This window comes from Cyanistes caeruleus, chromosome 1 (genome assembly GCF_971803275.1).
Source record: "Cyanistes caeruleus chromosome 1, bCyaCae1.hap1.1, whole genome shotgun sequence".
In the NCBI taxonomy this organism is placed as follows: Eukaryota; Metazoa; Chordata; class Aves; order Passeriformes; family Paridae; genus Cyanistes; species Cyanistes caeruleus.
The window spans coordinates 87,732,940-87,877,118 of NC_141701.1; the positions used below are offsets into that span (position 1 = coordinate 87,732,940).

Consider the following 144,179-nt stretch of genomic DNA (forward strand, 5'->3'; position numbering starts at 1 on the left):
TTCACTGATGGAGGTGTTTTACCTGAACACAAATCAGTTGAAGAACCATTAGCATTGCTTTCTGACTTAGCAACAGCCACAGAAGTCATAGTTAAAGCTGGTTGAAGAATGTTTAGAATGTTTTTCCTGCAATTATTTTTTTCTGGGGAGATTTTTGTCGAGGGTTATTTTATCTATTTTATATTTTTTTTCCCTTTCTTTCTTTATTCCATTGTGCTGTTTTAACTGTAAATATAAAGCACATTTTAGCCTGTGAATCATTACCTGATTCATCCCTTTTATCATCCTGTGAAATGCTAAGATACTTTGGCTGAATGATTGGTCACCTGTATTATGTGTATTGATGTTATTTCTGTATCTGATAGCTTAAATATAATGACTTGTACATTCTGTAAACTTGAAGGTTTGTTGGATCTGTCAGAATAATTTGATGTATATTTTTTCACTGGTTTCTTTGTTAAGAAATTTTGGCCAGAAACACAGTATAATTCTATAGCATTTGTCTCAAAAGGAAGGTAGAATTTTCCTTTTACTTACAAAATGAATTTAACTCACTGTGGAATACCATTCTGTTTTTTCATCTGCCAACTGGAGTAGTGGGCCTCAAATTTGTTTACTGTAAACACTTGTGTGGAGGAAACTTTCCTCACACAAATGCTCACAAAAAGCAAGATCAGTTAACATGTTTAAAATTAAGTTCTATTTACAAGCCATGGCTGTTTTTTTCAGTGATAATTCAAGGATTCTGTTTAAATTACAGTTCTTCAATTCTGTGCACAAGTCTTGAATGTGACTGTGGCAACGAGATGTTGAGAGATCTTCTGATTTTTGTTTAGTTTTTTTAAAATTCTTTTGTTTTGGCTCATGCATGCATCACTGTTCTAAGATCAGGAGCTAAGGTACAATTACCTCTGGACTTCTGGTGTCTGAGAAGGCACCACTGCTTCAGAGCAGTGCTAGGATCCAGCAGGTTTTGCAGGAATATCAGTAAGTCACGGCATGAGAAGGGCAGTGTGGCGGTAGAGGAGTTAAAGTAACTCACGTGGAACTGGCAATTGCCCAAATGATCTAAATTCCATTAAACTGGGATCTTGTGACACGGTTCTTAGCGGCGAAGGGGACAAATGGAATGGATGGCCACTGTGCAACTGCAGATCAATAATCGTCTTTAAAAAGTACATACGGTCTCCAACCACGTTTGACAGTAACTGGAAATGATTCTTTAGCAGCCGTCTATTTGCTAAGCCCAATGCGAAGTGTCGGAGCTCATTAGGGCTGGATACAGGCGGGGTGCCGGGCTGTCCCCTCTGGATGCACCCAGCAAGTCGGGTCATTAACACCGTCCAGCAAAACACAACTCCTGGCCAAGCTGTGCGTGGGCACTCCTCTCTTTTCGGGATGCCACCAGGAAGCTTCCCACCTTTCGAAGCAGCACGGGTGGCTTCATTTTCCCTCTCTGGCGCTCATTGCCGCGCTCCGGGAGGAGCGGGCCGGGCCGGGCCGGGCCGGTGCCGGCAGGTGGCAGTGTGGCCGTGCGGATGGAGCCCGCGCCGGGAACGAGCCCCAAAATAATGGCTTTTTGCCTCAGAAACATTTATTAAGCGAGCCCTTCGCTGTGGGAGTGTCAGCCCGCCAGGTCTCCTGAAAGGAGCCAGCAAAATGCAGGTGCTGCTCTGCAAGTGCAAGCTCCGAAACGGGGCTGAAAAACCTCTCGGATGAGGATGGAGGGGGGGAAAGGAAAAGAGAAAAAAGAAAAAAAAAAAGAACATATGTGTGCTATTCATTTATTCAGAGCCACGCACTCTGCCAATCATCCTTTACATCATTCGGTGCCTCGGGAAAAGCTGCTCAGAAACAATCTTTGTTACTCGATAGAACCAGGCTTGTGCTTTTGTGCCACTTGGAGAAAGAATAAAACATTTTGTCCCTTATGAAGCTCGGCACGCACAAATCGATTAGGAGGAGATCTGAAACCTTTGCCCCTTGCAGATTCAGACCAATCAAAGGTGAACCCTCCCCTTACTTATTCTTTCTTGCACTCACAAATAAAGTAAACATAAAACCATGAGGAGGGAAAAAAAGAAGGAAAGAAGTCTGAAGTGATAGCCGGATGCTCCTTGTGGGGAGGGGTTTGTCTCAGCTGTGGTGTGCTGTACGGCTCTGTGTGTGTGTGTGTGTAATGGGCCTCGAACAAAGTCAGTACAGGAGAAGCAGTTTTTAAAAAAGTGATTTCATTTGCAGCTAACAAAAGCTTGTCTTTAACAGTAATTTCACTGTCAGCATTAACAAAAGGGATGCAAGATCTTCTTCCCTGAAGGGAGGTCACAGAACCCCATGGAAGAGGCTAAGAGTATCATGGGAGACCTGAGTGCACTTGGGTTTGCAGCAAGAGCCACATCTTGGGAAGACATGAGGGTTCCAAGTGCCCCTCTGGCAGAGCGAATCATGAGCAACAGTCAATTCAGATTTCTTTTTTCTTCAGTGGGGAGAGGTAGAGGTTGTTAAAGGATGATATAGCAACCCATACAAAGGATGCAGTTTAGAATGCCACTAAAGGAGATGTATTGATCCCACAAAATCCAAGAGCTATGCTGCATATTTTTGATTATCATATATTGACATCTTATAGTTAGTTTACTTAAAAAATGTTATTGCTTATAATTAAGGTGGGGTACATTCTCATTCAATTACTCAAGTAATTAGGTTCATGGCTAGTCCTATGCTATACCTTTCATGCTTCAGTGATCTTTATTCTCCAGTTCAATACATATTGAGCTGGGGCAACTGCCTTTCAACTTGGTTTGCCTAAAAGCCACATTATTGCTTAACTCCAGGTTATCTAATATTGAGATAAAACAGAGGTCTTAATTGTTATGTAAGACTTTTTCCTTACAAATTTCTGAAAGAGATGAGAGCTAGCACCTTTGCTAATAGGCATCCATGTGGTGCATTGCACTCCCTCTATTTCCTGTTAAATGCTGTACTCACTTTCCAAGGTGAAAGTGTTTGTGGAGGTATAAAAACAATAACAGACCTACAGAGATACTCTAGATCTTTCCTCTGGACCAGCCTGGGATCATATACCAAAAGCACTCACAGCACAGAACTGTTTCTTGGGCCTCTTAATGCTTTTATCAGCCCCTGCCCAGAGGAAGAATTTGCCCCTTGGGGGAGGATTCTCTCTGCCAAGCCTGTGTTGGGGATTTGAGGATTTTTTTGTGAAGCCTGTCAGTGAAACTCACCTCTTAGTGAGCCCATGATATGAGGGTAGGGTGGGATGGAAGATATCCTATTATACTTTGCAGACAAGCCCAAAATAAACTCCTCACTTGTTTGCTGTTTGTTTGTTGTTTTGATTTTTTTTCTTTCTTTAGTTATTCTTAGTTTTATCTATTATAAGTCTTCCCAGTTTATAGTTTTTGAAATATTAAGTTTTCACTAGTAGCTTTTGCAGGAATCAGAATTTTGAAATATCTTTTGCAGTATTCTGAGTTACATGCATGATCTGAGAGTATCTCACAGTCATCTCCAAAGTCTAGTGCATTGTGGAAAAATAATCCTGGGCTTGAATCTTTGCATCCTTCTCCATTTAAGGCTAATGGGGATGGGGAGCTGTGTTAGAGGAAAACAAATTACTTTAAAATACTGAATATCCCTAAAATCAATATTGTTCACTGTCCATGTGTACTTAGAGAATTAGAGTCAGTTAATAAGTTTTGCATGTATGCTTCTGAAGGTCACTTTATTTTTTTTTTTATTTTTTTTTTTTTGTCTGGAGTATCTTACTTCTGCTCCTGATAGGAATAGACTGCAAAGGAGGTTCTTAACCAGCAGCCAAAATAGGGACTCACATGTTTTTGTAAGCTTAGTTATACATCTGTTTTGGGTAAAATTGTTGCAGGAATGGAATTTGACCTATAGCATTGGGCTCTTTGTGTGACTTGTTTGGGCTGCACTTATAGTTTGGTTTTGTTTATGTTAATCTGAAAATTCTAAAAAAAAAATTTACCTGAATCATACAGTGAGCTTGTCTGTTTTTCTGTCTGCTGGATGAAATCTGAAAATAAGAGGAAAAAAACACTGGAATTTGATCATGGCAGTGAAGGAGACAAAAGCTCTTGGATTCTGGGTATGGAAAGCTTTTCTTATTCATTTTAGTGATGGGCTAGTCTCCAAAAACCTGTGAAGTGTTCAGTTTGCATAAACAATCAAAAGATCTGGATGTTTATCTGAGGCTTTTCTATGGCTCTTAGGGGTGGAAATGGGTTTGGGAGATTTAAGAAAATGAGCTCTTTGTGCTCTTTGAATTTGGTGTGGTCAGGAGTACCACAAGAACAGGTTTTTTTCCAGTCATTTGGCATTTCAGCTTCCTGTTCTGGTTCCACCTCAAGGTGACTGATACTGAAGCTAACAAAAGGGTCTTAAGGGTCACATTGTGAAGAGAGAAACTAGAAATAATTTAAAAATTAAATTTCTGTCTCTATTTCCCTTAAATGACAAAGTCCATCTTCAAAAATTTGTCTGTGAAGGGATTCCTTGTTCACAAGGGGATTTTTCCCTATATTGGAATACCTGAGCAGTTGCTCTGGCTAGCTAGGGGCCAGGCTAGCCAGGTCAGGACTTGAGAGTAGATGGAACATGATGTTACTCTCTTTATTAATTTATTTTTCAGATTGCATTTCAAATTTTACTCTGTTCTATCTTTACTGATATCTTTATCTTTGAAGATATTGGTGGGGGAGAGAGGGGGGGAGGGAGGTCGAAGCTGAGTCTTGAGTCTTTAAAAAAACCCAAAAAGCTCAAACCCAAACAGTGGGAAGTCAGTTTCAATCTGGACTGGCTATGTGTCAAGATTAATATTTTACTCCCATGGATCTGCAGAGTCTTAATTTTGTTTGCTCATTTTAAACTAAAATAAAAACTCTGTTGAAAAAAAAAAAAAAGTCTTACAAATCCCCATTTCCTGATGGGCTGGATCACCTAAACTGCAGAACATTTTAGAGGTTTCTTCACACTGCCTGGCTTTTGGGTTGATTTCTCAAAAGTTGTACTGCTGCTCTGACTCTCCAAGCTCCAGCTCTGAGCCATTTTGGGAAGCTTGTCAGGCTGGCTGTGGAAAGCTGGATGATGTAAGTCAGCTTTTGCTCACAGATGGAAAGCACCCTCCAGGTGCACAGGAAGGACTGTTGGTGAGGCAGTTCTGAGGGGCTGCAGAGATTCCTAAGCAGGGTGAGCATCTGACAGTCAGGAGTCCTGAGCTGCAGAAAACTTTGGAGGAGTTCTCTAAACCACCCCTGTGGATACAAGCCTCTCTGAATTGCATCTCATGAAAGGAATCTTATGCATATATGGATATAAAGTAGGCTAGATATATTTCCCATGAAGAGCAGCTTCTAGGCATTAGGAGATGGTCTATAAATTTGCTATACAGCAGTGAACACCAACCACTGTAGGCCAGAGTGCAGCCAGCCTGTTTCAAATCAGTTTGCATTATCAGTGAAAATCTTTTTGGCACTTGTTCATTACCCTTTTAAGCCAAAGGAGATTATCCACTGTTTCATTAATGTCATCTGTTTGGTTTATGAGGAATGACTCAAGGAAGTTTTTTTTTCTAATTCAAAACAAACAGTCTGCTTACACATGGATTTGTCTGTCCTGGGGAGCCTGTGCACATCAGGTGTTACAAGAGTGGAAATGATTTTCAGAGTCGAGCAGAAGCAAGAGAAACAAGTGTCTTCTAGGAAGCTGTGGCTCCTGATAACTTTGCATCTCTAACCTGTTGTAAAGAACTGAATGAGAATTAGACCCATTATATGGTGTACTGAGGTAGTAAACTATTAGTTAGTTAGCCCTGGGTTCCTCTCTAATTGAAAGAAAAAGATTTATTACCCCAGAGGACAGTTCAGAGCACCTTGGGCAGGAGCCTTCTTTGTGGTCCTATGAAGTGCAAGATTTCTCTCGGCTGACAACTGGCCTGACTGTGCTGCCCAAAATTCAGCTGTGCAGGCTGCCTGTTCCTTCATGTCTCCCTGTTTTGTGCAGTAAACAACAGTTCAATATTGTTTGTACTGAACTGACTCTTCATCACAAATTTCTCTCGTGTATAGGGCGTACTTCCAAAATGCAACTTGAGAGTTTTCCAGCTCTTACTGTTGTGTAAAACTTTCAAATAAAGGAAGAATTGGTAAGAAGACACATGGCTTGGTGGTAAGCAGGGTAGAATAATGATACTAATAATGATTTTAGAATAATGATACCAACCAGCTCAAGTTCACACTGGCTCAGTTATGCCTTTAAGATGCTTCTTCTGCATCGTGTTTGTTGGCCTACATGAAGCGGGGTGGAATATAAATGGTAAGGGTTGCTAAGCACTGAGGTTTAGTTGATGCTCCATAAAATAAAAAAAATGTACCTAATCCCTCTAAAATTTGCAAAAAGGAGACACCATGCTCTAGAAAACCCATGAAAAAAAAAATTAAAATGGGTTATGGAATATTGTACATAGTTTTTGAAAATCCTCAGTCATTTTCAAAAGCACTAGCAACTGGTGTAATAAACACCCATGGGACCTCGATAAATGTTTATTGGGGTGCTTGTTAAAATAATAGGTCTTTGCAACCAGGGAATAAAGGGGACACATCTAGTTTGAAATGGACATTTGTACATAATATTCTTAAGGACATTCCCTTACGTGGACCAATGTTTAAAGCATAATTTCAAAGTAAAATAGTTGACAAATGAACAACAGATAAGTGTATACTTACATGCTGAATGCAGTATGGTGGACTGAAAAAATCATGGAAATCTGAGGCAAGCTTTTATACGGACTGGACAGGTCAGGACGAGGACGGTTCCTGGTTATACGTGAGGTGAGTGGATAGGAATTTCTACAGTGTTGTTACAGTGTGCTTTCTGCACATGTGCACAATGTATGCATATGTGTATAAGTAAATAAATAAATAAATAAATAAATAAATATGGGCAAAATATAGTTCAGATGTTCTTCTAAAGTCTTGTGTCAGTGGTGAGATCAAGCTCACAGAGCAGCATATCACTTTTTCACTGCTAGGAGAATTGCAGACCTCTTAATTTCAATCAAGATTTAATTTCAATCAAAATTCTTGATTATTGTATCATCCCTTTGATATTAGGACACCATAATTTGCCTCCTTCACAAGTGACAGGTTAGAGCTTTCTGCATTTCAGTGTTACATAGTATAATCAATAAGAGTACTACTTCTTGTGTGGTCTTAGAGGTGGTTAAAATATATAAAAGAAAATTAGTAATATCCAAGTTGTTTTCATTCTGCAGCATTAGAGTTTTCATATGTTATATTAAATATAAAGTACAACTCTAATGGTGATTTTAAAAAAACAATTTGCAAATGTTTCGTAGAATAATGGGAAATAAGTCTGAAAAGTATTAGCAAGTAGAATCAAGCTTGTCTGTATTAGTTTTGACAGATATTTGTCTAACATCCCAATGACAACTTCCAACTGGAGATTCCACAATCACTCTAGGCAGTCTATTTTAAGGTTTAACTGTTCCCACAATTTGAAAGTTTTCACTGTTTTCTAAATCTCACACACTGAAACATAAGTATCTTACTACTTACCCTGACAAAATGCAGAAGTAGATTGGATTATCCCCCTCCTCTTTGCAAAAGTATTTCTTTCTCCCTTACTCTATAAAATACTTTTCTTTATTATTTTAAATAAATTCTAGGCATTTGATGTACGTTCCTGTAGAACCTGTTTGCTACAAAAGCTGCAGTGCATCTGGTTTAGTCATGTTATCCTAAACATTATGTCTTCTGTATATTTCCTGTGGTTCTGCTTTTCCCACTCTCCTTGCAGACCAATCCACAGTCAGTTCCTGCAGTGATTTTGCTCACAGTTCCTTTCTAAACTGCCATAATACCATATTCTCAAGGCATCAATAAATCTGATGTATTTTGACTATTTATCTTGCAGGCAATAAATATCTGTTTACAAAGTGTGTTTCGTGAATTCGCTCAAATTACATTTGGGCTGCTGCAATCTTGGGAAAAAAAAGAGGTGTTAAAGGTTTGATGTGGGAGAACATTGCATTTAACTTCAGGGGAGAGCTAAACTTGTGATTCTGTCATCAGAGGTGAAACAGCAGAGCCCTATTTCTTGCTAACGTTAAACCATTTATTCTTATTTACCTGTCATTTTTATTACAGGCATTCAGTCTGATGCTCATGACAAAAAAGTTCAGACACGCTTCAAAATGAATTCGTTGCATACCGAGTGTAGAAAACTATATGGATGGTAGCTGGAGGTGACTTGTGGTTTACCACTGATTATAAATTATTTAAAAGCAAATATATAGAATTGATATTCAGAGCTGATAGCATCAATATTTATTGGAACATACTCTCATCCCTTTTTTTTTTTCTTTTGGCTATAAGTATGTGGGTTAACCCAGGAATGTGGCGCTTTGTACCTTGATGGGCCCAACAGCTCTTCATTTACACATGATCTGTCAAACTGCTATTTGTGCAAATAAATTTAGAAACAATGTTAAGTTATAATTGGAAGTACACATTTTATACTATTGAGATTGAATGATGAAAAATAAATTATTACTCTAATAACATAGTATTTCCTTTAAGGAAAAGGGTGGTTCCTTAAACAGGTCATGTAAATAGGAGTTATGCAAGTGGATGACACATATATATATATAATATATGAAAGAAGCCAAATTTCTGAACCTAAATGTAGTCTCAGCATAAATTCATCCCTCTCTTGAATTCATCTACAGTAGCAGACAACATTGGTATTCACAAGTATTCCTAAACCTACCTGCTTTGATCCTTTTGAATATACACTCTAAGATTCTTCTGGCAGATACCACAATTAACTTTTTTACTGTCTGCCCATCCTCAGCTGAGCAAGTGCAGCAACTTGCTGTGTTATATCTTGATAAAACTGTGAAAAGTCAGTGTTTGCAATGTGGACTTGAGCTATGGCCCTTGTTCATGCTCGGGGGGACCACTGCAGAATGTTCCATCTTCCTGTTTTCCCCTGTTTTTTCCTATGGTCATGAGAAGAGATTTTTGTGTTTGTTTGTTTTGGTTTTGCAGAGTACAAATTGCATTACCGCCTAATGTTAGATGTGTACTTTCCTGTAGACTTCATGGCAGTAAGTGAATAAAAGCAAGTAATTTTACTGCATAGCAACAAAATGAGTATCCAGTGGTCTTTTGAACACTGTGCTTCCAACTCTGCCAACCATCAGAGCTGTTGTGTTCAAAGTGAGATCAAAGTAGGAAGATGGGCTTTAGCCACAGTTCACAATGTCTCTGATATCCCAGAAATAAGAGAAGACTTGTTATTTTCAGCCTGCAAAGTTTTTATATTTAGAAGTTTAGGGAATGACATGTGAGAAAAGACTGTGTAGTGTTGAACTTATAGAAACTTATAGTGAACTTTTAGTGTTGAACTTAGAGAAATTTGTGCAAAACTCTGAGAAAGTGCTGAATAGCTCATGTAGGGTGGTGCGTGGTCCAGCTTGTGAACTTGTCTGCTGAGGCTTCCTGAGTTAGGCAAATGCTTCCTTCTCTGCTGGGTGTTTCAGGTCTGTGCTGCTGCCTGTATGCTGGCAAGATAAGTCTAAGTGGGTCTGGAGGATGAGTGACACACCTCAGGTTACAAAGAAGAATGGTAGTGTTGAGAAAAATAGGATGCCAAATGCATACTCGAAGTACTGCTTAACAAATAATATCCTTATGATTCCTCACTTCTGCCAGAAAACATGCATGATATTTTATCTGCAACCTGGTTGGTTTTTGTGTCTAGATAATGTCCTTACAAAACAAGAGAAACATTCAATATGTAGTCATCCTTTTACTTATAGTGCTGATTTTAAGTACTTTAGATTTTGGCACTCCAGTGTGACACACTTAGACATCATCTGGCCTTTATAACATGATTATCAGGGTCACTGGAATTGATTTTAATGAGCCACTGAGTGTCACTAGTCACTATGGAATGTTTTGAGAATGTATGTGCAAGACAGGGATCTGGATAAATAATTTTGAATCAAATTACCTGTAACCTCTAAATCCACTTAAGTGTTGAAATGGAATGAGCAACTGCTAGGTTGGCTGCTGAATTTCTGGTGCTGACCTTGGGAAGTTTAACATGCAACTACATCTAAGCTATAATAAATTAGTCTGTTCTGTGTTTTCCAAGTTCCGGCACAATAATGGGATCCCATTATTTCAGAAGTTCTAATGCAGCAGCAATGAAAAGTAATCAATACCATGAGGGAATCTGCTAATTAAATAAAACATAGTACATCTGTGAATATCCAGATAGCATTTTGGCCATATGTATTTTCAAAAACTGATTAAAACCATTCGGGAAAATACATGACAAAGAGAAAAAAGGAGGGAAGTAGTTTACAGAAAATGAGCATAATACTGGGAGCTGTTTGGAGCTCTCTTATGAGTTAGGTTCAAAACATGTCTGATGAGATATGTTATTCCCTAGTCAGGTAATTCAGCAGAAACAGGCCACAGAACATCCTCTTGGGCATATTTTGGACAAAGTAAATGGACCCTTCTTAGCAGTTGCTTCAAGTATTCAGAAATGAGATTTTGGCACTTTTTCCCCATCATCAGACCTTCCTGCTTTGTGAGATCTAGGTACCTTCTGATATCTTGATATCATACTTTGCCCAGAATAACTGGTATGTCACTGTCACTGAGAATACTGCCATACATCATGCTGAGACAGGCATGTACTCATGAAACCTGTCTTTCAGTCAATATAGTCTCAATATGTTTGTTTTTTCTTTTTTTTGTTCATTTCTATTTGGTTTTTTGTTTGTTTGTTTGTTTGTTGTTTTTTTAGTTTTGAGCAAGAGAAAAAAGGGTGAAAGTAATACAAAATTTGAACAGTCTCCTGTTATTTGGGTGAAGGAGAAATAAGATACTGTCTGAGGGTCTCTGTAAGCTGCCTCTGTTTGGGGGCCTTTCACTGAGGGCATATTCAGGAAAAACTGCCTCATAAAACTCTTAGGCAAATCATAGCTATAAATCATAGGCAGCAAAACAATTTCCCCCAAGCCAATGGCAAATCGTTGCTATATCTTGAGTGTAAATTACTAACAATCAGCAACACACCTAGGAAATGGAGCAAGTCTACAGTATATTTATGATTTATCAGAGCTGAATATACTTTTGACAGAATTTAAGATCTCCAGAAAAACATAAAGAAATAGGTTTGTCCCTTAGGTTGTACTTACCTACCTTTCCTGGGGACCTTCCTGCTGGTGCAGGGGCTGCTCAGTGCTACCTTTTTTATTGCTCATTCCCAAGTCTGAGGCAGTTTGGTTGTTTGATATTTTTTATTTTCTTTCATCAAGAGACATAATCTGTTAGACAAGATAATTAAATGTGTATGGGCTAAATTCTCTTCTTATTTACAGAGTCTGCAGTAAATCTGAATGCACTCCAGTGGCTGCAAGGGAGTCATTCTAGATTTATGTTATTATAAATGGGATCAGAATTTGACTTGTATAAATGAATATTAAAGAGGGAAAAGAACTGTTCATGTTCACACTCCTAGCCTCTGGCAAAGGCTAACTTAACTTCCTTAGCCTTCTTCACTGAACATGGAGAAGTTCAGTCACCACTGCTCTTTAGGAAGGATTGAACCTGATTTTAGAGCATTCAGAGAACCAATCATAATTATTAATTAATAGTAGTATCAACTCTAAATGTGTTGCTGCCAAAAAAAAGTCTAAAGAAATTCTGACTTTATCTCTGGTTCCGCATTCCCTTTTGGTAAAACTAAGGATCATTTCAGTGCTTCAAACGCCTTTTTTCCTTCTTAAATTATACTTTCCTTTCCTGTTACTATTGTTGTGAGAGGCACACTGACACTCAGGTGATGGAGGTACACCTTATAATGGAAAAAGTCTGTATTTTTTTAAAAATTAGCCCAGTATGCTGCTCAAGGTTTCATGCCACTCTCTCTTGCCTGGGTGTCTCCATAAAAGTCCTGACTTAACTCTTACGCATTAAGCTTTCACTTAAGGGATTGGGCAATGGTTGGCTATACAACATAGCAGAACACTGAATTATTTCATACTTAATGTTATATCTTCCCCATTTTTATTTTCTTTACCATAGTGGAGAGCAAGAAAATGAGTTTAACATGCATTTCTTGGTGAATATTTTTCTGAAAAGTAATTTTTTTTTTATATATATACTACGGTAAATCAGTCTCCACTCAGCTATAACCAGCAAATGATTCATTTTGAGAACTGGGATTGTGGTTGAAGACTTTTTTTTCTCCATCCTGTGATTGCAGGTACATAGATCAAAATCACTTTCTCCTTCCCCACATCCACTTCCAGTAAACAAAACCTAGCTATTAGAAAGCAGGGAAGCCAGATTCATCTCAGTTAGCACTAAGTTTTGGAGAAAGATGGCTGTTTTTATAGAACTCAGATATAAGTGGCTTCATTATTTTTGAAGCTTTTTTTTCCCTCCCTGATGAAGAAGGGGTCCTGCAGTAGATACAGTCAGTGCTTTATTTGTTAGTTGTTATGTGTAGTGACTGCAAAGTCAAATATCCCACCCTTTCAGATTTGCAAATATAAAATAAGAGAGTAGGAAATACTGAATATTTTTGATTTCCCATGTTTCCTATTTTTTTTTCTCAGAAGACTGTAGTCTTCTTTAGTGATAGTATGTGAAGATATAAATTAGGTGCCTTCCAAGTAAAATCATATTCTATACAGTGAATCAGTAGCTGATTTGTTCAGCAAAAGATCTGAGATGCTACACAAGGATAAAGGAGATTCAGGTGTCTGATCCTGGTGTTGTTTCAGGTAGGGAGGGGAAAGGACTTACCTCTGTAAGTGGTACTTCCTCCCTAGGGTTTTCATCTTGTGACTTCTTCACTGTGTGACCAAACGTAACCATGGTCCTTTTCTAGCACCTGCCCACCTCCCAGTTTTCTTCTTCAGCTTTGGACTTCCACCATTTTACTATAGCTGTTGTACCACTTAACTGTGTGTAGCCTAAAAATGAAATTTATTTGAACATGTACAAACTCCATTTGATATTGAATAAAATGGACTTGTGTCAATAGAAATCCAGATTAGCTTTTTTTTTTTTTTCCCCCTAAGGAAGAACAAGCATGGTTTCTGTCTTGGTTTTTCTCTCTTCAAATAGTTTGAATAGTGCATTTTTTACATGGAAGTTTCTGAGAATGACACAAGCCAAACCATGAATAAAACTTGTAGGCTGACAGAATAAGTTTCAAAATTAAATGTAATTAATGAATTTGTGGAGGAAAATGTCCCTATCGCTTTGAAAGTGTCCTTGCTCACAGCCAAATAGATGCTCTGTCATATTTTTCCAGTAAGAGGAAGAAAGTAATCCCCTTTTAAAATCAAACCAAGACTGGCACTTTGCTGAAAGCTGTTAAGTGATTTAGGATATAAATCCACCTATTAAAAAAACCCAAAAAACACCTTATCGGGGTTCAAATTCCAATGTTTATTCTACTTGTCATTGTCCATTAATGTGTTCCCTTCTAGAGGCAGAACAATAAACCCCTGATGTCGTAAGGCAGGAATGTAGACAGTAGTCATCTTGGAGCTTTAATGTACTATGTGAACACTGGAGGTTTTGTGTATTTTTTTAAATCACCTAGTCATTTCCTAGCCAAGTAATAGACAAGGTGTGGTATACCTTATATCTTTTATATGAGCAAATAAATCAAGTAATTGGCAGGGGGAAAATCATCTGTCAGGTCCAATGAACTTCTAAAATATACCTTTTAATTCTTATCTTTACTTGATTCTTCACTCTCATTGGTAGCAATGTGATTTTTGGGTAACCAATGCTGGAGTATCATTTTCAGTTTATCAGTGCACACAAAAACATGATACCAGATATATTTAATTCTGAATTTGTTGACTTGAATGAATCTGGTTGTCGTGGTTTTAAACCAGTAACTAACAAAAAAAATTACTTATTTCTTGCTGTGAGATATGGATTAGAACAAGAGCAAAACAGCCATAAAACTTAAAAGGAATAAAGAAAGTTTATTGACAAACTACAATAATAAGAACACCAGAATAAACTTCCAGAAAAACCTTTTTATCCCCTATCTACCCACTATTCCCTTGTTCACATGACAACAGAGACAAAAACTTTGGAACTTTGGTGGTTAAAACAGTCCCAATTCCTGCTACAGACTTTTTACCAGTCTTTGTAGAGAAACAGAAGTTTCTTCCTGTTAATTTATGGAGTTTCTCACAAGAAAACTATTTTTGTTATAGTTTTGCATTGTCCTGATGTTAGATGCCCAGAGCTGCTGTTATCAGAGCTCACTCCTCCCATATCACATCACTCTGAAGTGTGTATGGGCCATGAGTCTAGGGATGGCATTTTAAGGATGAGTTATTCAAAAGCAAAAGTCTTCTTCATCTGTTTCTGTGAGCTTCACCAGAAAACAGTTTTTCTCATTGCCCCCCAAGGCTTCAAATTTTTGCTTCACTGTTTCTAGCACTTAACTATATCACAATCACTCTACTTTTTACTCGAAGTTTTCACTTTGAACACTCTATTCCTCCCTATATACGGTCATGAATTAAAGGAGTTCTTTCAGGACTTTACTGTCCATCTCCATAGCTTTAATAGAAAAATATTTCAGCTTAATTAAAGCATCTTCTTAATTCTCTACCTTTCCTGAAGCTTCTTTTCTTTCTTGTCACTGGTAGTTTATAAAGTCTCCTTTCATGTTGATCACTCTCTTTTTCTTTTTCTGGATAAAAAAGATTAATCTGCAAGTCTCATCTGGGAAATGAAAAGTTTAAAATCTTGCCCAGGCTTTGTAGATGGCTCTGTGACCTCTGCTGGTGCAGGAGCTGGAGCTGTCTGCGATAGAAAATTCCTCATAGCTGCTCTGGAGAGTGTAGTTGCCGCCCCAGACTGCTGCAGGTCCAGAGCCTCTTTCCTTCTTCACTCGGCAGTCTCTAGTGAATTTAGTTACAGCAAAACCTGCAGCCGAGCCAGAGATCGGCCTGGCCCGGCCCGGCCCGACCAGAGCCCGGGGAAAACCTTCTGCAGGCCCCCCCATCTCCCGGCCGGGAGCCGCTGGGCCCATCCCAGGCCCCACCCGGCCGCATGGCCTGGGCAGGGAACGGGAGGCCTGGAGCTCCGCCACCCTTCACAGCCAGGAAACAAAGAGAGCCTAAGTGCCCTGACTTTACATCTTAAGGTAGGGTTCACAAGTTGATCTCCCTTTTCAATGATTAAAATTGCTGTCAATTCCCAGTAATGACCAATAATTGGTCAGGAGAAGAGACTCCTTTCAGTCCCCAGCAACTTCAACTTCCTTAGCTCTCACAACCACCTTTAAGGTAAAGTCACCTCATGACACTGGTGCTATACACAGGTACCTCTGTGTTCTTTATTCATCTTGATTTCAGTTTGATACACAGCTTTTTTGGTGTTTCACACATGTATTGTCAGAGTAGCAGGTATTTCTTTTAAAGCTCCTTTTATGCAAAGTGCAACTAATGTAGTTTTCTTCAGATAAAAACTTGGAGTCTTCTAAGTGTGGTTCTCTGTCATCTCAGACCATGAAATCAATGCACCTTTGTGTGTCAGTCTTATTTTAAGTCTTGGGTATTTCTCATACTTTATGTTGACTGAAATTATATTCACATAAATGTGGACCAGTAAATCTAAGAAGTGATGTACTAAACATTTGCATGACAGATTATATTTGGTGACACTAGAACGTGTTTCAAAAAAATAAATGCTAAAATCATCTATAGCTCTTCAGAAGTCCAGTTAGTTGAAAAATCCATTACACAGCTGGCTCAGTGGTACTGTGCTTGTTTTTTCATAGCTATCTTTGGTGCAATAACGTTTAATTTGTTCCCTTTCCCCTCCTCCTCTCAGGTAACAAGGCTGCTCTCCTTGAAGATGGCAGGCCCTAGGGGAGAGATGAAAGCTGCCTGTTGTAACTGCAGCTCAAGAAGCGCTCAACAAAATAGTATTTTGGAAGTTGCTTTATCCATCCATTCTAATATACTTACTCCAAGGCTATGCAGTTAGCAAGGCCATTACAAGAATTTTTCTGCTTTCATTTTTATCAGGTGATCGTAATCAAGGATAAAAGGTGATGATTCCAGATGACAGTTTGCATTTGCAGCTTTTGGAAAGGGATCAAATACAAGGACACCTCCTCCGTTTGTCCCTGCCCACTCCAATTTTAATTAACTTGATTTTTCCTTGGCTTTTTTGGTTGGCTTGGGTTCTTTTGCTGGTGGTTTATGGGTTATTGTTGGTTTTAGTTTTCAGTGGTTTGTTGCTTTTTTTTGGTGGTGGTGGTTCTTGTTTTTGTTGTTGTTTTGAGCTTTTCTGGTGAGTGTTATTTGGAGCTGCCAGTGGGGTTAATTCCTTGGCTGTTCTGTCAAATGCTAGCTTCTAGTACAGATATTTGTGTATATATGAACAACTGTTTTTTAATAACCTGCCAAGAAGCTATAATCTTCCATTGCAATCCCTTGGGATTTAATTAGAATGGTTTTCCACAGCCTGACATGTTTATGGGGCATAGGTAAAGAGACAGTTCATAAAGCTGTCAATTTTCTGAGAAATTAAAGAAAAATTGGGCTGCTTAGTGCCTTGGCAATTCTATGCTGCTGATACTAGCATTGCAAACAATGAAATCAAAGGCAATGTAACAAGATACTGATGCATTAGAGATGGGGAGGGTTTAAAATTATATACAAAGGCATTTGTCAATTTGAATTTGAATGCATAAGAGGAGAAATATGGAAAACAAAATAGGAGCTCCAGTAGCTGCTCAGGTTTAAACAGCGCGAAGCTGAACAATGGTACCTTCATTGCTTTAACAGTAGCTGTAACTTTTTTAGGGCAAGTGGGAAGGGATGAAAACTGTGAAAGGAAGTAAGTCTGGAATATGAAAACCCTTCCTACAGATTTCCATGTTCTTTGTAGACTGGAGTCTCAGAACGATTGTATAACAAAAAAGATATGAGCAATTCTTAGAGGTACAGTACATTTTCATAGCTGATGTAATCCAGGTCTCTTTGAGGCTCTCTTATACACTGGCCATTGAAAACAACCCAACTGCCAAATTCTGTCCTTTTTCTTTTCAGTAACTTTTCAGTCAAGCTATTTGGGTGTAACTGCATCCAGCCAACATCTTTAATGTAAAATACCAACTATTCCCCCTTATTCCTGGCTCTCCTGTGTGATTGTTTGTTAAAAAGGAATTAGGGTTGCCATCTCTGCCTGTCCTGCAAATTCCCTATAACTTCGTGATAGAGTTAAATTGGTATTAAGAGCAGAGAGGAATGAGAATTTGGAACATGGTTTCAACAGCAGGGTGAAGCGTTGTTGAGGAAGCTCTGTAGTTGGGTTGGCATTTAAAGAGAATTTAATTAGGATAGCTCATGTTTGTGTTTAGTATCAAGCACAAACTTCTATAACACATTTATATGACCAAGTTTAATGTTTAGGTTTTATATGACTGAATTTAATATGACTGACTATCTGACCTGATAAGGTCAGATCTCTGTTTCATCTTTGCCATTCAATTGGAATAGGTTTTGCCTAAGCTATGGGAATTACATTTTAGGAATAAATATGGACAAGCTGTGGAGTGTTCAAGAGAATGCTAAGAAAGAATTCAAGGGAATTATTTTTTATACATTTATTTTTTACAAAATAAAAGGATCATGATGTAGAACTCATCAAGTAAAACCTTTTTAAAAATGGTGCTTCTCTTTCTTTTCATAAAAAAAGAAATTTGCAGGGACACAAAGCAGTTTTCTAATGTATCAAGGACACATCTCCAGGTCCAGCAAAGTCATGGCAGAAAACAGTTGGTTCATTTATCAACAAAAATGACTGACATTTAGGAGAGACTTTCTAGCTGTAACAAAGTTAATCCCTGGAATGGCAGGTTATGCGGTCTTTGCCAGTGGAGGCTTTTAAGGAGGTTGGACAAATTCTTGCTTGTATGTTCTACCTGCTGTAGTGCAAAACAGAGAACTGTTCTAGCTCTGTTTTTCCATAGCACTCTCTGAGAACTGGAACATGGGCAATGTCCCAGACCAATAAATTGTCACAGCTTCAGTTAATCAACAGTCACTGCATGGCAGTGACTGTGCTCTGCTACCACAGATGAGGCATTTGAAAACCCAGGTGCTGCAAAAGAGGTGTTTAGGAACCGGTAAGAGAATTAAATACATTTGCTTTACCCAGGTCTTGGGCTGTGTTTGAACCTGCCCAGGTATAAAGGGTGCAAAGCTGAACAGTAGTTCTGTTCAGGGCATATGGACTAGGCTCCATATTTCTCCTCAAAGTAAACAGAAGAGTGTGACATTTCAGACTGATGGTGCCTTGGCCTACTATTACTTTGTGTCCTCTCTTTATCTCTGTCCACATATTCATCTATTACACCCTGGCAAGACTGCTGAGTGTCTTTTGTGTCTGGAGTTTGTTCATACAATGCAAAGCAGTGTGTAATGCAACGAGACCCTGCACTGCAGTCCCCAGGCACCCTTTCAGCAGCAATCACCATCAATGATGTCAGCATTTACTGTGGATTCATTGTGGATTCATTTGTTTAAATTTACTATGCTGTTTCTTAAGCCACGTTGTTTCCTTTTCATTTTGTCACACTCTGTGTCTCTATGGTTTCCCCTTTTGCTCTCATTTATTTCTCTTCATTAATATATTCCTATTTTCCTGCCTGCCCAAGTCTCCTCTCTGTCCAGCTTTTTAAGTTATAGTCATTACTCTTATAAAATATATTGTAGGAGCCAGCAAATACAGAGTTTGTGTGATGGGCCTCTTATAACCATAAAACACCTTAGGGAGAATACTTTCTCAGCCCAAAACATCATATTTTTTCCTTCTTGCAAGATTATTTAACTTCCTGTCTTTTTTTCATTTATTTTTAGATTCCTACCATGCTAGTAAGCTAGGTTGGTGGGTTTTTTTTCAAGCAACTATAAAATAAAAGTCACCAAGCCATTGGATCTAGAATCTTTTTTTTTTTTTTAAATATATTTTTTCATGTAGATGATAAAAAAGGGAAAATAAAAGTTCCTGAGCAGAGACACTGAAAAAAAAAGGAATGTAAGTCAAGGAGAGTCTGTGCTATAGGTCAGCAAAGAACACAGAGATTGAGTGCAGATCAAAGAAAGTTAAAAATTATTTGACAGCATTTGATTTAGAACAGCCACGCTGAGAAGTCTCCTGTAATAATTTATCCTACCTTTCACTTGAAGATTGCTGAGCTGACGTGAAAGAATTCAGAGACTGTGGAATGCAGCCACTCTTTCCATTTGTGATTTGAGAATGATGGGATGCAATGTAATGTATCAATGTGAGATCAAGATGCCACCCTCTATCAGGATGGCTCTCAATGATTTTCTACAAAAGGCTTTGAACTGAATATTCATGAAAAAAAAGTTTATCCCATGTTTTATGGGGCTGATTGAAAAAAGCTTAGAATAAAATGTCATCATCTAGAATTGTACCTCCTCCTGAGATTTTTTCATTTTGTAGAAGCTCTCTCACTTTATAAGTGCTTTTGCTGTGGTGGGGTGGTACAATAAAAATGGAGTGCAATAGGCTGTGCTTACGGTCAGTGTGATTCAGGATCTGGTGTGTCCTGTGTCTTAGAGACTTGTTTTTCATCTCAAGTGCATGTTAGAGCCCTGACATTCCACTGAGTGCAATCCTGTTCCTCCTGAATTGGGCCCCATAATTCATTGCAGAGACAAAGAGTATAAATCATAAATAAGTGCATAGAGGAAGACAAGCTAAAATGGCACTCATCAAGATTGAGCTGTACTGTCTCAACTACAGAAATGTTTTAGGAAAATTTTACTAGGGTCCTAAAAAATTCTTATGGAGACTTCTGTTAGTTCTGCAGGGCTGCCTTGACATCTGTAACATCTACTGCAGTGCAATGTCCCTGTTAGTGCTACAACTGCTGAATTCACGTGTCAGACCATATCCTCCAAACTCATGAGACTGGTTTAAAATTGAGAAAAGTTCATTCAGTGTTCTGAGATTTGGGGCTTTTAGAATTACACCTAATGGTACATGTCTATGAGGCAAAGCAATATCAAGGTGAGTCACCAAAAAGAGTAAAGTAGAATACCCAAACCTGCTGGAACTGTCATACTCTCACCACCCTTGGTGGTGGCCACCTGCCAAACAACAATAACTGCACAGAGAGTCAACTAAGGAGTGTAATTTGCTTGCAGTAAATGCCTAATAGTAATCCTAATACTACTATTACCAATAATAAATTTTCTGAAGTGTCCTATGACAACTCCATTTTGATTTAGACAATAGTCAAATTACCGCTGCTGCTTTTCATTGATGGACGTGGCCTGATTGGCAGTGGAACATGATTCAAGTATAGAAGGTTTCTCCTGCTTATCACAGGAAATAATATAAAATATGCCACAGAAGACCTTTAACATTTCTATTTCTATAACGTTTCTTTATAGGGAAAATGACCTGTAGGAATTTAATTTATGAGCACAAATTAGATGCCAATAATGTGCTTTAAGGGATGTAACTGAGTATTTAGCTAGAACTCACAGAATCTCCATCTAGAAAAAAAAACCAATCCATGCATTTAAAACAAACAAATAAACAAACACAATGTTGCTGAGTACTCATGCCTGACCAATACATTTCTTCTGGAAAAAGGAAGTCTGAGTTAGAAGTTTCCAGAAAAGGTTGGTTAACATCAGCTTCTAGTCTTACATTTTCTTCATTGTGGATGGTGTTTAGCATGTCTTCAAGAAGATAAGAAAAGGTATGAAAGCAACTTTTGAGCACACAAAGTATGTTGCCACTTCTTTTCTATGATACTGTAAAAGGAAATTATAGTAAGAACTGTGACAAGATGTGTTTTTCTGCAATTGGGCTGCTATTTCATGGCCAGATGACCTCTATCTATATAGGAGATGCCTTGGACAGTGAGCACAAATATACATACAGGTCTACATCATCTGCATCTATTTGTATTCAAATGTATCTGATCCTCAGTCTCTCATTTGTGTTTAAGCTTTCCTGACTTCATTAGCAAGTTTCTAATACTTATTCTGTTCCATTTCAAGACTATATGTAATTTATTATTACCACACATCACTTCTAGTTCTATCTTGCTTTTTATTAGAGTTTTTTGTCTGTTTACTGCCTACCACATCCTGTGTCTTACTTACTTCCTCCCTTGCAAGTGCCCATCTGTGTGCAGTGGTTTCAATGAGCTCCCACTTTAAAGCTTAACTAAATTTTGTGAAATTTAAGCAATAAATATGTCTGAGCTGCTCAGTCTTTTACTATATATATGATCCAGTCTCACTCTAATTGGGTGCCTACTTCATAGGTGAGTTTAGTTTCTTACTACAGCAAGAAATCTGGAATGACTGGGTAGCCTATGACCAGTCATGGTGGTTTTTACTAAGGCAAACTGATAAAGAATTTCATCATTGCAACCTGCAATAGGGGTCTAAACTATGTGGTTTTAATCATTCTTTGCAGGGAGTGGCAATCTTTAGTGATGTCAGACCATAAAAACTGAGATTGATGCCAGGAAAATGAAGAAACTAAAGCTTATTTTTACCAATATTATTTTACAAATTTCAGCTTGACTTTACAAAGTATGTTAGTTTAAGCAGAGATACAAGATTTTCAACAGACTTGTGTGAGCCTGTCTGAGCAGTCCCCTCTTTCATTTCTTTGAATTAAGACTACTTTGATTAAAGTCTTCATAATAAATTCAGCACCTCACTGAATTTTTTCCTAGCTTTGTGGAAAAGTCTTTGGAAGCTTTTATGCTTCCAAATGCATATGCTGTTTCCACCGTTTCTATTTGAAATCAGAGTACATGTAAAATGTGTATTTCCCATATTATTAGAGTAATGCTGTAACACTGCAGTACTAGTTCAAAGGATTCACCAGTTACAATGCAGATTTTATCATCCTTGCATTAAATGTGACTTCAAATGCAATATCCATCATTAATGCTTGTGGCTTTCTGTTTTCTAAATTGCTGTCTTGAAAGATCTACTTAACATCTAATTACAAAGAAGTTGCATTAAGGCTTATAACACAGAAACAAGACCTTGCTTTAGCCTGTTGATGTGGAGTTCACTTCAGTTCACTGTCTTCTGTAAACCTCATGTGAGATGATATTCCTTTGACCATCTTTATTTGTACAGTGAAGAATGTAGATGCATCTTTCCTTTATTCAGGGATACATCTGAGCAGCACCTCAGGGAAGTTGTTCAAGTTTCTTATGGATATATGTAAATTGTGATTATTTTGGTGTGGATTCAATCTAAGCAGTAAAGACAGACTCCTGTGTTTCAGTGCAATTTTCCAAATACTGCATTTTGAGGTATGGCTTATGATCCCTGGTTCATATATTTTTTTTCCATAGATTCTGTCTATTTCACAGACATCTAGTGAAGTAGAAATTCCAGTTTCCCAGATGACCAGAAATCTTAGAATAATAGAATTACAGAATGTTTTTGATTGGAAGGTATCTTAAAGATTGTCTAGTTACAACCCCCCCTGCCATGACCTTCTACTAGACCAGGGAGAACAGGGCTCAGAGCCTGAAATATTATTAGGATATGACTGTATTTGTCTTTTAGCTGCATTTAGACACCCATCTCTAAAGTCAGAATGAAGTTATCCTCTTGAATTATGCATCAATTAACTCCATATAATCTGTATTACTTGTCCTTCTAGAATTGCTGCAACTACAAGTGGGTATCTGCATCTGTAATCTGCATTATCTGAGTTTTAGAGGAATGCTTTTTCCTAATGGATGGATTTTAATATATGGATGGTGTTATTTATTATTGTTGGTTTCACTTTTCCAAGCCATGGCTGTCTTGACTTTCTTAATCAGTGTTTCTCTAATGTTGCCTCCCCCCAAAAATCTGGTGGTGATCTGAAGTCTAACAGAAGTGATCTGCAAGTGTGTTTTCTTGTGCCAGATGCTACATGCAAGGTCCAGTAGACATGAAATTCAAAAGTCTGCTGTAGTCACTGTCACTGTGATGTGCTGCCTTGCACAGAATGCTGGCCTGTTGGTCCATTCCCATAAATCCCAGTAAGGAGGAGAAATTGAAGAAGTCATAGGCCCAGTGGCAGTTGCCTACGTACTATGAATGAGCCATAAGAAGCCAGCTCTGGGTCACCCTCCCCTTCCTTTGGCATCTTTTTCAACTGGGGACTTAATACTGGGACTTTATACAGCATGGATGCTCACCTTTGCTCTGCACCTTCCAACTCCATCACTGTTCATTTGAGTAATTTTTGTCACAAGTACTTTCAAATAATGTAACTGCTTCCGACAAGCTATGAATTCCTCACCATTGTTTTGGCTTGCACTGTCATTGTGGAGCCTGCAGAATCTCAGGTTCTAACTCTCTGTGTACTCCCAAAGTCATCTTTTGGTAGTTTTAGACCAATACATCTGTCAGTCTCAGATGTAAAATGCAGGCATTTTCCATGTAATTTTTTTCCCCAGGTTCACCTGCACAATACACAGTTCACACATTCAGCACTTTAAGGGAAAAGTTAGTGGCTAAGAGAGCCCAGAAATGAAAGAATTGCTGTTTTCTTAAAAATTGGATCATATTTCCTGTGCAGAAGGTTGCACAAGCGGTACTTAGTGTAAGCAGTCACCCAAGGCTCAGAAACTGAGATAATTGCATGATTTTTGCAGGTACTCTTCAGCTACATGCAGCAGGGAAGAGCCATTTCACCTGCTGCATGTACACTGGTAGCTACCCAGTGGCTCAAATAAGAGAGACCAATTTTATGCTCGGCACTTGTCTGTGGTTGGAATGGTGGTAGCAGGTCAACAACCACAACAGGCCATGGGACCCTCTGATGAGGAGAGGATTTTAAGATCTAAAGCTGAAATTTAGGTGTGTTTGTGAAGGGGAATGCAATCAAAGGATACATTTTTTTCAGTGCATCAGAGGAAGGGGCTCTAAACACCATCTCCAGAGGAATTCAGCTGCATATCAGTGAAGGTAAAGTGGATATAAGAAAAATGCCATGTGTATGGAGAGCATTAGGAAAGGTCATATATTTCAAGAAAGAATATTGTTTACAAGGAGTGTTAATAGGTTTCAAGGGAAATGTTAATTTTTTTTCCTGGCTGAAATAGCTACTGTAAGTTTTTAATGGTTAATCATTCATTCTTGAATTTTTATATTAAGCATTTCATATTACTTTATTGACTTAACTTTTATGCTCTTCTTCATTTTGACAGTAAAGAATGACCAGGCAATACTCTTTGAAAATTGGAGACCATTTGCAGCTGCTCTCTGCTGAGGAAAGTGAATAATAGGGTGCCCTCAAGGAATTTCAAAGGTATCACTCAACAGAAACTTTTGTGTCTGAAGAAAACTAGATCATTTTATCATGGTAGGCATACTGATATGTTTGCTTTAATAAAATGCCATATTTCTGCCTTTAATCTCTTGTCAACCAGCTATTAAAACCCCAAAGTGTATGCGTGCAGCACATGTAAACACTTGTAGTTTCAAGTTTGTCACACAACATGCAAACAAAGCCCGTAATTTTTGTTTAGTGAGCAATCTGTAATAAACTTACTGAGTAATGGCAATAAGGCTCTCTTTCTCACCCCTTCCTCAAGCCAACAAATCAATTTGGTTTAATTCAATAATCCATGCAATTTTTTAAAAGCATTATCTAAATCCTATGGAGTCCTCCGAAGTGGCCAGATGATGAAATAATGACAACTGGTTTCCATGTAAATAGCGAGGAGCACCTGAAATAATAGCAGAGTTGGAAGATGATTACTTATGAGAGCTGACATTATGTGCCTCGAGCCCCCGGAATTTTGCACCTGCACTGAACAGTTCCCCTTGTCTTTCAGCATGGCAATTCTGTGCTGTTAACTCACTCATCATTTCTTGCCTGTTAAGGCAAGGCTTGAATCGGCGCCCACAGTAATAGAAGCTTGCTTTGGGAGTAAAAGACTCCCAAAGCAAGCTTCTTTTGTTGGTGACCTAGGTGTTGTGGTCCTTGCATCATGTTAATTCAGAAATTGCTCAAGGCTTTTGTGGATAAGGATGCCTTAAGTTTGGGAATGGTTTCAAATATTAGTAGTAGACTAAAAGATAATATTTTCTGAACAATAGCCAATAAACATTTTCTTAACAACAGTTATGCTGTTTATGAAATGGATAAAAAAATAATTACATGAACAGATATCCATATCCTTTCTATCAAACCTCATGTGCTCAAGTATTTCAGAAGGTGGTATACCTGAAAAAAGCCTGCTTGTTGATAAAACACTGACCCAAAAATGCAACGATAAAGGTTGATAAAAACAACGCATTCAAGATTGTCAGCCATATATCACATCAGTGAACCACAAGTATTGGGAAGTGTTGGTGGTTCAGAGGGAAGAAAAAAGCCTCACACAATGCGGCTGTGCATGCTCGTGTCTGCGGGGCAGACCCCAGCACCTGTATGTGAACAAATTGGGAGTGAAGATTGCATTTTCCTGAGCCCAGTGGAAAGGGAACCATAGTTACTCTAAGCCAGTAGCAAAACTGTCAACTGCCTGTTTGTACCCATCTTTTTCCCCATTAACTCTTGTCAGTGTTTCCTTCAATGGAATAGTGTTAAACTTTCTTATTTCTACTTCTGGGGAAGTTATTCAGTACCACTACTAAGTTCTGTGCCCTTTCTTTATCTCCTGTGTTTTATGTAAGATGAAGCTTATCATAATGAAATTAGTGTTATAAGCAAAAAAAAGTAATACATTTCAAAAGTTAATATTTCATTGTTGATAATTCATAAATGGAACCTGTAGTAAGTTTTCATTTAGGTGGGTGGTGAAGAGTAAAATACCTTCATACAGCTCTGCATATTGCTTTCCTTTTACTGTTATAGTGTTCTAGGTGTTTTATTTTTCACTGGAGTAGCTACTTTTACCTGTGTGAAACTAATAATTGTTTTTCATTTCAGAGAAAGTTAAAATTCCTTTTCTATGCTGAATTTCAAATACATGGTGTTCTATTTTTTGTGGGTCCTTTTAAATCTCCTGTTAATCTTTAGTTTTGTCTAACTCACCTAATTTAGCATATTTTCCTAGCTCTCTATTACCTTACTTTCTCCTGTCATGTATTTGCCTTGTTTAGTTTGGAACTGTAAACTGATAACTGGTTTCTAAATCACAGGAAGATGTTCCTGTAATCTATTATTCTGTTTATATCTTTTCACTGAACTTTTTCTTTAGGTGTGATGCTTCTCCAAATATTTTTCTTTTTAATAAAAAACAATGATTTTTTGACCCTGCTGACTAATCCTAATGCATTGAAAACTCATAGGCTTACATCATGGAATTTATTTTTCAACTGCTTGTTTTATAGACCTTCCTTGGAGTTTTGTGTCAGCCTGTTAACTGAGTTACTCTCATATCCAGGATTGCCACTAGCAGTTCACATTTCATATAAAAAAATTATTGATAAAATGATTAGTATAAGTTAACCATTGCCCAATAAGGAATAATAAATTATTGAACAGGTCGATGCTGTTCTATATACAGTGTATAATCATAGCTGGTTACCATGTGAGTACAAGCTCATTATTTCCTACTTATTATCTATTATTGTTGCTTATTTTTACCATGCTATCTGCTAAATATTTTTTAAATCTTTTCTAAGGTATCCTCTACCACATTTTTGCTAGTAACTTGGATAATTGTAAGTTACTTAAGAGCCTTTGCTTTGATTTAGAGTTGGGTGTGTGGACATCTTGAGACCAGTGCTGAAGTTGGAATCTCTCTCTCAACTTTTGGTTCAATATTGGCTGTTTCTGACTGATGAAATAAATTATTTTTTTCTCTCCCATTGTTTCCTGTTGTGGCATAATCTTTGACAACTTTTCTATATTCAAAAATTGTTGATCACCCACTCTTGTGACATGTCTGCAAGGGACCTGGTCTTGTAGTCCCTGATTCCTGTGGTCTCCAGCTTCAAATATTTTTGCCTGAGTCTGATGGCCTCTGATGGGAATTTTATCAAGACTGTCTCTGTAAGGTTTGCAGTATTCTTCAGCTCCCCCAGGAAGTTATAGGATACTTTTTTCTTTCCATTAAGATGTTTGCTGGAAAACGCTTTTTTTGTAGTAAAGGAAGGCTCTTGCAGTCTCAAAACAAAGAAATAATACTATTAAATGTTGGAACAGGGTAGGTTGTTTTAGCAATTCCTCTTGTTTTCTTATCTTATGCTTATTAATTATGGCTAAATGTCAAGCAGTAGACCTGGTGGTGTTTCTGTGTTCTGGTTTCTCTGTCTGAGACAAGATGCGTGTTTCAGACAATGTTCCATATCTTTTCAAAGTCTAAACATGATTCAATATGCAGTTCTTCAGTTTTTTTCACTGATTTGCTGTGGGTGTGGATAGATGGGGTTGCTGCTTTACACTGAAAAGTGAAAAAGGAAAGCTGTGGTGTGCAATTATGAATTAATCAGGAAAATATTATTCTGTTATGACAAAACTGACCATTAAGTTTCTCTATTGAATTTATTGCTGATAATTTGCTTTGTGTAGTCTGGATTTAATACTTACAAAATATGTTCACATGAACAAACTGTGCTTTTTTTCTGCATTTTGTAATGGGTTTTTTTGTCAATTCATTTGAGAGTGACAGGTGGTCTGACAGACAACTGATGAATCATAGCTGGTCTTGGGAATGAATGCAGGATATTGCCTTTAAAAACTTGACTTTTGTACATGTGAACATAATTTTTCAACATTCTAAAAACATGCATCAAATATGTCTTGAATTACATATTCTTTGCTGCATGAAGTCAGACAACAAGCAGGCAGTAATTAGGATGGAGCTGCAAGAAAAAATTAATTTCATGGTTATTCTTAGGCTTAGACTATTTTTTTTTCCCATTACCGGTAACAAAAAGTAAATTGTTTAAAGCCTTCTTTTGTGCACATGCCTAGTTTAGAGTAGAGTAACTCAGCCCAGATCAGGAAAAGTAGAAAATGGAAATGTGGCTTTGCAGAAAGTCTGGCCATGATAACACTGTGCATTTTTTGGCAGTAATTTGGGTCTTGGTCTTCACTGCAGTCCTTCACAGTATTCAGGGATGTGCAATATCATCTTCCTTACATGTGGTTTGTCTTTGGCATGTTAAACTAGACAGGCATTGTGCTCACTTCCTGGGACATGTGAAAGGCCAGTCTCCTATTTCTGCACAAAAGAACTCTTGTTATAGAGGACTACCTACAGTACTAGAGTTGTGTGGGAGTCTTTTTGTTTGAGTTCTCTTTTAGTGTAATCTGTGGCAGTGCAAATGTGGTTATTTTCTCAAGAGATGCTTTCCCACTAAAAAAAAAAAGCACATTTTGTGGCCTTTGCTTACTTTGGGTCATCTCAACAGGGCAGGCAAAATATTTATGCAAGTAAAAATGCACAGAGTGTTCTGTGATAATCTATATTTGCACACTGGAAGAACAGGATCAACTCCTCAGTCTGCCATCATCTTTTCATGCATATTTAGGCAAAATGCGTGTCTGCTTCCTCTACAATCTGTAAACATTTTAGGACAAATCTTTATCTGCAGGACAGAGTGCAATGAAGCCCAGATTTTAACTTTGTCCTCTGGAAACTATTTTCAAAATGGCTTTGTGGCACTCTCTAGACCCACATTTCAGTGCCAAGAGTAAAAGATAAAAATGAATTTTGTGGTCTCATTTTAGTCCGGTTTCTATCCAAGCTTATCTAACACATGTCTGTATTTGGAAAGCAAGGACTTCTGTGGTCAGAAAAGAACTGGACTGTTTTTGGGAGGTATGTAGGGAATTAGAAAAGCTAAACCTATTATTTTCCACTTGCTCAAACTGAAAACACAAACATGAAAGACTCAAGCTACTTGTGAGGCACCACGGTCCTGCTTTTTCATGGAGAATAAAAGATGCCCTTCAATCTGATTGTAGTATTTGTTAGTAGTATAGGTACTACCTACTAAAGAACAGGTAGTCTTTGTTCCTCCTCCTTGATGAAATAGTAGTGGAATGCAGGAGTCCAGGAAGGGACTAAAATCCCAGGGTAGTAGAAGGTGCACAATCTGGAATTAAGTTGGGATTTGTGTATGTCAGGTGCCTACGAACCTGGTGCTTATGGGGTAGCAACAAAGCTGTACTGTTTGGTAGCAAAAGCAGCAATCATGGAATATCAACACTGTTTCACCCAGTCAAAGGGTTTCCATTTTTCCCAAATATAGGATGAAATAGTTCAGAGACCTCCTTCTGTAAATACCTTTCTGCTATTCCTGTAGGGCAGAGACTTAACATGCAGGGTGACCTAGAGCAGAGAGACAGAGCTGTGTGTCATCAGTGCACTGAAACTCCTCTCTGTGTGCACTTGCCATCACCCAAGGAGCCCTCAATACCGTGCTCTTCTTGGTCTGCTGTTTTTACAGGATCACCTGGAAGCTTCCATTGAAGAGCAGAGTAATTTTCTCTGATATTGGTGGTTTGCATGTCAAGTAACCAAGCGTAAATTCTCATGTAGGGGGAAGTATTTTATACAGAATAAGGTTTTGGAAATCTCTAAAGGAAGAACCAAAGCATGGGAGGCTTCTGTCTGATGTGAATGTTGCTGTTGGCTGCTGAAGGTTCTAATATGCTCATAGACTTGAGAAATCAACAACCACACAAAAACTCCACTCTCAGAATGAAAATTCTAAGTATGGTACATGCAAGATGGCTCTGACAGGGTCTACCTCCAACTCTATTTCACTGGGGCATTTTCTTTTTGTTTGCAGAGACTGGCAGGATGAGATGACAGTTTTTTCTTACAGCCCTGTTAATACTTTTCACTAACAAGGAAAGGGAAAGAGAATAATTCTCTGCAATAATATTGACTCCTTTTGTGATCTAGGGTAAGTCACTGGACTATTGTATGCTCAGCTTCCTCAAGAAGAGAACAGTACTGATTCTGTGGCTGGCACAGGTGTTATGACTGTTACTGCAAATAAAGGATATTTTGTTTTTATGGGTTGAACCAGCTCAGAATATTTTCAATTCTCTCTTAAAAAAAAAAAAAAAAAGTTTCCAATCAGTCAGAGTGCTTCAGCCACCATATATTGAATTGTTCCATCATGCTGATGAATGTGAGGGTTTTGATATTTTTCTTTCTTTGTTTGTTTTTAAATATTTAATTTTTTAGAAGTCATAGGTGAATTTTTAAGTGAAAACTGTCATTCTGGGAAAAACAATTATCTTTAGAAAATATTGAAAGAGAATGTTTTTTACATTTTAGATAGTGAAGTCCTTGGCATTTCTGGAATAGGTCTGTCAGAAGTAAACCCTGGCTACTCTTTGTCATGTACAATTATTTCCTGTTCCTACCCCCATATTTTTTTCAGCCAAACTGAGCGTGCATTTATTGCAAGAGTAAAATTCTTTGAAAGATGAACTTACAGACCAAAGTGCATACAAGAAAGCTGAGGTGACTTTCAAGAACCTTTGAAGCCTTTGGACTCCAGTCTGATTTATAGATACTTGTATTTGTGTGTCTTCTCTCCTGGGGCTTCCCAAGGAATCAAAGGAATGACAAAATTTCTTCCATCTTAAATTCAAATACTGAGACATTTTTCTACAGTTCTGGCACTGGTGGATGTTATTATATGGACGTGTATTTAGGGCACCTCAGAGGCAACAGTGAACATTCTGTAACGTTTGACTGGGGCTTTGCAGAGACTGCAAAGACCTGGGCACAGCCCTATTCCCCAGCAGTGTCTGTGCCACCAGCTCTTCTAAATGCTTTGATTTGGATTTATGGTTAGACTGTAGTCAATTATTCAAACAAAAATTCCCATCTTCTTCATCAAAGCATGAGTGCTAATGACAGCTGGCAGTTTGCCTGATAAGAATTTCTTAGTGCTTGCATGATTTTATGGATGCCTTGAAGACAGCTTTTCCAAATTTCAAGTGCAAATTTTTATGTAGGAGTAAGCACACTTACTTCATCAGGTCTTAACCTCATTCAGAAATTCATAACTTGTCTACCCTCTTTCTTTCTGTAAAGGGACTGAAGAAATATTTATTTTATGTTAATTATCTATCTGCTGGAACTTGTTATAACAAGACAGAAAGCAAACTTCCCTTTTGGTGAGCAATCCAGTGATTGCACATTTTTTACCAAACTATAGTTTATAAATAGGGGGAAAAAAAAATCCAGACTGCTTAAAACATAATTATTAATGTAACAAAGCAAGGCAAGAACAACATCCAAAGAATTCATGTTTGAAGTCACAGATAATCCTGTAATTGCTACTTCTTGGTAAAATTCTGAGTATGTGAGAGGGAGCCTTTATTTTAAAATGGCACATACACATCAAAGACACTTTCCTTGTCTTTTATACAGTTTTTTTTCAAGTAAAGAAACACCCACGCAGAAAAGAGAAAAAAAGTTCTGTTGTGCTCGAAAGTCCGTTCGTTTCTGCTCAAAGTAAATTCTGGTTTTTGGCAGCCTACAGATGGAAATGTGTTTAACACTGCGAAGGTGAATTGCTGCTACAGCAAGGACTGGAAGTGGATGTCAGCACAAGGGAGTTATTGTCTGTTTTTTTGTGGCTGATTCTTTGCTGAAGGGTTTTGGACTAGCTATTGCCAGGCTTAGAGCAATGTTTGTTTCCTTTAGTTGCGGATCTTCATAAAAGCATCATGCAAGGAAAATTTGCCTTAGTGGGGATGAGAACATATTGCAGGTTTCAGTATTAAAACTGGAATCCTGACTCCCACGTGCATGGAGGCTTCTAGAAGAGCTGTCTGGTCAGGTTTCCTGAGAGTAGCAACCTCACCGTTTTGAGGTAGAAGATGTCAAGAATTGGCTGTGAGGATTTTTTTCCCACTGCAATTAGCCAGGACTTGAACGTCACCTGTACCAAAACTAATGTCTTAGAAATTAAGCACTCAAGTTTTAATAGAAATCTTTCTACTGAAATCTTTCTACTACACTCACACGAAATAATAGAGGATAGCCCAGATATATGATTTTTTATTCTCCTACAGTCGTATACTCCTGTATACTGCAGGGCGTGTAACTGCATTTTCATCTCTACAAATATTACAAAACATTTATAAGTGTTCTGTTTATCAGAATTTCCCTAGGACTTTTCTTTAAATGGTTGGTGGGAGCTGATGGAAATTTGTTGTACACTGAGTCATAATTGTGCTTTCTTATAACTTATGTTAGCTTATATATGGTGGGCTAACCCAGGTGCCTGCCAGAGCTGCTCCATCACTCCCCTCCTCAGCTGGACAGGGAGAGAAACACAGCAAGGGGCTCCTGGGCTGGGATAAGGGCAGGGAGAGAGTACTCACCAATTACCATTACAGGCAAAACAAACTCGATCTAGGGAAAATTAATTTTATTTATTGCCAATCAAGGTGAAAATTAGCTTAATTTATTGCCAAACAAGTCAGAGTAGGATAATGAGAATTAAACACTAAATCTTAAAAACACCCTTCCCTGCTTTCCAGTTTCAGCTTCACTTCAAATTTCTCTATCTCCTCCTCACAGTGGTGTAGGGGGATGTGGAACCGGGGCTGTGATCAGTTCATCACATGTCCCTACCACTCCTTCCTCCACAGAGACAGGGCTCCTCATATTCCTCCCTGGCTTTGGTGTGGGGTCCTTCCCATTAGGCACAGTCCTCCATGAATTTCTGCAAGGTGGGTGCTTCCCACAGGCTGCAGTTCTTTATGAATTTCCCCACTGTGGGTCCCTTCCACAGGGTGCAGTCCTTCAGGAACAGCCTGCTCCAGTGGGGGTCTCCCACAGGGTCACAAGTCCTGGCAGCAAACCTGCTCCAGGGTGGGCTCCCCTCTCCACAGGGCCACAGGTCCTGCCAGGAGCCTGCTGCAGCATGTGCTTCCCATGGGGTCACAGTCTCCTGTCCTCCACCTGCTCTGGCACGGAGCAAGTATCTGCTCCACTGTGGACCTCCATGGGCTGCAGAGCACAGCCTGCCCTCACTGTGGGCTGCACCATGGGCTGCAGGGGAGTCTCTGCTCTGGCATCTGGAGCACCTCCTCCCCCTTCTCCTTCATTGACCTTGGTGTCTGCAGGGCTGTTTCTCTCACACATCCTCACTCCTCTCTCCAGCTGCAGTTGCTCTTGTGTGACAACTTTTTCTCCTTCTTAAACATATTATCCCAGAATTGCAACCACTGTTGCTCAGCCTTGGTCAGTAATGGGTCTGTCTTGGACCTGGCTGGCAATGGCTCCATCAGACATGGAGGAAGCTCCTGGTAGCTTCTCTCAGAAGCCCTCCCTGGAGGTCCGCTGCTACCAAAACCTGGCCCCAAAAATCCAAAGCAATAAGTCATTGCTGTCTCTGCTAAAGTCTCTGCTGTCTCTCTTTTCTGAATTCCTGACAAAGATCCATCAGAACTGTGGTAGTGACCTCACTTCTTGTAGTTCATGTTAAATATAAATCTTTGGTATACTGATATTTGTTTCTTCTACTTTCGGCATTCTTTTGTCTTGAAACTGTAAGATTGTTTCAGCGTGGATTGCCGCTTGTTTAATGTTTTTCATCACATAACCATTTGATGTCCCTTTCTACTACTAAAGTACAGGTGGCAGTAAATGGCATATTTGATGCAAAAGATAGAGCACATTTAACTTTCAAAGGAATCTCATTTCTTTGCTTATGCTGAGCATGAATACCAGCACTTTGTGGCCTTGAAGGAGTCATTCCCTTGTTTTCCAATAGGTGCTAAAAACCACAGAGCTGATACGGGGCACTGGGATATAGGTGAAGGGTTTGGTCAGTTGTCTCCCTGATTGGCTAAAGTATGTTTCCAGACTGTTTTCATTTATCATTTCCAGAGAAGAGTGAAAAATATGTTCCCTATGGGCAGGTTTGGAGATGCCTCTTCTGCTTCTCTTGCAGCACCACCAAGTGATTGGGAGCAAGAGCAGCTCAGATGTGATGGAGACAATGGGGCTGAACCTCTCCTAGAAAGTCACAGGTCACTGTGAGCTGCAAAATCTTCAAGGACAGTAAGTAACTAAATAAACGCAGCTGATGGTGTATATCTGATCTGGGTATAAGGACCCTGTCTTAAAAGCAAGCAGTATAATTGGCATAACTCATCCTGTTAAAATGAGGAGGCGTTTTATCGTGGGTTTATAATGGCAGTGGCACTTAGCCAGCACTGGGGGCTATAGAACAGGATCCTACCAAGCAGTGTATCAGAAGACCAGTATTTCTTAGTGATGATTTTCTTGTGATTATATAAACCTTGTTGCCAACAAGTGAAGCTCTTCCCAAACTAGAGTTCTTCACATGACATTTCTGCAACTCTTTCTTCCCAAACTTTTAGGGCTGTCACATGTGCCATCGGAGTGCACTGCTGGGTAGACAGAAAAAACATCTTTCAAGAAAAAGTACATGCTTGTGAAAAATTGAGTGTGACCCCGTGCTTCAAACACTCAGTCCTGTTGTCATAGATATCATCATGAGGAAAACACAGGGATTTAGAAAGGGAACAGAGAGAAATATTTATTTTGCTGTAAAAAGTGACCTTGGAAATGTGCATATCAATTAAGCAGCATCTGCCAAGAAGTTTTTCTACAAATAGAAAACTAAAGAGCTTGCATAAAAGTACTTTTGTCTTTCTGAAAGAAATGGCTGGATGCCCACATGAATACCGTATCTTCACCAAAAATGTGTATTTTTAAAAATCTCTTATCAGATATACTGGGATGAAATTAGTCTTGAGAAAAAATGCTATTGAGAGCCAAAGGAAATTGGAAATAAGAAACTCCACAGTTGCAAGTGCTGGTTTAGATCTTTTCACGTGAGCCTGCTGAGAAAGAACAGAACTCTTGTGCCTCTTAAATATTTTCTTAACTCTTCCAATATCCAGCTCTGAAGGAGAAGGCTGTGGGCATTCATTGCATGTCAAGTGCGAGAGAGAGACAGAGCGTCTGAGGGATCAGAGCTCATTCCAGATAAACTAACCCAGAGCTTAGGGTGCCACAGCACTACCCCTTGACAGAATGAGCTAATATGTACTGAATAATTAGGTGTACTTATCTGCAGTGGCTTGGTTTTGCATGTCCTTTTGTTACACCTCTGCTGAGCTTTCTGATAGAAATAAATTTCAGGAGTTTCATTCTCGAGAGTTAAAAAATGGGGGAACTAGCCAAATAGTCTTGAGACTGGTGGGTGACCCTGGGAAATGGAAAAGGGAGGGAGAGACATTAAAGTGAATCATGATGTTCCAGTTGGGTTATGTGATTTTTGGTCTATCCATTTTAAGCAAAGCAAATGATTACTAAAGGCCAAACTATATTGTTTACACAACCAAAAAGTTTTACCTTTATGTACATAGCTTCCTTTTTAAACTTATTTTTTTCCCCTTCAAACAAATGCATTGCTCTTAAACTGTTTCTCAGGAAAGGAGGAGGAATAGACAGCTTTTATTAAACCTCTACTTGGGATAACATTGTCTCAGTTCTGACAGATGCTAACTACTTATCCTTGAACCTGTGATTGCTGAGCACAGGTTGATGGCTTGTGACCACAGCACACAATTTGATAGATTAAACTCTGTCAATCACCCCTGTAACTAGGCCAGCAAATTCCACCTTATTTTCACACACAGAGCTTTGCTTTATTTCTTTTTATGTGAAGGACCCATGAAAGATGGAAGATATGTTGGATGGAATCTGTTGATTTTCCTACTATTTCAGTTTTAGCCTCAATATCCTGAAAAAACAACTCTATGTCAATAGCTTCAGTCCATTCACATTTTTAAAACTGAAACCTCCTTTACCAAGCAGAATTAATCATAACCTGCTTTGTGCTTGTAGTTGATAACTGTTCCTGTAATATTCTCCTAATATGTGCCTGATCAGATTAAAGATTTGGAAAAATAATTAATGCCACATCTAAAAGTTTTTTTGAACGCTTCCATGGATGGTGATTCCACCACTTCCCTTGGCAGTCTGTCCCAATGTCTGACAACCCTTTCAGTGAAGAAATTTTTCCTAATATTCAATCTAAACCTCTTCTGATTCAACTTCAGGCCATTTCCTCTCATTCTATCACTTGTAACTTGGGAGAAGACACTGACCCTCACCTGGCTACACCCTCCTTTCAGGTGGTTGTAGAGACTAGTAAGTTTCCCCCTGAGCCTCCTTTTCTCCAGGCTAAACATCCCCAGCCCCTTCAGCCACTCCTCATTGGACATGCTCTCCAGACCCTTCCCCAGCGCTGCTTCCCTTCTCTGGATGTGCTCCAGCACTTCAATGTCTTTCTTGTAGAGGGGGGCCCAAAACTGAACAAAGGAGTCAAAATGCAGCCTCACCAGTGCCAAGTCCAGAGGGAAAATCGGTGCCCTGGTCCTGCTGGCAGCACTGTTTCTGATGGTGGATGGCAGTTTTACTCTCTCCAAGCATACATTATTAGAGCCATAGGTAATTCCCTGATTCCCTGGAATGTAGATTGCATTTGCAAACTCTGGTCTCTTCCCACAGCCTGAGGGAGTCTTTGTTGGTGTAAGGAGTTCTTTGTTGGAGCTGGCAGCAATATAGGGGCATTATAAACCAATGATCAGCGAAGAAAACTTTTATTTTCCTCCTTTCCCAAGAGGAAAAACCACAGCTAAAGGCTAAAAATGTGTTGATACTATATGACACCAAAATCTGCATCATTTTACAAAGAATTTATTGAAAAAGGAAAAATGTTTCTTTGCTGCAAAAGGAAAGGAATGGAATGAGATGAAGTTTTCTTTGAAGATAACTGATCCATGAAAGTTACAGCATTACCATGGCAATGGCTTACACACAGTGCAGGTACTCTTGAACTGCAAAAATTGGTGCTACCTGGCTTCGTCTGCCAAGTCCAGCAGCTTCCTGGTTTGTGAATTGCACTGGTTGAAGTGTCCAGTTTGTATTCTACTTGCCTAATTTTTCAAGTGGAGCTTTGGGTTTACAAGCAAACAAAAATACCTTTTCTTTTTTGCTCCTTTTGTTCATGCTGGGCATTTTTCTGTCAAGGTGTCCAAACTGGGTGATAAGAAAGGCAGTAGGAATAACATGTATTTAATTGCATGCTAGTCAGGCATGAGAGAGCATGCAGGAAGAGCTTTAGATGACTTTTGTGTGTTGAATTTGGATGTCAACTTCTCAAAAACAAAGGAAGCCAAGGCAAAATACTTCTGGCCATGAGTCCTGGCCATTAGCACAAAACACTGGAGTTTGGCTGTAAAAACTAAGGCGGACATGGAGATTTTAGATGGATACCAATGGCCTTTATGAGGAGTGGGAAAAGCTCTTTGTGGTCTTTGTGGACACTCACAGGTCCTAACTCACAGGTCTTGTTATGATTAGGGAATTCATTTAATTCAAATTAGCTGTGGAATGGTTTATTGAGAAAATTTGACTTGAGTTCCTAAATTCATTGGAAAGCTGGTAGCATGAACTACTTTTCTAACCTTATGTTGTAATTTTCAGCAAACTTTGTTCAAGCAGCTAATTTACTGATAAAACTAGAAAAATGCTTGATTCTGTAAACAACATTAAGTTTTTGCCTGCAGAACTGCTGCTTTTATTTCAAAATGCATGTTCTTACAAGCTCCTTCACTCTTTGTTTTAGAATTGTATGGAAGTGTTTGCACGTGTGGTATGGTAGAATATGTTTGCCAGGAAGCTTGATAGCTAACTTCTTGGCCATTCTGCCTATTCATCTTCCAAGACAGGATGATTTCTCACCACAGAATGTTGCTGTGTCCTCTTGTGTTTTAGAAAATGACCCATGTGATAGCATGAATATCTTCAGTCTAGCTCAACTGACTGGTGCAAGTCCTATTAAAAATTTGATTATGCCAACATAGACTTCCTGGTGAGCAGTGCATGTTTACCACTTTCCTGAGACATTTTTCTGCTGGTGTTGCTGTACCACAATCCATCTACAGATATTTAGTTATGTTTCCATCATGGTGCTGTAGTCAAAACAGTAACCACAACTTAGTCCAGTGCTTGAATCTCTATCTATCTCCCATCTTCCTGTTTCCATTTCAATGTGTTTTAATATGTGAGGTTAAAATAAAAATCTTTCTGGAGTAGATGGAAAATAATTGGCTTCAGCTTCTCTCCTCTTTCCTTTCCCCACTCAACCCACCTGGGCCTATGTTTATTGAACTCCATACATTGTCAAGACAGTATTTGTAAATGGAATTTAACTGTAGGTGAGGAGTACAAATGTAATAATATTACACAACTCTTGTTTAATTTTGAAAGCTCCATCCTCTGCAACAGCGCTTATAATGGACGGTTCAAGCTGAATTATCCATTATTGCTCCCAAAGTTTACAATTAAACTATCGATCAAAGCTGGCAGAAAATTCTCAAGCAGTCTGGGTGTGTACCAGGCTTGTTTTAGATGCAGGCTGAGGGAGAGAAAGCCAGAAGCAGCCTTCAGCTAATCCTCTTAGTGCTAACTGTCCTGGATGCAGCAGTGATTATGTATCGTGCTTATACAGTTTTAATAGTGCAGGTCCTATGCAATTTGCGACCTCTATTTCTGCCTGGAAAGATTGGAGCTTAACAGGTTTGGATCCACAGGGAACCAGCTTCGGCTTTTAGGCTTCTTCAGACACTGCAGAATGCATCTTTTCTGGGGAATTCCACAATAAAATGACTGTTATTTATCATTACAAACCTCTTTATCATTTAGTCAATAAAAGGCCTCTCTCTCTCACTTTTTTTTTCCATGGTGTGCTCAGAGTCAGAAATCTGTATTAGTCTCCCCTGGCCTGAAGGCAAGAGATGTCAAATGCTAAATCATGATCTGCCCTGGCTTTCTGGCTAAATTGTGTATGAAGGCCTGAGGCAAAAAGGTGCACATGCTCATTATTTGAAACAGAATGATTTTTTCCCCTTTCTTTCCTTTTTTTTAAAAAACATATTGAGACATATATGGTAACACACATACAGTAAGCTTCCTAAAAGTATCAAACCTGAAACAAACCAGCCAGAGCTAAATATCTCAAATATATATGCTTGCAGATTGGGAAATAAGAAAGGGATTGTCAGGAAAAATCAGATGATCTTCCCCTTTTGAACTTTTTGTTAGCGTTGGGGAAAAAAGTGTTGGGAATTGACAGCAAGGTGACAGATGTGGTAAATAATGCATCTGGTGAATTCACCCTCCTTTTTTTGGAGGGGGGAGGAGAAGTTTGAAATGAATCTTAGTTTGATATTGGTCAGGAAACCCTTATGGAAACATATTTTAAAGCCTGTGATTGTTTTGCAAACTGTTTTGTGTGTTTTTTCATCTGCTTATTTGTTTGCAGTTTTGATAGATCACCCTCCTTACAGGGTATTTTTACTATCCCAGGTTGACAAAGAGACTTTTGTGGAGAGGTTTTAGGATAGTCATCCCTTGGGTAAATTTTTGTGTGAACGTATTTGCATATATTTGCCAAAGTCCTTCAATTCTGTATGTAGTCTCTGAAGGATGTATAATGCATACCAAAATATAGGTGGAAAACTTATTTAAAGCGTCATGCTTGTCTTTGAAGCAAATTTAAATTTGTTATTTATTTATTTTGACACTAGGGAAATGTTTGAGATTGTTGTTTTCCAGTATTTGTTTAGCAGAAGGTGACAAGGAGCTCCTATAAAAGCATATTAAACTTCACTATTTCCACTCTGTGGAGTGGAGTTTCAAAAGCTGCAATGAAACCTGGGTAGATCCTCTGGAGAATCTAAACAATGTATGTATTATTTTTAGTGCTCAATATTTTCTGTGTTCAACAACAAAACATTCTACATATTTATGCTGACCACCTGCTCTCAGTGTGAGCATGAAAGCAACCACAACTTGGAGAAGAAAAAAGGCTCGCGTGTAACAGGGACATTATGTTCAGCCAGCGGAATTTTTGACATTGCAATTTCAATTTATATTCCAAAAGACAATTTCTTCAAGCCTTTTGTTGCTAGTTACAAATACTGGGTATGAACTGAGGCTGCTTGAATTCAGATGTTCTCTTTCTGATGTGTTTAGGGGAAATTATATGATTGGATAAAAGTTTTCAGGGAAGGCCCCTCAATGGGATGACATGTCACTGGCTGACACCTCCACCTAAAGCAAACTCTCTGAGCTCAACATCTTTTGAGCCATTCAATTTCCAGTTCTAAGTGGAGTGCTTTAGTTTTAGATATATCTTAAATACAAATTGGTTTGGTTTAAAATGTCACTGATTTATTAGAACTGTTCTAATATGCAATTTTTTAGTTATGACTGAAATGGTCTGCATTGTCAGTGTGATTTTTCCCAATTTAAAATAATGCATTTTGAGAGGCCTTATATCCTGGTCTTTGTAGTCAGATAAAAAATGAGGCTGCTCTGTACACATCACTGGTTCTGTATTTCTTCCAGAGAAAATTATGTCCTTTTGAAATTACTTGAGTTCTTCCCCAGCTGTCACATATATGAGACTGAAATTAAGGAGAGGACTATGGTTTTCAAAACCTGACACGGTCTCTGCTAGTTTGCAAAGTTAAATTAAAACCATCTTTATGAATTTAACATGCAGAAATCATGCCTGACATTGATCAGAACATAAGTGAGTGAAATAAGTTGATGTTTTCATGTTTGTCATATTAAAACAAAACCAAAAACAACCAACCAATATAAAACAGACGTTCCACACGAACTTTTCAGCAATCTCACTTTTTCCTTCAGGTTATGATAGAGCTTACTAGAAAAGAAAAGTCCTTATTAAGCACAGCACTTCAGAATTGTTAAGGGGACTCATACAAATTTTAACAGAAGTTGTTTGCTTCTTCTGTTTAAGCGTGAGACAGTTCTGTGCTCCTTCCTTCTGCGTGTAATTGTCCACATTTTGCAAAGCTTGACTTCTCTGCTACCTTTTTGTTTCCAAGATATCACATGCTCTTTTTCTACATCCATTTCAAGTTCTTCAATAGACTTCTTCTGGAACATCATGGAAATGGAGAATTTAAGAATAATACTTGTCTCCTAAATTTTATTGCAGAATTCTCATGGGTGTTCATTTTGTTTGATTTTTTTGCTTCATTTTTTTTTTCCCCCTTGTTATTTTTCTTTAAAATTGAATCCAGTGTGACCATATATTAGTGCAATATGTCCTAATTCTTTTTGCACTGTGGTTTTCACTCAAATTAACTCAAGTGAAAACATAACAGTTTCACTAAAATAAAGTGGCGAATTAGACCCATAAGTTCTTTATTTGTTACACAGGAGCAGAAAATACTTGGGACTGACAGACTTTTAACTGTTGCCTCCTTTCAACTTAATCACTGTGCCTAACTTCCTTTAAAAGCATTTTAAAGTTTAAAAACAGAGGAAAAAATAATAGTGCACTTCCAAAATGAGACCTTATACTGACACTCTTTGTCATACTGTGGGATTTTATGCCTAGTTAGAAATCATAAAAATAAGATTTGTAATATAAAAGGTGGACAATACAGAAGTGTATCTGTAAGAAGTGAGAATCACAATTACATGTTTTGAACTCCCTACATGACTCTGAAGTAATACATTTCATTAGAAAATACAATTATAACTATTTTCTTCTTTTTTCCTTCAGTTTGGCAATTTGCAGGAAGCTAATCTCACTGTCTGTGTCCTCCAAACTGAAGCTGCCTTTAAGAAAAGGAGTGCTTCAATGAATGAGACTGTTTGCATACTTTTAGTGATGTGTTTGTTTTAATTTAGTTGTAAGTTCATACTTTGGTAGGATCCATCTCAATCTTATCCCCCAGCTATATGTGTAATTCAGGCTTCCTGTTTTAAGGTCATTCCTAATACAGAAAATTGTCATTATATTGGATATAAATGCAAGGAGGGATTTTAAAATGTTCATGAGCTTAGTATAGGTTTTCTTTATTTCAGAAGTCAGCTTCTGTATACTTCCCATGTGGGATTGCTGGATAATTTTTTTGTTAATATCCTTGTACAACTCAGAGCAGTAGCCTGAGTCAAACACAATATGTCAACCATTTCTACTTTTCTCACGGATTTTCATTGTTCCTCTGAAAAATAGATTTATTTTAGCCCTTAATTTATAGTTCCTATAGCATGTGCATGTTAAAGTCCCATATATGAAAAGAATAAAGTAACTTCACCCTGTCTTTTAACTCAGCAAAACTCCATCAGTTACAAAAAGGAGCAGCATTTCTGTGGGAACATTTTGAGATTTTATTTTTTAACTGTAGTCTCTACAGTGTTTGATACCACCCTGTCAGTTCCATGATTGGGCTGCTCAGGACTTGAATCTGTCAGGTGGTAAACACCCATCACTATTGTCCTGTCAGACATGGCTGTGTTTACACGGCTGATCACACTCCAGACCCTCTGCATTCTTGGTATGTGGGAGCATGCTGGGATCTAGAGGTAAGCTGAGCTTTAGAGCAGTGTGAGCTTGGGAAATGAGACAGACCTGGGTGTTCAGCAGGCTGTACCACATTGCACAGATGACAGCTTGAGGACTGTGTATGTGCACCACCTGGCAAAATGTCAGTGATCAGTCTGTGGTTACTTACCATGCTATAACTGTAATTTAAGGCCACTTGCTCTGGTGGTGCTTGCCACCACTTGTGCCGCCTACTCTAAAACAGGAATCATGATGACAAAGCCTTAGCTTGTTGTAAGGACAGAAGAAGGTTTGGAGGGTGGGGGTGGGAATCTAGCTCAGTTTTGCTTGTGGAGGGCTGTGGAAACTTCTTTGTGTCAACCTGAGAAGAGGAGAGGGCTGGCAGGTGGGAAGAAGGGGGAAGGAAAAGACAGTAAGATGGTTTGGTACCAGGACAGGAGGTAGTAGGGAGGCATTTTTTAAAAGCTGATCCACCAGCACTGTTGAAACCATCTGTGGCACTTTTTTATTTTTTCTTTTGTTTGTTTGTTTGTTTTTGTATTGTGGGCGTGGTTTGTCCTTTTAACTCTTTATGTTCTGTCTTTTATTTTCATAATCCTAAATTGTATGTTATCTGAGACTGGTGTTTTCTGTTTCCTTTACTTCTAAAGCACACAGCAAGTGTGGCCATTCTCCCTGTTGTAGCCTGCCAAGTACTGCTGGATTAAAAAAGCGAGCAGCAGAAAGAAGAATGGACAGTTATTGACGCTGTGCTTATAGGGCCACTGGCAGACTTGCTTCCTGCCACTTGGGTACTGGAATTGGATTTTAAAATCAAACATTATTTTCTGTAAGGAAGCATTTATTTTCAGAGTCCTTGGCACACAGTGGCCTGAATACTGCAACCATAATTCTGGCATAACTCCCAACAGACATCTAAGTTACTTTTTCCTTAATTCAGGTCTGCAGGACTGTGCTTTTCAGTACAAACATGTCATATGTACGTGGCCTGATTCCCAGAAGCTCCGAGCAGACCCATTGTATGTTGCCAACAAAGGGAATGGAGAGAACAAGACAGCTTAAAATGTAGTTAATGAAATTATTCATGTTGTTTTCATAATTACATTTACATACAAATCCATTGTCACAATGTGATGTGTTGATTAGTATCCGGAGAACTTCATATAATTAAACTGAGCATAGGGAATTAGCAGTCAGAGAAACACCATGGTGCTGTTTCTAGCACGATTCTGTTCACAGCTGTTTGATGGACTGAGAGGTGACCACAATGTGAGAACTGATCGAGAGGCAGCGGCTCCCTTCCTTTGCATGCTGGTATCATCCTGTGTCTGCAAAGGGAATTTCCCTCTGAAGCATCAGTGTGTTGGGTGTTTGGGACTGGCACTTGGTGATGATGAACATTACCTCGGTGCCTGATCTTGGCAGCGAGAAAACACCCATAAATCTGCTCCTTTTTGCCATAAATGTCTGCAAAGTTTGCCATGAGCTGCTGCCAAAGATTTGTATTCAGCAGCACACTGCATCTGGAACGCACTCTAACAAAATCCCCACATCACTCAAAAGGGGAAACTTGTGCATTGTCTCTGCTCTAGATTTCAGCTGTCTGACCATAAGCAAATGCATTACATTCCCTTTTGCCACGTGCCAAGCTGCAGTTGTGTTTGGGAATGTTAGCAGGGCTATGTAGCATGTGTAAAAGACTTTGAATGGGGAGCTTAAGTAGTTGCAGTCATTACAGAGTTGACAAATATTGGGTGTGAACAATATTTATATTCAATAAAGTTCCATGACAAAGACAACAGTCATATGAGTCTCTGCTAGTCCAGCCAAAAAACCAGTTTCTCCTAGGGAAAAGAATTGGCAATATCTCTTTAGGCTGGAGATTAGAAGAGGAGATCCGGTTTTGGAGATTTCCTTGTTTGTATATTCTAAGACCATTGGCTCAGTAACTTATCCACTAATGGATAGTACCAGATGATTCAGAGCCATAAGATCCAATGGCATGTTATTTAGCAAACAACAACAAGGAAAAAGACACAATCCAAAGGCTTAGTTTTACTTTGTAATGCTTTCCATCTTGCCATGTTATTTGTAATTTCCCTTCAGATGTGTCGTAAGGTGATTGCAGTGTACAAAGTGCTCTTATGGGGTTGGAGAGAGTTCAAGGAATTGTGGCAAACTAAAATGTCCAATCTGCATTTTGATCTGCAATGTTAGTGCTTGAAAATAGTTCCCAAATATAATAACTGTCTTGTAATAATCCTCATATGTTTTGATAAAAAGATATGTTTGAAGGCACTTTGTATATGCACATTACTTGTTTCCTGGCTGCAACTGAACCACACTGAGATAGCAATGTCGAAGTGTTGACACCTCCTTGATTTAGGTTCTACTTTTTGCACTCATGGGTATTTGAACTCATGGCTGTTTCAATTTTCTGATATTCGTGGTAAATTTGCATTCCTTTTCTGGAATATTCCTCCACATTCTCATTCGGAAAATGTCTGCTATATAATATTTATAACACAAGCAGAAACACTTGTGCTAGTCTGCCAGTTTTATTACACTGACTTGACCCTCTCAATGCTAGATGTCAGTGTAAAAGTATACTTACTATTACACTTTATTGCACCAACAAAGACAAAGGTAATAAATTATTATTTTTGACTGAGTTGTCTCTACATTTATAGGAAGATCTACTCTACAGTCTGTATGCTTCACTTCAAAAATGCATCTGTATTAATCTGTGGTAATGGCAGAGAATAAAATTTATTCTACAATTTTGAGAAATTATGGTTTAATTAAATTGATCTACTGAGTGCTTGAAGGTAGCTTGTATGAAATATATAGAGTACACTGTAAGATTCAGTTGTTATCATTAAAAGAATATTATTGCATAAGATAAATGTGATCCACTTATTTCTTTGATTTCTTCTAGTATCATTTTTCTTTCAAAAATGAAATCTGTTATTTTGAGGGAATCTTTCCTACTGTTAAGCAGATTAATGATCATACATGACATTATCGGTTCTGCATGCAGTATATAACTTTTGTGTGGATTCCTACACTAATATTGCACATCACTGGTGACTGACAGTAACAACTCATCCACCTAATTTTTTGCAGCCTGATTCCAGATATCTTACCTGACAGCATTCTGATTTTTAAGTGCTCATTTTTCATCTAAATTACTTTTTCTCCATATGGATCTTTGCAAAAGACTACCAACAACACAATCCCTGCCATTTACAGGATATAATCTCCTCATATTTTAACCTCTTTTTTCTTCCTGGACTACTTGTAACATAGGCATTTTTTCATGTTTAGCTGGGATGATTTCAAAGAGCATGGTACACACCATATCAAAAAATACTTTTTCATTTGGATGTTCATTTGGGTGGGTTAGGATGGGTTTTTTGGGGTTTTTTTTGTGTGGGTGTGGTGAAACTGGATTAAAAATTCCTTGACAATCTGTAAATAAAGTTATGATAAAAGTTTTTAGGTGAGCTTCCTATAGAATTTTTTAAAAACTAAAAATTAAAAAAATAAAATAATTAATTGTGTTTACTACTATAAAATGCACATAGCGCTCTGGTAGGCAACAAACTGTTGTGAGGAAATTAAATATTGTTGTACTTTTATGAGAGTAATACAGAGTGAAAACAAGTCTCACAAAGCTTGCTTCCACTGTCTGTAGAACTTACTTCCAGTGTGTAAAATGCTAGATCTCTAGTGGCCCTGCTCACTGAAGCAAACAGAAAGTTTAGTTCAAAGCTGCCCTGGACAATTTTCAGTCTTTCCTGTTTTTGCTGAAGTTGAAGACAGCAAGTCCCATGTAGGGCCATGGTCCAATGGGGTGGGTGGTGCCTGTCTTCTCAGTCATACTGGCAAATAACACTAATTTGAAATGTTCATATGGAAATTCCAAGTAATTGAGTCTTAGAAATAAATCAGGAGGCCAAATCAAGTTGGCTTTAGAATTATTTTTTTTTTCAAATTGGAAACGCATTTTAAATATAGGATTTTTATGGAGTGTCATGATGACGATGAGTGTGTTTCTTCTACTTTGTGGTTTTATCTCTGGATATTCAGATTTCATCCAGTCATACCTTTTTTTTGCTTCTAACATCCACTCATCACTCACTTCATTAACACATTGAATCTCTGCTTGTTTTTAAAATCCCTTTATTTCGTGTATCAGTTTGTATATTTTTACCTGTGCCTTCTGGACTATTTTTCCTCCTCTTGTCCTAAACCGGTTGCTTTTTTGCTGTGCAGTTGCCTTAAGTCTTAATTCTGCTTTGTTACAATATTCCAGAATTTAAGTCATAAGATCAGTCAGATTTTACTGCTTATATCTTGTTTTCAGGTGTGGCTGTTGCTCATAAGTGGTTCTAACTGAGTTTTTTTTTATGTCTTGCCTGAAAATCTGCAGGGATTATTTCCTTTTCTTGATCCTAGTCTGCTTGAGATAAACAGTGTAATTTTTAGTAGCTAATAAGAAAGAAAAAAGGGGAAAAGTAAAGATATTTATATTCTTTTCCTATTACCAGAGGTAAATGGAACCGAATCTTAAATCTTAAGGCATTTGCTGTCCAGTCTGCTGTGTTTTGGATACTATTAGCATGTATACATTTCTAGATTTTCTTCATGCCTAGGAAGGACTTAAATATGCAGTTTCTGTAATTTTCCCACTGACCCATGTAGCTGAGAGCTATATTGCTAAGTTTTCTTCATGATTACTAGTACAGAATTTAAATTTGGATACTCTAGCAGTATTTTGTGGCTTTGCCATTAGCTTCTCTTTTATAGATGTGAATCCTAAATGCTATGTGTCTCCCTAACTGTGTGATGCAAAAAGATATGATTTGCCATTATAGTTCCAGTCTTAAATCCATTCAGCTTCTGAGTCTTTGTGAACAGCTTCATGGAAGTAAAGATTGGGATTATGAGTCATAAAAGTGCCATTTTATTTTCTGTATATATATTGTGGTCAAGGAAGAACCAAAGTAATGTTTATAAAAGAACACCCTGGGAAAAGTTATATTGATTTTATCTAGCCTACCCATGCTTTTTCATTTTTAATCTTAGTACTTTCTCTGCTAGACATGAATTTTTCCTCTTTTAGTGTTTTCAGTAGCTTAAATTTACTCACCTTTGGTGACATCAATGATGGTTGCCACAACTGCTCTCTTAGGTTCCTGGAGCTCCATGAAGATACTCACTGTTATACTTATGAAGAAGAAGAATAGAAAAATCAATTTTACTTAGAAGGCAATTGGAAAAAATACATTTTTGTCCTGCATTCTACTTTCAGGATGTTTTATTCAGGGTCTTTTCTAGAGGTAGTGTTGTCTGAGTTCTGAGTTCTGTGATTATCTTTAGAATTGACTTCATGCTTGCAATATTCATAATTTCTTTCCATTAAGCTTTTTTTTTTTTCTTTTAATATTTTCTGAAAAAGAACTAAAAGAAGTGTTGGGTGTGTGCCATGGCAATAAAACTTTTCTGAGGCATGGATGTAATTATTTGAAAGGTTACTTTGAAATTTTGTTTAAGCTTCTACAGGACTAAGCTGCACACTCGATCATGAAGATTCTGGGTTTTCATGGCTTCAGGTTTTAAGATTGTTTAAGGCTGAAGTGTGAAAATCAGCAAATCCATTCCCAATATGCAAGAGTCACATCTTGCTTTCCTCTCCTTCTGGGTTCATAGAACAAATATATTCAGGAAAAGTAAAATACAACAGTGCAAAGGTGGATGAAGCACATTAAGTTAGTCCATCAGTTTCTCCAATGAGGGGCTGTGTCACTGACAGCAGTGAGGCTTCAAGAGGACTGCTGCAGCAATTTTCTTTTTTTCTGCAGAAAATTTTTGTTTTCTTTTCGCTCCTATCACCTACTTCCTTTAGTTATGTGCAAATGTGTGAGTGAGAGAAATAAGAAGGAAGAAGAAAGATTTTTCTAAATGTCAGCTACCAGGAAAGGAAATGAAACATGAGTCTTCTATATGTTTTTGAGAAAAGGAATTTTACTGTATATAATGTGTGTGTATATTTACATAGCTATATTAAAAAGTTAGATGCTAGCAATAATCAATGAGCACATATAAGACTGTGATTTTTCAACATCAGATCAGTCGTGACAGAAGCTATCCTTTTACTTTTTCTGTGAATATAAAAAGCCTGGAAAATGGAAAAGATTATGTATTTAGAATATATTGTATTCAGTTATTTTGATTTTTGACTGCAGTTTCTTTAAATTCTTTTTTTGCCTAGTGTTCAAGGGTGCACGAGTGTCTAAGGAAATCATAAATGTCTTCTAAGTTGTTGATTTGAGTATGAAACACATTTTTTTTGTGTTAACACATGAATGGGTGTTTTTCAATTACTTTTCTTATGCACATGAGTTTCTACTCTTAAGCACTGGGATTCTCCTTGTAACAACTCTCCACTTTCAAATTTTAGGTAGTGGGTCCTCCAAAAAGAAAATAAATAGTGGTGTGCATGAGAAAAAAGGCCAGGTTGTTCTGGTTTTAGCTGAATCTGCTGTATAAAACCACTTTCCCCAGCAGTCATACATGGTCTGATCCACCGGAATAATTAATTTAGGAGTATTTAGTCGTAGAGTTGAAGATCAAATCTCTAATTAGTAGAAAGTGATTTTTGTAACAAATATTTTTTGTGACTTAAATATAGGCTCTCAAGCTCTTTTTGGTATTACAAGATTCCAGCCAGCAGTGTTGTGTGGCATTACCCTGGAACACAAAACAAAAGCTGGAGCTAACAAGCACGGCCCCTCAATCTATAGTTGATGTTGTTTTGCTGTTTATACAGAACACCAGGTCTCTGGATAATGAGGATGATGGAGAGATGATAGCTTGATTATCCTGCTGCTGTGCTTTTGCTGGGAACTGATGAATCCTTCACACTTTTTACTGTCTCAGGCCAATGGTACTGGGGAGGATGAGAAAAAAATCATAAAGATGACATGTTTGCTGTCCTGTTCCCTGATGGGGCTCCAATGTATTACCTGGATCTAATTATCTCATCTCCAGTTGACAGAGAGGCTTCCATGGCATGCTTTCCATCACTGGGAGTCTCCGCCAAGCTTCCAGTGGGCTGTCTAATAGCTTGATATATTTTTGGACCTCCTGCTCATTGGATGAACAAGCCGAAGTAAATCATGTGTTGACCTCAAAGCATTTATAAACTGTAGAACATTATATTCTCATCAGAGCCATAGGGGCAGTAAACTATAGTTTCTCTGCTGTGAAACATGGTTTTGGTTATGCACTGTGTTACTAGGGTTGTACTTAAACAATAATATATCATTTGTGGCACATGTCGCCTTCTTTATTGAAAGGCAAAACAAAGAGTTGAGGACAAAAATCATTACTACTTTAGCAATTTTTCACAAAATGCTTTTGTTTTGTACTTGACACACAGATGGGACATTGTACTGCAGTGTAAATGATGTATAGCAGCATGACAAATTTCATTTCCTTTCTAAAAGTAGAATAAGAATAGTGGATGAATTTGGGGAAACGGTGTTAACTTTTTTTTTGTTAGTGTTAAAAATAAATTAAATAGAGGAATAAAAAAAAAATTAAAAAAAAAAGGAAAAAAAAGAGATCGATTCTAAGGGAAAATTCCTATTGGAAACTATTTGAGCCCTTTAATTGTCTTGGCAGATATTGATTAAAGCGCTTAAATGAAAATATTGAAAACAATAAACTCACTTGTGTTAGAGGTTTTGAATCACTGCAATAGTGATAATCCATGACCAAGGAAGAAATTCACACAAGGTGTTACATGTTACACCACAGCTGGACTAAGTAAACAATAGAAGATAATTCTGAGGAAAGTAAACCGTATTCTCGGCACTGCTTTCGGTGCTTCAACCATGTTAAAGGAATATAAATGCTGCTTCGCAGTCTTGCTTCAGTTTAAGTCTGCATCACCACGGTATATTACTGTGTGACACATCACACTGTGAAAGGTGTCTGGTTCTGGGGAAGAGTAAATTTTATTTAACATATCCTTGTTATTAATATTTAGTAATATTCAGTAAGAAAAGAAGAATTGAATGGCTGTAACATGAGATTGTCCCAGCCCCGGCGCAAGCACCAGGATTCCATATTGTGAAGTGCTGTGCACATATGAAAAGAAGCACAAATTGGTGAAAAAATTTCCACTCTTTTCCCAAAACTTTATGTGAAAGTATTTTATCTCAGTCTGGTTTCAGGTGCAGCTGAAAACCAGTCCCATGGTTCTAAAATACAACACAATTATTTTTCTCTTTGTTTCAGCAGGTGCTGAGTTTTGCCATTTTCACAGTAGCCAAAGCTAAGGAAGTTTTTAGCTATTTAGCTTTGTGACTGCCAAAATCCTCAGTCTGGACTGCCATATCTAGATTGTAAACAATTAAAAGTTTGAGGTTTCCACATCTACCAGTCTAGGGATGGTGTCTTAGAAACATAATGTCTGTCTGCAAAGTATGGGTCTGAACATGAGTCATCCTTTGAAGTCCTCTTTCCTCTCTGCTAGCAAAATTTTGAAATATTACAAATTTCTTTGAAGCAGGTGAGGAAAAGATAGTGGTAGATAACACACACACACACACACACACACACACACACACACACAAAGGAAGAATTATATATGTGTGATTTCCCCACTCTAAAAGAATGTATTCTGTTTGTACAACCAGAACCAGAAACTGCAGAGACTTGCTTTACCTTTTCCCCAATGTTACTGTGTTAGAAACTGTGTTAGAAACTGTGGGCACAAAGCTGGATTAAAATCATGGTGCCTGTCTGCCTTCCCTGCAAATTGCCATCACAAATCCAGTATGATACCATTTATTTTGTCTACAATTTTAGGTATGAACTGTAACGATTTGCACCATTTTTATTGTTTTGTGGTTTAAGGGTGTTTCCTTATTTTATCCCCTCCTGTCTATTTCTACTTATGTCATACAAGCTTCAGTCTTATCCTTAGCTGGTCTAAGTTGACACAGCTTTGCCTACATTAACAGTGCTGTAGTTATTTACATAAACTAAGGATATGGCCATGTATATGGGATCAGCATGAGTCTAGGAAATGACAACCAACTTGCAAGGAAGTATCCAGGACAGAGGACTTGAAGTCAATAATTGGCCATGATAATAGAATTGTTTTTCTCCAAATGGTCTCCTTTAGGGTATGTTAAATATAGTTGCTGGATTTATTTTTACCCAGGTTTATTGAGGTATTTTGCCAGCACGATGTCTGCAGGTTCTCCCAGGGAAGCAAGGCATGTATCACCCCTGCAGCCTGACCTTGTACTGTGTTTGGTCCCTCGAAGCCTAGAGGGAAGTGGGATATATGAAAGAGGAATGCAGTGGCCATCACACATCTGGAACCTAGTCATAGTCTGGACACAACCCTATTCACAACCCTAGTCATAGCTGGACCTGGTATTTTAATAGCTCTTATCTAGCATATACCCTTATAAATCCTTCCTTACATACTAGGCAATAGTAGCTTGAATACAGATTTGTTCACTTGGATTGTAGGACACATGATTTTTCAGCATTGGTCTAGCTGAACACTGCTGAACATTTTCTTTGTCAAAAGCAGCTTCCCAGATGTTTTATGTGTGTATCCATAACACCTTCTCTGGAAAGATGGAACATGTCTGACAAACAGAAATCACTGTCAGATGAACTTACCTCTCTGCTGTTGTAGGCAGAAACTATGAAAAGACATCCTGAAAATCTAGAGAGACTTCTGGGCTAATCGTTCTTGTGTCTTCTGCTAGCTTTCTGTGGGAAGTGCCTTTTGGTCTCCTTATGTGAGCATCTAAACTAAATGGGATCAGTCTTTTCATGAACTGTGCTGCAGAATTTGTTGGCCAAACTGCTATTTTCTCTCCTTAATGTGCTGTGTGATTTTGAGTTTTTTGATAGTGCTCATCCTCTTCTGAAAGAGATCTTCAGTAATGGAAATATAAGACAAAAAAATTAGATTTCCTTTAACAGTAGAGTTGACAGCATTTGGAGTGGCTGTAATCTCATACATTAGCTGCTAAAATGCCCATTGAGGGTTTCAATTAGAAGAAGAATTCTGACAATAGTGTTGAGAGGGTGAGATCTCAAAGACCCCAAAGGATAGTAAAGAAGCTAGTAGAAATTATATTTTGGACCTGGAGAAAGAGAAGGTGTCAGGTGAAGGAATATACTTCACATAAGCCATATTGCTTTCTGTAGACAGATAAAACACATTGAGACCAAGTCCTGTGATAACTATAGACTGCCAGCTGTGGCCAGAACCCTATGAATTACAACTCGCCATGGCTCTTTGCATGGTGACACTCAGATAATAATTTAAAGAGAACAAGTCTTAATTAGTTTCTTTTTGATTTAGAGCTGCAAGTCTAGGGCAGGCTTAACTGTACAGGACATACTAATGATACCAAACCATGCTCTAGATGTGGTGACAGAGCAGTGAACCTCAAGCTAGCCTAGCCTGAAAATGAACAGTGTGTCAAGAGTGAGGTACATCTTTCCTTTCAATGTCAGGAAAATGTGCCTGAAAATTTCATACTCTGTGCCTCTGTGCCGTGCCCTACACCTCTTCCCCACCGATCAATCACCCCAGGTCAGACATCTGCTACATCTTGACCTGGTGGGTAATGATGAAAATCAGGTATGAGTTTCTATCATTGTGCAATGAAAAGATGGTGATAACTTGAAAATCAAGTGAACTGAGATTTGGATTTTAAACATCAGAGGATTCTGAATGTCTTTTCATTCTGTGTTCAGTATTGCAAATACTCTTGAATAGAGATGCAAATAATATGTAAAGTTGGGGTTGTGCTCCCTGGTTTTCCTATAAAAGCAATAGGTGCACTTACAAATTCAGTAATTTAACCCCTGGATTACTTCATCTGTGTTTGCTCATTACTTTATGAGTGCTGATGTTAACAATACTTTGCTGAGAAAAGAATCCTTTGTCACTACCTGCTGTTCACAGTACAAATATGATGTAGAGGGAAAAGCATATCAGGTTTCACTATAGAAAGGTTTGGAGGAATGCCACTCCTTTTCAGGTGTGAGAATCAGATCATGGACATCTTAAATCCAGCAGGAATTTAACTAAGTTATGTTGTTCCAGGATTGGGCCTGAAATGACGTCTTCCTCTAGCTCCTTTGAACCTGTAACAATAAACAGTCTGCACAACACTCTTCTATTACGGGAGCTTATTTCAAAAATTAAGCATAATGAAACATACCCTTAAATTTTCCACCTGCACCCCAGGTAAAATTAATCTTTATTTTAAGCCAGAGTGAACAGATGTGTTTCATAATGTCATGAAAATCATCATGCAATAACATTTTTTTTACTGCTATTAAGTTTTATCTCATGTGAGAGTTTTTTTCCCTGCTCTTTGACTTCCATTTGCAATGTCTCTTTAGACTACCAGCATTTGGGACAATTTATATCTTCTGTAGATATAAAAAGACATATTGTTATCAACGGGGACACCATAGGTACAACTGCATCTACAAATGCCTGCTGAGGTGATGACTGGTGAGAATTAGGGTTCATTTAAGTTAAGGATAGCCAAACTTTGCCCTGTGAAGCTGGAACTGATGAATCCAGAAGGGAAGGAAGGTGATAAGATATGGAGAAGAAGGGAGCAGTGGCAGGAGAGTGTCAGCACATGCCATGGAGAGAAGCAGTCGCTCTAGTCCAGCTACATGGATGCATGGGAGTGAACAGCCATGTGTGTCTGCACCTCATATTTCAGCCCTCAGGGCAGACAGCAGGAGGATTCTGGTCAACCTTAACTGCCTAGTCACAGTCCATCAAGTTAGCTGTAAAAACTTCTGTTTCAATTAAATATAAGCTCATTGTATTTTCACACAACGGTTAATAAAATAAAACTCATTAGGAATATAGCGTTTGGATTAGAGCAAGAGATATTTTTTTAAAATGTCACAGTGAAAACCACATTTCCTTTAATCAGCATCTGCTCTGTGTTAGGCTGCCTATAAAATGTGGTACACTGTTGACAATAAGGAAACATGAAAACAAACAAACAGGAAAACTACAGAAGACATGGTATTAGCATCAAAGTGCATTAATCCCTCCCTTTCCTTGGCATTTGAAAAATTATTTTATTCTTGATCCTAAACAATTTTAACTTTCTTTCCGCCAATTTTGATTTTGGACAGCAAGGGTGAATGAGTAATGGAAACAAAGCAGGGGATTTCATGTGAATTGAAAAATGAAATAAGGAGACAAAAAAGAGGAGAAGATAATACACCAGTCTGAGTAAATTAAATATTTTTTTAAAGTGAATTTGGCTCCATTATTTTAAAACTGATTATACAGAAATGTTTACAGGGATGGAAGTACTGTCATTTCCCTGTAGTTTCTACTTGTAAATATTAATGTTTCTGTAGGAACTTAAGTATTTAATGTGAAGAAATGTATGAGAAAATTGTGATAGTACAGTATGAAGAAGAGGAAATAATAGGCACTGTGTGGGGTTTTTTCTTATCTAAATATGTAACTATTGTTTATAATTCAGTAAATATTAAATGTAGAGATGAAACTTGTGTAGATGACTGATTTCAACAATGGGCTAAATGCAAATGATCATGAGTCTATTGTATTTAGGCAGTAAGCTGCTAAATACCTGGGGTGAATGAAGGGAGGTGACTCCCTTAATCATTAAACTAGTCCTTGAATATGGGATAATCACATCATCTCTAATCCCATTCATAAACACATCATCGTCCAAAGTTAAAATCATTGAGATTTCGTTCCTCTCTATTCCTATTAGGAAATATTTCACCGCTCTGACGGTTAGAAACCCCCTTGTAATTTCCAGCATAATCGTGGCTGGTTTATACCTATTTGTTTTGTGTCAGTGCTGTCCTTCAATGGCAATAGCTTTCTTCCTCCCTGCTGCTTACCCCCTGATACATTTATAGACAGCAATCACGGCACCTTTTAGCCTTTGTTCTGCTCTGTTAAACATGCAGAGCACTGTTGGGCTTCTCTAATAAAATAGGTGTTCCTTTCCTTCAATTGTTTCAGTACCTACTCTCCAAACTAATCGATCTTAAACATGTTTGACCACAATGGGGTTTCCTGGTCTGTATGAGTCCCCCTGCACAAATCCTTAAACAGGGGTTGATTTTTTTTCTGCTTCTGGAAATACTGTACCTGATGCAGCCTGGGATAATACCCACAGTTTTCAAGGACCCAGTGCTGACCAGTAGTCATCCTGCTCGCTGCAACTTTCTTTCTACTCCTTCATCTCCTCCACCTGATGATCCCATAGTTTATGGGAAGAATTATCATCAGTATTTCCTGAAACAGAGCAAGCTCGTATTTCCTGTTGTAGGTTTAGCATTAAAGTAACAGGCCCATCCTGGTGCCCAGGTTCCTCTCTTAGGATGGGATGACTCTGGAGACTCCCATTCCATTCCCTTCTGTGCTGGCTGAGGAACCAAACTTTGAGATATCTGTCAGTAAGGTGGGGTGATAGCTGTGAAGGTGCACACTGCTGCCATTTGAGATAGTACCACATTTCTACTGGTCACCAGTACCAGGCAGGCTTCTTTTGTGTGACCACCTCTTCTGTGACAACTCCTGCCTCTGCACTGGGTTATCAACAGACTCATTAACACTTTCCTAATTGCTGGTCACTAGAGTTATTCCAGCTGCTGAAGGTTCTGCGTGAAATACAGATGTACAATTTCTACCCTAAAGCCTATGGAGTTGAAAAAAAGTTCCTACTGATAAAGAGGTGTTGCAGAATATTAGACTTTATGAGAAAGAGCTTTGTATTGGTAGGTCTTTATTTTAACAATGTCTCTGCTAAGGTTTTAACAAGAAAATCCAACAAAAATCTCACATGTACCACGTGTAAAAATCCTTTTTGAGAATAAGAATTAGGAACTACTGCATCTATTAATTTTTTTTCCTATTTTAAACCCAAATGGACTATATCAGACTTTTTGGACTATGCCTATGGGAACAGCAGAGGCCACAGGACTTGGAAAACCATTCTTAGTACATTTGTTTGAAATGTTTATGCCAGTTCTTTGTAAAGTGAATGTTGTCTGTTGAAACTAAGGTATTCAAATTGTATAACGTGAAATAAGAGACAAGAACAAAACCTTTCAAACATGCTATAGGAGAAAAAACCCTTTAATTTACCATCATTTTATTCTATTGTATTCATTGCAAACTGCTAAAATTATAATTAATTATCACTAGCTAGTACATATTTGCACTGGATAAAACCAGGTAGCGAAGGATGTTTCTTAATTTTGCATGACCACTTGTGTCAATGCGTGTCAGAATTGTGTCTGTGTCAGTACCCTGCTACTTCCCACTACATTTCCTGTCCGGGTAGTAATGCTACTTTGATTGGACATTTTATTTTATTTATTATGTATTATATTTTATAATATTTTCTTTCTTTATTTTATTTTATTTTATTATTTTATTTTATTTTATTTTATTTTATTTTATTTTATTTTATTTTATTTTATTTTATTTTATTTTATTTTATTTTATTTTATTTTATTTTATATTATTTTATTTTCTATAAGGAACATGGAAAAATGTTTGAGACCGCTTAAGTGCAGTCTCAGAAGTGGTTGCAAATGCCTGGTGTGAGTGCTGACCTGCACAGTTCCCATATTCCTGTGTGTGTGAGGAGTATGAATGTAGTTCTGCCTGCCTATAACTCTTGTTCTGGTATGACTGCTGGCATGTGAGGACTTGCCCCCCCATCACATCTCAGGCCCTACCTGAATGTTCTCGGTACAAACAGCAAATCTGACCTGGAAAAGGGCATTGCTTTGAGTGGAACTTGGGTCAGATGTCCTCCAGAAGTCCCTCATAGACTGAATTATACAAATCTGTATATCTGATTATTGCTGGATTTCTTTTGCCCTCCTCTGGAGCACCTTGGTGCTGTTTACTAAGGCAGAATGTTGGACTAAATGGGTTTGAAATATCATCCATTCTGGCAAGCCTTGTATTTCCATGTGCAAAGAGGATTTATTAGAAACTCAATACATATCGAATGTAGGTCTTCAGGGACCTCTTATTTACTTTGGGCAGGTAAATATTGAATTGTCATGAAAGGTATTTGACTCCATTTTGGAACATAAAACAGAGGAGGTTAATAGAACAAAGAGAAGAAATCAACACCAGTGGTAAATGGTAACACACTTTACTGTATATCCCCTTCTGACTTTACATGTTTTGCATACCTGTACAGAGCAAACTTCATGGTATCACAAGCCTCAAAGAGGTGAGCAGAGTTGGGAGGGTGCTTTTGTAATCTTGTCAGACTTGTGAGTTCCTTTCCCCTGCCAGTTATTTCAGCTATGTTTCTTTTCTGTTTGAAAAAAGACAGCTAGTTTGGCCTCTTTTTTTTTGTCAGTTAAATAAGAGATGAAATCCCAGTGGTTGCAACTTCTCATGGCCAATGTAAAATGTCACTGGGAAGCTGAGGCACTTAGCAGGGCTTCCCACAAGCCGCTCCAATATAAGGAACAGGGAGGAATGGGAATTTAAGGGGTGTAATGAATTATAGCTGCCCCACACCATGGCTGGAGCCAGAGGACCCAAGGATTTATCCTGGTGCTGCAGTGAGTTGTCATTTTCCCCCACTGGAGGCACATTAATGACATGCTCATGGGAACACATTAATGACTCTTTGTGGGAATGGCTGGCTGAAGCAGCATCCATAAAATAGCTGTTTTCAAAATTGTATGACTTACTGATGATTGTTTTTCTTAAAATTTTATCCGTGACTTTTGGGGATTTCCCAAATATAAAAAAAAGTTGAAATTTCATTCCCCCTTGCACAAGTTTTAATAAGTATCCTAGTGTCCTATGTGATATAAATATCTTACTGAGATTGCCTATTATTGTTGGCAATATCATTAAAGGACTAGAACAGCCTCCTGCAAACATTTTTCAATTAATATTTCCATTTTATTTCAATATAATGCATGCTGCAGTTGCTGAAGATTTTAAGTTTCTATTGCATCTAAAGGAGAGAAAATAGGAATATTTGGATATAGTGAGAAGTGTTCTTTCTGCAAGTCTGTAAATCAGCAGAAATTGGTATAGGAAGAATTCCAACCCACACTCTTCTTTCAGACTTAGAGATTTGCAAGCAAGTCCATACAATTATTACCATCCCATGCAATAAGTAATATTATTTAAGTCAGAAACTATTGCTGATGAGATAAATAATGCTCTGTATGAAACTGTACATATCAGGTGACCTGCAGGATTTTTTTTATCTAGCCTCTCCCCCCCTTTTTTTTTTTTCTAGTGAACACTACTCATTTAAAAATGTCCACAGGAAAGAAATGCTTGTTTCTTATTAAAATGTGCAGACTGTCTTTTTAGCCTCCCTGCCAGTGTCATTCTTTGTGCTCTCATCACAACACAAAGAGACTCTGTTATTTACCCTGGGAAACAGGTGACTGAACTTATAAAAATCACTACAGGACAAGATGTATTGAGGCCTGGCACAGAATGACAAATTCTGGCGGGGTTTGCCAAGAAGAGACATATTGATTTTTAAATGATTAATAAGGAGAATATAATTGTATTTCATTAAGATGGATGGGATTTCATTTAGTCTGTCTTCTCCTTTTCCACTTCAGATGCGAAAGGAAATCAAGTCATCATCAATGGCACCTTGTGTTAGCCTGCCATGGAAACGAGGTCATTGATTGAGTAAAAGAAGTTTCTGAGAGGCTGGCCCGGTCTTTAATGGAGTTACTAGCATAGATAATGTATACTCACAAAGATAACAGAACTCCCTTTCTCTCAGTATTTTGAGAACAACCAAGACTACGAAGACATTGATAACATCTCTGTTGTGGATTTTGATGCTTTTCAAGTTGCATATTGTCCCAAGTAAACGGATTTAGATACACAAATAAACAGGATTCCTCATTTTTCCTTTTAAGTAATTCGAAGACATTCAGCTGCCTAAGCCTGAGAAATTTATAGGCTGAAAGAGGGAGGAGATAAAATTCCTATAATCTGTATAATCTGTATGTTTTGTAATTCTTATCAAGTTAATTGTACTCTTAATCATAAGTATGCGGTTTACTTTTCAGTGGATTTTTATGTATTTTAGCACTGTGGTTAAATCAAACCTTTTCTTCCACTGCCACCTGAAATTGAGGGGTTTGTGAGATTGTTAAGTGATAGCCTAACAAATAGAAGGGACTTTCCTCTCTTGCTTTCCAGCACATGTGTGTAGGACGCTAAATCATGTTACTTCTGACTGGCTGTTGCTTTTACTTTTCCAGAAGTTTTTATTCTAACTGTAGGGATTATTCAAATCACATGGCAGTGGCTAAACTGCCTCTGAGGATGACATGTTAAGCAAAGTGTCTTTCATTGCATTGCCAGTTTCCATGTTTGAGCATATCAGTAGTATTTGGGACATCAATTACATTGATTACATTGCAGTTTTCATCAGAAGCTCCAGATAAAATATTGAAAAGAATTTAGTGAGTGATGGGTGAGACTGGATGAGAGATATTTGGTATTAATTGATGAAAGATGAAAGAGTGTAGCAGTAAAGGAATTAATAGGGAATGGAAGGAAGGACACATAAAGGTGATAATCATGTTCTGACAAATAACGTCCGTTCTTACTAAGTTACAAATATATTTGTAACAGTGCAACACAAAATTTACATATTATTTTGGATGCAGTTAAAGACATGAAAAATATCGCTCTACTTCTGCTTACTTAGAGGAAGCTGGATTTTCAGTTCAACCAACATGGGAATGGGTGAGGATGGAGGGGTACAATCAAGGATGATTAATTAAAAACTGGTAGACCAAAAACACTAGTTTTGTATTGAACAGGTGGAGAACAGATTTTCATAGATGAGTTAATTGTAATAACCTCAGAGTGACTACTCATGCATTCAGGCACTGTAAACTGCACTTTAAAACTACAGTTGAAAATATGCAGCATGTTATCCAGCCCATTTTTCAGGGAAGAAAATTGAGACAGTGAAGTGGAGTGGATTATATTCTGAGGCAGGTTCTGAAGGATCTATGGGTTTGTTCCTTAAGCTAGATATTCATTTACTGTAAGACTTTGAACAAAATGCTTAGAAGTCATGCTAGAATGGAGATGCTAGTATTTAGTTACATGTTTCCTGTGAGAATTAAACAAGGTTTTCTGTGCAGTTTCCTGTAATAGTCACTTACTCCCTGTAATATGGAAGCACAAAAAAATGCATGTCTACATAGCTGATAATGGAGTTGGAAAAGAACTTCTTTTTTGCATATGCTAGGCTTCTTGCTTCCATGGAGACTGAAGAGACCAATTCTAGGGATATGCAAATAAAGGGGAAAGGTAGGAATCTGGGGTTTGAAATGCAGACTACCAGTGTTTTCTATATCTATGCTGATACTGGTTTTGAAAGAAAGTGGGAAAACTTTAATGAAGCTCTCAGCTCCTGCTGAGAGAGATTCCATAATGATCTCATTCTCCCAGTTGAAATACTTACTGTCCATGAAACCACAGTTTCAAAGGTTGGCAAAATTACCTTTTCCATCTGAGTTTGTGATGATTCCTCCAGATTACCTGGTGGAACTGTGCAGCCCAGGCCTATACAACAGAAACTGTCTTGGATATGTGCAGCTGTAAAATGACTTCTATTGCATTTTGGTACACAAACAGTTTTGGCCTCCCACCTCTGAACTGCTACCAAAGTACCCAGGAGATAAATCACTTTGCTGATATACAATGCACTGTGGTTCTCTGATGAGCATTTGCTAACTGATATCCTGCTGGATAAGAGGAGATATATGTATATTTTTAGGATTATTACAGAATATCTTAATTCACTAGGGCATGACTTATCCTGACAGGTTTCTAATGAAACACCAAAAAAGGAACAAGTCATGGCAATTAGGAAAAGGAATGAGGATGTGATTTTGATCCTGGAGTTGGACTGTTGTGACTACAGCAGAAAAGAAATTTTCTAACAAGAATGTCCTTCAAAAATAAAATGTGGGATAAAAAAAACCTTAAATTTGGGGTTATATTTGAAAGCGTCTCATTTAAAGCAGAAATTTAAAGCAGAAATTCTACTAACAAAGTGGAGTCTAGGATGCAATGAAATTTGTATCTAGTTACTGAATCAAGCAGGAAAAGTCCTGGAATCTGTGACTCCTGTATTTGTGGTTAACAGCTATGATAAGACAGTGAGGGAAATTTCTCATTTCTCATTGCATAAATTTGTTGTAGATTTGAAAAACTTCAAATTCAAAAAAAGGATGGAATAATTTTGAAGACTCAAACCTTTCTGTGGTACGGGGAAAAAAACATGTAAGACCTAGCTTTGTTATATTCTCTGGTTTTGCCTCAGATTTTTGGGATGTTCAGCATATCTTCTTTGACTATATTAATCTTTTTTTAAGAAAGATCTTAAACTGTTCTCCTTTCTCAACTATATGGATCCTATTTGTACAAAAACTGCTTGACTATATTTTGAATCCAGAGAAGTGTTTAACTTAATCATCACTTAATATTTTTCCTTGTTTGGTTGAATTCTTTGTTCTACCTTTTCTTCCTTTTCCATTCTTCTTATGAAGTCTATGAATATGCATTCAGGTCTTCTCTGTTTTGTTTTGAGAGGCTTTGGCAATGTCTGAGATGATTTCTCATGGGCTCTAACATCAAAACTGAAGGGATGAAGAAATTAGATATTTAACAAAGTCTTCATTTGTTCTGTAAAGTTAATTAGTCACTCTTGACCGTCAGATTAGATTAAAATTAAATATGGGTCAATTAACACTTGTTACTTTTGTTAGCTTCATTTCTGACCAGTCACGCTGAAATTATCACTGAAAGCCACAAGTTTATTTAAGTGGCAATTAAGATGCAGAATTAGCTTTCTCATTTTACTAAAATGACTACTGGTTTGTTTTGGTATTTTTTTCCTTCATAGCTTAAATCTGTTAATTTTTTTTTTTATTTTGGTCCAGTGACATGTTTAAATATGAGGCAGAAATTTAATGTCAGAGAAGACTCATACCTTTTCTATCTTATAATATGTATGAATAGATTGTTTTTCAAGAACTTCTTAACTTTAATGGTTAAAAAACTCCCCTGACCAAACTTCATTGTATACATAAATCACATACATCAGCACTTAAGATTGTAATCTAACAGTTTTCAAGTTTTGGAACTAAATCTTGCTCTTGGTCCTTTACCCTGAGTCAACCTTGTGCTGCATCTACCTTAAAAGAAAAAGATTGTATCCTTCATTTTTGTTTGTAATCAAGATGTTAGGTCCTTACTTTATTTCTGCTTGACCAGCAGATGCTTTGTATTTATCTTCTCACTTATTGTACAGGGCCTTTACACCAAGCAAACTTCTCAGGTCTGCAGTTTTCCTTCCTCATATTTTTGCAAATCTAATAGTCAGGATAAGGTCTCATTTCACTTTATTAGGAAAACAGAGTGGAAAATCTAACATTTGCCAATTTGATTATCGCTTTGCTTTTACCTTCAGAGCTTGTGGGATGTTGCCATTATTACCCTGGTTATCATGGATCCTGCTAATTAAAACATGCATTCAACTGGTTAATATAATTTAAAAACAAACAAACTGAAGACAAACCAAACAAACCCACTGTTTCAGGTCAGAAATTATATTCAATGTTTGTATTACATTTTTATTTTGAATGTTGCTCTGCTTTCCCCACCATTTTTTCCATTCCTTCCTTTCAGTCCATAATTTATTTTTATTGGTTACAGTAAGACTGCAGGCTTTTCTACAGCTGAGCACAGCTGCTAATGTTTTGCTATTGATTCCACATGTTAGCTCAAAAGTGTATAATAATCTGTTTTAATCGTTGCCTTTGGCTTTTCCTCTTCCCACTCTGAGAAGTGCCCTCTGCCTCTGGCCTGGCATGGCCATAACCAGAAACTGATCCTAATTACATCAAACCACTCTCTGCCAAAATGCCCAAATATCTGTAACGTGTTTGAATAACAACTGTTGGGAGACATAACTCCATCCAGCTCCCTGGAAAATGCTTCAAATTATCAACTGTAGATGTGCTGACAGAAAGAAAATCTTGTGGGCATGGTAGGAGGCTAAACTACCTCTGGCCCGAAAGGGAATACCTCGGCAGTACAAATGTAATGCTATTTATGTCCCCCCCTGCTTCAAATCCCTGCAGCTCTGAGGAAGCTCCAAATTATAACAGGGCTCCTAAGGGAACAGCACATAATCAGCCCTACTGAAAACATGTTGAATAGCGCTAAATAAATCCCAGGTCTAATTATGTTACTGAGACTGCACAGGGACCGCGCATCTGGAAGTGCCCCCACCAAGTCCTGTGGTAGCTGCACAGTGAAGCACAGCCAGCTTCTCCAGCGTCCGTGGCAGCTCAGCAGTCATCTCCAGGAAGGAGCTGGGAGAGTCCCCTCACAGTGCAGGAGTAGCCCACATTAAATCACTGCTTATTTAATCTGTCAAAATCCTCTTCCTCAGTCTAGGGGCACCTGCCAGGGCTGGTGTGAGAAGCAGAGCTGTGGCATTGGGTGGGAATGGCTCACCTGCCTTCAGCTCCTCGCTCCCCTAAACAAAGCCAAACCTCCCCCAAGCACTCAGTACTTAGAAATGATAGAAGCAACTTGGGGTTTTGTCTGCAAATAAAAGAAGGTGGTGTTTTGTCGGTGCAAGAGTTCTGCCATTGGTTTCTCTGGGGCTGTGTTTCAGCTGCATTGTCTCAAGCAATGTTGCTTCAGCAAGCACTGGGAGACTTTGCTCAAAAGCCTCAGCACCCTGCACAGTCTTTTCTGTAGAAAACAATTGGTTTTTTAACCTCAGAAGGTGTCATTCCTTATCCTAATATGAGTGGCACCTTTCTGAGAAACCCTTGCAGGTACTTCATGATGTTAAGCTGCAAACACATAGTAACTAGGACAGACCTCACTATTGGTAGCTGACTCAGACTACATGGCAGCTGTGAAAATAAAGCCTCTTGTTTAGGATCATGAATTTTCTTATGCTACTCTGTTTTTCATTAGTGATTCTGAAGAAAAATATCAGTGTACATGTATCACCAAGAGGTAGAAAAACCTATTTACAACTATTTGAGTTACTCTATATTTTTCTTATGTTCTGCTTCTGTTATTTGATTAGTTGACTGTCAGAAAAGGAGATGACATGCTAATTACTTTTGTAATTGTTATACCAGTTTAGTGCTGATAGTCAATATTACTGTGGTCTGCAGTCAGATTTCTGTATTGCTACATATTATTATGCATCATTGATTCTTGATGATATATGAAGTGAATATTACTAGGCTTTCCAACTTCCTAAAGAGGCCTGAAAACACCCTGAGAATCTGAGTACTAATTATAGAGACCACAGAGACAAATTCTTTCTTCTTTGCTGCATTAGAAAACAGTAGAAACCAGACAATTTTTGATGGTCAATAGTACCTCTGTTCAGGGTTTAGAACTTATAGAGAATATTTTGTCTCAGTAACATAATTTCTAAAACTTATGGGAAAAAAAGACATTTAAATTTCTCTGTTCTATGTGGCACATATAGCTATCCTTTGATAAAATGCTCCTTTAATGTTGCACATTGGAAGTCAGGTCTTTCCTTTGAAGTTAGAAGGAAAAAACAAGGAATTAACTTTCCCGTTCTCTGATTCCTCCCAAATTTAGATAATTTATCCTAGAACTTTATTAAAAAGGGGATTTTATTTTCTCAGGTTTTCTCTTTCCGTGTGCATCGTTTTTTTTGTGGCTCATTGCATCTAAATATATTCCTGTTTCTTTTCTCTAATCTGCAATTCTACCACCAGTATTAAGACTAGTTTAATTTTAGTTTCAAAACATCAGACCTTAGCAAGACTGTATAGGTAAATTTATATTAAAAATTAACTCGGATGTCTTCCCTACTTCTCTTGTAGTGACCACAGATTAACAAAAGCTACTCGATTTGCATTCTGTATTCTCAAAAAAATATTGCACTGCAGAAAATGCTGCTTTTCTTTCACCTGTGGAGGGCTGGTATGTCATGTTCTCCTCTCCTTGCAGCAGTTTCTGGGCACCAAATGGAAAAATCAAGCTGGACCCTTTGAGTCTCACCTCTCTTGAACTTCAGTCCGGTGATACCTGCTGCTCCTTTGCCACCAATATTTTCTGCAGCTCTGTTTGAGCTGCGTGCCTGGGCAAGCAACAAAACTGCTGAGTCCCCAGAAATTAAATTTCCAAGTGGAAATCTCTGAGGCCTTCAAAATTTCTCCTGTGGCTGCTTTTTCTAATGAGAGTCCTGGTGGTGACTGTGGCATAGTAGAGCACTGAGACCCCCAAGAAACTCAGAGTTGCTCCGTGATAGTCACTGCTTAAATACCCAGTGAGAAGGAGAGCAGCTCAGGTGGGGAACATCCAAATCTTCTACAGCACTGCTGACTGGGAAGAGCCACAGAACAAAGCAGGCATTGCAATACTCTTAGAACTTTCAAACAAGGGGTGAGAAGTGTTTGAGGGCTGTAACTGCTGGTCTGTCTTTCCTGCTCCTTGCTGATGCCCTATGTCACAGCCAAACAGAAACAAGGGAAAACCACAGGACTGCATTGGCAGGTTGTTCCTCCAGAAACCCTGACTGAGATACTGAAACTTCTCCTCCTTCAGCTCAGTGGTGCATAGGCTCTTTTATCTCCCCAGGCTTCTACAGAATTGGTGTGTTGGAATGATGTACTCTTTGTCCCCTGACATTTAAAAAGGGTAAGGGCATGCTGACAAGGGAATGGAGGCACTTCTGCCCAAGGAACCCTGAGTAAGACAAGACACTTCAGCCCAGCATGGAGAGGGGAGAGATGTGGGTGAATACAAATCTGCTTAGCTTGTGGAAGAGTTAGGAGGTATCAGATGAAGCCAGAGTTGTTGTTCCAGAAAAAAAAGAATTGATGTTCACAAAGGACACAGCAATGCACTGAATCTACCTGCTACAGAGTGATCGTAATCAGATGTTAGCACAGGTTCAATAACTGGGTAACTTTAGGGATTAAAAGCGTGGTGATTATGGCACACACATCTATTGAATTAAACATCTCCCAGTTAAAAGCTGGGAGAGCATTTTGGGAAAGTACCTTTATATACAGCTTTTCCCATTACCTGTCTTTTTCGTCCACTTTTGACCATTGTCAGACACCGGACACCGGGCTAAACAGACCTGTGGCCTGATCCAGTCTGGATGCTCTTAGGCTCCTGTGTTACTGTGCTTTCCTACAAATATGTCACATCTCAGAAGGTCCACAGGGTATCTGTGGAGTTGCTGAGAGCAGAAACCAATAGCATTTCTTTGCAAAACTGATCTGCTCACAGTGTGGATTGTGCCATAAAGCAGTCGCTTTCCCAGGCTGACAACTAACTTCTTATCATTTGCAATGCTCTTGCCAGAGCCCAGGCTCTCAGGAAGGGCCTCATGCTGCTATCCACTTTGTTAAACAGAAGTTGACTTTATATTTAGTGGTGCATGGAGTGTACAGATGAAACAAATCATTCCTATAGACTCAGCAAGATGAATAGGTCCTGTTGAAAACTAGCAAGGAAGGCTGAATGCAAGATTAATATGCAGTCCCAAGTTATGCTTCCCACAACTTTTATTGATTATTTGGGAAGTAAAAAACCACACAATTCCTTATACAATTCAGACTAAAATTCTTGTGCAATCATTCTTAGAAGAAAATAATTTGTCTGTGAGGAGAGCTTTTTTGACTGGTTACTCTTTGAGGGGTAAGAGGTTTAAAAGTACCCTGTCATCATTTTAGTGTTGTTTGCCAACAAATTCTCAAAATAAGCACAGAATTCACAAACAGAAGAATTATGCTGCCTAGAGGCTTCTCCATGCTATAAGGTTATCCCAGGTAATAGGAAAACACCTGTGATCTATTTGTTTCTCCCACTTCTAACTTTGATTTGTAACTATGAACTGGTAACTCTTACTGTGAGACAGTAAACATCTCTGTTCCGACAATGTGACGGAGAACTGGCATCAAGAAGTGCTTTCAAGCTCAGGGACTGGACGAGGCACAGACTGCAAACATGTAGTGTGTTGTGTGAACCTTTGATATTTGAATGATGTTCTGTGTTGTGTCCCCAGATGCTTTGTAGATGACCTTCTTGAAGAGATGTACTTTCTGGGTTAGGAGGGCTTCTTTCTGTCAGAAATCTTATAGTAGTATGTAAATTGTCAAATTTACACAGAACAGAAGATCATAATGTCGTCTCTTCTTTCCCAGTCAGTAAGAAGTGCGATTATCATTCATTTACTGTCTTAATTATGTGTTTTAAATTAATACGAGTGCTTTCAAAATCATTGATGACTGGCTGCAAAGGGGAAATTCTGACCAAAATATGAATCTATAGCAAGTCATCTGGAGGATGTGAAAAATTATATCCTGTAAGGTCCAATGCTTTGTATTGATCTTACAGAAGAGACAAATCTCATGGGTCAAAGTTGAAGTGATATGGACAGGAAAAATCAATAATAATTTTAAAAATAGACATTTTTTTCCTTTTCTTTTACTAATTCATGAAAAAAATAAAAGTGCACCATAAGAGTTGCACATTATTGATGTTTTACAGATTACTACTGAGTTGCTTTTTTTTTTAATTAATTATGTTTTGGAAAATATTTTGTACCAGCATCCTGTAGGCAAAAATGTATTTTCAAAGCTGAAATCAAGTATTCCTATCCCAGTAGATCTGGCTTCTGTTGTGGCATGGCTAGTAAAGGGTTTTTAGTACCTTAAACACATAAAAAATTACAGCTTTCCTTCTTTCTTCAGCAGCACTCAGAATAGCCTGTGACAAGATAGAAGGACCTCTGACATTCTGTGATGAATCTCACTGGATGGTTTCTGTCTGACTCTGCTATTCCTGTCTCCCCAGGCCTTTTCCCATGTCCTCTGAAGGCAAAACCAGGAGGTAACAAGTACCTGTGCTCCAGCTGACTCATTCTCAGTCTGGTGTAATAATGTAGTCCCATCTACATCGCCATGGTAAGTAAAATTAGCTGAACAAACTGCAAAAATATTTTCTTTTCTCCTGCTGCTCCTAAGACTGTGAGCACTCGTGGGCCAGGTAGGCTGTTGGAGATGCTAGCCCTTTAAGCAGTAATCTCCAGAAGTTCTCTGAAATGATGTCTGTGCAAAATGATTTTTGGTGTCACAGACCTCTCTGTATTTTCTGACAGCTTGTGCTAACTCGTATGTAACAAATCTTGGTCTTTTTAGATGTGGAAAGATATACATTTTTCTTGTTTTGTGCAAATAAAAGCTGATCCTCTGGGCTGGAATTTTTTGAAAGCTTTCTGTCACTGAATCAGTGGTAGCAGATTTAGAGTAAAGCTGATTGCTTGTGAAACCTTGAGTCACTGTGGCCCTTGATCAGGTGTCTGGCCACAGGGGACGGGAGAGGAGGCATTCTGTCCTATCTTCCCTTAAACAGAATCAAAATCTAGGAGAAATCTCCTTGGCTGAAAGTATTCCAGAGCTTCACTGACTCCTGGAGGCTGGTTTGGATTTGATCTAGCATTATTTCAGGTTTCAACAGGAAAATTTCATGCAGCTTTACCCTCTTTGCCAGCACACAGAAATTTAGCTGAGAGCTGCTTAGTTTTTTTCTTTCTCTCTTAGGAAAATCATGCTGTTGTGGATTTTTGCCATGTACAAATAAACCACCTCTACCTATTAAAGAGGTCCTTCTGTAGTGTTTTCCATGACACCCACTCATCTGTGTCCACCTTCTTGAATGTCTGTGTCCTGGCATGATCACATTAGTGTTTTTGTCAATGATTAAAATGGAGGCTAGTGTTCTGCAACATATGCCAGAAATAAATTTCTCTTGGCAGGCACTCTGGTGACAGCTTATCCATTTAAAAAAATAGAATAAAGTTAGAAACCAGATTTGAATTATTTTGTTAAAGGGCTCAGGAAAATGTTTCATATCCATGTCCTTCTTTCAGTAAGTACTCCCAGTATTTTGCTCCTTCCTACGTCTTGTGGCCTCTTTGTTGAAGAGAATGAAAATGGACATAAGCAAACTTGCTGTTAAATGTTGTTATTATTTAAAGTCTTCAAAATACTGTACTGAATAGACCACTGTGGAAGATGTCAACCATCAGGAGTGGTTTTGGCTCCTCTTAAGAGCCTATTGCAAAAAGCATGCCCTGTACCTTTGCATAGGAAAACTTGCCAGCTGGAGACCATATGTGTGAGGGCTGGGAACAGGGTAGGAGTATCCTGCACACCTAATTATAGTCTTTAATATTGCATAATGTTTATCAACCATTAAAAAAAAAATGTTTAATTTCTAGGTTCTTCTAATTGAACATTAGTCACATATTCTCCCTTGACCTCTACTTGCTGTGTTAAAAATTACAACCCTAAAAACGCCTATTTGGAAGATTCCATAATTAAGGAGCCACTTAGTCCAGGAATGTCCTTTCCAGAGATAGCAGACATGGTCTGCTGGGTGAAGGGTTACACTAGTGTAGCCAGTGGCAGAATCCAGCTAAGAGTATATGGAATCATAGAGCCTTTTTGTTTGGTAAAGAAATTTGAGTCCTACCAATAGCCCAGCACTGCCAAGCCCACCACAAGACTGTGTTCCTGGGTGTTACATCTACTCATTTTTTGAGCACTTCCAGGAATGATAATTACACCACTTATGTGAGCAGCATGTTCCAATACCTGACAACCCTTTCAGTGAAGAAATTTTTTCTAAAATCCAATCTAAATCCCACATGCCTCTCCCTCTCCCAGTTCAGCTTGAGGCCATTTCCTCTTGTTCTATCACTTGTCACTTGGGAGAAGGGACCAAGCTGGCTACGATCTCCTTTCAGGCAGTTGTAAAAAGTGATACGGTCCCTTCTGAGCCTCCTTTTCTCCACGCTACACACTCCCAGCTTTCTAGGCTGCTCCTCACAGGACTTGTGCTCCAGACCCTTCAACAGCTCTGTTCCCTTCTCTGGACCTGCTCAACACCTCAATGTCCTTCTTGCAGAAAGGTACCCGGAACTGAGCAGAGGGTTCGAGGTGTGGCCTCACCAGCGCTGAGTACAGGGGACAATCCCTGCCCTGGTGCTGCTGGCCACACCACTGCTGGTCCAGGCCAGGATGCCACTGGCCACTGACCTGGGCACACGCTGGCTCATGCTCGGCCACTATCAACCAGAACTCCCAGGTCTTTTTCTGCCGGGTGTTTCCCAGCTGCTGTTCCCCAAGCCTGTAGCATTTAAAAAGTGCAGTGGGAAGTGGATGGAAGGAGTGTAAGGGAGCAGATTGAAACAGAGAAAGAAAAACAATAGGTACAAATTTCTACCAGTTTCCTCAGGCATCCATAGCAGCTGCTTAATGATACATGTATCATTATATCTTGGAGTAGTTGGAGGGCACAAGCAGACTTGATTACACTACAGACAATTGTTTCACAATAATTCTGGACCATTTTTCATTAGCTGCCTCCCCTCACAGCAAAACAAGGGATAATTTTTTTACTAAAAAATCTTATACCTCTAGAAGGTTGTCCAACAGTTAAAGATTTTTAATAATTCATCATGCGAAACATCTTGAGCTAAATACTAAATTTCCCAGCAATAACAACAAAAGATGAATGAAAGGAGCTGGGGTTAACTTGCTCTGATAGAAAAAAAAGGGTAAGTAAAAAGAACGATGCTATCACTTTTCCATGATTTATCAGTACATTTTTATTACACCTTCCGCTTTGACAAGTTTTGTCACTCAGTCTGTTGAGCTAAACCAGTTCATTCCAAGGAAACTGATTAAGTTACTGATTAAAACAAAGCAGCAGATTTGTCTGCCTATAATCATTTACCATGACACAAGCATTAGGTGGCAGGCCTTATTGGTGAGTGCAGCTGCTGACATCACCTTTCACAAAAATCAAGGACTTTTGGTTTTTGATCAGCTGTCCAGACCAGCAGGCCCCAAGGTGATATGACTGTACTGATGTGAGCAGCAATTTTTATGTCAATTACTTTGTATTCTTTTGAAGCACCTTTAAAAAGAAATGTCTCATTCATAGTGACATTTATATGTGGTCCTCCTGACTTCATTAAATGGACTGAATGGACCCAGCTATGAACAAGGAGCAATTTGTAGGAAGAGAAGCTGTGGTAATTCTTTTAGGTCTGCTTCCCCAGACACACACTCTGATTCCTCCACCTTGGCTTTCCAGCATGGGTAAAACAGGTGATGGTGGCACTCTGCATAATTTTCAATTTGTTTCTAAAACTTATTTTGGGACCCTGAGGACGCAGCTGGATACCTAGGATTTACCAAAGTATGTTAAAGAAATGAAATGAAAGGAACTAAGAGATTCAAACCAACATCTGTGGTTTTCAATATGAGATAAGGTGTCTATCAGGCTACCTGGCTACTTGCAGTGGTGTGTGATTAGCCACCAAAGGCTCTTCCTGTGAGATGTTCTGAGTATGGCTGTGATTGGTTAGGCACTGGCTGCCTGCCCTTTAAAAATGCCTAAACTCTGGAAGTCAAAGCAAGAGACCATGGCTGTTCAGGATCTCAGTGTAGGACATCCTTGCAGCCAACAATGTGTCCAGGAGCTCAATTTCCAAAGTATGTTCTTGTGAGCAGGATGATGTAAAGCAGCTACTGCAAATGGTAAAAAATGATAAATTTTGATTTTTCATCTGTGGGAAGAAAATGCATTTCTCTTTCTTCAAAGGATCACGAATTTTCAAATTACAGGAAAAAAAGAATCTTCTAGTCTTTAGATATTGAATCCTTAAAATATTGAGATGAGACTATAGATACAAAATGTATTCACGTTCCCGACTTCATCTCACTTATCAACGAAACAGAAAACAACTTCTGAATATAAGGCCACTGGAATTTGGATATGCTTTTTAAAATTGTTGATTTAACAACTTATTCTGAGATAAAATGTGTTCTGAAGTGCTGAGTCCTGCACTGGTCACTGCATTGCAATGCAGACACTTCTCTAATCTTACTCAATTCATCATTGCCTTGTTTGAAGATTGCAATTTCAGTAGGTTTTCAGAGAAAAAGAAGATAGCAGCTAACCACAGAACACAGCAAACTGTAAAACATCCTGCTGTGTTCACTTTTACATTGCCCTAGCAATTGATGCTGTTTCCTCTCTTGCCCTGTGAGTTATAGCTTTAGTAAAGCGTTGCCAGATTCAAGCCAGGAGGCCTCTGCTGGCACTGCAGAATGACAATTCTTATCTCTTTTCTATAGCCTGACATTTTCAGTAAGGCCTGGAAGGTTTGGTTAATAGGGTTTGTCAAAAGGGAGCCACAATATAAAATGTTGAAATATGGAAGGAGAGCATAGCAGAGAACCCTTGTCACGTTAAATGTTACCAAAGCAATTTTTAGGAGACTAATTATTCACAATAGATAACTAAACTGTAAATCTCTATTACAAGTGGGGGATTGAATGTGAGTTTCCTTGGAAAGCAGTTCTGAAGTCTGCTCCTTTAATAGCTAATGCATAAGGAAAAGGGTAGATGTGCCAGAGGCTCTGGAAGATGAGAGGTCAAAGGATGAATGGACAATAACTCCTGGATTCATTCCCTCTGCAAGTCCTAAAAAGACATATTTGCATTATAAAATGCCTGATAGAATTTTTTATTAATAGTCTGATATTGAAAGAATTCTAATGTAATAATTCTTTGTGACTATTGATAACTAGAAAAAGGATGAAGGGATGGACATTTAAAGAGGGGCTTCTATATGTACTTAGGCATTGCTCAGCTGGATTTTCAAAGAACAGTGATAATCAGGTACTTCCTAAAATTTCATGTCCTGCCTTTTAGGTGCAAAGTCCCTTCTAGGATGCAATTGCTCTTGCTAATATCCCTGTGAAATCCTGTGCCCTATTACCTGAAATAGCACATAGCAGGTAATCTGTGTCCTGAGGCAGTATTTGTTCCTGTCCTTTCTATTATGAGGCATTTTGTGAGAGGAGAGAAAAGATAGTGGACAGTGCCTGAGATAAGAGGCTTTCTGACATTCTTCTGTGGTAGTTCATACAACATTTCTTGTTTCTGTTCTCTAGATGCTACTCAGACTTATGGATCCCTTTAGATGTTTTTTTTTTTTATTTTATTACTAAGTAGTTTTTAATAAGTAGACAATGCATTGTGGCAGAAACTGTAGGTCTGACTATAGTTTTCCTGTTATTACCTCTGCTCTGACTATTTTTTATTGCTTCTGCTATAAATTACATTTGCCCTGTAAATATATGGAGACTTGCCAACACGAGACAACTGCTATGCAGCTGAAAGTGTATTTTTAAGTAATAGAGATGCAACTATACTACAGGTTGTGTGAACTCTTCTTTCTGATTTGAAGGGTATCATCCAGCTCATTAATAAAGCATACTTAAAGAAGCTTTTGCTTCTTAATGGAAGAGTTAAAAGGCAAAAATGTTCAGAGCATATCAGGAAGGTAATTTCCTTCTTGGTGTCCATCTGCAGCTGTAACAGTTAAAAAAATGCCGTAAGGTTGTCTCTGGCAAAGCATATGCTCATAAATGGGGCTCCAGATCTTGGAGTTGTTGGGTATTAATAAGGAATGTTTATGTCCCAAGTAATTGCGTTAGACATGACTTAAATGTAGACAGGATGGAGAGATGGATTTCTTCTACTTACAAACGAATATGTAAATTTTTAACATCTTACTGTATTGCAGGAAGTTTGCAAATTCCATTCTTCCTTGCCAGAAACATTAAAACGTTCTTTTTGCTTTTTTGATTGATAGCCAACAGTGATCTGTATGACTGGAAAAAAAAAAACAATCCCAGTACCATTGACTAAGCAGTGACCATGGTGACACCCTGTATTATGATGGCAGAGGATCTTGATACCTGCAAATGCATTTGTCTAGTTGATGAATTCTATGGGCTTCAAGCGATAGACCACCAGTTCCTGCTGCCTGGTCCTGGGATTAATCTGTGCCTCAGGACTTCATAGATTTGGAGTATTTTCAAGTACTCTGCTCTGACAGGCAGGATGAGTCTCTCTGTGCAGGCTGGTTATAGCTAATGTGCAGTAACTCTGTGCAGAGTAGCCTTTTTCCCTGTCTTAGAAAGCACAAAGTGATCAACTGCATGCATCAGACAGTCACTGCACTTGCACAACAAAGTGTATATTTCTGGAGCTGACTTGTTTATTATGCACCTCTTGTTATGACTGGTGAATCCTCACATATCAAATTTATTTGCTTCACTGTGCATCTATTATATTCATATAATATATATATTATATATATATATATATAATATATATATTCATGTCCACAGAGTCATGAACAGAAATACAATAACTCTTGTCCAAGGGAGTATCTGTATTTAGAGAGCAGCAAGTGGATTGCTACATCAAGGAATGAACTATCAAGGAACTGCAGAGAGGAAGTGTAGACTGTTTTACTAGTGAAGAAATTCTGTACACAGAAATGCTCCTAATTATTAAGCTGCTTGCACTCTCATACTGCAGACCATTATTGAGTTATAGGAAATCTCTGTTCTGGTGAGTCTTTACATCAGCCTCATAATTTTAATATGTTTTTTTAGCAAGGTTGCTTAGACCTTTATCTGCAGCAAAACTACTGTTGATATCTGCCATATACAAACAGTAATTACTCATAAGCACATGTTTAATTCTTTCTGTGTGCTTAATTTTTAATTTTTAGAGTGGCATCTTTTTCTGTGTATTAATTTTAATATAAAAAAGGGGCAGTGAAATTATACAGGATAGCATAATAATAAAGAGAAATAAAATAAGTACAAAAGCAGAAATAAAATTTCTTGAGTTTAAGATGTGTTTTGCTATTCAATGGAGCAGTTCCATCAAATTTTCAGGACAAGGATTGCTTCATAGGTAGTCTACAAGAGGTGGTTGCTACAGCAAAAAAATATGAAGAGAGGCATGTAATTGAGAAAAGATAAACTGAGAGCCTGATAAATGGACAGTGAAACAGGGGATTAAAGGTCTAACCTTCTCATAATAGTATTCAGGGTTTTTGTCTGAGTAAAGTGTAGCGATTCTCTTCCAGCCTGGTGTAGCTGGTGTGTCTGAAATTTCTGGAGATGCTGGGGCTTCACAGAATCACAGAATATGCTGAGCTGGAAGGGACCCATCAGGAACATTGAGTCCAACTCCCAGCCCTGCACAGGATACCCCAAGAATCACACCATATTCCTTAGAGAGTTGTCCAAACACTTCCTGAGCTCTGTCAGACTGATGCTGTGACTGGGGAGCCTGTTCCAGTGCCCAACCACCCTCTGGGGGAAGAACCTTTTCCAAATATCCAACCTAAACCTCCCCTGGCACAACTTAGGCTCTTCCCTTGGGTCCTGTCACTGGGCACCACAGCGAATAGATCAGTGTCTGCCCCTCTGCTTCTCCCCTTCTTCAGAGGCCAGAGGCAGAAAAGGGCATATTTACAGAGCTTTCAGTTGTGTCTTTCCAGTAGAAGACACAGAGAAGAAGTGAGGATCTTGTTGCTGACCACTTGGGAAATCTGACTGATGCTCTTACGCAGCCAGTCACTGATATCTTGATCTGTGTTAGTTCTCAGATCTGTGTTGCTCCATTTGGGATTCAAATTCAATTTCACTATAAGAGGATTCATACATATTATTATACAGCGAGGAACTAGTACTTGATGGGGAGGATGAAAATGGGGTTTCACAGCTAATCCTTTTTCTAATATTTAGTGGCAGTTGAGGCCTGACAAAAGAGGTGGTTTGGCTGATCTAATATACACTGGATTTTAGCCTATAAAGGTGAATGCAGTAAGCATTCTGGACACACTGAGGTCTACGATATTGAAAATATCATCTTATTGATATGATGAAAAAAAAAATTAAAAAATAAATTGCAAATATTAAAATTTCCAGGAATGTATGGGTGTAAGGCATATTTTTGTTTGCTTTAATTGTTTAGTGCTTTGAATTTATAACTGTGTTTAAGCAGCTCTCTCGCACAGGTGATTTTCAAGTGAAAACTGTTTTGTTTGAGAGATTTGGACTAGCTCAATTCTTGACCATTTAATATAAAACTGGTTTCTTTTTACTTGACTTGATTTTATAACTCTTGCAGTTTAATTATCATGTAACTCTTATTAAGTGTTCAAGAAATGGGTTCAACTTCCTTTTAACAAAGAGTATTTTTTGGAAGATTTTGCAAGAACAAAGGTGCCTGGTGGTGCCACATTTTTAAATTTGCTTGTCTTATTTGTGCAATCTTTGCATTGACTAATGCTTGCATAAATCTCATCTGTACTATCTTTTTTTTTGGTGAGGATCCCTCAGTCAAGCACCAAGTACCAGCAGTGAGAAGGTGTTAAATAAGCTGTAGGTAAAAAAAAAAAAGCAAAATGTTTCCAGTGATTTTCCTTGCTTTCCTTCTAGGCACTCATTCAAGAGTCTGTTAGTAATTTGCTCAGCAGTCCACGTGCATGCAAGATTAGGAAATGAAATTTTCTCAGAGATTTTTACATTAAAAGGAGCTCCCTTCCCTATAAAGAAATGTCACAGAACAGTGAAATAAACTTTCTGAGAAAGCTATCTCTAGTCATAGAGTTGTGGTGGAGTCAACTCACTCTTGAAATATCACAGAACCCACACAAGAGAGGTGGAACCACTGGGGTACTGCTGAATTCCTTTGAAGTACCAACATTAATATGAGATTTTCCTAAATAGATGCTTCCTCTTCCTCCAGAAGAGGTTGTAAACTATGCTCTTGTCTTTTGAGACCAACACTTACTAACATGTTTTGGATATGTCCTTAGGGACATAGGGAGTTATTAAAATATAAGATTATAAATTGTTCTGCTAGATATTATGGTCCATATTGTTATTTCTTTATACTTTAGAAAAGAAAAGTAATGCACAATTACCATTGCTATGTCTTGTGCAAACCCTCAACTACAGCAAATAAGTCTGTTTTACTACAGAATTGTGAATTTCAATGGAAGGTCATTCATCTTAATATACTTATGATATAAACCTACAGAATGGCTGAAATGGAGGGAAGAGCATTCTGGGTTGCATGGGATTTTTTTCTGTATTTATGCTCACACTATATTTCTTAACATATTTATTTGCAGAAACAGTAAGCTAGTTTTTAAAATAAACTTTGCCTGGTGCTAGGAGCAAAGGGCAGAAGAATTTGACAAGGCATTTACATTTTTTTTTAAAAAATGACTCAGTAGTTTGCATTTGCTAGGAAGAAACTGTTGGGGTTTTTTTTCCTAAATAAGCCATTGCATTCAAAGTTGATTTGTTCCAAAGAAAGGAGCTGAAATTAGTTACTGACATGCAATAACTCATTTCTTATTTTACCAACAGTAATTAAATTGCCTGGAACTGTTGTCATTTAACAGCTTATTAATTGACTAATGTGCATTACTTGCACGCAGGCTATAGGTAAAATCCAAGGATTAGGAAAGGAAGAAAGAAGGAGAAGAAAAACCTCACTGCTTTTTGTGACCATTAGATGAATAATTAGATGAATGATTAATTTATTTCTTAATGGAGTGTCATTTTTGCAAACACTAATCAGTTAGATTTTAAAGATGCAATTTCATCAGCACTAGTCCTAAAGAAGGAAATGGTAGTCAACTAGTAATTCTTTGGAGAAGATAAAAATGGTTCTGCTTTCTTTTAACCATATGAAGGTTATATAGCTCTTTCTTCCTTAAAAATCAATATTTTTTGCTTGGATGAGTATTTTAGATTATAAAATTCCTTCCTCTAATCCTATGATTGGCCAAATATTCTGAAGTTTTCCTCCTTTTGTTTCACCAGCAGGGAAAGAAACTTTGTCACATGCATCAGGGAGTTTCAGCCTAATAGAACTACACACAAAAGTGGTTCTAGGCAAGTTTGGCAGCTTTGATTGTGTCAAGTCAAATATGATGCATTCCAGTGCTGCATTAGTGGCCTATTTGGGAAAAAAAAAAAATCAATGAGGTCAACACCTAGGTCCCAGCTGAGAATAATCCATTTCATAAAAATAAACTGAAAAGTTCTCAGTCATCCCAGTAAACTCTAATTTATAGTGTTGGAGGCTCCTAACAGAGTCTATGGCTGTGTGAATAGACAGGGAAACATAGGTCAAGTTTTTAAAGGGAGAAATGTGAGATGGGATTTCCTGAATTACCTAACCATCAAGAGACTTATAACAATAGGGTCCTTCTGTGAAACTAGAAATCATCAATCAGAAGATGTGGGGAGGGAAATTAATTAGTTATGTGAGCTGTCTAAATGTAAGAGCAGACTGGAAATTCAGTCCAATGAAGTTGCAGTTAAGACACTGATGAAAAAAACCCAAAAATATGAAAGTCATCATATGGGGCTACTCGAAGGATGAAGGGGAATGGAATAGCTCCAGGACACAAGCCTGAAGAGACCATCCATATTACTCAGTTTTATACACCATGGCTGGGAGTTGTTTGTCCAAATGCAGGAATCAATAGTGCCCGTATCTCCAACTGCTTGGCTTTGGAGGTCTGTGATAAAAACAGGCAATTCTTACTCCTGTTTTCCCTCTTTTAAGGCACAGCAGGTGAACTGTAAGCACTCTGCAAGTATTTACTTTTCTGCATTGAGTAGAAAGGGAGTCTTTCTACTCCAACAGATGGAATGTATGGACTTCCACTGTGGACCTGGGAAGTGGGAAAAGATTAATCCCATATGGAAGTACTTGCCTGTCATATCTGGGGACTTGGCCAAGCACTTGGTTCTTAAGTGTCACTGAACCTGCACCAGGCTCAAAACGTGGTGGTGGTGTGTTTGGGGTCACCATCATTCCTGTTGTTCAAAAACAGGCCATAGGTAAAGTGAAGCCTTTGAATTTCTGTGATTGTGGTGCAGAGAGAAGGAAAAAACACTGAGTGTGCAGTCAGGCTCCCTGGAATTCGTTAGGCTGTCTTTCAAAGTGCAACTTCATGTAAGTCCATAACGTGCTTGGTTTTATTTCAATAAAACAGTAATTTTGACAATAACTAAGTATGTCTGGCAGAATAGATGGGAAGGCTATGAAACTATTAATAACATTTGGACACCTCCTGCCCTGTTTTAATGCATCACAAGTTAGCACAGTATTGATTCAGTATCAAAGTTCTGAGAAACAAGCCTCTTACCAATATCTAGGATCCGATGTTGTAATTGAACTAGAAAATGTTAGATTTCCAGCATTACTGCTGAGAATTCTTCCCAATAAATGTGTGTTTTCCACTGGGGCTGAAATAACTGCAAGTGTTTGTTTTAATTTTTTTCCTTTTTGTATTTTTCTCATTGTACATGTTCCCTTTCTCCCCTCTGCATGTAAAATAAACATGATGGGGCCAGCTCTTGCATTTTACTACCTTGACTTGTGGGAACATCCTTTCACATGCTTGGATTAGGTAATTAAATCTTTTGTGAAAGGATTAAACTTTGTAGAAAGGAAAATGGGTGGAATTAGAAAATATGTAGGGAAAGAGACCCAGAAGAAGCCTTTGTCAGTGTGTGAGGAAAAAGGAGAAAGAACAGAGAGAAAAAGAGAGCCATTGTTGCAACACTGAAGCACAAGGAAGAATTACGAATTATTACTTAAAGGAGAAATGAAATAGTGTAAAGGAAGGAAGAGAGAAGAATGGCTGTGTATGTAATAGCTGTAATGAGTGGGTGCTGGTATATCAAAAACTGATGGTACACCAGTTTCCATTACATATGCCTCCTTATTTCAAGATGTCCCTCAGATTTGCACATTCCTTTTATGCAGCATCTTACAGCTACAGCTATTAACCTCCAGGGTTTGTCAGTAAAACTGAAGAAATTCAGAATATACCTTTTTTTATTTCCAAAGCTCATTTTAATTTTCCCTTCTTAGGTCTAGGATCACATTGGTCTAGTTTCTTTCAGGATCATAAAGGTGAGCCAAAATGTTGGGTTTTTTTTTTTTTTTTGGTTTTTTTTTTTGGTTTTTTTTTGTTTTTTTTTGTTTAGTATCCTTGTCTCTGTTAGATGCCAATGATTGTTAATTCATGCAGTGCACCTGCACCTGCAGAATAGTGTCATTCTTTCTTTCCTGGTAAATGGCATCAGATACAATGTCCTGCAAGGTCAATCCTACTTTTGTTAGACAGCAGAAGATATAGCTATGTAGAAGGGTTAAGATAAGGAAAATAGAGAGTTAAGAATGTCACTGCCACTGCAGTAGCACCTTTTGTCAAGTTGCATTATTATTAATTAATAATTAATTAATAATTAATCGTTAATAATAATTATTATTAATTCACATCAGTAAATTAATCCAAAGGATGTCAAAACTACATTTTTTATTGTAGTCTGTGAACTACCAATGGTGGGCATGGTATGGAGGCATTTGCTTCCCTGGTGGTTTTCCAAAGTGCCTGGGTTTTCCTTCCATCTGAAGCTATGCTGCTTTTGGTGAGACTATGTTCTGTGTGAGAAGATATGTGGAGTGCAGAAAATCTTATTTCTGGTAGGAAGCCAACAGTTCTTATCTCTACCTGGTTCATCACATAGTTAATGCCAAGTGGATGAAAAGCCACAGCTATAAATAACTTGCTGGTTACATGTATTTTGTTCTTTGATTGTTTTTCCATAGCTAATTATGTATAGCAAAAAAATAACATGTCAAGTGTAGATAGCCTAGAAGTTATTTATCCTTTTTCTTATTCATGCTAGATGGCTTCTAACCAAGAATAAAAAATGCCAGCAAACCACAAGTGGCAAAACTTGAACCTGTAAGTACCTGTGATCTATTTAACATTTAAAATGGAAGTGGCACTGACTGCACATCACTGCACACAGCAAAGTTTCAAAATCTGAAGAACTTTTGAACCTCCTATGATTTCTAAACAAGTACAGTCCAAAAAACATTTATTTAATCTTTCTGACTGATTGGGCTGTAGAAGAAAAGAGGAATTTCAGTGGTTCAAGTCCAATGAAATTTTGTTCTGGACCAAATGTATCAAAAAGATACAGAAATTATGAATTGTCTGGATCAAAAGTAGTTCCCAAAGCCATCTGGCATATCATCAGGCTCTGTGGTTCTTTATAATGCTGTAGAGTTAATCTACTGTCTCATTAGAGTAGCTGACAAATCTCATTGAAAAGTACTGTAAATCTGGATATCTCCCAGCTGTAGGAGTACAGGGGCAAGTACAGGCAAATCATTCAGGAAGATACCTTAGAAAGAATGCCAACCTCCTGAGAAAAACATGAAAATAAGACTTATGTTTGGTGGTAATGGTTCATGTCACAGAAATTTATGCTAAAACTAACTTCTCATACTGTTGTATGCACTTTTGCACTGTCACACCAGTTGGCTTGACTATCTGTGCATTCCCATTACAGACTGAAGCAGGTTTTAGATAAACAGAGAAACATAATGTGAAATTTTCTAATCACAGATCTGAATGTCTTGCTCTTTCAACTACAGAGAATATATTCTAAAATACTTCTGGAATTTTACATTACATTTGGCCAAATAGCAGTAATTACCTGATGCTGACAATGCTTGATTCTAGTTTCTCATCTCCTTATGAGACATAATGCCAGTACACTCGCAGTGTTCTGGTGGAAGTACCTGTGGGTGAGGATTTACACTTGTAGCTGTGGTGACATAGTTCTATGTGTCCATAACATCATTATTATCCTGGACAATAACAGGCATTAGTTTGCATGTGCCATTTTTGCTGGGACAGGGCTCCTCTCATTTCAGGAATGGTCTGTAGTGTTGCTGTCCCAGTTCAAACTGAGGGGCTGTATATTATTTAGTGCACAAGTTTTAGTCGCAAGTGTGTGAAACTCACATGTTCACAAACCAACAAAGGGAAGAAAAGAGAGCACATAACAGGGGATTCAGAAATAATTCATGATGATTTAGTTTAATTTGAGTTACTATAACCCTAAAGCTCCATTAAAACCTAAAATGAATGCTATTTCCTCCTGAGATCCCAGAACAATCTGCTAACTTTTGCCAAGATGAGAGCTATTATTATACAACATGAATGCATATAAATTACAAGGTTTATATTTGCTGTTTTTCCTAATGTTAACTTTGACTGGCACATCAAATTAAAAGCAAGAGGGAAAGAAAAAAAAAAAAACTTGCATCAGATAATAAACATGTAAAGAAGTGTAATTTCTAACTACAAAACACAAGACCTTCACACTTCAAACAATCCAAACAGGTTTTCTTTTAATGATTAGGTTTCACTTTTTTCCCCTTTATACTAGGGATTCATAGAGAACTACAGTAGTATTTGGAAATAATTCAGTAAGCTGGGTATCTCCTTTTTTCACAACTCTAGTAACACTGGGGATGTTTCAGGTTTCCTACTGTTATTGTTTGGTGCAAGGAATACAGGAAAATTAAAGTAGGTTGAAAATTCCTGATTGAAGCCAATGTAAAACATCAAAGAAAATTTTCTGTCTCAGGACGTGACACTGAAACTGTCCTGGAAACTCTTTTAATGGCACTTGCATCCTTTTGCAGGTAAACAAATAGGAAGTTGCTTTCCATTAAGGAAGACAGATGCTGCAGAGAGTCTGTGTCTCCCCAGAGCAGCTGCTCTATCTAAGATCCAAATAGGTCATTTAAGCCTTGATCCCAGAATGAGAGCTATTGGGTCAAAATGTGCCTATCCAGGGACTAAGTTGTGACCTGATAAAAGTAAAAAACTGGGATTTTTATATATACTTCAAGTGTGTTTTCAGAAAATTAATATTTCAGAAGAATATTTCTCCTGTCTCACTCTTTATATTTGATACAAAGAGCTTCAACTTTTGCTCATTTTAACTCAGCTGATTTTTGCTCCCATAGTTCAGCTCTTTTTTTTCATTCAGCTAGTTTAATTTACCCACTCTTTTATACACAGAGCTACTGTGTTTATGGATAGTGAAATGTTTTTCTATATGTCAAATGAGCTTTTAAAAAGTATTATACTCTGCAGGCATGCAGGGGATGATGTTTAAACATAGCTTTCTCTTGCCTAGGCTTCCAGACAATTGAATTTTGAATCTCCTATGAGGTAAAAAAATTGATTATGGACCATTTTGGATAGGGTTTGGAACATAACTCTATCTCTATCTATTGATGTGCATTACCAGAAGCATCATAAAGCAACTGGATCCAGGATGTCTTTTTAAGGAGATTATTGGATAGGAATGGCTTAACATTTCTGGCTTCCTGTTGAATATTTTGAGCAGGGAAGGATATTGCAGCACAACTCTTCTGGAATATTACCTTTTGCCTCTTACAGAAGCCAAACCACTCATCAACATGCAGAAGGAAAAGCAGCAACTGCTCAAGAAGCAAGGGGCAGTCAGGGATGGATGGCAGAGCCAGGCTGAAGGCTCTCCTTTCTGTGCTGGCAGCGAGCTGGGGCAGCTGATACTGGTGGCAAGGAGGGTGGGGAGACTGCCATTCCCACTGCTCTGCATTGCCCCGTCCCACATGCCTTCTCTGCCACTGAGGCTTGCGCCAAAGCCTTTGGATACAGTGGCCAACTCACAGTTAATGGCATCTCAGACACAAACAGAAGTGAAAATATGGTTTCTCCACACAATGAGCTTTATAAGATGTTTCAGAGCTGTTCAGTAGTGGAATTAAGAAAAGGCTAGATAAAAGTAGTAATTTTCCCTGTTTTCCTTCTCCTGCATTCTCACTTGTATTTTAACCCTTTTCCTACTAAAGGAAATGTGAATTTATAGTCCTTACAGCCTCGGTCTTTCCCTTTTCATACGTGAAATAATCAACTTTTAATGTTCTCTGTGAGTCTAAAACATTTCCCAAGTCTGTTAATTTCCTTACTGTATTATTTCCAATTACAAAGTCATCAGTCTCATTTCTATCACTGCTTTTGGCTTTCTCACTTTTTTTTTCCTTTCCTTTGTAATATCAAGTTCAGTCTTTTATTGCTAAAAAATCCTAGTATTTTTATTCCTGTTCTAAATCTGACTGCTTCCAAATCCCTAGGGTTCCAAGCCAATATGTTTGGTAATGACTTCATACAAAGGAAAAAGAAATGAAGCCAATTTGTGTTTTCCATTGTTGTGATAAATGCATATCTGAACTTTCCACTGGTCTTGGCTTCCGAAAGTAAAGTAACCAGCTTTACTGGGTGACACCATGGTCTGAAGAACAAACATCATTTTCTTTGTTTATATTTTGTGCTCAGGTGACTTATCCTCCACATTTGAAAGCAAAAGTAAGAGATGCAGCCATATAATCAAAACAGGGGGTTACTATAAACATGGAACTAGAATAAGGTCCAGGCATTTGAACAAAGATTAATGTCATCTCATAAGAGGCACTGCATAAAATCCCACAAAGAAAAGCCTTGCCCCTAAAGAGAGCACATAGGTACAAATGACTAAAAAGTTTTTGAAAATAACCATCACAAATTCAGGTTTTGAGGAAATCAACATTTTCTCTGGAAGACACCAAATATTGTTTTCTGTCAAGGGATGTTTTGCTCACATTCACCGTGTGGTCAACCCTCAGTAAAAGACACCAATATCCCTGAATTCTTGTGTGATGTTCTTTTCTTTCCCACAGTCTCTTGAAGTGACTGTATTCTTCATTAGAGAGGTGGTTGCAAAGCCTTTCCCAATTTCGCCATTCGTCTTATCTTACCTTGGAGCTTAAAAAATGGTATCAGGTTTTGTTTTCTTAAGAGCTCTTGTGCATTTATTCCCGTGCAAAGGCGAAATGATCAGAACACAGATGAGTAACGGTGGAACTGAAAAAAACCCTCAAGCAAAACAGCTCAACTTCAACACCACCACCACCACCCTTACAGCACCTGCTCATGGCCAAGTTTTCTGCACACAAAACCCACTGTGTGTAAAACTGCTTATCTGGACATGTTGGTTTCGGGGCAGGGCTCCCATTGACTCCTTTAAAATCAGGGCAAATTTAGTGTTCAGTGTGTGCTGCTGTACCCCCATGAGCCCCATGGCTGACACAGAGCAGGGCTCTGTATCTCTGCCTTGCAATGCAGTCACACAAAAGTGACATTAATGCAGAAGTGCTTAAGTATTAGTATAATGGAAGTGTCCTCAGAGGATGAATTGTACTGAGAACCAGTATACCGATGCTAAATTGTGCACTAAATTGGAGGCTTAAAAATGAGGAAGCTAGTAAAAAAGATGTTAAGGTGAAAAGTGAGGAAATTAAAGTGTTGCAGCTCAGCATGGGGGCTACTTAAACATCCCATAAAATGAGTAATAAATGACTACCCTTAGGAGGGGGGGGGAAAAAAAGGAAAAAAAAAAAAAAAGAGCAACCCAAAGAGTAGGATTGCAAAATAAAAGGTATAGGTAAAGGCAGAATTCTGGAAAATCTGAATATGTCTCTGTACCAGAAGGGAAGATCTCATCTTATGAAGAGGATTATAATTAATGGCAGGTAAATATGAGATAGAAATGTGGGGATATTAAAAGGCATTTTGCAAAGCAAACAGCCAAAAGCGTATAAGCAAATAATAAAGAATTTGTTTAAGTCTACAAAGAGCAGGAAGCCTACTAAGCAGACAGAGCCAGAGTCAGCTAAAGGACAAAGCACTGGGAGAGGGGGCAGAGGAGGAAACAGCTGTGTGGTAGCTCTCCTGGTCATGTTCTTTCCTGGCCTAATGTCCCCTGCTCTGAATAGTTCTTTTTCTTGCCACAGGCCTCCTCAAGTGACTTTGATTGTCTTTCTTTCCTATTTTCCTTTGGTCTGTGGACTTTGCTCTATTACTGGGCACAGTCTATGTCTTGTGTTTCCAACTGTGCCCTGGAGAAAGGGATATTTCCCCAGGATTATTTAAGTCTAGAAACATTTTGAAAATGGAATGCCTGTAAAATCCCAGACCCAAAAGATCCTTAGGGAATTTAATCCCTATAAATGTTTTGTCAACAGTTTCTTTTACCTCTTTTGTGGCTTATATCTCAATGATTGAAATGTGGGACCATATGGTATAACATAAGATATTAAAATGATAAAGAATACACAAAGCATCCTTGCAACAGCTTTGTGCATCTGTTTCAGCATCTTGGCTAAATTCCAATATGGGTTATTAGATTCCTAAATTCCCTGCTCTTTAATTGTCTGTGTGATGATGTTGAATTGTTTCTATTCTAGTGTCCTGTGCATCTGTGCCTCAGTTTCCCAGCTGTACTGTCCTCTGATTAAAGAGCTGATTTAGGATTAACCCCTGAGCCCAACTGCTAAATCTTGCTGTACTAAAACAGTCCTTGAGAACAAATTAATGTTTACAGCCACTCTTCTGGGTTGCTTGCTTTCTGCTGGTGTCTTTGGAAGGCTGAAGTGGATCTTTCTCTCACCTTTTTGAAGTGTCCTGAACAGGGCACTTGAAGAGTAAGACACCTTGACAGAGTCCCACATCTTAAATAATGTGTTGCTAGAACCTCATTCCTCACTAAGCACCCTTTTATATGGTGAACATCCACCAAATTTTAGTACTAGGAATAATCTGTGAAATGTGGAGGGGAAACAATTTAAAAATAATGCAAGTTTATAGTGTGCAGCCTAATATTGTTCTAGTTTGTTCTCTGAATATTTTGGGAGTGTTTGGTATTTAATAAGTAGAATGCTGTCTTTAAGTGCTTTCTTTGCCTTAAGCTCTTAAGATATTATTCAGGCACCAAGAGTAATGGAAAATCACTAGTTAACAAAGAAACCTGATTTTTAGATGAGGTAACCACTTTCTGTTATAGGGTTTTATTCTATATTACACTATATTTAACAATAGACATAGATCTGGGGATGAATGAAGTAGTTGCTTAATAAAAATGATGATAGATTTCCTCGTGTAGACATGAAAATGACATAAAGAACCTTTTCCTTTATACAGGAGAAAAAATAAGCTGTGGTTTTGAAATGTAGCTTAAGGGAATGGCTGGTAAAAAAATACTGAAAAAAGTTAAGAACGTGTGCCAACAGTAACTGCCTGTGTTTGTTTTCCTTTTGGTTAAAAAGTCAGTTTAAATTGGAAAAGTAAAAATTTTCATAATTGGGGATTTTGATAGTGAATGAAACGGAATCTTCAGAATTTCCACAGGTTTTTGGAAAAAAGGATATTTTTTTATTATAAAGCAAATGTTTTAATGGTTTGAAATCACGTGTCAAATAATGCCCACATATATATATATATATGTGTGTGTGTGTGTCTGTATGCATAGCATCCAGAGAAGGTGAGGGTAGGAGGAAAAGAGCTTCCAACAACTTGGTAGTCATATAAAAACAAACATTAATCAGAGTAGGTCAAAGTTTCACAACAGGAACTGTAGAGAGCCAAATCCTACTCCCTGTGCACCATTTGAATCCATAACCACACTGTGCTGTGGGGAGTCCTCGGGGCAGAGAATCTTCCCACCCAGATGTTCCACAGCTGCAGCAGGGCAGGCAGAATAGGCTGCTTCACTGAAGAAAAAGCATGGTCATATGGGGAAAGTGTTTGGCTGAGATCTGCAGAACTGTGGAAGGGAAATACTCAGGCTGGTTAAACAGCATTCAATCCAAGATAACCTGGAAATTTCCAGGCTTATTTTTTTTTATTATTATTATTCTATTATAGTATTTTTTTTTTCTCTGTTGTGGGGAAAAGAAATCAGAGCTGCAAGAGGCTAACATTTCAGCTTACTCATCTTAACATTTCAGCTCACTTATTGTTCAGAGCTGCTAATATTACCCCAAATATATTTTTTTTTTCTTAAACAGACACTATTTACTTACTATAAAGCTGGAGGCCAGACAGTGCATTTTCATTTGTATCTGACCCTCCCCTGAATCAGGAGTGCTTGGAAACAGGTCACTGTTTCATCAGGCAATCATATCAGAGAAAATATTTAGTTGTGCATGCACTATGTACTTTTAATGGAAATGTTTACCTAATGCACATTATGTTGTGCTATAGGGTAGTTATGTCTTATCTTCTGTGTTACTCCAAACGTAGACCACACACCAAACACCCATGTTGGATAGGTATTTTCGTAGTTTATACAAGCCACATTGGTGTGACAAAGCTTAAAATAACTGCTGTTAGAGAAAATAAATGTTATGGGAGGCATTTTATTTCTTTGGCTTCTATTCCTCATGCATTGATTATTCTGACTGTCAAAAATCTACTGCAGTATTTCTTCTGTTTATTAAATTTATGGGCTTGAAATTCCTCATAGAGCTGATCAGTTCTGAGCTCTAAGAAACCTTGATGGAGGGGGGAAAAACAATAGTGAAAATACGGGTGAGAGAAAAAATAGGTGACAGAAGAGTATCACAGAGAAGAAAACAAATGCTGTCAGAATTATGTTTCTAGTGGGCATTGGACCTCATGTTTCATCTCTTGTGCTGCTTTTTTGGCATGTCTTGCCCACATAGATGCAAATTTGTCTCCTGCACTATATGTCTCCTCCACTTGCTTGGCCTTGTGGGAGCAGCTCAGCCAGCAATAATTGGGTCTGCTCCAATAGAAATGGTCAAATCGCCTCTCTGTTCACAACCGGAGTACCTCCCATGCTCAGTGATTCCAGACTCTGGGAAAACAGCATCTTGTCTTAGGCAGCCTGCAAGTCTGTGATGAATGAAGCCTTCAGCTATCAAAATTAGGGTTGGACTCTCCAAGACAGAAACCATCCTGCAGATCATCATCCAATGGCTATTATCCATCCTCAGTCCTGTTGGGTCCTCAGTGCCTCAGAAACTCACACTGCTTCCACTCAGGTCAAGAGGGCTGGCTGCAAAGTAAATTAAACACTTCAAGTCATTTTGCATTTCTTATTACCTGCTCACTTTGTTCACTAGCTCTTTCACACCATAGCAGCAGTGAACTTTTCCAAATTAAGACCTTCCTTCCTCTTTTCTGCCCCCTCCTGCTCTTATGCATTTCGTGATATGTAATGGCTAAGAGCAGCCAGACCTATGTAAGAAAGAAGAGTGTGGATCAAACCTGCAGAAGGAGATCCGGGAGATTGTCCACAATGTGAGGAGCAGCCGTGGCTTTTGACACTTTTTGGCATATTATGTGGTTCATGTGGAACACACCAAAGATTGAATACTGATGAGATTTACCTGCTGTTTCCAAGCTCACAATCTATGGGCACTGTAACTACAAGTATGAGGAGCCTTCTGGGAAGCCAGAGTCAAATGGTCAACTATTCAAAAATAAACACAGTTTTTTCAATGCTGCTAATGCTTCTCTGCAGATCTCAAAACCATTTTTCAGCCTTATACTGAAAAAAAAAAAAAAAAAGTTCTGATAATTTATGTTACCCAGATGTTTTAAAATTCAACAGCTTTCACTACCCATAAATTTAATAGCATTAAACACCTGCTGGCTCAGAAAAGCAGTTCTTGCCAAAAAGAAAAGCAGGAGCAGAGAGATACACTACTAATGTGCTCTTTTTCTTACTGTCAGAGCTAAGGCTCTGAGCTGGAGCCCAGCACAGCATTACCCCATGCAGAGAAAGTTTTTCTGCCTCTGTGCTTCAGAATACTCAGACTCATAACGTTTCTAAACTGCCAAATAATAAAAAAAAAAATAGGGAAAAAACAAAGTAAGTTTGAGAAGTTTGTAAGGAGACTTGTCTTAGGCACTTGTTGAAACTCAAAAAAATGCTGATTACTGAAAGCTGTGGAGAAATCTATAATTAAACATCAAGGCCTGGGAGCTCTTGGGGCTGGGAAAGGAGCACAGGTCTGTGACAATCTGTGGAGCTTACATCAGTCTGGGAGCTGCACCTGGAATGTCAGAGGAATGTGATGGGTCAGACTGCAACAAACAGGTATAGTGGTGGTGGAGAATAAGCTTCAAAGAACAGGTTTTAAAATCTGTGGAAAAACTCATGAAGGGAAGGCTGAAAACAAAAGGGAAATGCTTGAACAATTGAATGAGGAGGGAAGTAATTTAAGAGTACAGTTTTGGAAGGAATACCAATGTGCTAAAAGCAGAGGAAAACAATGAGAGAACTTTAACAGGCTTGGCTGAATGTAGCACATAGAAATTTTCAGTAACTTTCTTGCAAATATAATCTTCAGCAGAGTATCACTAGGTTTACAAGCCTTGTATTTCCTTATTAATGAGCATTTGAATGGATTTTTTATTTATAGAATAGTTGCTGAAAGGGAAAAGCATAAACAGTGATTCAGAGAGGAATGAGTGTTACCAGATTGTTGTGGGTGAGTTGTTAATAAAGAAATGGAGGAGAAGGACTCTGCTCTTCGTGATGGACATTGGAGGCTGGCAGCAGGGAAGTGAAACACATTTTTGGAAAAAAAATTTCAAGATGTTCCTGCAGAATTTTGCAGGGATTGCCTAGGAATCAGGCCATGTTTACAAGATGGCATTAGTAAATAAATGGAATGGAAATGTTCAAAGGTGGAGCTTTGACAGAACAAGGAACTGTTTCCTGTTTGACTTCCATGAAACTGTACCAGTGAAAAAACTCTGTGTTTCAGACACTGTGGGCAGCTTGGAGTGTGGACTATGAGCACCACCTTCTCCCAGCAGAGCCAAGTGTACAGAGTCAAGTGACTGCTGGCTTACACCTCAGTCCTTGCAGAAGGGTTGCACTGAAACAGTGCTGCTTTTAGGAGAAGCTGATGGAAAAATCAGTAAGAACCACACACCTCAAAACAAGTAATTTGTGTGAATTAATTTTTCCAGTGTAGCTTATAGTGGACCTGTGCTTGTGTGTGGCATCTTAGTTTGATTTGTGAGAAGGAATAGACTTGAGGCTTTTGTTCAAGAAACATCTCCAGGTAGAAGCTATAATAATAATAATGTTTCACAAATAGGAGGCAGTTTATGTTCTGCTTTTGGAGCAAACCAATAATGTACCTCGGACTCCAAAGGGAAATATATTGTAAATGGAAAAATTGTCTTCATCCTCTCTTTCTATTTAAGGCAGTCTTTGCTGCCAGTTTATCATGAACACAGAAAGGTCTAATGCAGTACAGATTAGATTGAATAAAACTGAGAGAGCAGCAAGAACTCCAGATGTTCATTAGTGGAGTGGCTATTGTAAAAAGCCACTGAGGAACTTCATCTGTTCTGTTCCCTCAAAGATTTCCAGTCATTAAATGATTTTCAAGGGACTCATATCAGCAGATTCTGCTGTGTTTTGTAAAATATTTCCTTTGGAACACTGTGGGCTACGTTCACACTGGCATTGGGTAAACAGTTCCATTGCAAGTGCCCCCACTTACGTTAGTGCTGAATTCAGCCCTCTGCACTTGTGCATACATACTGCAAAGGGCACTCAGGTGCAATGACAGATGGGGTCTTAAAACTTTATTTCCTTGTGTCTAGAAGCATAAGTAATACTCAGTTTTGCATTGCTCTAACATTATTTTTAAAGTAAATTGAATTTTTTTATTGTATTTCATTCTTTTTTAATAAAGTGTAGAGGCACACTTACAGGGTTAGATTTTTGACTTATATAAAGAAAGGCATTTTTTTCCTCCAAACAAGATGCATTTATGCCTGTTATTGCAGTGAATTGCATGCTACCATCTACTGTTGTGCCTTATGTTGTAGTGAAATGCCTTATCAGTAGGATGATGAGGGAAACCCAGTGTTCATCTTGTTCTGAATTTCAGAATAGTTTTAGACATAGCTCAATAAGAAGCTGGACACCTATTTATTTTGTTTCCATTTTGTTTTTTTTATTTGTATGCACATGTTGTCATGACTGGGTGGGACGTTTAGAGTGTTTTTACCTCCTTAAAAAGACCCTTGCTTGTTCCCCTTTTCCAAGTCTGTTGCACTTTTTCTCCTCCTGCACCATCATCTGTTCTTTGCTTTAAAGTACTAACCTTGCCCTTATTTTTTGCATAATCTCAAATTTTATTTGTACAAAGAAAAGGCCTTTATTTTTACTGTAAGAAACTTAGACACAGTTTCTTATGGAGAACCAAGATGTGCTATGTAGTCTTGATCATCAGAACATTTAACTTTAAAGATACAAGTAATAACATTAACCTTAGCACCAAGCATATGAAAGTGGATTAGCTACTATGAAAGTTCAGTCAGTTTGGTTGTCATTTCCTTTCCATTTTCAAAATTGAAAACTCTGTTTATAGCCAGTAAAGATGTTAGTTGTAAAGTCATGACACAAAAAAAAGTTTGTCTAGCTAGCTGAATACAAAGTCCTCAGATGGGAACTCTTTTAGAAATTGGAAGAATTTGGGTTTTATTCTCATTGCTTTAAAGTAATAGTTTCTCAAAGAATCCTTAAATGTGTGTGTATATATACATATAGGCAGAGAGAGAGATCCCTAAAAAAATGCACTTTCATAATTTTTCATGTCCAAATGAAATAATGTTACATATTGTTAGGTATTGTTAGAGCTGTTCCTAAATATTCTTTTCTAAAACAAAAATAAGTCAGGTAGTGAGAGGACAGAATGTTGTTTTCAAATTCTGTGCCTTTGCTTTTTAATCAAAAGGCACACAGTTGCAAGATCAGTTTTTAGGAACTATACATGATGCTTTCTAATGCTTGATTCAGAAGGGTTTTTAACTGTATAAAACTTGATCTTCTGTTACAAAAACCCCAACTGTTACTTTTTTTGTTCTTTGTGTTAAAAATATGTGGTTTAGAGGGCACAACCTTTCCTCAATCTTTGTTGTCACAGGTGATGACATTGCCGTTTGAAGCCAAGTTCAGCCCTTGATTACAATGAGAGATGGGAAAATGTGCCTTTGGGGAGAAAAGTGTTTTGGATCTCTCAAAAGTTTTTGATTAGGCTTCTCTTTCATTGGGTATATTAAAACCCAAAACTTTTCAGCTAAGATAGGAAGCCAGAGGAAATACATTGAGCCATATCCTTACATGATTTCACTCAAAACAATTGTACTCAAGCATATTTGTGGTGGTGGAAGACTCAGTCATAGATGTGCCGTTTCTGACAAGTTCCTGGATCTGTCAGGGCAGATCAATTCCATACTTTCCACAGTGTAGTGAAATTAGAGCCCTCACAACAAAATGAATGTATGAACAACCTATGAATGCATGGACATGAAGCTTAATCAATAACTGCATTATTGTAAATACTTTCCTAATTAGGTATATGCATTTATGCTCACAAGTAGATGGGAACTTCATGGAACTGGTCCCTGGTCTCAAGACTTGTGGCACCATAACGTAATTTAAAGCTAGGTAGAATACTCAAATTAGCTGCCGCTTTTATACTTTCACTTGCCTTATTTTGCAACCTGAAAACCATGGATTATTTGCACTTAACCCAATGCTGAGCCCATTCAGTTCTTGGCCCATTGTTCAGCTTTTGGGCAGCACCAGCTCCAAGTGGAAATCCAAAGCCTCAGGTTAATTGTTTTCTCTGTGCAGTTCCTGCAAAGGGCAGAATAATTGCAAAAGGAGGGAGAACTGCAGCCAACCAGGACAAAATTCTCAATGAAGAAGTGGCTTTAGCTCCTACCATTTCTCAGAGCAGAGCTGTCAGTGTTGTCTCCACAGGACCCATGGAGTGGCACTCTTTCCTGAGGGCAGGGGCCCAAAAGAGTTTCTTTTAAAGGGCTGAGCTGGGTTAACTTTCATAAATCATTGCCAGCAGGTGAAAAGAACCTTTTGCAAATTAGGCTTGTGATTAATGTACTCATCCAGGTTGCAAAGGCTCTTTAATTTCCTATTCCCAAAGGAGGTCTGAAAGCACATCTCCCATGTGGATACCTTAAATCCCAGGCTGTGAGGGAAAAACAGCTTGACCATTTGTGTGGAGGTGTGGCACACCACAACTGGACAAAAATCAGGGGTCTGGCTCATACATAATATGTTATGAAACACATGCTCATTTATCTTGCATGCTTTGTTTTCCAGGCTGAAGATGGGTGTCCTGTTCTTGTTATCTGTTCTCAGAGCTGCTTACAGGCATTACATTAAATTATAATCAAATAAAAAGCAATTATAACTTTGAGAGTGACACACACCTTGTTTCAGTGACTCACTTGGAGGAAAATCTGCTAGGGTTTGAGGACATTGATAATCATGACTGACTTCAGAGGAAACTGTGGGCACATTCACTTTCAGAACCAGAAATGTTTCATGTTGCCACAGTAAAGGTACAATACTGGCATATTTGCAAAAACACTTGGCCTAAGGAGCTGATGGTACTTGGTCCTTCCAGGTGGATTGGCAGGGACTCCAAATAAAAGGATTTGGAATTAACAAGAGAAAGTCAGAGAATTTCCAGGCTTAGTATCCCTAAGTAAAGGTTCTTGCCTTTTGAGCTAAAGCCAAAATTTTAACGACAGAAATCTGGGGAGATCACACACACTTTTGTCCAGTCCACAGGATTTGTGAAGCTGACTAAGTGAACATTTAGAAAGGATTATTTTTCCTTTTTTTTTGATCATCTTGTTTGTCTGGTTGATTTATCCTCCTGTCCTCCTTACACTGTCTACACTTTAATCTGTTTCTGTTTTATGGGAACTATAAAAAGTCTTTTACACTGAGAGATTTACTTTATTTGAATGCAAATTAAAACTATTATCTTTCAGTTACAGGCCAAAGATTGCAAAATAATGCTTGTTTATATCTTGAAAAACTAATCTTTCCCCTGCTCCCCCCTAATCCCATGTAAATTGTTCAGTTAAAGTAGAAATGTACAGTTAATTTTTGCCAATCATTTATATGTTTTATATGCTAATTTGCTGAAGGAGATAACAAGATGTAGATGAGTTAGATTAGAATGATATGAAACTACAATATACTTTGCTGCTGCTGACTCTCTATAAACGCAGTCTTTAGCTCAACCTCCTCATGGAGATTCCCCTGAAACAAAAGAAACCATGACAGTATATGTCTGGTTTATATTTTTAAAGTTAGTGGTTCTGAAAATGTGAAATAGAATTCACAGAAGGTCTACAAAGAGAGGGAGAAGAGAAACACATTGCCTTTAGACATATATGATAACACAAATGATATTTTTAAGCTAGATAAATAAATAATTGCATTACCTACACACTGACCCTACTCTCTCTGTCTATGAGAAACTTTGGGTAGCAAAATCAGGTCCTTTTGTAGGGCAGAGAATCAAATGACTCAGCAGCTGGATGTGCAGTGTGCTCGTGTTAGGGGAGTGTTTGTTCACCCACACATTCAGAAATTAATGGAGGCTCAAGGCCATAGCAGTAACTCTGGCTTGAATTCCTGAAGGCTGATCAGACCATCCAGTGATGGAAGAAAAGACATTCTTAAAGGTCAGACCAAATCACATCCCTTTTCTGGTTTTCCAGTATTGTTGTTAGCTGACATGGAACATTTCTGAAGCTGTGAGAGCAGTTCTCTTTAAGCAATGAAAGCCACTTTTGACTGCCAGCATTCCAGTCATGGGTTTGGGGCTGTCCACTTGCCAAGAGAGCAATTGGGTCAGCTGAGGAAGAAAGAATTGTCACACTGATAACTGATAACACAGCCAATATCCACTGCCTTCTGTCTAGGAGATTTTGTTTCAGCTCAAATTCTTAATTTCTATTAAAGAATTAATGTGTGATGATGTTTCATAATCCTGAAATACTTCCAGAAACTGGAGAAAAAACCACTACTGGTTTATTTTCAAAAACTTTCAGTGGGTTGTCACAATATGAAGCCTGGGATCTTCAGTTAGCACAGAACCTTCCAGTTTCTTCAACAATCAGTTCACAGTTTTGTCTGCGTTTGGTAAATTTATTTGTGGATAAATAAATTTGGTAAATTTATTTATTAGGTCATTGTTGAAGAGCACAAATCACAATCTTTGGAATGAAAAGTGAAATTACAGTCTCTGGTTTTCTTTTCTCTGGGTCCCAATTTGTTTTACTTAAGTCAATCAAAACCATTCAAAGTGAAAGTATGTGTGAATTTCCTTTGCAGAAAAAATAACAACAATGAAAGCATAATGCAGTTGTAGTTTCTCCATGTCAATTGCAAGACAGGGAAATCTCTTTCTGGTAATTATTTTTTTCTAGTTGGAAGTTTTTTTTCTTTAAAAAAAAAAAAAATTTCCTAACCAAAATTTACAGGAAAAGAAAGGTCAGTCTCCCTGAGAGATTTAGAAAATTCTAACAAGAAATTCAAACTTTTGCTTAGAAATAATGTGTGTAGATTTGAAGTGTGTTTTAACTAAATTATTTGAAGTTTAAAATACCAGAATTTGTATTCAGTAGAAAGGTTGATTCTGGATTAATAAAAAATATTACAACCTGGAAGGAATCTTCTGCATGTGAACTGATTGACTCTCTGGAAAGAAAAAAATCTAGGATGTAGCCTGTAAAATTTGGCTTAGGAAAACTGTGGTTTCTAGATTGTTTCTGCTGGAGCTTTTCTTGATCAATGCTTTATACAAACTGACTTGATTCCTAAATAACTTGAATAGACAGGAAGGGGACCAGGGAATACAGATACAATCTTTAAATACTCGTTCTGCTAGTGTTATAAGAAGTGGCTTGGTTAATTTTGACTGATACATTTTTATGCTCTGTTTTGAAATACTTTAATTTGAAACTTGAACTGTGAAATAACAGGGCCAGAGGAATTTCCTTTTTGGTATTTACTGCTTCCAAAATTAAGTCATATGGGTAAAGATCTTAAAATCTGGCGCCAATGTGTGGCTTTACTAATAGTATCTATGTGATCGTGTCATTCCTGAGAAAGTCATGTTTCAAATAAAAAGGAAATGTCAACCTTGAGTGGTTTTTTTTATTAAATCTCTTCTTTTCTTCTCTTCAAGTTCAGTTTAAGCTGGCCACTTCCTTTGTCTGGTTTATTTTTATTAGAAATGGGCAGATTCATTAACTGTGCAACTTGGTGGTCAGGCAGTGGCTGGATATGTCCAATAATGGGTAATAGCTGTATTTTTCATTGGGAGACCAGTGTTTGCTTTGGAGATCGCCTGGGGAACAGATGTAATCTGAGACTACACCATGTTTACCTCTTGTTTCACTGATATGCTGAGCATGTTTGAAACCAGTGAGAAAGAAAAACAAACATTTCAGAAGAAAGTACCTGCAAGCACTCACTGTACCCCAGATGGTGTCCCTGGGCTCCAGCCAGAAGCTGCAGTAGCAGGGCTGCACACATGCATGTGGAATGCAAGCACACACATGCACATGTACATTTGTATTTCAGGGTACAGTCAAGTCCTGAGCCTGCATCTCCAGCTGATCCTGCCTCTCCAGCTGATCCCATTGCTCATTGTTTTGCTGTGAGGGGGACCAAGCTCTGGCACAGGTTGCCCAGAGAGACTCTGTGCTTGGAGGTATTCAAAAGAAATTTGGATGTGGTCCTGAGGAACCAGCTCCAGATGGCCCTACTTGAGCAGGTGGCTTGGACTATGTGACCTCCAGAGGTCCCTTCCAACCTCAGCCAGTCTGTAATTCTGTGATTTTATGTGTATCTAAGCCATTTGATGAACTGCTTGTCAACTGATGCAAGTCAGCATCAAAGCTACTGATAGATGTCTTTCTGCTCATCAGAAAGTTTTCTTGATTTACAAAGTTTCATGCAATGGGTTTAATTTTATTTCCTTGTGCTCCTGTTAGTGCCATATTTCTTGTCTTTCCAGAAGTTTCCACTTTCTATATGGATATTATAGGTAATCAAGGCCATTTTATGAAGTAGTTACATAAATAATTCAGAAAAAAATCTGAGGTACATAAACAGAAGTTTTCGAATACTACACATGATATTAAAATAATCAGATCCTTGTCTTCTCATGATATTTTCAACATTATTTTCCCTGTCAAAATGACAATTTCATATTGCAGTTTGTATGCATGCAATAAGGTAAATGAGGAAGTGGAACAAACATTTCATATTGCCCATTTCCCAAAGCTGTCTTGTTATGCTTTAATTGTTTTGCCGAGCACTCTTCCCATGGCAGCAGAATAAACCATTTATCCAAGATTTACACAGCTGCCATCATGTGTACTCCAGTTCAGTCTTGGTAGAAATTGCTATGGACATGGACTCTGTGAGGCATTCCCCACTTCTGTGGGTTACTCTATGGCTCCCAATGAATATTCAGTGGCCAGTGTGTTCCCTTGATGTGATTCTAGCAGGCATGGGTGTTGCTGCTGGACACGAAATAGGTCACACAAACACAGCGTGAGGTGTGGTGAAAGGAAGAGAAAACTTTATTTCTTCTCTCAGAATTTATAGGTTTCTGACCACGGCCAGGGATTGGACAGTCAGGATAACACCTTCCCAACCACACTGGCTGTGAGAGATGTCCATCACAAGACGTGTATCAGAAAGGATATATACATATCTCTATGTTTACAGTTACTGTCCTGGGAAAGTCTTTAGAAACTGTGTCAGCAAGCTCAAAAAGCTGAGTTTTCAGGGGGACACATGGGTCTTATTTAGTATATCACAGATGGACTGGGAAGGAGTGACTTGTCACTAGGGCTGTTCAAAGTCTACAGGGTTGGTTTGTGTAATGGCTTGTGAAATGAAAGTCTCAATGCACATTCTGTAATTGGTAACAAGCCACATTTTCCAGGAGGTAAACTCTTCCCAACAGTTACCAGTTTCTACTTCTGCAAGGTAGAGTGGGTGGAAAGGAGAAAGGCCAGGTCTAAGGACAAACTGAATCATCCTCAATTACAGGCAACTACAGACAGGTAAACTCTGTGAAAGACCAGCCTGTCACTGATCCCCCTGTGGCACTCTGTATGTGTTTTCAGATTGTCCCCAGGAACAGAGATCCCCAGCTGGGCAGGAGATAGCCAAAGGCTTTCCTGAGCAAACAGAAGCTTTTCTGAATAAACACCTTGACACTGTCACAGTAGTTGGTAGATTTTGAAGCTGCTCTGCAATAAATGGAGTACGTACTGCATTCAGGCAGAGAGCAGGTCACAAACCTTTTAAACTAGCACTGCCTGCAAGTGCGATCTGGGTTTGATACAGGAATTGTGCTCTACTGGATGCTGCAGTGGCTGTCTTGTGGCAAAGTCTCTGCCACTAAGGAGCTGGACATACCTGTATTATTTTCCAGTGGCAAGCCCCCTCCTTTCCTGACAGTTTTTTACAGCTAAAAATAGCTGCAGTTGAGTGAAAAAGGGATACTGTGAGTCAAGCTGCTTCTTAGTGGAAGAGCTTTTCAGAGTTGATTTTAGATTGGCAAATTTCTCAGAAAAAACATGAGGATTCAGGCTGGACTACCGGATGGGAGGGAGAGGTGAGAGAAGAAAGATGGTTCTGTAGTGGGGACATTATTTGCACTATAGGAAACAAAGATATGATCTTGTTACATGACAGTATATATGGCTGTTCCTACCCTGTCTGCCAAGAGTGGAAGAAACACTTCTCTGCCTAAAAGGTAAGGAAGCAGAGTTCTTCCTGTCATATTCAGTGACAGAGCCAATAGATGTCAAGTGCCATGGCTCACACTAGTGGAGTCTATTCTGTTGTGTTATAGGCTCTGGGGATATGCTCCTGAGTGATCCATTTTCTAGCTAGTAATTTTGCACAACTGTCTGAAATATTCTGGACTTTTGGCTGAAGTCAGGAGCTGGCAGGTAGGGCTCCCACCTGACTTCCCAGCTGGTGACTCCACTATTGCCTGCAGTTTTCTCAGTGGAGAGAGGTTCTGTACTGTCAATGAACAGGGAGAGATGTTTAAAAAAGGAAAGAGAGATGGTCAAAAGAGACATGGGCCTGGCAGATGAATTGGTGTTACCAGTCATGTTGTTTTGAGGAAGACCTCACCCACATTGGCACAGCCAGCTTTACTCATGGAATCTGTTGCATAAGGAGGTGCCTCATCATCATGACAGCAAATCAGCATACAACATATTAACATGGCAAATGATAAGAAAGCATGGAAAGCTTTGGGAGTGTGTCTGCTAGACTAGCACTGAACAAACAATTCCTACACAATATGATGCATTACACATATGCTTGTCTCCTCATCATCTTCTGGTGCTGGAATTACTTGGGAAAAGTTTTACAGGAGAGATGTGGTGGATTGCTTTCATGTGTCACTTTACTTACCCATCCATACCTCCAGTCTGTGTGACTGCAGACTGTTGAGTAATGGGATTCCTCTTCACTTTTCTTTAAATTCAAAGATTAATGTTAAAGGCAATGTTCAGATAAAGGTTTTATTCTGAAGTCACCTGAATATCTGAATCCCTCTGTTGACTGTTCTCTTGGGAGCACACTGTGGGCTCTCAAGGCTTGCTGATATCTAGATGCTGTTTAATAACTTTGTATCTTGTCTTTTCTAAGGACACTCTCTAGACAAGGAATGAATGTTGAATGTTGAATCACTTCCTGTTGTTGAAAATGAAATCATTGGGACATTTAGGTTTGGTAACAACAGATGAAATAATTCCATAAAAAAAGACCGAGATGAAACAGAGCCCAGGTTATGATTGTAATAATTATGCTATTTGAATAAATGCACAGTACATGACATATTTAAAAGCAAATGTGGTTTTTTACAGCTAAATTTTTTGTCAGTTCAAAATTAAAACCAATTTCTGGCCTGACTTACACCCCATGTGATTTCATTAAATGTGGAATGATTTCATGGCATGTAAATTGGCACTGAAGTTACTTTTCAGTATGTAGTTTTATAGTTCAGGTGGAAAATACTGCTCTGGCTCGCTTGTATCTAAAGGTTATTGCACCTTGGACTGTACTTCTTTTCTTTGTTTCAAAATTTAGCAGATCAGCTGAACTGCAAATTTCCTCAATTCCCCTCTGCTCCCTCTCCTTAATTGTTCCTTTATTGAAAACAGGTTTATTAAAAAATTACTGATTGTTCATCCAGAATCAGTCAGTTGAAAATTTTAGAATATTAAATCAGACAAATGAATCATATTTGAAAATTAGCTACTTGACCATATTTGACCAGACTTCTTTTTCTAATGTTCTCCTTTTTCTAATCAGAATGTAGTAGCTACCATTTGTGCCATGACAGTAGGAGAGCAAGAGAAAAGAAAGTCTTCTTTTTGTTGTTTTTCTTTCCCTGTGCAAAACACAGTGATGAAATAAGTGAAACTGATAAATGTTCTGACTCTGCAGGTGTCCTCTAATTAGGAAATGTAATTTCTTAGAGAATTTCTTGGTGCCTAACAAAACACACCTAGCAATGAATTCTTACAAATAAGAAACTTTTGTTCAAAATCATCATCACCTCACTTCATACACACATTGAATTAAGTAATTCTAGACCTGCAGTGTATCTCATTGTGGCATTATGGTATTCAGTATTAAGACTGTTCTTACCTCTGATGTTTGAAGTCAGAGGATAATTCCTAGCACAGTAAGAGCCTTTGAAGGTTCTCCTATTTCCTCTCCTCTTGTTTTTCTCTAAAAGGTTGCTGACACATGACTAAGAAAGATGCTCACCTTGTACATCTCTTGTGGTAAGTGAATGCTTAGCAGTCAAATTTGAGATGTATAGTTAATGTAATAAAGCAGCTGCCAGTGTTAAGTTAGCTTTAAATACTGGGTGACCTCAACCAGCTTTCTGGCCTAACAGTCTGCCAAATATAATTTTAAGCTTAACTAAACAATTAAGAATTTTTTTACAGGGCTGTATGCAGAATTGGCACTTACTGGGTTTCAAAATTATGTCTTAGGAGAAAGGCTGAACAGGTGAACACAGCAGTCCAGATTGTGACCTGACTGGGTTGGACTCTTCAAACCAGTATAGAAACATGGAAGAAATATCTGCAAAAATGGTCAATCTCTTGCCCATGAAATTATTTCAATGCTGCTTTTCAGGACTTGGTCTCTTTACAGCTGAAGTCTTTGGGATTATTTTCTAGTTCTCACAGGGAGAAGATCAGGATGATAAAATAAAGCCTTAAGATAAGCAACTTTCTTTAACCTCTAAGAAGGTCCAGAAGTGCTGGATTCACTTGTAAGTTGTTATGCAGAAAGAAAGAAAATCTGAAGGCTTGACATGCTCCTCAATATGGCCTCTCAAATAGATGGCCTCATTGTAACCACCTCAGATTGTCTACCTATCCTGCAGAAGGCAGAAAATTCATTTTCTTATGGGGTTTACATTAATTTGGGCTTCTAACTAGATTGGAAGTGTTGAGTGCTCACCCTTTCTGAGCCTGTAATTATGTTTTCCATCTGCATCTAAGGAAGAGATGGGGTATCTAAAAGGAAGCAATATGCTTTTCAATGTTTTCAAGTCTGATATTTGGTTAATGCTGGTTCTACTAAGGTAAAATTTTTGTTTGAAGCTTTTTCTAGAATTGGGCTTTTCATAATACAACTGTTCCTCTCTGTCTCCTTAAGCTTTCATACCTCTAAACCTTCTGCTAACAGGGATAGAATAGGCCAATACCTGACAGTAACTCTAAAGAGTGTAATATCATTAATTTCCTTAAGAAGCCAGAATAAACTTGTAAAGCATTTTAATACCTATAATTAGTATACATGTGTATATGTATATATATATACACATAATTTATTTATATATATATATATATATATATATATAATTTTAGATATATTTGTTATTTTAGCTGAACTAGTTTATGTATATGCTGTCACAAAAGAATGAATGAAGTTGACCCAGCTTTGAGCAGGAGGTTGGATTTGGTCTCCACTGACCTGAAGTGACCTGAAGTGACCTATGATCCTACGGTCTAACAGCTAATTTCTGCCCCTATATCCTGCTGCCCTACTGTTCTGCCTATGCAGAGAGATGTGAACTGGGAAATAGCAGGATATTTGACTGGGATGCCTCTCTGAGCTGTGAAAATGTCTATTTTTAACTATAAATAAATGCAGTATTTGGAAGTTATTCTCACTGTAATAGTAATGCTTCCTTATCACTTAATTGTATCTGTCTTTACACTAGAACTACATGCTGTGGATGATAGCTGTCCCCTAGCTGCCCTCAGATCATTGTTTATATGACTTGTCTTATGAAAATTACATTTATGATTATGTTAGTGACAAAAACTCTGGCCTTTGAGATATGATGTGTAATACACTGAGGGAACAGCTAAGCATAAAAAGTACAAAATTAAGTCACTTGCAATATTTTTTTAATTTTTTTTTTCATTTGGCTGGGTTCATGCTGAAGTCCATGTGTTTGTTTTAGCCCTTTTGGGACATAGTTCAGCACATTATTTATACAAAGTTATTTCAGTGGCTGATTGTTATTAATTACCACCCTGAGTTCTTTGCAAGTCAAGCTGGACTCCAAATGAAGTTTCTTTCCAAAGTAATACGGAGTTAATGTTGCAAAGTGTGTTGCTTATTGCATTGTAGTCTTGTAATAACGTATTTACAAAACTGTTCATTTGCTTCAGAACCCTTAAATCATTCTCTGAAATGTAGAAAATGTTTTTAAAAATATTAGAAAAGACAGGCCTTCCTCAGCTTTATGACCAGGTGCAAAGAATTCATGCAGTCCTGTTATTCTGTTACTTTATGGGTTTAAGACCCCTCATGGAAAGTAGGATGCAAGTTTGTACAGAACTTGCGTTGTATTAAGTAGCTTAGCTCATAGAGTTACTGTCTATACACCTACAGCCTAGACTCCTTTCAGACCACCTTATAGAGACATTCTTTAGTTTACTGCTGATCTGAGAGTTTGGTTTCAGCTTCTCAAAATGTAAGTGCTTAATTTCTTGGGTTTTTTTTAGGCAGCATCTTTCAAACTTATTTCTATGTACAAGGAAAATCGGTGAGTTCAAAAAAAAAAATTATGCTTTTTTGGCTAAATTATAAGAAATGGAATAACTGCCTAATAACAGATTTTCACGATCTAAAGTTTTCTGAAAACTTATGCTTTCTCCAGAGTTTTGGTTTTTTTTTTTTTTTTTTTTTTTTTTAAATTAAATAAACCTAAAAATTGTATCCATGGTTATGGACTGCATGCCAGCACAGGAAGTTTTCATGGGAAAAGCAAGAGTCATGATGTGGAGTGTGTTTTCATCAAGATACCAGATTTTCCAAAATTATTCCGTTGTTATACTTTTGCATACACTCAGATGCAAAGCCATCACGCATTTTTTGTGTGCATTTACTGCTTAATTGTACATTTTCCTTCTCACTAAAAAATACAGGAATTTCTGCCCTACTCTTTTTTAAGTTTTTATAAATCCTGGCAGGAATGGTCACTGGCAAAGAAATTTCGGTGATTGTAGCATACACTTCTTGATGGTATTGCTTTTTTACATGCCTGGCTACGACTTTGCAGTTGAGTGCTGGGTCAAAGGTTGAAGAAAAAATGCAGTGACCTTCTGGCCCTTCCTTACCTATTTCCTGATAGAGAGAGGCATTTCAGCCAGCCATGAGTCTCTTCAGAAGTTTCATTGTGATGTGATGGCTGATATTCAGCTATCATGGACTTTAGATGGGCAAATTTTGAGAAGGCAAGTCTGCTTAGAATTTTTCAGAAGATATTTATGATTCTATGATGATCTCAGTTTAAATGGGTGTTCTTCATCAATTTCTCACAGTTCTTAGTTTGCCAAAGTGTAAGGCAACTTGTGCACACCGTTGAAAAAATAAAGTGCCTTGTTAAAGTGCAGAAAGCCAGACCTTTGCAGAAATCCAAGCTATCACAGAGGAATCCACTTTGGTGAAAAAATACTCACAGTACCTGTGAGCATGCCTCACACACCCTTGAATATCATTTGTTTCATGGGGTGCAGCAATTGATAACGGTGCTGCCAAATATCCAGGGAGCAGAACCTGATCTTTTTGTTGTTTTCTTTCACCCTGTGATCTTTTTGCAGCCACCTGAAGCCAGCAGCTCTCTGCAAGTATTTTTTGAGACTCTCTTTCCTGTACCCACTGGTAAAAACCTTGTGGCTCTTGAGGTGAGGCCGACTGGCAACAGAGGCTAAGGAATGAAGGCCCTGACAGCCATTTAACATGTAATCTATTCCTTATACTCTGGGCTCTGAGCTCTGCACACCAGGAGAGCTTATTCCTGGGGTCCCTGTTGTGTTATTTACCTCTACTCTGAGCAGTTAAGTCCACCACAGCTATTTAGTAAATTATCAGTTTTCTTATTGGCCCTAAATTGCGCCTAATTAAAAATCTGACCTCCACAAAATAGTAGTCTTCCTAAAGACACAGAACATAAACAGGAAAAATCAGCTAATTGCTGCAAAAACTGCTTTTGTGGCACTGTAATTGGACCTCAGTGAAATGAATGAACCCACTGGGGATTCCCTAATGAATGTTTAACTGCAAACAGTAGTCGGGCACTTAAGCAGCAAGGCTGATGGTCCCTAATGAAATCAGATGAAATCAAATAAAATCAAATAAAAGAATCTGGTACTTTACTAACCAGATTTCTTGGCATTGGGACACAAAAATAATACAATTCTGGGTAAATAAAATGTAAAGGGAAGTTATTTATAAAGCAGTGAAAACTTAGCCAGTCTTGCTTGGATTTTCTTTCTTTTTCTAGTGAAAAAACCCACCATGGAAAACTATATTATGTCTCTAAGCTTTCTAAAGAGCTTTTATTTATTTTTCTCTTTTCCTATAAGACACTAAAACTTTTTGTGTTTCCTGTTCATCTTATTCTGTGACTTTATTTTGCTAAGTTTTCCAGAGGCTAGCTGTGGAACTTGATTAAGCTGGCAATTGATTAAGATATTTTCCATTTTTCCAAACCGTAACAAGGAGAAAAATTCTGATGGCTTCAGTATTGTGAGCTGTACTTTGCCTCCAAACATCTATTTAACATGATGTGTAAGAATCTGGCTTTAGTGTTTTACGTGATATGGGACCTCAGATTTGTATTATTGCACAAAGGAAGCTGGCTTGGTACTTGCTTTCTACCACCACATAACAGCTCATTATTATTGTTGTTATTATTGTTATTTGTGGTAGTAGTAGTATATTTTAACCCGAGTTGCATAATGATGGAACCTTGTAAATCATTGAGGGTGTGGGTTACATTGGTTAACAACTTGCAAAAAAGATCTTGAGTGTTTGGGTTTTTTTAAATACAACTAAAAGTTCTTCATGATATTCCACCACAGAGTTGTAGCACTGATGACATGAAAACTTGGTGAGCTGCATTTTCCTTTGTATCTCATGCCTTTTAAATCTTTGCTGAAATTTGCTGAGGTTATGTGCTGTTTTGCAAGTATTGCAATTTATCCAAGTAAGAACTGGAGAAAATTCAATTTAATCATGTACTGCCAGATTTATTTAAATGGAGAAAAAGTGCTACTTATCAATGTGTCCAGTATTCAAATACATATAGTTTGTTTACATATTATAAATAAAAAGTCTGTTGCAATATATTTTCAGAATTATGAGTTAGAATATCTGCTGGCTGTTTCTTGATGTGTGTGATAAATGCACATTCAACTTTCTTATTAACAACAGGTAGCATTGCAATTACTTATTGTTGCCAGTGAAAATATTTTTCACAAATAATTAACACAAAGTGAAGTTTGCAGTATGATTTAGCTTCTAAACTGCACAGTTAGAGCAGGGTGTTCCTCCATTCTGAAGTATTATGTGTAACTTGATGGGCTTATGAAAAAAGAAGTGAAATATAAAACCATTAATATATAAATTTATATTTACATGGCAGAAGGGCAGAGGGTTTGAATAACAGCTTTGCATACTGAATGATGAGTTGTGGTATAGATGGGAACCAGCAGTAAATGTCACGATGGCTTCAGTTGCAAAGTAGCTATTGTCAGAAGAGTCAGAGAATACTTTGAGCTGGAAGGAACCCACAAGGATCATCAAGTCCAGCTGTCAAGTGAATGGCCCATATGGAGTCCAAACCCACACCCTTGCCATTATTAGCCCTGTTTCAGGTAATGTCATGAGGAATAAAGGGATTGAACATTGGTAGTGTCAATTATTACAAATCACCTACTGGATGTTAGCCAGTCTGGTAAGCACTGCTAGCAAATGGTCCCGTGTGAGCTCCATTTCCCTCTACACTGGTGAGCCCAGACACAAAAAAGTCCACCCCTTAATAATCTCTGAGTGAAGTAATAGTTGCCAACTTGATTTGTAAAAGCAGCAAGTACTCACAATTTTAGAAAGCAGTCAAGATGTTTTAAAATAAATCAAAGCTCACCAGCTGTTATCTATTCAGGGTTTATTATAAAAATGAGTGGTTGATGCTGCCTAAAGTATGAGTTTTCTCAAAAAATTGGGGCAGGAAACCTTAGAGATACATATTTAATGATTGGCTAAATCACAACTGTGAAGTAAATTCCTCATTCTTCAAGGAATTCTTCTCTTTTGAAGACTGTAAAAACTGAGAAATGCTATGTTGGAGCCTGAATTGAAGAAAATTCATAGTTCTTGTACATAAAATGCATCCACTGCATTGGCTAATTTGCCATGTAAATGCTTTTGAGTGTTTGGAAGGTATGGTGAGGAGGAGAAAGAGTTCCTATCTACGTCTGAGATCCTTGTTCAGTACACTGGTGCTGAGTTCAAAGGACATCCTACAGGGACTTCACACATTGGCACAATGAACTGGTCCATCACAGTTGTATGCAGAATGGCTGTATTTGAACTCAGTATAGAAGAACAGAAGAGCACTCAACATGGAAAATCACCTCTCAAATTGCAGCTCTTTGCAACCTCTGCAAGGACAAATAGCATTGTCTTTCTACACCTGTTTTTCTGTTGCCAGATCACAGAAATTGCACAGTTTGACAGTATTATTTTTTGTGGTGTTGCACATTTGTGCATAGCATTGCACATTTACCCAAATAGCTTCTTGCATATTTTTGTCTTAAGCAAAGAGACTTTAACTTTTATTCTGATAATTTGCGAAAAGTTTGGGGGAACAGTTTACAAGTTTACAATTTTCTTCCTCAACTTGTATCATGAAGCTGCAGAGACTAGGAAAACACCTAACCCATTGCTTTTACTTATGCTTTGAGGCCTCATGAATAGACAGGTACTTTTTAATTGAAAATAAAACAATTTCAGCTCCTTTTTGGTGAGCACACATTTGTAGAAGTAAAGCAGTGTTATTAAAGTTGGGGGATATTAACTAACAAAACATTTAATTTCCTTTGAGGATAGACAGTAAGACTGAATAGATGGTAAAAAAATTAGGGGTACAATGGGATGAGAGGCCATTTGATGTCACTATAATACTCCATGGTAGAGAGCAGTGACAGTTTGAATGCACACATTCAGATATTGTCACTGTATCATTGTCCATTTCAGGATGGAAGCCCAGCAGGAAATAGTGCAGAGTCACCAGAACTTCCCCATCAGGCCTATGTTTATTCCTCATCTATGAATCAGGATCTTCAAAGGTACATCTGAAGGTTTTCAATATTCAAATGTAAAAATGTAAAATATAAATATTGTGAACTCTCCAGGAACTTTTCTCTAAAGGTAAAATTTTAAATGATTATTGAAGGTGTATTAGACAGATTAAGAAATTTATTTAATGAGTATCATGAAGATACACAAGTTCATATGGATATTATAAAATGAATTCTTTTTTTCAGGGCTCAGGATGAAAAACTTGAGCGTATGTCCTTAGTGTGCTACACTTCTTCAGGATACCTCTCTGTACCTTGCCCTCTGCACAACTTTCCAGTTCACTTCCTTCAATGAATAACAAGACGTTTTTCACACACAAATTAAAAAATTGAGGTTTTTTTATTTTATCATAACTTTGTGTGTCACCAATTGTAATTTTCCTCGTCTAATCCAGTGTCAGAAGATGAATCTGTCCATATTTACAAGCCATGGCAGAAACAATGGACACCAAGGGCAGCACACTGGGTGTTTCACAGAGCTGCCACCTTCCTTGGCATAGCCAAGGCCCTTGGCTATCACAAGGCAGTGGCAGCAGGACCCTGTCTCCTCAAGAATATTATAGTGCTTATAAACAAAGCAGAAGACATTTTCTCTCTGCAAAGTAAGTTTAATTTGGCAATTTGAGATTGTCAGCTGATATTTTTATATTAGCTAATTGATAGAGTGTGAAATTTCCTAATTTTCTACAAATGAAAGCAGTGAGTAAAGATGAAATTTATTCTTCTGTGTAAATTAATAAATTAGATATGAACATGCATCAAACTAAAATTCACCTTTTTTGTAAATACAAATGCGAATGCTTCTTACCTAGAGTGGAAAGAAAAATATTACTTCAGTTAATAATCTTTTTGTTTCCTTCTCGTCTCCCCTTTCTCCAGTTTTTCAAATAATGGCATTCTTTCAAACCATGCCAGTTTAGCATCACAGAATATCCTGAGTTGGAAGGGATCCACAAGAATCATCAATTTGATGACCAGTAAGCATTTTTCCGGCTTTTATTTAGAAGAAAAGGATTTACATTAGTCGCTCGCAAATAGGCAAATTTAAAAATGCTGGAAAAGCACATCAGGCATGGAAGTTTTCCTGCCAGAATTAACAGTCCTTCAATTGTCTTTGATTTCTGAAAGTTTAGACTCACTTGTCATTCATTCTGTGCCAAATGGTTTCTTTGTGTCACCATAGATACTTCTTGCGTTCCACTTTCTCACTCTGTTTCTCATGGAAAAGGATTTTTTTTTTTTAAATCAGCTAACTAAAAGATAATAAAAAGCTAATACAGTCTAGAGCTATCTCTCCAAAATTATATCTGCTTAAGAAAATACCTGTTTATAAAATTGATCTATGACTAACTAATCTGCCCTGTGGCTGCCCCTGAGAAAGTCCACAACAAAGCTACTGCTTATGCCAGTGGAAACAGTATCAGTCTTTATATGGAAGGTATTTTACATAAGAAAAATAGGAAATAGAAGTGTTTTCCTACTACTGGGAAATAAGAGGAACATACAGTTATCTGTAGTCTATCTTCTTCTTTTAGCCTTGTACAAAAATTGACTTCATTTTTTAACCCTCAGTTCTTCTGCATTTGTAACAAAGCCAAAATATTTCATTGTCTCCCACTCCAGTTAAGGAAAAAGACTGTTCCTTTTTTTTAAAAAAGATTCTTAATAGGAATAAAGACAAATGATGAAAACAATATTTTTAAAATCACTTCAAAGCAGTAGGCATAATTTAGTAGTCTCCTATTCATCATTTTATATTTATATACATGTAGGTATCTACAAAGATATATTTTCCTGGTTGGTGTGCCATCAACTGGTCTGACATCTGGTGTGTGAATATATTTTACCTGGACTCTGACCCTCTCTTCTGGGTGGTGCTTGATGGTAGAGACCCATGTGTGACCTGTTCACTAGGGAAGCTGGACATTAGGCTCCTGGCTATGCATGACATGAAAGGTCTCTGGGAAAATAGAGGCTTAGAGGGATGGGAATCTCAAACTGATATTCTCTGAGGGGATTGGAAGAGGAATGCTTGTGTGTGGTAACACCAAGACCACAAATGTGTTTGATATGGGCTCTGGAGTAAGCCATGAATTGAACTGGTGGCACTCAACCTTGGAGGCTGAAGCGTGGCTCTGCTGCTTGAACATTTGCTGTTCTCAGCCCTGATCATGAGCAGAAGGGAAAAGTAATTTTCCCCAACCATACGTTACATGTTTCATTGACTGAAATGATGCATTTCTCAGGCAGGTCTTTATTACAATTCCAGCTGTGAATCACTGCTCTAGATTTCCCCTAGCACAACTGAGAGCAGAGTCCCTTCCACTCAATGTGTCACTATCAGAATGCTGAAAATCAATCAATGATTACAATTTGTGATTATTTGTGTATCTACAGGAGTAGCATGTATTGATTCCCAATCTCTACATTGCCCTTTATGCTGACAGCCATATAATGAAGAAAAACAATAAGAGAAAAAAAAAAAGAAAAAAAAAAGAGAGAGATCAAATAAAACAACTCCTGTATAGTCTATGTTGTTGCAACTGGAATAAAGCAGTAGTAATCATGTTCAACTCCAGCCTTACCAGTTTTATATTCATTTTATATATAATCAGGAAATTTTAAAAAACATAAAATATTAAATAATTATGCATTAATATATCACCCAGAAATTAAAAACAAGGAAGCAAATTTCTTGGTCTGACACCATTGTAAGTGGAATGTGAGTGACTTATTCAAGGAAGGATGAAAACTACCTTCAATCTGGGCTACACAAGGGAGCTGAACAGCATATGTCCACAAACAACAAAGGAAGAAAATACTTTTTTTTTTTCCTTCTTCTTAATTTTAAGCTTCTGGGATTAATAAGCAAAGGGGAACTTGAGTGCTAAATTTTTTTATGTTAAAAGGCTCATTTGCAAAAAGACAAAGTAAATGGAAGAAAAATAATTTATGCAGTGAACTGCTAATCCAGCTGTTTTGCTTCTGGGCTTAATTGGATTTACCTAGAATTGATATTTGATGTCAGCATGTGTTATATCATCAGCACAAGCAATAGTTACCAAACATAAAGAATCCTATCCAAGGCAAAATATTAATTTATTTGGCTCATACTTATTGCAATCACTCTTTTATTCACGTTTGTTACTACTTAGTATTCTTGCTTGATGCCATTTTGTATATGTGATCCAGTCTTAGTTATTCTATCTTAATATCTGAAGCAGTTCAGCAATGTAGAAGACTCACAGCTGAACAAAATGGGCTAGGAAATGGTTATTCATATCTTGTTCTGCCTTCCAGGCAGCTGTGCTGGCTATAAAAGTGTGCATTGTACCTAGTGGCAGGTGGGTGACATCTGAATTCTTGAGTAAGACATATACTGTCGTGTACAGTACCTTCAGCAACGAGAACTTTACTGGTTCATTCTGGCTATGTGGAGCTACCCTCAGTGGCTGAGGAAGATTTGTCAGCCAAGAAACTTTGCTTGCATATAAATGCAAACCTGAATCTGTGCAGTGAAGCAGGGAAATCGGAGTCTTTCTGCAGTACAGGGGAAATAGGCTGTGGGAAGGATGTGTTTCATTAAAAGCATGCCTCTCAGATTCCTCAGACTGGAAAAATTATCTTTCAACTGCATTAGATGATAAATATGACATTTTTCTTCTTGGTGAGATAATAGCAATCCATGATTCATTATATACAGGGATTCAACAGATTTTTGGACGTTCTCTCCCAACCTGCAAAGTTTTGGTGATCTGTTCACTGCTTCATTTGTGGTTGGTTTCCTCAGTAACAGTTTGTCCTGACTCCTCTGGTGACAGAAAATATTGAAAAAGACAAATAATTAATGAAACAATTGACAAATAGGCATGAACGGTGCATGTTCTTGTTCATGAATGGCTATCCCTATTTGCTGGGGAATGCAATGGGAACTGTTTCCCCTTCCCCAGGCCCCACTCCCACTATTATTTAAACAAATTATCAGTGGTGATGCTCCATTTCAGGGCAGTGGGTGATTCTGCATCTACATGGTGTTGCCTCCACACTGGGGTGCATTGAGAAGGAGGTTCCTTCAGTGGTGTGCAACAAACTGGGTGCCTTCCAAGCCTCCTGATGAAACACCAGCTGCAATGTGGGCAGCATTATCTGAGCCAGTGTTGCTCAGATGGGTTTGAATTAAATGGAGACAAGATCATTCCAAAAGCAGTAATTAGATTATTATCACACCTTTTATTTGTCGTGGGCTGGCAAATATTTTCATACCTCACGTGATCGTTGTGAGGTGGCATATAGGAAAACCCAGAAGGACCATCTTAGAATTTTTGTCACCAAAAGCCAGACGAGTAGAGCTGCCACACCTTTTTAAGCACCTTAGGTAGATCTGGCTGCCTCACCAGCTGTGCAATGAAGGAAGAATTTAGAAGCTTACTGTGGCTGTGGCTGTGGCTGCAGCTAATGGGCATTTGGCCACTGTCTCCTCTCTAAAGCACAGGGACAGAGTATGTGTTTGGGAGCTGGAAGGGGAGGATGAATTTCTTAAAACAATGTCTGCTTCTAGGAATTCTCTAGAAGTATCACATCTTTGATCTCTGCAGGGTTTTCTCTAGGAGGTAAATTTTAACTTCATTTACAGTCTTATTTTGCTTATAATACAATAATTTTTAAATCCAGCTCTACTGATTCCAACACATTCCTGTTGAATGACCTGCAGAGGGAGAGAGGTTTAGTAACTTGGTCTTCTGATACTTATGCTCAAGGGGTGATTAATCCATCACAGTTTTCTAGCCAAGTGCCACCCTCTGAAATCAATACAGTGTGTAAAGATGGTAAGCACTTCAAAAAGGAGTCAAAATGGAAGAGGCAAAGTTTTGCCTGCAGATAGCTTAATGCATGGTTAGGATAATAAAGATTTTCTGGCACTGAGCAATTTGGATACAAAAGAGAATGTGAAAGTAAGTATTTTGTTAGGTATTTTGTTGGAGAATGTAGGGCTGATATTATTGTCCATTCCACTAATGTCCTTCTGTTTGATATGGCTGACTCCCACTGATGAGAGATGAACTGGCCTTGTCCTTCAGAGTAGGCATGGAGGGTTCTTCCTACCGTACCTTTCCAGTCATGGGAAGTACCTCTGCCGGTGACATTTCACAAGTGGGAGTGGGTGGAGAGGGAAGATTGTGGTAAGCAAGAGACACTGTAGGGATTTTAGGAGGAATTTCTTCACAGAAGGCAGAGTTCGACATTGGAAGTGGCTGCCCAGGAAGGTGGTGGAATCACCATCCCTGGGGGTGTTTAAGGAAAGACTGGACGTGGCATTTTGTGCCGTGATCTACTTGGCATGGTGGTTTTCGGTCATAGGCTGGGATCGATGATCTCAGAGGTCTTTCCCAACCTAATTGACTCTATAATTCTGTGATTCTGTGATTTTTTAAAACAGGCCTGAGCAGCACTGTTTCAAAGAACCATCTTTCAGAATTCCTGTGTACTATTTTTGTTCTCTCTTTACATCACAGCCTCTGAAGAGAAGATAGCTTTGGGGGTCCAGATTTTCATCAGCCCTAGAATTACTGCTGTTTATTCTTATGTCTACCTTAATGATAAAATATGTCACTTAATCACAATTTAGGCAAGCAAAATGACCCCAGCTTTTCATTTGTATCTAGTCCTCTAAGTGAGTATGATAAAGAGGATTTGGATCTTTGCAGTGCTGAATGAGGGCCATTTTTTCCTGAAGATCTGAGTAGCTTCCAAACTGGGTTTTTTTGATATGGTTATTATTTGTTACAGCTGAAAAATAGTCCTAACACTTCTAAGAATTTCTTCAAAGTTATAATCTTTCCATCTGCTTGTTTTACCCACAGGTGCAGCTGCTGCCTTATCATTAGCAGAAATGCTAAGGAAGAAGGAGTGATGTGTGTGTTTATAATATTTTTAAAGTGTCAAACACCTTAATTTTCAGGTATAATAGAGATAATGTGAGAAAATGATAATTAGTTGCTTATTTATTTGGCCATTTTGAGAATGCAGGCAATAGTATGCTTGGGGATATGTACATGGGGAACAACAGGAAGGATTTCTGCTTGTATGCCTTGAAATTTGGGAAACCATTGTAAATAAAAACAGAAAAACAAAATGTGTTGATATTAATACATGCTCCCAACAAATCACAGGAAAACTTTGCAGTGGATAACTAAAAATGTTGCTTATACATTCAAGAAATAGTTGTGGTAGGAGCAAGTGCCAACTTAACGTTATAGCCAAAGCTGTACTTTATATTATTGCTAGCTGATGAAAAAAACTGTATCATTGACTGGATTAACCACGTTGTGAAGTAACCTGCCTATGGTTTTCCTTCACATCTCTGCAGAAAGCAGTGTCGACTGGAACTCCATAGATGGCAGCATTTCACAAAAAACTCGAACTCTTTCTTCCCTTTTTATTTTCACCCTTTTCCTTTTCCTTTTCCTTTTCCTTTTCCTTTTCCTTTTCCTTTTCCTTTTCCTTTTCCTTTTCCTTTTCCTTTTCCTTTTCCTTTTCCTTTTCCTTTTCCTTTTCCTTTTCCTTTTCCTTTTCCTTTTCCTTTTTTTCCTTTTCCTTTCTCTCCTCTTCTCTTCTCTTCTCTTCTCTTCTCTTCTCTTCTCTTCTCTTCTCTTCTCTTCTCTTCTCTTCTCTTCTCTTCTCTTCTCTTCTCTTCTCTTCTCTTCTCTTCTCTTCTCTTCTCTTCTCTTCTCTTCTCTTCTCTTCTCTTCTCTTCTCTTCTCTTCTCTTCTCTTCTCTTCTCTTCTCTTCTCTTCTCTTCTCTTCTCTTCTTTCTCTTCTCTTCTCTTCTCTTCTCTTCTCTTCTCTTCTCTTCTCTTCTCTTCTCTTCTCTTTTCTCTTCTCTTCCCTGAAGACAGGGTTAAGAATTCCTGTTGTTTTACAGGAACTATATAAATACTTCTAGTATTTTCAAAACCTCTGAACTGTATCAGAGTAGCTAGGAAATGTTTATAGTATGGAAAAGATATCAAAATTATATTTATAGCATTTAAATCGTTGCCTCAGATTGGTGTGAATGGGATTCTGAGAGCTGACTGTTTGCATTACCCACTTTTGAATCATTTTGTCAGATCCTACTATGATGGAGCTAGGACTTCAAGAGAACAATTCTGCGTGTTTGTGTATTGGGGTTTTTTTTTGAGGTTTATTTTTGAGGACTGAGCGTGTGCCAGGGTAGAAAGCATCTCAAAATAAAGTAGAAAAATACCAAAAAGGGCAAAGTCTCCACTAAACATATCAGAATGAATGATTCCAAGTTCTGTAATATTCCTTTTTATTACTAGATCATATAAGACCTTTATTACTATATCATATAAGACCTGCACTACTTCAAGACAAAAGTCTTGACATTTGTTTTACGTATCAGAAAGAACTTTCCTTCTACAAAGATTTGTTTTGAGGGAGTTCTAAGTTTTCTCCCAAATTAGCTTTTAGACTGATGTAAATCTCCTTATCCTCAGTGGCTTTTGCATATCTGTGAACCTGAAAAGAGAGCAATGAACCTATTTTTGAGTTACACATGCACAAGAAAGATGAAATATAAGAGGCAATAATGTTGTTGAGTCATAAATGAATACTGGAATTACAAACTGAACAATTTTATCACATAATTAGTTCTCCAAGAGGACAACATATTTTGATCAAATGGAAAAAATAGCTGAGAAGTAAAATGTAAAAATGTAGAAAATATAATATATGCAGCTGGTGTAAAATATTCCTCAGTGATGCAAGTATTTGACAAATACAAGTATTCGGTTGTTTTTACAGGGGATTCAGGCTTATGTGAACTAATCTAGCCATTTTCCCACAATCCAGTTGGGTTTAGAGCCTGGATGATTGTATTTAGACTAATCCCTGCAGATTCTACTGAATTCTTCAAACTGTAGGAATAAAGTCTAATCATGTCAGACAAACGTGCCCATCATTCCATTTGTTCTGGGTTTCTCAGGATAATGTTTTTAATCCTCCACGGGCCAGAAATGTGAGAAATCTGGGTGGAGTACTAAATATATGTGAAGAAGTTTCTTCTGAAGTACCTGGATATTGATGAGCTTGTTTAATATGAAAAGGCAGCATTTAGGTGGGAAGACTTTTTTTGATTACCAAGAACTCAGGCATGTTCCATGTGATTCTTCCTTAACAATTTGTTATCAGTGCTATTATGAGTGTTGATGTAACTGTCTCCTTCCATCTTCATAAACAGAGAATTATTGTAACTATATTGCAGAATTCTCAGATGGTCCCTGAGAATCCATGTGGTTAGGATGCTTGTTGGGAAGGTGGCAGACCACAGGTACAATTTCTTATTGGCTGTTTTAGGCATTTAAAATAGGTGTTTCATATGCTAAGGTGTGTGAGAGATTGGTGACTAATCACCAATTTATCAGACTATTTGATGTGTGTGTGTGTGTGCATTGTCTAACTACCTTTTGTGGACACACAAAACCTTTGTAACACAAGCTCTGCATTTGACTAAATGATTCGTTACCAGCTGTATGTGGAACACGTGGGTTCAAACCCTGGTTCTGCCACAGATTTCTCATGTAACCTCAGGCAAGAAAATTTATCTGCCTAAAAATTAGGCACCTAATCTCAGCTAGTCATCTAGGCTCCCACTCTAGTCAACGTGAGAGATAGGCACCTCCAGAAGGCAGATGTAAGCCCTAGTTTAGACCCCTATCTTTGAAGAAGATGAATCACCCCCTGCAGGTGCCTGTATCTGCACCCCTTGGTACTCAGGGAGCCTGGGTGTCTGGCCTAAACAAGTTGCCTAAGTATTATGTAGCTAAATAAAGGTAAAAAGCATTTCACTGTGGGTATTCCTGTGCCTGTGTGCACTGAGAGGAATTCAGCCTGTTTGTGAGGGACGATAAAACAGACACATATGGGCACGATGGTTGTGGGTGGTTTGCAAAACTTGGTTTGTCGACATCACAAGCTTTACAGTCTCAACATGTAGGAACCGAGAGGATGATTTAATCTTCAGATATCAAAGTATATTCCATGTCTCCAAGGGGAGGCACTCTCACTTTCTGTGAGCCCTATGGATAGAGATACAGAGCAGAAGGAAACAGAAAAGCATTTACTCTAAAACTGTTCTTTTTAGTTGTGGTGTTTTTAAAGAAATCAGTGATCTACACAGCTTTTGTACCTTTGAACTAGATGTCACTAAATGTGAACACAGCCATTTGTGTTCAACTCCTTTCTGCCAATTAACCAATCCTGAACCATTTAATCATGCTTCTGCAATAATGATAGGAATTTAAACAAAAAGGAATGTCTGTGAAGTTTTTAGTGCATCCTCCAGTTTTATATTTATTGCTAACTATCTCAGGACTATCTTTGCTCCTCTTCTCTATATTAGTCAGCCCTTTTAGAGTCTTGTATTGCCATTTATAAGGGAGTTGTTCTCAGTGGGAAGGGACATGTTTGTAAAAGAGAGACCATGAGCCATAAAGCCTTGTGCTACAGTCTGGTACCATCATCTGAGGCTGTCCTATATAAAGGTCACACAGTGTTATCCACAAGGCCAAAGATGACTGCAGGAAGAGGCACAAGCTTTTATTCTTTTTATTTATGCATGAGATAGATACAGTATTTTGGATAGGAGCACTGGAATCAAAGTGGAATAATTGAAGGAATGTTTTTATTTCCTTGGAGCTACTGTGTTTATATGCTGCTGCAGCCAAATCTCTCTTAGGAGGTATAGAGGGCTGGGAAAGTGGGTGCTTACACATGCTTTTGAAAATACATGCAATATTGACATAGAAAAACATATAATTAGATAAAATTTGGATTAGGTATGTTTGGAAATGCCTTTTTAAGAAATAAATGTGATATCATTTTAATCTGCAGAGTGGTTTAAGAACAAAGTATCTGGAAGCACGAAGAACTTTTATGTATTCATACGTTTCATTAATCTCTGAAATGGACAGTTAAAACGGGCAGAAGCACAGGCTGTAATGCTGAAATATATATTTATTTTCAAAAAGAAAGATGTAGCTAAATCTCTTACACTTTGAGATCAGGCCTAGGGTGTCTAATAAAAACTTGTGGCTTCTTGACTTTTAGGCAGGGGACTTTGATCACATACTTGACAATGAAGATTGTTCTGTAGAGGTAAAGAACAGCTTGCTGATTTAAGCATATTCATTTTTCTCATACTATTAAGTGAAAGCTTATGTTCATGAAGAGTGAGTTTCTAGGTGTCCTTTTGTCTGTCTCTGCTTTACTTTTTCATCTGCAGTAAAACAATATATATATATATATATATATATATATATAAAGAGAAAATAATAAGAAAAGGTGGTAGATGGACTGAACTAAAGGAAAACAATTTCTTCATTTCCCTAGAAAACAAGGCTGCTGTTTCAGATGACATTTTTGGTTTTGACAAAATTGTCAAAAGAGATTTAACTCCCCTCTTTCCAGATCATAAGATTTCTGTAAAAGCAGGAGTGCCGAGCAAAGGAATTCCTCTGTCTATTATTAAAGACAGATTGGATTTAGCAAACTCGGTGTTATTTTGAGATAAGAAAATTGCACAGAAATAAACAACTTGACATTTTACTTCCTCTTTACACTCTGCCAGAGATGGAAACCACATGAGTGTAGGCATACTGGCTTGGAAATATGAAACATGACAAATCTTTGTTTTGCTTTGTTTTCAAACTCTAAGCTGAAAAAATTGCAGTCTTCCCTGTGAATTACATTAAGATTTCCCTGGGTAACCTATGATTCTTCAGAACCTTTTTTTTTTTGTGTTTTTGAAAACTGTTAAGCCAAGCTAGTAATTGTTTATTAGTCCTCAGTGTACAGTTCAAGCTAAATAATTGCAAACATACCCATTCTTATATCACCTTAAAACTACTGATACTGAAGGGAAGCTGTTTCCTCTTAGAGGAAAAGACACATTTTCCTATTAAATGGGACAGTGAGGCGTATAAAGTGTGGCCCCACTGCAGTCAGTGGAAGGCTTGCCCTTGAGCTAGTGGGACACAGTTCCATCCACCTGGCTGTTACATCCCTTTTTGTGCAGTGCCAGTGCACTGTGGTTGTACTGTGGTGCATCCTGGAAGCAGAACATCAGAGCTACAAACACTGACTGTCCCAGTCCTAAAGCATGGCTAGTGTTCCCTTTTGAAGTTAGATTGTGAAGGATGAGATGAAGGAAATTATGATGGAAAGATTAAGAAAACCTTACTATTACTTATGCACATGTTTTGTATGATTTAGCAATTGTGTACCCCCATTAGATGGTTTTTGCCAAGTTAAATCAAGCTATTCCATTGGTGTGATTTTCTACCAGGGAAAAACATTTTTGGAAACTAATCAGTAAACTAGATTAATTTGTTATGTGATGCTTATCTGGAAAAATAGGTGTACATTTTATTTCGAGAAAGTTCCTAACCTTTCTTTAATTTGTAATTGCTTGATGTGCTGCTCTGTTTTTGTAAGGAGTTATGAAGGATTTTGTATGCTTGTGTTGCCAAGTACTCTGTTTATTTCCAAGAGGATCTAAATAGTCTCTGAAGAACAAGGAGAGAGTTCGAATTAGCTGGACTGAAGACCTGAAAAGGCAGTAGATAGGTCAGACTTTGGTTGTACTGCCACTGTGGGTAAAACTACAGACTTGTACTAGAAGGTCCAAAGCTTGAGCTTTGGAATAATTTTTAAGTTGACATAACCTATGTGCTTCACCTAATTCATTTCACCAAGCCCCTGTGAATTTCATTTAGTGTTCCCCATTTCTGATATTAGTCCTTTTGTATTTTTTCCACATATGAAAAACTGAGATAAGGCAAATTAATTCCCAGCCAGAGGATGGATTAGTTAATATTCAGATTGCATTTCAAAATATTATATATAATACCGCAGAAAACTATGGATAAATATAATTTAAGATTCTGAAAACCATCTCCAAGATATGGAGAACTGCCTCACCTCTATAAAAATAGGCCTGTTGATACTCTGGGGAGACACACAGTACTAACAAGATATATAGGAAAAAAACTCACCTGTATTTTGTGTAAGGTAGAATGTAACTTTATTAATAACTTAATAATTAATTCTAAAGCTAGAAAAATTTGTGTCTTGGATAAAGAGAGAAGGATTAGTGTTTGTAGAGGCTGTTACCAGCCATAATATTGGTGGAAAGAAAGTGGCATGTGAAATCACAGAGACATGGATGGAAAAAAGTTTTCAGGTAAACCATATGGTCATTTTGAAACATATGAAAATGAAATTATTTTGGCTATTGTAATTTTAAAATATATTTCTTATTTTTACAATCATTATTATCCATAATGCAATGAATCTTCACCTTCTATGCCAGCTAATCATTATTTTATAAAAGGAGGAGGAAAGAACATTCCTTGTACTAAAAACCTGCCTAGAAATGCCAAACAATACAGTTTTGTGATGGATGGTCTACTGTCTTGTACACTTTAAGTTTCATTTAAGAAACTCTGAGAAAAACTTTCCTTATGATATAATATTTTTAATTGTAATATTTTACCTGAATTAATTTAAGTATTAAGCCACAATCTTGTTAGAGATTATAACTTAGTTCTGCATGGTTTTTGCTGTCTTGGAGATTTCCCTACTCTTCCTGTGGTTCAGAGATTATTCTTTTTTTTTTTTAATTCAGCCATTATGTTATAACCATCACAACTCTCTGAATGACAGGAAGCCAGGTCTATAGGAGAAAATAAATATGAAAAGAAATATAAATAAATATAAATAATAAATAAATAAATATAAAGAAAAAAATATATGAGAAAATAAATATGTCATACATTTTCTTCTGACTGCCATGAGATAGTTTTAGTGACAGAGCAGACCACCAGTGAAGCAATTCTGACCGATTTATTCAAGTATATGAAACATTTGGGTTGAAGAAAGCCAAAATTATTGTTTTAAGTTATAGAGAAATGTTGAAAGGAATGGTGCTATTCTTTCCAAATAGTTGTTTTGATTTATAGTCTTTCATTTGTGTGTCTTAATTTGGGACAGGTTGGCACTCCCTCCTAAAATTAGAAGAATGATACAGAAATGGCAGTTTCATCAGGCTAGAAATTCTGTATTCACATTTCTCCTAAGGTAATGTATTTAGTCATCTGCATACTGGTTTACTTAAAGCAAACAGTCCTCAGTGATCCCTGTGAAGATTGACTGGGTGATAAAGGTCAGTGAGTGATACTGTTCAGCTTTGACATTCACCTATGTGAATTAGCAGTGGGCTGGAAGCTGAGTGTAGCTGGGGAGGGTGGTCTTTTCTGGTCTTTTCTTTTTTTAACTTTGTTATTGAGTATTAGGCTGTCACTAGAGAGGGGGCTGGGCTGCAACTCTCAGCTTTCCCAACTGAACAATTTCCTCACTGAAGTGTACCTTTTGTAGGTGGCTTCCACTTGCTCCTTCATCTGCTACAGGCTATAGTAATGCTTTCTTTCTCATTGCTCCAAAGGTACACCTAGATTCCTAAAGTTTGACATAATTTTTTTGTGGATCACAGTGTGGAACAAGGTAACAATCTGGTTTTTGTAATCAGGGCATGCATTGCAGGTGTTGTGCTGTGTTAAGCAAATGATGACTGTGTTAGTAAACCTAGACCTCTAAGCAGGCACAAGCTGTCTGCTATAATATGCACAGCAGACACAGGACCCAACTCTATGTTCTGATTAAGAAATTAATTTTGACATTTACTGTAATGCAAACAGAGTGTTTCTTCCTGGTTCTGCATGAAGGGTGGAAAATGTCTTCTAGTGGTAATGGACCAAGACACAGTGAATTATCTATAGTAAGAAATCACTGCTGGGCTTAGTTAGTATCTCCAGCATCCTAATCATGTGCTCAAGAGAGAAAAAAGACAAGCTCACATGCTAATCATTTATTGTGTCTGATGATAAAAACAAGTGGATAGTAAAGACAATACTGTCCTTTGTTTCTTTCAAATTTGTATTTTATTTATTTTGGTTTAGATTTTTAATGTATGATGTTCTGCAATATTTCCCTAATTTTCTGTCATCATTTACTAAGTCAGGATTAAAATTGACTCTTTTAACAACTCTGTGAAGCTGACCAATTTTTGTTTGGTAAAAATACATAGAGCAGCTTATCATATTATTCTAGAAGCCTGTTTTTTCCCATGCATTCCAGTGGTGATCTCCATTTCCTCTGGTCTAATCAACACCATCAGCACAAGAAAAAAAAAAATCTGCTTCCTATTTGATTTTAAAGTCTTCTACATTTTTCTATATTTAAGACACTTTAAAAAAGTTTTAAAATGCCTAGCCATCAAAAAAACCCATTGGTTTAATGGATGATCCTTTTCACAGAAGTAGTTCCATTACCTTCAGTTTTGCTCTGAGACAGGAGTGTGATGGGAGGAAGGCTGTTCCACAAGAAAGAGCGGGGTTGGATCCAAGAGTAAAGGTTGCTCATCTGGCACAGCATGTCAGGATTAAAGCAGCCCTGTCTGTTTCAGACAGATTTTTAGAGCATCTTTGCAGTTTCTCCTAATAAGCAGCCTTCTCAACATTTATTTTCTTGAGACTAAATCTCCAGACCTGGTGTCCTGAATCCGAGTCCCTCTTATTTGGGGAGGCTGTCCTCTAAAGTTTCTGAGCCCAAGAACCCGATTAAAGCGTGACTCTCATGAACTATGGCTTTTCTGAGCACCATCAATTAGGGTGATATTCCACTAGAAATACAGACATAAATAGGGATTACTTATGTGAGTAGCGTGAACTTGTCCTTCCTTATTTTTTTGTCATGAAGTGCACTTGATCTTATTCAACTGCTTAGTGTACTGTGCTAGAACTGAAATAGAATAGAGTGTTGAATTGCAGAACCATAGTGAGTTATTATGGTCATGGTCTCTCCTCTGACTATTTGTAAATTGGCATTTTACTAACAGGAGAAGCATGTACTAGATTGAAACAAGGAGGCCCTCCCCTTCCCTTCCCTTCCCTTCCCTTCCCTTCCCTTCCCTTCCCTTCCCTTCCCTTCCCTTCCCTTCCCTTCCCTTCCCTTCCCTTCCCTTCCCTTCCCTTCCCTTCCCTTCCCTTCCCTTCCCTTCCCTTCCCTTCCCTTCCCTTCCCTTCCCTTCCCTTCCCTTCCCTTCCCTTCCCTTCCCTTCCCTTCCCTTCCCTTCCCTTCCCTTCCCTTCCCTTCCCTTCCCTTCCCTTCCCTTCCCTTCCCTTCCCTTCCCTTCCCTTCCCTTCCCTTCCCTTCCCTTCCCTTCCCTTCCCTTCCCTTCCCTTCCCTTCCCTTCCCTTCCCTTCCCTTCCCTTCCCTTCCCTTCCCTTCCCTTCCCTTCCCTTCCCTTCCCTTCCCTTCCCTTCCCTTCCCTTCCCTTCCCTTCCCTTCCCTTCCCTTCCCTTCCCTTCCCTTCCCTTCCCTTCCCTTCCCTTCCCTTCCCTTCCCTTCTTCCTTCCTTTCTTTTCTTTCTCTCTCTCTTTCTGCAAAAGTCATGCTCTTCAGTTTTTTTGTGAAATATCTCTCCTTTTCAGGGAAATACGTTTTCTAGATGGATTGCCACCTACAGAGTATACTATATATCTTTGCTAAATCATTTTCTGTCTGCAGAAATAGCAGTTTAGTTTTGTAGTATTTTTTAAACAAAATGACTGAGCATTTAGCACAATTATGTTCAGCACTATAATCTTTTTTTTTTTCTTCTTTTGTCAAGCCATCCTTTAACAGGGAATAAAAAATGAGACACACTGTAAGCTATTTTGCATAAATGAATAATTATGATTGCCACATATTGCCAGTTGTAATTAGAGATAATAATGCTAGGGTTTTGGAGCTTTTACTCATGCATTGCTTTTCCAAGCAAAACAGAACTTTTGTAACATTCATCCAGTTAAGTGAACAGATTGGGTTTTCTACACACACACACACACACACACACACACACACACACACACAAGAAAAGCGTGTTCTTCTCTTTTCCACTGCATTTTATTTTAAATGATAGCTTTAATTAGTTGAAAGTAAATAAGTAAATAAATGATACACTATAAATAGTAGGCTCTTAGCAAAATTAGAGGCACATTAAAGATAACACACTTTTGGGACTTGCAGATCAGTTAGCAAGTCGTCTGAGCATTAGAGGGAAAATTGGCAGCTGCTTACAGTTAGCAACCAAAAATGCTGTAGGTAGTGTGTGCATGTGCAGATCATTTAAGGGCTCAGTTTCCCTTATTTACATTCCATCACCTTTTGGATCTGAGAAAGGGTTGTTGGGGTTTGTTTTGTTTCGTTTTGTTTTGTGTGTGTGTCTGTGTGTACGTGTGTGGAGAGGAGCATGATTCCTGAAAACTGCTGAGTTTAGGAACAGTGTTAGGCATACCTGCTCGCAGGGAAAGTTGCTCACTGCTGCTGTGGTTAAAGCTTAACTTTAAGCAGCTCTCGAATACTGTGCATCCACATTGACAGGAGAACTTGGCGTGGGGCTAGACTAAAAACAATGCTGTTTAATCAGGTGTGGAGTGCTGCCTTATTACTTTTGCCAGCAGCTTTGTTTTACTTGGACTGCACAGCCTTGTAAGAATTCAAAGCCATTGCAATATTGCTGAAGAAGCTTTCTGAGATGTGTAACTAACCATAATGCTGTATCTCCAGGGTACTGAATGAATGTGGCAAACTAACTGTACTTTGCAACTGTCTCATTTTCCTAGGAAAAATGGACCAACTTCGGGAATTGTTGTTCAGCTCCCAGTCTCAGTGGGAGTTCTGTCTGAGCACAGACAGACTAGAGCCTAAACAATGAGCATTAAATTTGGCCCCTTCATCTCAGGATCTCACAATTCTTTTGGAAATGTTAGCAAATTAAGGTTCACATCCCCCACCCTGTAAAATAACCCTGTTCCTCTCACAGATGGGTAAAGAGGATCATGAATCAGGGACAACAACAAGAGCTACAGATCAGAAATCTGACTCTAAAGTAGGCTGCTTCATTGTCATTGTTCATTATTTTCCATAGCCCTGTTGATCCCCAGCCTCTCATTACGCTTCTCAAGAGTTTTCACAACTGGAGTTGAGGGCGTTTGGATGTGATTTTCCACACGGATTATTTGATGCATTTTCCTCATTCTGCATATCCCGACTTGACTTTGTCACTTAAACCCTATTTGGAAGGGAGCTGTAGCCATTTCAGGTTACAAATCCCGCTGTTTTGCCTACCACAGAATGATTTAAATGCAAACATAATCTCTGTTCCTTGCCCTGCAGAAGCTTTCATGTGCCGGCACATCTCACAATTAGGCCACACCTAGCTGAAATCTCCCAGAGGAGTGCTCTAGAAACTATTATCCTCTTTAGGGATTGGTAACCTGGCATAGATAAAAATAGGGGGAAAAGGAGACCCAATACATTCTTTAAATATATTTTTTAATGGAATTTGAAAATTATTTGACTATTGATGCTTTCTTTCTTGGACAAGGGATGTATCAAAATGCTCTCCAAGTAGTTTGCGCTTATCAAATAGGCTAATTTTCTTCTCTCAGAGCAGAATCTATATGATGTCTTTGTATTTTAGACTGCATTTTAACAGTTTTACAGGATTTTAACAGAGTTTCACAGGCTTACCTTCTCATGTTTCAAGATCTCTCAGCAAGGCTGTTGTAACAGAAGACAGTTTTTGAAAATAGTATTGGAAAAAAATACTTTCTGTATATAACTTGGTTTAATATAGTGCATTTGCTACTTACATGAATTCCTAGTTGCTCTTTCAATTTTCCTCATATCTGCTGTTCTCTATTCCCTACTTCTTTATCCTCTTCTTCTTCCCTGGGAACACATTTCCTTAAACTTTGTTAAATTCCCTTCTTTTTCTCTTAGGTGAGTATTCTGTATCATTCCTTTCTTTTGCTTACTCCTTTGTAAGCAGATTCACAAATGGTCACCTTCTTTCACTTGATCTTTTCTCTACAGTGACCTTCTCAAGGCTGCAAGTTTGCTGATTTTCTCAGAGTAACAATTTAAAGTCATGTGCTTATTCTCTATTTGAAAAGCTGTTTACTATTGTCCGGACTTTTATCATGTGGTGGTTCAGTATTTTCTTCTCTCTTTTTTAATTTCTCTAGACAAATACGATTCTGTGGTGTTACAGGTAATGCTGCAGATATGAGTTTTCTATCCTTTTAATTAAACCATGGCACACCTTCTATTTGTATTGCTTGGACGGGTATTCTGGTTTTTAAGGTTTTGTAGTTTATGTTCCACTGCTTTTAAGTTAATTTTCAAACTATTCCTATGATGTCTTTTATTCTGCCCTTCATTTATAGGAGAAATTCAACAGCAACTTTCAGGGCCACTCTGTTGCCTGCATTTCAAAGCCTCCTTTAAAATTCTCCTTGCCTTCCTACATTTCTCCAAATGACATAAACTTTATTCTATTTTCCACTTCTTATCCTTCTTATGAATATTTTCTCCGTGTTTCTTTTTTTGCTCCCTGGATATACATTTGTTAAACATTAATAACTTTCTTTATATTGCAATTGTAATCTGTTGCAGCTCTAATCATCATATTGATCTTTGTAGGATGCTGATTGCCATGGAGATGTCAACCACAGGACTGGTTCTCTTAAGAATTGTGGAAACACAAATAAAAAGTTACTGCCACTTCAGTCTTCAGGTGACTTAGCATCACCTGGAATCCAACACCTGAAAATGCATCTATCCTGCATCATCATTATAGAGTTTGCTCAACAACTCTTTTCTTCTCACATGTAATCTGACAAAATCCTGCAAAGTTGTCCAAATAAACTTCAGTCTTAACTAGTCAAGAATACACTTTTTTTTGGTATATTATTACACTAAAAGATCCCTGGCTAATGATTCCTAATGAGCCAAGGAGCACTCAGGGATCGCTGGTTCTTCTGTTTAATTTTTGGCCATGTGCACGTATAATCAAACTGAGCATACAAGCTTGGTTAAATTAATTCCCTTCAGTATATACTCAAGGCCAAAGATAGGGAAGTACAGACAAAAAGAAGGGGATTGGGTATAACAGGGGGTTTGCTAGTGGCAATTACTTTAGGGAATTTTTTGGAGATGAAAACTGAATAAGGGATCACACCAGATTACAGTGATGATAAGAGAAGGGGCAGTTTAATCTTTCAGTTTGTCAGATAAATGGAGGAAAGAGAGTAAAATAATTTTACAGTATCACAGAATATGCTGGGTTGGAATTTTCCTGCTGACAGTCACCTCAGAGCCATGCATTGACCCGATGGATCTGCCTATTCCTATCAATATTATTCCTTGTTACCAGAAGAATCTAAGAAATTACTACCTGTGCTCCTGATCCCTTCTGCCAATCATCCCAGGGGCCTGACATCACTTTTGAACGACCTTGGACTTCTCTTTTTTATTTTGTCACTGCCAGTTTGAACAGCCTGTAGTGAATAGTAATCAGAGGACCTTACTAGGCTGAAGAGTTTTCCAGTAATGTCCCTTATCTCCCCTGGAAGAAAGCAGACTTCCCTGTGAGTTGTGTCTGGTCTGCACATCAGGCCTTCTGTTCCCCTTAGAAGGGAGTGTCCTATTAAAACTCTTTTTCTTTTCCTCTTAACAGAGGAGGTTGTGATAAGGGCTAAAGGTAGTGTTGTTTTAGGACACCCCACCATCCCTGTATGACCTTTGCCCGCTTCATCAGTCATCTGGCTGCCTGATTTCAGAGCCTCATACTTGTTGCAGAAAGTACTATTCCTACTATACAAATTCCAAGAAGGAGGATGAACCTTCCTCCTGGAATGTGCCATGACCTGCTTCCAGTCTTCATCGGGCCCTTGGCTAGCAGTCCTTTGGCTAAATCTCCTGCAGGGTTCTGAGTCCACCTGCTTCTTTGCAACAATGGAGGTTCCAGACTCCCAAGAGTCCTGAGACTGTAACATCCTTGAAACTAACTGCTCAATGTCCTGCTCATTTGTGTGAGTACTGTGTAGCCTGTACATGTCATCCTGGTGATGAAGCTCCTCAGCCGCAGCACAGTTTCTGCAAAAGAACTGTTTGTCAGCCCAACCTTGCTAAGAGGCATCAGGCATTCTGGGCAACCTCTGGCCTGGGGAGCTAGACCTCCCATCAGCAGGTCTGTCTGTCTGTCTATCTGTCTGTCTGTCTATCCCTAGGCCTCTGATATGTCTGGGGCAGTGACCCTCACAGTTACAGGGGATTCAACTTGATGGTGTATCAGGGCTTCATAAATTCCATAACTGAGGCAGCTTAAGCTAGTCCTCTAAGACTGGGGCTAAAAGGATCTCTTTGCTCTTCCTTACCACCTTCCTCATCCCGCAAAGAAGGGCTCATTTTAGTTGAATAACATCTTTCAGAAACAAACCAACAACCAAAAAAAACAACAAACAAACAAACAAACAAAACAACAAAAATAAAACCAACCCAAACAGAAAAAACTGAGATTATCTCAGTTAGAGCGTGGTGCTGACAGCCCCAAGGTTGTGGGTTGAGTCCCCATATGGACCATTCACTTAAGAGCTGGACTTGATGATCCTTGTGAGTCCTTTCCATTTCAAGTATTCTGTGATGCTGTGAAATGATGAATCACAGAATCACAGTCTGGCTGGGGTTGGAAGGGGCCTCTGAAGGTCATCTCCAGCTCATCTGCTTAAACAGGGTCCTCTAGAACAAGCTGCCCTGGACCTTTTCTAGACAGCTTTTGAGTGTTTCTAAGGGTGGAGAATCTTCCACCTCTCTGGGCAACCTGTGCCGCTACTCAGTCATCCTCACTTTTTCCTCAGTGAAAATTGTTTCCTGATGTTCAGAGAGAACCCCCTGTGTTTCAGTTTATAGTTCTGCCTTTTGTCCTGTAACTGGACACAACTGGAAAGAACCTGGGTCCTTTACAAGACCACCCAGGTATTTATATACATTAATAAGAGCCCCCCGAATCATCTGTCCTCTAAGAGAACAGTTCTATCTGTCTCAGCCTTTCCTCATGGGAGGGATGCTCTAGTCCCTTCATCATCTTTGTGTCCCTTTGCAGAAATATCTCTTGTGGCTCCATATTTCTGTTGCCTTGCAGCTGTTGTGAAACACTTAGCCTTTCCCTCTTAAAAAATGCATTTTTCAGATGAAAATATCCAACTACTTCATCACAAATGTGTGAATAGCTTTTATCAACCCAAATATTTTTCCAAAGGACAAAATATTAACCTTTTTTCTTTAGATCAAATTACAGCAGTGGATTTATTCTGTGTTTTTTTACAGACTACATATTTCACAGGTCAGCCTTTCTGTGCTATATTGGTGCAATCCCTAGATAACTTCAATAAATTAATACAATCACTTCTGGTTTACAAAAGTGCAACTCTACAGAGACTTCCAAATTGATTATAATATTGTGTAAATAGATTGTGTCTCTCCTTTTCAGGAACTGAATTTAAGCATTCATACTAATTTTTTTTTCCTTGTTGTTGTTAATTAATTTGAGACTCTTAGTATTTATAACATTAGCAATTATTCTTAATGATTATCATTGTTCAGGGAATTTTTCTAAGTATGAAAAAATGCAAGTAAGCATCCAAGTGAGAGAAAAAACTTTTGCCTAGTAGTGTTACTGGATGCTTTATTTAAAATATATAATCCATCCTCATTTTCTGGCTGTCTTGATAAACATAGGAGTAAGAGACAGTGTTTGACTGGGAGCTCATGTTTGCCTTGTCTTTTTAAATTAAATTTTAAAATCTCTCCAGAAATAATGATTCAGTATCCCTCTTTTTCTTATTTTCTGGTTAGCTGTATTTTTTTGCCTGCAATAACAAAGCAATGAAAAAAGACAGCAATCCCTTTGCTTGTGTGATATAATCCCACACTCTGAGTGTGAATACTGGCAAATCAGCAGAATGAGCCATCTGCAAGCTATAAGCTGTGTCTTTGCATGAGTAGATTTAGGATTAAAAAAAAATTGTCTGACCTGGAAGCCAAGCATTACTTGGCATCTCTACCAGAGATCCCTGCAAGGCCAGCCATTGCTTGTGCTGAATTTGTGTCCTTTCTAAAATAGACGTCCCTCCTTCTTGCCATCATATTTTATAGTATACGTACAGAAGTGCACACAGAGAAATGCACACACGCAGGGCTGCACCATGGGCCACCTCAGAGATGCTGTACTGCAATTTAATGAATATCAGACTTCATAGTCAGTCTCTTTTGGATTGCCATGCTGGTGAATAATGAATATCATACTGCAAGGTTAATCCCAAGTGGCCAGTTTCCTGCTTTTAACAGGCTGGGTGTTAGTCTGAAATGCTTGTAAATGTCTACAGTTCATGCATTCTGCTGTGTAGGAACATGCACCTCTAAATCCTCACCTTACTCAGGCCAGTAACTCTTGCTGAAGTCAAAGGAATTAGTCAAGGATGTATCACAAGATGGATTTGTTCCTGCAGTCTTCCCTCTCCACCCCTCATTCCAGTTATTATCTCCCAAGCTACTGAAGTCCCACCTCAAACAGAAGGGTTATGCATTCTGCCGGTTTTTCCTTTTCATGTGTTGCTGTCTCCCTTCTAAGCTTGTCCTGCTGGCTCTGACATCCTGGTCCTCTGAATTATATCTCGTGCCTTCAGCTAATGAAGTCGTTGGCAAAAATCCCATTGACTTCATTCAGAGCCTGATCCAGCTGAAATAGTGCTGACTCCTGAGAGCTCCTGAGCCCTTCTGGCATAAACGTGAACTGCAGCGCCACTGGGTTTGTAAAGAGTTGTCCCTAGCACTTGGGACAGGTGGGATCTATATTTGCAAATTGTTTGCAAAGTGCCATTTTCACCTAATGCACTCTAGAAATTATTAAGTGACGATAACCCTTGTCAAATGATACAAACTCTCGAGGTAGGAACAAGGAGCAGGAAGCCATTTGCTTTTATTGCCCTTGTGGAGATGCATGTGGGAAGGAACTAGAACAATACCTTCAAAAATAAATCCTTTTTTTCCCCTCTAGGTTGTCTTTTTGGCTTCCTTCTCTCCATTGGGTGAGCTAGAATCTGATCAAACCTTCCCAGCTGTTCTAGCTAAAAGTTATTGCCTGCATAGGGTATGTTTTTTGATCTCCTGCGCTAGCTTCAAAAAAGACCTGCTTTGAATTTCATTAAAATTTTCCCTCCCATTAAATTCAATGTCAGCAAAGAAAGATTAAAACAAAACAAAAAAAAAGTGAAAAAAATTTCCTTTCTCCAGCATTAAAAGACATAGAGGTCTATTTAACACAAAAAAACCCCACTGTGTTGCATGATCCTTCTTCTGCAATTACTGAGAATATTAGTGCTGTCTAACTGCTCTTTCAACATAAACTACAACGAGCTAGAGACATTCTCAGGCCTTGGGACTAAAGGTGGAGACATCCTTGCACTACAAAAAGAAAATGCAAGTTGATGGTCATGCTATTAAGGTGTGATATAGGCATGACAGGTACTGAGAGGGAAATATTTGGTCTATAAATGTATGAACATATTGGCTGTGGAGAACAGCCTACAAAAGGAGGTTTCAGCATCCCAAAGCAGAAGGTGAATCTGGGATGGGGGAAGGGTAGCTTTTTGAAGGCTGTTACTGCTCTGCTTGGCACCTGCTTGTATGAGCCTGGGAAACACTGGCAGCCCTTGGGAGCTCAAACTTGGCCTTCTTTATGTTTTTCACCTCCATACATCATCGTGACTTACAGCATTTCCCCTTAAACTGTGTGCACTGCTGGCCATCTATAGAATGGGGCCTTTGTTCTGCCCACACTGATATTTGTGTAACATCCATTTTTGTGCTTCATGACATTTAAATGACAGAGTGCTGGGCTGTGGCTCACTGTAATAACGTGGTCTCTGTTCTACCTGCCCTCAAGAGACTGAGGACACGTTTTGAGCAAACTGGCCAATTATTCTATTTAGGGAAACATAGCAGAAATGCTACAACAGAAGCAGCAATAACTTCATAAAATATGTTTTGGTACGCACACAGCCCTTGGTACCTAATGCTAAGCAAGCTGACAGCTTCATACAAGCACCTTGATTCCACTCTGTGGAGTGCCTCACTCACTTTTCCCCTTCCATGGGAAGTTAAGGATGCAGAACAGCATTTAATGCCAGCAATAACCACATCCTGCCTTTACAGCAGAGGGAACAGCAGGCAAGTTTTCAAAAACAGAAGCAAGAAATTGGATATCCAAGTAGGTACTTAACTATATGTCTACTGTGCTAATTTCCTAAAGAGCTTAATGCCAGTCCTGGAGTTTGAGGTCAGGCATGACAGCAGGAGAGGCAGCCACGTTAAGGGTCAAGGGCCCCAGGAGGTGGAAACTTCTGCCCATTCCCTGACTCATTTAGGTCAGACAGTGCTTACCAGGAGTTGAGAAAGCTCATTAAGATGAGGAATAAAAGGGGAGATGTTGGCTTTGGTGCAAGGAGAGCTGCAGCCTGGGAAAATGGCCCCTGCAGCTCCTGTTTTGTGAGAGATGGTTTCTTTTTCTTTTCTTCTTTTTCCTTCCCCCCTGAATTAATAAAGTCAGCCTGAGGGAAGAGCCTGAAAAAGATTTTGGCAGGATGTTAGTCCTTCCTGGGTTAGGGAAACAAGCCAATAGCCTTACAGGCAGCTGACTCTTTAATCACATATTTAGTATCTGGGAGAAAAATATTCTGAGGTAGCTAAGTGACCTCTAGAACCAAAACCTATTTCAAATGTTACTCAGAGATTTAGGAACCAGGTCACCATATGAAGCTCCTCTATCATCTTAGCCCTTTTAAGGGCTCAGAATTCTATCATTCCCTAAAGTTTGAAATTTTTTTGTTCAGTGTTTTTGTTTAGTGGGGTTTTTTTGGTGTGTGTTTTTTGTTTGTTTGTTGTGTTTTGTTTTGTTGTTGTTTGTTTGTTTTGTTTGTTTTGTTGTGGGGTTTTTTTGTTTGTTTTTTAATTTATGGTCCTGTGACATTTTGTAACTGGGACTTTGGATTCTGTAAGACATTGTCATGTTTGAGAATATTAACTTTGATTTTCTGTCCCAAAGTTCCGGCTGGGCTCAGTTGGTTTAATGGGCATTCAGACCCTTTAACAACCTTTCAAAGCATGGAACCATGGATATACATAGTTGAACATAGACTTCTCTCTCCAAGCATAGGCCAAAGTATGAACATAATGAATGAAAACAAAATGTGTTATTTCTCTATCCACTGAAATGTCCTGAAGCACAAAACCAGACTGGGTCCACAGACAACACCATGTTCCCTTCTCCCTTATTCCACCATTGCTGAGAAAATCTTTCTCAGATTGACAGGGATAATTCAATCATCCATACATCTCTGAAAACACTTCAAAGGGCTTCAGGAATATGGGCTATGTGATCACCAGAAAAACAGGAGAAGTTGTGAACCAAATTGTGAGTGTGAATATATGTAACTGAGTGCTGTAGTTCCTAACTGGATGCACCTACTACCTGTAGTCACTTTGCTTTTACAAAGTGTGCTCTCACAAGAAAGTGAGAAATTACTGGATGTTGTTGGCCACCTTACCCCAGAATCAAAACACTTTAGTTGATTAAAAATTGCTTTTTTTTTTTTTTTTTTAATAAGTAAAAACACTGGGAGAAGTGGAAAATTATGTGAAATCTCTTACCAGAGACTTTGTTGGAGAGTTTCCTTTCAGCAAAAGTGATAAAGTAATCTGCTAGAGGGATTCTCTGATGAGACAAAAGAAAACTGAAATGACAAAGCATGTAGTAGCACCGTAGAAATTTGGAGCACATATTTTTAAAAAGAAATTTTTCTGGACCTCATTTATACTTTGGAAGCCAGGGATCCATTTAATCGCAGGAGCAGAAAATCTAGTGCACTGGTAGCTGTCTGTTTTTCATATGTCTTTATTTTGCATATGCATCTGAAACTGTTGAAAAGCCTGAAAGAGAAAATCGCTTTTCAAAAACCATGCTTTGGGTGACTGGTACCCCTGAGAAAATTAGGCAAGTTCTGACCACAGCTCCAAGCTGCTAATTTATGTGTGGCAAAGAAGAGGGGAGGAGGAAGAAGACAGTCAGCTACAGATTCAGACAGAGCACAGAACTCCAGCACAATTAAGCATGAACAGGAGTGGTGGCAGAGAAGAAAGCTGAGGGCACAGCATGTGCTGAGATAGGGCAATATCAGGTTATCACATTGTAGTTAAGCCAGGAGCAGCTGCTGCCAGCAAAACCAAACCTAGTTTGCTCCTTGGCTGCAAACTTAAAATATCAACACCCTTTAATTATGCATAAAAAGATAAACAAAGCTAGCAGCTTTAAAGTACTGTTATTAATTGCACCAAATGTTAGTGAAAGGTTGAATTATTCATAGTTATAGTTCTCAGGGGTTTCTTGATTAAGGGAAATAAGGAGAATTTTTTGTGAGTATCTTGTTCCACATAGCTTTCTCAGTTTGCCTGATCCAAGAATCAGGGATATATTTTACATGTCAGTTCTGCAAAAAATGCATATATCTGCTAGTTCCTTAGCAACCTTCTGGGATATGCCTGCATCTACTCCCATCAACCCTGCGTATCGGATATCGTCTCCAGTGGGTTTCCAGGGTTCAGTGGATTTTGCCACAGTAATAATACCATTCATGTGCAGTTAGAGTAAATAATTTTATTTACTTACAGGATCATTGCTACGTTTTCGGTTTTATTAAAATGTTTCTCCAGGAAAACAATATGTAAACATACTTCATTGAAAGCCCTCTGTATGAATGAAGAATGCTGTAAGCTGTACTAGTTGTATACAATTTTGTAATAACTGAAAGCAAATACTGCTCCTTCAGAAGCCAAGTTGTCCTTGTCATAGCCTGGACCTCTTTTCTCTCTGCATTTTAGCTAGAGATAGTAGCCAAAATCAGTATAAACTTCTGGAAAGGAAGATTTTAAATGAACAATACATCTTTATAGTTTGTGCAATTTCCTCTTCAAAAAGTTATCTGTGCAGCATAAATGCCTTAGATTTATCATTCTGGTATAATTTATGAGTCACCTGAACCTTATCAAACAACTCATACTTTGGTAACTTGAACATGTTAGGAGACCAAGGGATGGTTCATCTGAGTAATTTTTAGTCATATGAGTGGTGTAAACTAACTGGAGCATGGAGTAAGAGTCCCTTGACTGAGACAGTGTTCCCTGGATTCAAACTGAGCTCAAAATGTGCACAGCAGTCAGGAGTGTGTGGGTCTCACTCAGCAGCTTATTCAGTGCATGTCAAACCTTCCACGGAATGCAGATGAAGAGCTCCTGTTTAGCTGCTCATGCACCTGCCTTTTGGTGGTGCTTAGACATGAATGCATGCACGTGTTGTGGCTTAGTGTATCCAACACTCTTCCTCAAAGTGGAGCTTCAAGACTGCACCTACTTGCTTCTGGTGAAATTGATGGAGTTAAACTTAAGTCCATGGAGGAGTTTTAACGAGGATGGTAGCAACAGGAGAAGGGATAATGGCTTTAAACTGACAGAGGGTGGTTTTAGACTAGGAAGAAATTCTTTCCTACAAGGCTGCTGAGGCACTTGGACAGGTTGCCCATAGGAGTGGAGGATGTCCCCTCCCTGGAAGTGTTCAAGGCCAGGTTGGTTGGGGCCCTGGACAACCTAATCTCCTTCAGGAAACCCTTGCCCATAGTCTCTGCCTACCCAAACCATTCTATGATTCTATTCTATTTGTGACCTGTCAAAATGTAATCTATTAATGTTTATAAACAGCTGGAAAAATCCTGTCACTGAAGGTTTTGTTGTTTCCTTCACAGAGTCAAATTCACACTATTTTTTTTTTTTTTCTCTATTTAGGATGAGTCCTATATTTAAGTACAAAGTTTTCTTGCAAATAAAAGGCAAGTCATAGTAATTTAAGTCACATTTGAGTATATTAAGGCCTAGAAAGACTGAGCAAAAATCACATAGGTCAGATATATAAACAGCTGTTTAAATAAATACGGAGGCTATCTATAGAGATACATATAATGCATCTATGAAAATATATATTAAATATATAGAATGCATACATAGTCACATAGATTTACACATCCATTTAAATAGCTTTTACATGGAAATACTTGTGACTAATTTTTGGTGTGATGAATGCCCTAGCTGTCCTTTCACACATTTGTGTAATAAGGGTGAAATTGTATTCGCACTTGCCTTATCAAAATTAATAACATATTTGACAGCACGTGAATATGATCTTTAAGTAGCTTTTAAATATAATAAAAATTACAGTTTACCATGCATGTGTCAGTTTCTATACAGACAAAGAAGGATTTAGTCCAGGGTTGCCTACTTTCTCCACCCTTTGGATGGTATTTCTGTGGCTATGATCACAAAACTTGTGCTTGAGAGAAGGGAAATCTCCTGAAGTGGTTTATAAGAAAGACAAGACAAATTTCCAGCAGAGTTACCATTTTCTCCAATGATGCTGGTGGGCTGGGCATGAAGCTGAGTGCCCAGGCAACCTAATTATTGCAGCTTCTGAGAGCTCACTTTAACCAGATCTGTAATCCTATTGATCCTATTCCCCACCTGAGTGGTTGCTTGGTCACCTTGGTTTAGCAGCTGGTTCAGGGGATGAGTCTTAAAATAAATGAAGTCACAAATAACTGCTATACATAGCTTGGGCAGAAAAGGATAAATGAGAGGCATGTAAGAGTTTTCATGTGATTTGATATTGAGTTTAATTGTGCTCATGGTGGGGGCCTGTGTCCCTTGTCATTTTCCTTTACACTGCCACTGAGGGTTTATCAGCCAGGTAAGAGTATGTGTGCCAGCTGCTGTGCCAGCTGGCCCCCTGTTGACTTCTTTGGCATGTCTGTGCTGTGCAATGATGTGGTGCAGAGGTGCTGGGATTCAACTTGCCCTGAGCTGTTACGTCCACGCTGTGTGTTGCAGCATCGTGTGGAGATATTGGCTCGAGTCCCATCAGCGGTGTATTGCAATAGTATTGTTCCACCAGCTCTGAGAACTCTTCCCCACATTTTCTGTGCTAGGTTTGGTCATTACTCACACATTTCTCATTTTTGATCATTTCAGCACATTATTCCATTTTAGTTGTGACACAATCAAAGACAAACTCAAGCCAGCAAACAGTTACTGAGACAATTGCTGTCAAAACCTGAGCTCCACACTAGTACTCAGAAAAGCATAAAAGTCAGTGTGGCTGGCAAGTCTAATACTATTAAGTTTGTTGTGTGGATTAGAGTTTCTCCTGACTGCATCTTTTCTCATTTTGCAATGTTGCATCCAGACCAAAAAAGCATCTTATTATGGAATTACCCTTTCTAGCAAGTCACTGGAGCTCATTGCCTCCAAGGATCTTGTGGTTTCAGGATAGATATGCTCAGTAGTGTGTGTCAGCTAACTGGAGACATCCTATGTGCTCTCTGGGAAGTCAACCACAATCTTGAGCTGCTGTGACAGGGGAATTGATAAAGGATTGATTGACCAGCTTTGCCCTGGATAGGGATAACCATTTTCTTCCTAAACTTTCATCCAGAGCTTTGGCAAGCAGAAAGCCTGTACCAGAGCCAAATGTGTAATTACTTCAGTAACAGTGATGACATGTATGCCTGTTCTGCATGATCCTATTTTGTTGCTTCTTCTGTTGGTTATGAGCAACTCAGATAATAGGAACCTCATCCCTGCATCTGTCTCTCAGCAAGGGGAGCTTTAACCTAAGCTTTGAGCAGGTTTTAAAGAGGAAGAGAAAAAACACATCAAAATAACGAAAAGCAAAAGTACATGAACAGGTACTGACTTGCTAAAAAAAGAACAGCATGTGCTTTCTCAAGGGTAATAAAGGCCATATTGCTGTACTGGGCTTTGCACATACATGAGAACCATTGCAACCACTTTTACTGCAAAAAGCTGCCACAGTATCTCAGGACATTCTCAAAATATATGGGTCGTGCCATGTGGTGTAGTACTCATCAGTCCACAAGGGTCTGGCTTCTGCCACTCTGCTCTCTATTCTATTATCGTCTCTTCTACTCTTCACCAAAGGAATATTTAGTAAATAGCTAAAATAAATAAAACTTAGCAACAGATTATTCCTTCTTGCTGTCTCATAGAGAGATAATCATGCATGCAATATGTAATTTTATTTTAAGCAGCTTTCATCTATTTCTTTTGTGACCTCAATTTATAAATGTGCATGGAATTAATTCATCATCTCCAGACAGGCTCTTCAGATGAGGACATCTACCTTTTTTTATATGTTTGAGTATAATATTACTGCAATTAACAGAACTCTTTCATAATCCAGTTCAGCTCACTGCTTTATTTTAATTTCTTGACAGGTTTTCTTCACTGCTTGTGCCTGTGTGTACACATGTATACAGACAGAGACAGAAGCATAATGCATCAAAGCAGCAAAATTATTCAATGTCATGCACAAAAAGGGTTAGTGTCCTGTAGGTGCCATGCAAAAGTTATTTAAAATTCACTCTCTCTTTTTCTGCAATATTTTCTCACCTGCTTTGTTCAGTAAAATACACATTTTTAAATGACCAAGCAGGAAATATATGTCTTTTTCACTAAAACTTTTTTCCCCTTCTGTGCAGCAGCAGCTGCCTGCCATGTTATTGTTTTTTGTCGCTAGCAGGCTTTTTGGGTGTGTGCCAAGGATTTCGTGTGGAGAGCAGGACGATTTGCATCTGAATGGTGAATGGGCAAGGCTGGGCGTGGGCACACTCAGCCACACCAGGTGAGGTAGAACAGCCGCTTCCAGCTCACCTGGAGTAATTAATTCAATAAAAAGTTAATTACAACGAAAGGGAAAAACAAACTTCCATATAACAGATGGTAAATTTTTAGTGTGATGAAATCTAAGAGGATTTTCTTTTTAAACACCAGTATGGTGTGCCCTAAGTGGTATACAAAATTCTCTTGGTATATACTCAAGTAATTGCATATGTTGTTTCTGTATACTGGATTTGCTGTGCTTTTTTGATACTTATTTCCTTCTGTTTCAGATACGTATGTGTTCTTCTTCATAAAACTTTTCATCAACACATAGTATTCCTGGCAGAGTATGTTTCTGGCTTGATTGCTGGAGGAGTTGCAAGTCTTTGTGTCAATCCGTCACTCTCCTTCTAGAAACTTTTGAACCTGAGAGTCGGGACATCACCCAAACTGCAGAGAGGAGCAGGTGCCTTATGAAAACTGAGGCTGGGTCACATAGAAAATCTTTGTCCACTCCTTTATCCAGAAAGAGCCATGGCATGAAGTTTAGCCCTTTCCCAAGGCATTTGGCTGACCCAGGAGCTGAGGAACTGGCTGGCCAGGCAGGAGGTGAATATGTAGCTGGGCAGTTTACACAGAGGGCAGTCCACATGCATCTTCTGCTTAGCTGATGAAACTGTGCGAAAATGTGGAAGAAAAGAAAGAAAAATATGCTGAGATGGGCACAAAACCATTCCTTACTAGGGATGAGCACACATGTTGATGGTAGGGGTCATAAAAGTTAAGGTGGCAGAGCTGGGCTGGGCTTTTAGTTGAAATAACCTTGAGAAATTGTGTTTAATTAATGTCAGTGCTTCTAGGATAAATACTTTCTAGACAAAGAGAAACTTTTTGTACAAAATTTAATTTTGCTAGAATAACGTTAAAAAGACTGAACTCAAGGTTCCTTGCTACTTTGCAAGCTAGCAACGTGTTCATGATGATTGCTGGCTCAAACTTTCAGAAACAAGAGATATATGAATATGTATGAATGCATAATAATTTTGGAGGAATCCTGATTTTTATAAAATACTGAGCTCCCATATGAGAAAGCTGAGGCATTAACCTCAGTTCCTTCTAAGGCAGTCTTTCAGTATCAACTGCTACAACTGAACAACATATATTTAAAGTATTTAAGAATGAGAATATTGTTCAGGCTTATTTTGTTTCAAAAACTTACCTAGCCATTCCTAGTGCATTTTGCATTTCTTCCTTTCACTGGCTCCAGTAGGAGGTTAGCTTCTTCTCAAACAGCCTGATGGCATCAGACAAAAATATGTTGTTGTGCAGGCAGAAAAAGGAAACCATTGCTGTTCTCAGTGATGGGTCTGATCCTACACCAGTTTAATGCTTTCCATCAAGCCAACATATACAGAGCATTTATCAAAATTGAAGGCTTCCAGCTGGAAGAACTCTGTTCAAAATACTGCCAGAATTTTCCATCATTTTCAGAACTAGATCCCCAATAGTAGGCTTAGGAAATCCTGGTCCTGCTGCTGTCAGTAGGCAGACTCAGTGATCTGTATTGCATAAGGGATAAAAGGAAGGGAGGCAATGATTTACTCTGAGATAGCAATTTCCCCACATACTCCCACCCCATCTGCAGGTAATTAAAACTTGCTGGTGTAGTTAATCACACCGATAGTGTAGACAGACTTCAACCACAGACCTGGGTGGCACTGCTGGCAGTGTCGATGGCACAGCCCAGGTGTATTTAGCACCCTCCTGGGGATCCTTCTTGCCCTTGCCTTGCTGTGGCTCCAGGCACCTCTGACAGCACGGGGACTCTGCACCAGCTATCAGATGAGACACTCTGCTGTCTAAGAAATAGCAAATGTAGGGACATGCTATAGCAAAAAGCACATGTTGTGGTTTTGCTGCAAACTACATGCTAAATGATTTTGATGTGAATGTTTTACTGGTACATACAATGAGAAGACCGGTGACACTCTGTGTCTGCTCTCTCTGATGCAGACCTGCTCTCCACAGAAGATGGCCAACAAGGAAACCTCACACTGTGAGGCTCAGTGTGTGCTCCGTAGCAGTATTACTGTTTGCTACTAACACACACAAAATTTATTGAATGTTGTTTGGTTTTTCAACTGGAACAAATAAATCTGTCAGTACTTTAACTTGAGCTTGTCCTACATGCAGCAGTTAACATTCCTTAAGCCTTTGTGTTTGATATTGTATTTGGAAGCTCGCTTCATAATTATAGGTGGGGCTGTTGGGCTCCTTGTTACTCAGGCTACCCTGGACCAGAACCAAGGTTTTGTAATGAAGGAGACAGTTGTCTCAGGGACCCTTGCTTGTCTGATAGACCTACAAAGATGTAGGTGCACAGGGCAGGTGGTTGCATGTGAAAGAGATTACTTTCATAGTAAAGACACTTAAGCGTTGCTCACATCAGTAGGATTTCTTTTCTGCCCTTACCATCAGGTTCTCACAGTGATTTTCATGGAAAATTTCTGTTTGTGGTATCTTACCTTAATGAGAGGTTAGAATGGGATCAAGAGAAATGCATCATGCTTAGAGAAACCAGTGGCATCTCAGATCAGGTACCCAGAATGTGGTTTCACATAAGATCTCAACCCTTCTGTGTCCCACTTCTTTATTTGTAAAACACAGATAAACAATTGGTATCTTGGGAGGATATTACTAAAAAGAAATTCAAACCAAGCACTGATACCCATAGAACACAATAATGGTGGAGGCACAGGAAAGATTGTGAAAAAAATTATTTTATGATCTAAACAGAGTTCCAGCTGCAGAGCTGGAGACCTCACACTGCGTAATAAGGAAAAAGTTATTGCAAAGTCACTCATTAAATGTGCACCATCCAGTCTGCTCTGGATAAGGTGAATTTCACTTGATAATAATAGAGTTTAATTATTCAGATGCTGTAGTAAAACACACAGTGTGGCTGAATTAGATATGCAGATACAATCTGAACTTCCAAACTTTTGGATGCCTGATTTTGCAATCCAGGTAATACTATTCTGGCACAGGGAGATGGAGAGAGGTAGGGTTGTTTATGACAAACTGTAGAATCTTATAATCACATGTATGATTTCTAGTCTCTTTGTTCCCTCTGCAATGGTCATAAGATCAAAAGATTATAAGTAGATGAAAGAGGGAGATAAAAGGACTTTTGGTCATATAAAATACTGTAGAAGGTAATGAAATTATACCAAGACCCTACATTTTTCATATCATTAGAAACATTTTAGAAACACTCCCGGGAAGTCTTGAACAGTATCATTAGACATTTGATGTGAGATATATTTATTTTCTTATGAAAATTATTTGGGTTACAGGATTTCCATGAGGAATTGATCAGAAGCTTGTGATTCTGATTCAACAGGCAACCATGCAGGTATTTAACAGAGGAAAATCCCTGCTCCAAAGGAATTTCAAACTAAATTATACTTATTCTGAGTTGGAAGAAAGGCTCAAATGGCTGACACAGGCCTGTGCTGTGCAGACAATGAGATTATTGTCATTTTGTCAATTGTCATATTGTCTCAGGGCATATAGCTCTACAGCACAGTGATGTGCAGCCCTTTTGGACTATCTTGAACTCTAAAACAACCACATTCAGCCAATATCTTCAGCTTCCTTTATCCAGCTCAGCTGTGCTGGCAAAACTGAGCAGGAGGTGGCAGAGCCAGGATGGAGAAGCCTAATGAGCCAGGCTTGCTGCTTCTGTATCAGCCTAGGGGGTGTGGGATAGGTTGAAAAGAGTGAAGAAAATACAGTTCCTACTGGGATGCTGGTCATGGTGTCCTGGACGTCCCACGCATCCTGACTCTGTCCTCACTGGTGGTGGCAGCTGCAGCTGTCTGAGTTTCCAGGGACAGGGAAAACAAGCAAAACAGGCAGCTACCGTGCTGGCTGCAGCAGCCTGCTGCCTTAGGCAGTGACAGGGTTTGCTGCTGCAGCAGGGCCAGGAGGAAGCAGCCCAAGCAGAGAGCTGGCTGTTCATACTTGTGCTGAGTTCCCCAGCACTTACTCTCATCATGCAGAGCTGTGCATGATGCCACAGCTGAGACAGCAGCACCTCTAGTCCAGCTCCTTTCACCTGTACAGCTCAAAGATCTGCCCACATTAAAAACATGCCTTGTGGCCCTCTTTGCTCAGAAGGGACAGTTCTTGGTTGAGTTTTCCCTACAGTGTGGATTTTGTAAAGTGAAGTTGCCTCCCACAGCTCTAACTGAGGTATATGGTCCTTTGTTTCTGTTTTGTTTCTACTAAGCTGCTTTACTCAGCAATCTTATCAGTGTTCATGAAACTTCAACCCTAATGCATTTGTTTCTGCTTAAATGCTTTTTTACAAAATGCTATTTTGTTTCTGCTGCTTGAAATTATATTTAACAGTATCCAAGCTAAATTTATGCACGCACATTTAAAGAAGGAGTCTAGATATAATGCGTTTTTAACCATGTGAAATATATTAGTAATGGTACTTACAGAAAGAA

The 144,179-nt window shown here is 38.3% G+C and overlaps 3 long non-coding RNA genes across 3 annotated transcripts in view; 2 read left to right on the forward strand and 1 right to left on the reverse strand.

Moving 5' to 3' along the window:
• Positions 1-396, forward strand: part of LOC147655709 (uncharacterized) — an 8,553-nt gene extending 8,157 nt beyond the window's left edge. Inside the window, exon 2 of the long non-coding RNA XR_015290325.1 lies at positions 1-396. This exon is cut by the window's left edge and continues 3,456 nt beyond it. This is a non-coding gene — a long non-coding RNA (uncharacterized LOC147655709).
• A 14,543-nt stretch (positions 397-14,939) lies between these two features.
• On the forward strand, positions 14,940-94,605 carry LOC111923812 (uncharacterized). Its single transcript, XR_015290327.1, has 9 exons — positions 14,940-15,273; positions 15,963-16,182; positions 24,364-24,464; positions 29,912-30,028; positions 34,052-34,161; positions 68,529-68,638; positions 80,529-80,570; positions 81,350-81,408; positions 94,511-94,605. It is a non-coding gene; the product is annotated as an uncharacterized LOC111923812 (long non-coding RNA).
• Positions 94,606-139,238: 44,633 nt separating this feature from the next.
• On the reverse strand, positions 139,239-141,884 carry LOC111923811 (uncharacterized). Its single transcript, XR_002861312.2, has 4 exons — positions 141,631-141,884; positions 141,371-141,521; positions 140,882-141,221; positions 139,239-140,338 (listed from the first exon to the last, which is right to left on the reverse strand). It is a non-coding gene; the product is annotated as an uncharacterized LOC111923811 (long non-coding RNA).
• Positions 141,885-144,179: the final 2,295 nt, after the last annotated feature.